General features: G+C 46.7%; 2 protein-coding genes and 1 non-coding gene across 4 annotated transcripts; 1 reads left to right on the forward strand and 2 right to left on the reverse strand.

Annotated features, from left to right (window-relative positions):
• Window positions 1-5424: 5424 nt before the first annotated feature.
• LOC111556849 lies at window positions 5425-5536 on the reverse strand. Its single transcript, XR_002736569.2, has one exon. It is a non-coding gene; the product is annotated as a U6 spliceosomal RNA (small nuclear RNA).
• A 4473-nt stretch (window positions 5537-10009) lies between these two features.
• On the forward strand, window positions 10010-66849 carry CCNJL (cyclin J like). The gene is made up of 5 exons (XM_019839458.3): window positions 10010-10118; window positions 38803-39016; window positions 60979-61281; window positions 63110-63269; window positions 64756-66849. The coding sequence occupies exons 1-5, from the start codon at window positions 10053-10055 to the stop codon at window positions 65177-65179; spliced, it is 1167 nt and encodes a 388-aa protein (XP_019695017.1). The 5' UTR covers window positions 10010-10052; the 3' UTR covers window positions 65180-66849.
• A 7964-nt stretch (window positions 66850-74813) lies between these two features.
• On the reverse strand, window positions 74814-113389 carry FABP6 (fatty acid binding protein 6). Of its 2 annotated transcripts, none has more exons than XM_019839490.3 (5): window positions 113366-113389; window positions 80086-80164; window positions 78707-78882; window positions 77338-77427; window positions 74814-74945 (listed from the first exon to the last, which is right to left on the reverse strand). In XM_019839490.3, exons 1-5 carry the CDS (start codon window positions 113366-113368, stop codon window positions 74892-74894), a joined length of 402 nt encoding a protein of 133 aa, XP_019695049.1. In that variant the 5' UTR covers window positions 113369-113389; the 3' UTR covers window positions 74814-74891. The 2 variants fall into 2 exon arrangements, with proteins under 2 accessions (XP_019695049.1, XP_003981367.1); XM_003981318.5 differs by lacking the exon at window positions 113366-113389 and adding an exon at window positions 104099-104184.
• Window positions 113390-143251: the final 29862 nt, after the last annotated feature.

Here is a 143251-nt window from a genome sequence, read left to right on the forward strand (position 1 = left end):
TATTTAGTTCATACACTAACAGTAGTAATGCCACAGGTAGTTAACTGCTCTTACTTCACTTCTTTTTCTTTTTTTTTTAAGGTTTTTTTTTTAATTATTTATTTTGAGAGAGACAGAGACAGTGCAAGCAGTGGAGGGGCAGAGAGAGAGAGGGAGAATCCCAAGCAAGCTCTGCACTGCCAGCACAGAGCCAGATGTGGGGCTTGAACCCACGAACTGTGAGAACCCACGAACCTGAGCCGAAACCAAGAGTTGGGCGCTCAACCGACTGAGCCACTGAGGCAGCCCTTTATTTCACTTGTTTTTGTTTGTTTCTGTTCTTTGTTTTTTTTGTTGTTGTTTTGTTTTCATTTTTTAATAAAAATTGTATATATTTCAGGTGCACAACATGATGTTTTAATATTTACATACACCGTGATATGAGGACAGCAAACTACTTAACATATTCATCTCCTCACAGAGTTACCTTTTTTGTTTTTTTAGTGGTGAGAGCATCTGAGATCTATACTCTTCCCAAAGTTTTAGTACACACTATAGTACTACTGACTATAATCACAGAGCAGTACTTTAGATCTCTAGAATTTATCCATCCCACCTAACTGCAACTTTGTACCCTTTGACCAACATCTTCCCATTTTCCCCACCTCCCTGACCCTGTTCTACTCTCTGCTTCTCTGAATTGGATTTTTTTAGATTCCACACATAAATGATACCATGTCTTTATTTGTCCTTCTGTAACTGGCTTATTTTACTTTGCATAATGCCCTCCAAGTTTATCCATGTTGTTGCATACAGCAGGATCTTCTTTTTTAAGCCTCAATAATATTCCAGCGTGTGTATGTATTCACACACTATGATTTCTTTCTTTTCAAACATTTTTTAAGGTTTATTTTTATTTATTTTGAGAGAGAGAGATAGAAAGCAAGTGGGGGAGGGACAGAGATCCAGGGAAGACAGAATCTCATTCAGGCTCTGCCCTATCAGGACAGAGCCCGATGCAGGACTTGAACTCACTAACCATGAGATCATGACCTCAGCCAAAATCAATAGTCAGACACTTAACCAACTGAGCCACCCAGGTGCCTCTCTTCTTTTCTTTTCTTTTTTAAGTAGGCTCTGCGCCCAGCATGGAGCGTAATGCAGGACTTGAACTCACAACGCTGAGATCAAAACCTGAGCTGATATCAAGAGTCAGATGCTTAACCAGCTGAGCCACCCAGGCGCCCCCATATTATTACAATTTCTTTATCCATTCATCCATCCACAAACAGTCAGGTTGTTTCCATGTCTTGGCTGTTGTGAATAATGCTGCAATGAACTTCTTGATACGTGCACATCTTATCAATACTCTACCTTTGGCTTGTTGATGAGTAAGGAAGGGCAGAAAGGAAAAGGACAATGGGTTGCCCCATCCCTTCCTTTTCTTTGGTGTCAAGAAATGTGGTTGCCTAATATAAGGAAGCAACACCAGTAAGGATTTGAGAGGGATCCTTAGTCATTCATGTTTCTTAAAATGCCATTGCCTTCTGTTATAGGTTGTATCGTGACCCTCCAACACCCAATATGACAGAATGTGACCTTATTTGGAAATAGGGTCATTCCAGATGTAGTTAAGATGAGACCATACTGGAGTCGGGTGGGCCCTCGATCCTGTATCACTGACCAGTGTCCTTTCAAGAAAACTGTGAAGGTGGAGGCTGAGAGTGTAGTTATGCAGCTACAGGGCAAGGGACACCACGGATCGATGGCCACCTCCAGAAGCTAGGAAGAGGCAAGGAAGAAGAAAGGATTCTACCCAGTGTCTCAGAGGGAGCTTGGCCATGCAGACACCTTGATTTCACACTTCTTGTCTCTAGAACTAGAGAGAATAAATTTCTGTTGTTTTAAGCCACCCAGTTTGTGCACTTTGTTACAGCAGCCCTAGGAAATGGATATACCTTCTTTCTGTGTTCAAACCAAGTTCTAGTTCAAGAGAAAAGCATGGCCCCTCAGGGTTGTCTCCAGGAACTCCCATGCCTCTTAGGTCCACTGGAATTCTGTGCGCCTGGGACATGGATAACATCAGATGCTAAGGGTGGCAAGGAACAGCAGTCTTGTTGGCTCATGCGCATGTTCCGCTGTCCCCTCAGACTTCATTTACAAACACATCTTCAAAGATAAAATTCTTAAGCATTTCAAGTGGTGATGGTAGAGCGTTAAAACAAGCACAAGGCCATTCTGATCACAGGCCTGTGCAACTGCATAGATCACACACCCATGAACGGACCTCCATTGAGAGGGAGATCTATTTTTTACTTTTTGATCTCCTACCTTTCTTTTTTTAATTAAAAACAGTGATATGGGCCAGCTTTACAAATGTCCTAGGTTTTGAGTTCTGTTTGCAAAATGCTGCCTTTTTATTCTTCCTGCCTGCTTCTCAGACCTAATCTGTAGAGTTGTATCTCAAGAATTTCTAGTTAAGGATCATGAAGGATTTGGCCAACGTCCTTCTGACTATGTAGAGCACCCAGCTAGAAACAGTTTGAAGGCGTTGGCTTGGTTTCTGGTTAAAGACCAAAGTGGTAAACAAAGCTTATGTCTCAAGGTTTATGGCCCAGATGGCTTCCTTCTGTTCCCATAAACAGAGCCAGCCTTCATAATTTGGGTCCTAAATGAAGCAATGCAAACCATTAAACCCCAATGGAAACACCACTCAAAGTATATACCTCATGAAAAACAGAGTGCTTGAAAAATTTATATCACTGACTCCTCTGCCACTGCAGGGCAGGGTAGTTATGGCAGCAAAGTTTGGAAACAACCTAAATGTCCAGCAGAAGAAGACCAGCTACATATCTCACGGTGGATCCATTCCCTGGGACATGGGATAACTGTGCAGCTCCACGGCCATGGCCATGAAACCAAAAGGAAATAACAAGGTGCAGAGGGATGTATACCATATGCTACCACCCATGTGAGAGGAAAAAGGCATAAATGTCTATGTTATTAAATGTACAGATCACTTCTGGAAGGAAACATAAGGCACGGGTTATACTTGGGGAGGAGAATGAGGCCTGGGACCAGGGGGAGAACACATACATTTCACCATAGTATATATTTGTAAAATGACACCTTGTATCATATGAAAACAAAAAGAGAGAGAGAAAGGGAGGTTAAACTGAGCATGTGATGATATTAGATTGATTTGTCCTCTGAGGAAGATTGGAAAGGTCAGAGAAGTTTTTTTGCCCTCATTTTATATGTGGGCCAGTTATCAGTAGATAGGATGCTCTTGCCCTAAATCTTTGGTTTCCAGCCTGTGAGCTTCAGAAATTGGGGGTAGGAGGGGGTTCAGTGGTTCATAGTAAGCACTTGATAAAGGTTTGGTTTTGAATGAATGAATGAAGGAGTGAACAAATGAATACTTCTTGGCATGGGTGGGGTATAGGGGGTGGAAAAGGGAAGTCAGTTGCACGGTTCCCCTGCTGGCCCCAGAAGAGGCTAAGGGCACTGACATCATTTCTACCTGTGGACAGCGATGCACTACCAAAACCATCAGTGCAATGTATTTTTATTCTTCAGAGATACTAGGAAAACAAGAGTCTTTGAAATGATACACAAAGGACTGCAGACTATGAATGGTTTTTAGAATCTTTTGAAAATCACTCCTGGAGAAAAGCCAACTTTCTGCCTCCCTCTCTCTCTCACTTGTCAGAACTCCTGATAACTGAGGGGTGCCTGGGTGGTTCAGTCAGTTAAGTGTCTGACTCTTGGTTTTGGCTCAGGTCACGATCTCACAGTTTGAGCCCTTCGTCAGGCTCTGCACTGACAATGTGGAACTTGCTGGAGATCCTCTCTCTCCCTCTCTCTCTGCCCTCCTGCACATGCATGCATGTATGCTCTCTCTCTCTCTCTCAAATAAATAAATTAATTAATTAAAAAAAAAAAGAACTGCTAACAACTGAGAGCTGAAGTTTTTAGCAAAAGAGAGACTCCAAATTAGTGAATAATAAAAACCCTTCGTGTACCCTGCATAGAAATATTATAATACTGCTATGAAAAATAAAGAACAGGGACACCTGGGTGGCTCAGTCGGTTAAGTGTTCAATTCTTGCTTTTGGCTCAGGTCATGATCTCACTTTTCTTGAGATCCAGCCCCACATTGGGGTGTCTAACAGTGCGCAGTTTGCTTGGAATTCTCTCTCCCTCCCTCTCTCTGCTCCTCCCCCCCCTCAAAATAAATAAACAAGTAAACTTAAAAAAATAAAGAACAGCAACAACAACAAAAAGCAAAACAATACTGAGAGTCATTTTTTTTTAAAACCTTATTTATTTTTGAGACAGAGAGACTGACAGAGTGAGAGCGGAGGAGGAACAGAGAGAGATGGAGGCAGAGAATCCGAAGCAGGCTCCAGGCTCTGAGCTGTCAGCACAGAGCCTGACACAGGGCTCAAACTCACGAACTGCAAGCAAGGTCATGATCTGAGCTGAAGTCGGATGCTTAACTGACTGAGTCACCCAGGCACCCCTGTGAGTTGTTATTCAATGGAAGGCCACTCTAGTAATTTTATCATGTGATTTTATTTTAATAACATTTACTTTTTTTCTGATTATAAGAGTAATGCATGTTTCTTGTAGAAAACTTAGAAATACAGATATCTTAGAATAAAAAGTAAAATAGAATTTTCCATAATCCTACCACTGATTGCATAGTTAATACTTTTATATTCTTCAGTTTCTTTTGCATGTGTGTTTAACCAGTCCTGTTCTAATCATGATTTATTTTTTAACCAGTACCTGTTCTAATAGTTCACTACAGTAAAAAAGCATTGTGATAAAACCCCCTGTAAAGAAATCTTTATACTCATCTGCTTTTTTTTTTTTAAATAAATTTCCAGAACAGTGCCTGAGTGGCTCAGTCAGTTGAACATCTGACTCTTGGTCATTATCTCACAGTTCATGAGTTCAAACCCCACTTTGGGCTCTGTGCTGACAGCTCGGAGCCTGCTTGGGGTTCTCTGTCTCCCTCTCTCTCTGCCCCTCCCCGCTCACACTCTGTCTCTCTCTCTCAAAATAAATAAATAAGCTTAAAAATAATTAAAGGGGAGCCTGGGTGGCTCAGCTGGTTAAGCATCGACTTTGGCTCAGGTCTTGATCTCACAGTTCGTGGGTTCAGGCCCCACGTTGGCCTCTGCTGACAGCTCAGAGCCTGGAACCTGCTTCAGATTCTGTGTCTCCCTCTCTCTCTGTCCCTCCCCCACTCGTGCTCTGTCTCTGTCTCTCAAAAATAAATAAATGTTAAAAAATTTAATTAAAAAATAAAATAAAATGAAATTTCAGAAGTGGAATAATTAGATCAAATGATATATTAAAAAATTTTAGTAAGACAATCTTTTAGTAAGATCGGATTATATTCCCAACAACACCAAACATATATTTGTCCCAAACATATATTTGTCAACCTTTCATGTTATATTTTTACGTATCATCTTTACACAGGGCCATGCTAATCTTCTCTGCATTGTTCCTATTTTAGTATATGTGCTGCCAAAGCAAGCACTCGCATGTTATGTACAGATTTTTTTTTTTAATTTTTTTTCAACGTTTATTTATTTTTGGGACAGAGAGAGACAGAGCATGGACGGGGGAGGGGCAGAGAGAGAGGGAGACACAGAATCGGAAACAGGCTCCAGGCTCCGAGCCATCAGCCCAGAGCCCGACGCGGGGCTCGAACTCACGGACCGCGAGATCGTGACCTGGCTGAAGTCGGACGCTTAACCGACTGCGCCACCCAGGCGCCCTGTACAGATTTTTTAAATTTTTATTTATTTTGAGAAAAAGCACGAGTAGGGGAGGAACAGAGAGAGAGAGAGGGAGAGGGAGAGAATCCCAAGCAGGTTCTACACGGTCGGCACAGAGCCTGACTTGGGACTCGATTCCACAAACCATGAGATCATGACCTGAACCCAAATCAAGAGTCAGATGCTTTACCTACTAAGCTACCCAGGCACCCCTCGCCTACTGTATTTTTTTTTTAATTTTTTTCATGTTTATTTATTTTTGAGAGACAGAGACAGAGCACAAGTGGGGGAGGTGCCGAGGGAGGAAGACACAGAATCTGAAGCAGGCTCCAGGCTCTGAGCTGTCAGCACAGAGCCCAACATGGGGCTCGAACCCACAAACTGTGAGATTATGACCTGAGCCGAAGTTGGACGCTCAACCAACTGAGCCACCCAGGTGCCCCTATTTTATTTTATTTTATTTTATTTTATTTTATTTTATTTTATTTTATTTTATTTCATTTTATTTTATTTTTTAATTTTTGCCTGCTGTGGTTTTAAAAATCCTCAACAAAGATGTACCACAAAGTTTCTAAAAAAATTTTTTAATGTGTTTGTAGTGAGTACGAACATTAAAAATTTTTCTTTCACATTTATTTATTTATTTTGAGAGAGAGAGAGATAGAGCACAAGTGGGGGAGGGGCAGAGAGAGGAGACACAGAATCTGAAGCAGGCTCCAGGCTCTGAGCTGTCAGCACAGAGCCCAACACAGGGCTTGAACCTATAAACTGCGAGATCTTGACCTGAGCCGAAGTGGGATGCTTAACCAACTGAGCCACCCAGGCGCCCCAGTATGAACGTTTTAAAAATGATACTAATTCTTTTGAATTCCTTCTTTCATGGCATACATGAAATTCTGAATTTTGATGTGTTTCATGTGGTAATCATTTATGAGAGGTTCAGATAGTAAAATCTACCTTTTGTCACATTTGTTAAAAACATTTTCTCCAATCTGTCATTTGCCTTTTTTGTGACATCTGATATATCTAACTAACTCTTGCATATTTACTCGAATATATATACTCATCCTCGGCTTTCTTCCTGTGCTTTATATTTGGGCTTTCTCTTCTGAAATAATGCACCTATATTTTCTCTTAATTGTCTTGTATTTTGTTGTTGTTTGTAGTTCTTTGGGCTTGATAAAGCTAATTTATAGATAGGGACCCCTAAAACAGAGGCCACCCTAGTAGTCTGTGCCACATCACAAATCTAAACCTAAGTCATTCTGCACTTTTCTGGAAACACCTGGCAAGGAAACCTAATATACACCAATCACACATCTCCAAGTTAGCTTTAGCTAGTTTACCTTACCTTAGGAAATAGGACCTGCTAGCCTTATAAGGAAATCTCTAACCTCTTAATGAGTCATGCCTTGCTTCTGCATTACCTCTTGTAACATTCTATAAAACTTGTTCTTGCCCAAAATCCCTCTGGAAGAGGTCTCCACTGCTGGTGAGACATTGCACTCTCCCAATCCATGGACTGTGTTCCCTTGAATAAAGGACATCAGACTTGTTACTAAATTGTTTTGGTTTGTCATTTGGCAGGTATGTATGTATATAATATACATGTGTATATATAATATATAGTACATGTATATATATTATATGTTTATTCATTTATTATAAATGTTTATTCATTTTTGAGAGAACATGCATGCATGAGTGGGGGAAGGGCAGAGAGGGTGGGGCAGACAGAGGATCTGAAGTGGTCAAGTCCAATGTGGGGGCTCAGACTCAGGAACGGTGAGATCATGACCTGAGCTGAAGTCAGACGCTCAACTGACTGAGTCACCCAGGCATCACTATTTTAGTTTTGTCATTTGACAGGTTCCTATATTTATTTGAATGATGATTGAAATAAATCTCTAGTTTTACTTTTACCCCCAAATTAACTAATTTCCTCAGCCTACTTTATTGAAGAATTTATCCTTTTCCGCACAAAAGTGAAATGCCACATTTATCCTAAGATTGGATTTTAAGTATGTTGTGTACGTTTCTAGACTTCAGTTATTCCACTGATGGTTATCCATCCACTCTTGTATTGACACCACACTATTATAATTATACCTTAGCAATATGTTTTTTTAAATTTATGGTTTTATTGTTTTTTTTTTTAATTAATCTTTACACTCGACGTGGGGCTTGAACTCATGAACCCAAGATCAAGAGTTGCATGCTCTTCCGGCTGAGCCAGCCAGGCACCCCAGGTTAGCAATATGTTTTAAGATTTGTTAATATAGGTCTATCTCCTCCATTTTTAAAATTTAAAATTCTTAGATTTTCTCATGGATATTCTTCCATTTGAATGTTACAGAAAGTGTTACATGTTATCTTTTCCAGCCTCATCTACCCACAATCATTAGAATTTTATTAAAGGACTAAATTTGGGTAAAGTTGGTATTTTCACCTTCTATTTCTTCAAGACTTGCTTATTATGTTTCAACTTTTATAATGTCTTCATTAAAAGCATTTATTTCTCAGTAACTTTATTCCTAGGTATTTCACACTTTTACAAGAGTATATATACTGTATAATACACGTATTATACACTATATATATTTTACATTAAAATTGCTCTTTAAGCTCCAGTTGAAGCTTGTCAAAGCTGACTTTAAAATTTTTTTCCAGGTGGGTATGTGCTTTCAGGAAACCAGTCAGAAACTAAAGGCGCTTTAGTGGTGGCTATTTATTGAGTGTTCTTTTTATACCTGACATGGCAATTATCACTTCACACGAATTATCTTCTTTAATAATACAGTATCTTCAACAGGCTGGTGCAATTTTCATTCCCATTTTACACAAGAGGGTTCCCCGTCTTAGAACATGTGAGGAACTTGGCAAAAATTATCCAGTTTGTAGGTGGGTTTGAAACAAGTCTGCGAATCTCAAAAAGTATCACAAAAAAACCATCAGCCAAGAGGACAGCCCACTGTGGTGCCAATAGATCAGCTGATTAAAGGGAGTGCCTTTCCGAAAACAATCAGCTGAATTAAAAAGACAGTGCTTTCCATCCACGGTACCGTTGGCTTTCCACCACTCCAAGACGCGGATCTATACTCTGCAGGAACACAATAAATACCAGTTGATTCACTGAGCCTCCTTTTGAATTCAGGACTCGTGGGTAACCAAGAGCGGCTTTTCTGGAGCGTTCGTGGGAATTGTCCGTTTAGAAATCTACCTCCCCATCTCGAGACGAGTTTAAAAAAAGAAGAAGAAGAAGAATTAAGAAAGAAAAAACAGGTGGAACCGACGTAAAATTGGCCACAGCAGCGCACGCGGGAGACAGAACTTTCTGGGGGCATCCTGCCCGCGCTCTTCACGCGTGGTGCGCGCAGGTGGCGCTGCGGTCCCTGAGCTCCCCGCGGAAGCCGGCGAGGAGCCCAGGAGGCCACCCAGAGCCTCCGCGAAGGTGAGAGGAAGCTTTCCACCCAAGCGGGGGAGGCGGGCGGGCAGGAAGCGGAGCCAGCGCCGGCGAAAGAAAGACTCCAATTCCCAGCCCCCCGCCCCACGGGGTGCGGGCCGCCGGCGCATGCGCGTGGCCCGGCCCCCAATTCCCCCAGCGAGGGAGGGAGGCCCCCGGCGGCCGGGAGGCTGCGAGCCGCGGCGGGACCTGAGCGCAAGCAGGGGCGCGGCGGCGACGAGGGCGAGCGGGGCTGCGGAGGCGAACGTCGAGAGCGTGGGGCGCCCCGCGCGCGCGCGCCCAGCCGCGTGCAGACACCCGAGGGCACCGCCGGCTTGGCCCTGAGAGGGGCCTGGCACCCTCAGCCCCCCATGCCCGAAGAGGGATGCGTGAGTTTTCGCCCCGGCTCGAGGGCAGGATGTGGGAGCAGGACAAAGGCTGGGCGGCGGGGGAGGAGTTGGGGACGGCGAGCCGGTGGCCGCTGCCGGAGCTCCAGCCTTGGGTGAGCTAGCGGAGTCGGCAACTTTCTGCGCAACTTTTGCAAAAAGGAAGATAAAAATTCTGCAAGTTGTTGCAGAGTTCCAGGTGGCCCCGGCTCCCTCGAGCAGAGGGCAAGGGGGCACCGCACCCTTGGCTGGGACCGGAGGCGACCACCGGCTCCTCTCAGCGGGGTAGGAAGGGGCGCCCATTCGGGCCCTGGCCGGGGACGAGCGAGAATAGGGATGCCGCGGGTCCGAGCCGGGGAGGCGTGCTGCGGCTGCTCAAGTTGCCCGTGTCCACGCAGGGTGCGCCCTGAGAGCCCGGTAGCGTCGGATCTCTGTGCTGCATACCAGATGATGGATGAGCCGTGGTGGGAAGGGCGCGTCGCCTCAGACGTCCACTGCACCCTGCGCGAGAAGGTCAGTTCCTCCCTGCCGCGGTTGTGTGGCTGGGTATTTAAAGTGCCTTTGGGTCTCTATTCGATGTCCTCCGGTCGTCCCTTGTAGGTACTGGATCTCCTGATGGCCTTGCTTTCTTCCTGCCCTTAGCCTTCTCCCGGAAAATTGTGGGGCAGAAACTGGAGATTGGAGAGCTTTAACTGGTTTACTGGTTAGGAACTCAGAGATCGCGACTGTAGTCCTTAAAGCTATATTTCCCATAGTATTGCCACAAGAGATTATTTTAAATGGTACCTTTAAAAGAAACAATTATTGTGTATTCATTTTAATGTGAAATTTAAAAAATGAAAATCTAGCAAGTTCTGCATAGGGTAAATGATGCTGATTTCCCATTGATTGTAATGACCTAACAGTTCCTTTTAAGATAGTAAAAGTTGTGACTCAGTAGAAAGAAATGTTAGGTAAGCGAAAGTGTAAGGTATATAGAAGTTATGTCTCCCTCAAAAACAAAAACAAAAACAAAAAAACCCCCACAAATCTCTAGGATGGAACTGAGTAAACTTTAAGAAAAACCAGTCTAAATGAGAGGCGACAAAACTGGGAGGCTGTGAGGAGAAAACAAACACTCCCCTGCCAGTTTGCCTCTGGGGGCAGCTGAAATGGGATCCCTGCCCTCCCCTCACCTCAAAGGAAGTGCTGATGGCCACGGAGGCAAGGGCCTGTGTGTCTTGCCTTCTGCCTTTGGGCTGAGACTGAGAAGGGTGGTTTGGGAAACAGGTGTGAAATAGAGGAGTATATTGGTTCTCTAGGGTTGCCTTGAGGAGAGGACTTAAAACAATAGGAATTTCTGTTCTGTTCTGGAGGCTACAAGTCCAAAGTCAAAGTGTTGGCACAGTCATTCTGATCCTTGGCCTTTCTTGGCTTGTAGATGCATCGTTCCAAACTCTGAGTTGGTTGTCACACAGCGTTCTATGTTTGTTTTTTCTCCTTATAAGGACACCAGTCATTGGAATAAGGTCTACTTTAATACAGTATTTTAATTTAACTGATTACATCTGAAAAGACCCTATTTCCTAGGTGGACATGAATTTGGTGGGAAGGGGGTGGATACAATTCAACCCAATATAGGGAAGGAGAGGTCTTCCTAGTGGGGTACCTGGGTCCCTACACAGACAGGTAGTGCATTTGCACCCAGTGTCTGTGGAGTTCTCCTTACAAAGTCACCAGATATTCAGGGTTGTTGTTTTTTGCCCCCTCATTAGGGAGTGGCTGTCTTCCAGCCAAATTAATATTTTTTTCTTTTGCCTGTACCTGTTAGTCTATCTTTGTCTTGTGTTGGTTACCCAGGCTGTAGCTTTTTTGGTCTTCTCCCTGGAGCAGAATGGCCAAGGTGCCACACATTCTGAGCATCTGGAGAAGAAATCTAGGTCTTAAAGTGTTAGAAGGCAGAGATAGTGGGTTGGTAGGCCAGGCAGTATAGTCCTGGTCCTTTTCAGGAGGTAGTGGCTAAATGAACTAGGAAGAACTGCCATGGAAATTGGGTTTCCTTGTTGATCATAGGCTTGAGTGGTTATCAGTTCTCCTCATAGCTTGGGAGCAATGACTGGTATAATTTGTCCCTTTCTAGCAGGAAGGATTTCTGAAAGCAGTATAAACTCAACCAGCTCAGTCACCTGAGAATCCCCAGTCTTTTATATGAGTGTTCTGAACACCCCTCCAGCCACTCAGAGGAGCAGGGGCGGGCGGTCCCCCATTAATTGTGCCTCACCCAAGCCATATCGCTCTTAGTTTCCTGTTGGGCTGCCTGCCTCAGAGGGAGAAGAGCTTTGTCGAGGCTTTACAGGATAGAAATGGAAAACTCAGGGGTTGATGCCTAGGGTCCTCTGTGACCTTGAAGCTCGTCTTATCAGGGCAATCCCAGGTTCCTTTGGTTTATAATGTAAATGCCCCCCCCCATATTAACTATTTTCTTCCTTTATTTCCACTCTCTGTTCAAAGAAGCAGATGCTTTTTTTTTTAATGTTTATTTTTTTGAGAGAGCTTGTATGTGAGCAGGGGAGGGACAGAGAGAGAGGGGGACAGAGGGTCCAAAGCGGGCTCTGTACTCACAGTGGATGACAGCCTGAAGTGGTGCTCGAACTTACAAACCTCAAGATCATGACCTGAGCCAAAACCAAGAGTTGGACGCTTAATCGACTGAGCCACCCAGGCGCCCCAGCTGCTTCTTGAGACAATTTGGTTTTATGGAGAGTTTGCAGAGAAAAGCGAGGGCTAAGGGGAACCCAGCAGCCATACCAGCCTCACCTTTCTTAAGGAATGAGGGCTGGCCTTTCATTTTTCCCAGAGTAATTTTTTAGTCAACATCTATTCTAGTACTACATTTCTAACACTGTAGAACAATTTTGTGCGTGTCTGGCATACAGTAGACACTGTTGTTTGTCAAATGTTCCCAGATAAACACAAAGCATGTTTGTGTGTATGCTGTTGAACTGTCATCATCGACCCGAGCGTGGTTATGCTCAGTTGACTGATGCAGGAAGCAAGGCTGGATCACCGAGCTAGTGGAAGCCCCACTTTGTCAGATGTGCCATTCCAGAATAGCATTACACTATAGTGTGTAAAATGTGACACTGTGGAAATGAACGGTGGTGTCAGACGCACACTAGTTATGGCGGTGAAACCCCGAGAGGCTTGTATGACCTCTCTAAACTTCTTTGAACCTGGCTTCCATCGTCCATTCTTCCCACCACCACCAGAACTTAGATCGTGTCAGTTCCCTGCTTAAAGACCTCCACTGTCATCCCATTGCTCTCAGTAAAATTCCCAGTTCTTACCTGTACCTGTAATATCTGACATAGTTGGGCCCCACCTGCTCTCATCTCTTGTCTCCTACATTGGCCTTCCCACATTGGCCTCCTTTCTCTTCCTTTAGTAAGTCAAGCTCATTTTGTGTCTCAGGGCCTTTGCACTGGCTGTTCCCTCTATTTGAAGTCTGCCTTTCTCTAATACTATTCCTCTGTGTCTATCAAAGCATCTTGTTTTGTTTCCTTTATAGTATTTACCAGCATCTGGAATTATTGCCTGTTTATCACCTTTTCCCCTACACTAGAATGTACGCTCTGCAAGAATAGTCCTGTGCCTGTCTTGTTCAGTGCCAGGTGTCCATGTCTAGAATGGAGCCTCCCTGATCTGAGTGGAGTGGTGAAAAGAATGAATCTTCTTTAGTTTCCTTTTCTGTAACCTGGGGGGTGAATTTGATAGGAATGTTAGGAGTGATGAGAGAACCTAAGAACTGTGGTAGGCACATGACAGGAATTGTGCCCTCACACTTACCGATTGCTGAGTGGAAGCTGAATGTGAAACTGATAGTCCCTTTCACATAGAGTGTATGCAGAGTAAGGCTTGGGGTTTGTGACCACCTTGTGAACGCTTCACAAGTGTGACAGGTAGTCCTGATTAAGACAAGGATCATTATCCCTTTGGGCCATTGGATGGTGATGGGGTTGAGGCTGGGAGAAGCCTCAGTTTGCCAAAAGCCACGTACCTGGGACCCAGAAGCTAGGTGCCCTCGGCAAAATCTAAGCAGCCATGGAACCCTCCTTCCATCCAGATCGCTCTAGAGAAGTGTCTCCCTCTCAGGCCACCTTTATCCCATGCTCGGACTTAAATTGCTCCCTTCATCATCTTTCCTGCCCTATTGCTTCTTCTAGAGCAAACCTGGAACCCCTTTCTCCAGCTACTTTCTGTTGGGGCAAAGGACTGCCAGCCAGTACAGGGGAATCAGGTTTCTTACTTGTAACACCTGTGCCCTTGAACTTCTTCATGGAACATGAGGGAAGCGGAACATGATCACAGATGATCACTGTCGCCAGTGGGGACAGTGAGACTGTTGGTGATGTTTTCTGGTGACCAGGTATATGTCCTCGTGAATATTCAGATTAAAGCTGAGAGCCTCCTTCCCCTCTCCTCCCCAAAAGGTGAATCCACCTTAAGTTTAAAATTGGCTTTAAAATAAGTTTAAAATTTAAGATCCCACGCTCTCAAAACCATGTGGACGAGCCCTACTTGTTTTGACCTGGTAGCTTTATCTTCCGGGGCTCCTGGGACCCTGCATGCTAGAGGTTCCCTCCTTCATCCTGTTCACCTCCTCCTAGGATTGGGGTCATGTGGCACCTTGGGGGTCTCCTTGCCCTGCTCCAGATCTGCAGAGCAATCAGCTGCTTCCTGAAGCTTGCTTCCTTCCACACTTAGAGAACTTGAGCTGTGTGAGAGCACATTTCTTGAACCAGTAGACTGATCAAGGACATTTTTACTGATTTGTGATTGAATGTATACAAAGATCTTCCTAAACACCACCAACAAAAGTGACATTTAGCGATGATAATGTTAGCGGCTACTATTTATTGAGCACTTCCTGATGCCCGCAGTGTGCCAAGCATGTCTCCATGTATTATCTCACTTCTCATATCTGCCCTAGTGCTGGGATTGACCCTGTTTTACAGATGGGAAACTACAAGACTCAGAGGGTATGAGTAACTCTGTTGAGAGCGAATAGATCATTGTATCAGAGCTTGACCGTAGATTCATTTGCGAAAACGTCCATTTTAACAAAGATTGGAAATACAAGGCAGGGGAGTCAAGGCTCTTCCATCCGTGGCATTGTAGGCTCTGGCTTTAGTCGGTGTTACAGTGACTCTGTAAGTTGGATTTTCTTTAAGCCACCCTGAGAAGCCAGCAGCCATGGGCTCTGGCCTTGCTTTGGGCATTGGAAGGGCTGATTGCCAGGCCAGGGCCTTCCTTATTTGGCTCTGGCACCTCACTTGTGTATGGTGCTTCTCATCTTGAAGTGATTTGGCCTTTGCTGTTGCCTCTCCCTGGGGTGGACATGATGGTGTTCTGACCTGCCAGGGCAGAGTAGAGACCCCTCCGGGCCGTCTTCTCTTGCCTGAACTCTGACAGCTGGACACGACAGAATCTCACCCCAGCTCGGTCTGCCACCCCTGGATTAAAGCCACATTGTTTTCTAATGGCTTCTAAAGCTTTCACATCCTTTTATTTTGCACTTCCAACATCAATATTTTTCCTTCTCGCTCTTCTCCCTAAATTCCTCAAATTTCTCCACTGCACGGTTGAACATTTGACTCTTCATAAAAAATGTTGACCCAAGCCCGTGCTCCACAATTTGACTAGGTCACCCCATAATTGGCTTTTCTATTCTCTTGCCCTCCTTTTGGGTTTCTGCACACTCAAGGGACAGTTCTTCCCAAATCATGAGATAAAACCAGATCTATCAATAAGAAAATGTTCTAGACACTGGTGACAGAACGTGTCTGCCCAGCTCAATTCCAGAAATGTGTCATTCAAGCCTCTCAAACCCCAAATGGCTGGTTTCGACAAGCCCTTGCCTACTGACAAGGCTGCCTTATGGTTGTGGTCTTCAAGGGAGACCCTAAGCAGCTGGCCCGCAGGGCCCCTTTCTGGAGGGAAGGGTGAGGCTTTTAGTATAAGGAGGGGTTTCCTACAGTCCCACTTGTAAGGGTGATCTGGGCTACCCCTGGGGTTGTATGCAGAAGACAGAAGATGGAGTGAGAAATGAGGTTGGGGGGCTGGATGAGACGTCATTTATGGTGGCATCCCGCTTTAAGACACCCAGACTCCAGTATCCCGACTTGTGTTCTATAGGAAGCTTGGGGACAAAAGTGAATCAGAACTGGATGTTTTCTCATGAGCCCCTCTGGTCTTAGACAACAGAAGTGCTCAGTGTGCCCACAGTGCTCACCTGAGACTTGGTCTCTGTGCACCTTATCTGTGGAAGATGCAAGTTATCTTGCAGGCTTCCTTTCATCTGCACCTCAGGATAGTGTGATCCCCGCCCCACCTGCCTCCCAGGTGTCCCAGGAGAAAATACATGGGTATGGGCCTTTGGGGCCTTGATTTTGAGGTGGAGAAGGGGGTTGGCAGGCACCCTGGTTGGCTGGGGAAGCGTATGCTAAGTAAGGAGAGGACATTTAAGGCCTTGAGCTGGCCCTGTGCCCTTGCCCTTGACTTCTTCTTTGTCTTTCTAAACCACACTGCCCCTTGGGTAAAGGGAGTACAGCCAACGATTGTCTGGAGTATTTGAGCACCTGGCAGAAAGAGGTGACACTGGGTCTGCTGTTTTCTCTCTTTTTGTTTTTTTAAAAGTTATTAAACACACACACAGACTGGGGTGGGTTGTTTTTGATTTTTTGTTTTCGTTTTCGTTTTGCTTGTTTGCTTAGGAAACTGCAAAAATAAATACAAGCAAAGAAAGTTAGTCTCACCATTTGGAAGTCATTTCTGTTGATATTTTGGTTTAGGTTCTTCTGTTCCTTTGTGTGCATGTTATCATGATACAGTTTTATTTTGTTTTTGCTTTTTTTTTTTTTTTTTTTCAGTAAAAATGGAAAATACCTTGCCTCAAAACACTGTTCATTTCATGCATTTCTGTATCATTCTTCACCGAAATCCTGGCTATTGGACACCAGCAAAAAAAAAAAAAAAAAAAAATTAGAAACAGGCAATTGTGCTTATTTAGAATAGGTAATATGAGAACATGGTAAAAAAAAAATCCAACTATATGAAAGGGTAGGTAGTAAATAGGCTTTCTTCCACCTTGTCTCATTCTGTGAGTTTTTCTCTCAAAGGTGCCACCAATTCCAGCTTCTTGTGAATCCTTCCAAAGTTGTTCCATGTGTAAACAAACACAAATATGGTGTGTGTTTGTGTGTTCGAACACAAGTAGTGTACTTTATACTGTGCTGTACCATTTGATTTTTTAATGTGTATATTTTAATAATTTAAATATTTTCTGTGAAACCAATGAACAGAAGCTCTGTGACCAGAAGGGATTTCTTTTTTTTTTTTTTTTTTGGCTTTTCTGTTCATGGTAATTATGAAGGTATATAGTAGATACTCAATACGTTTTTATTGAATGAATGGACGGACTATTTCTTTTTGGTCATTTTCTATCTAAATATATATTATGGTTCTATAACTTAATTTTTTCTTTCACTGTATATACCAAATAGCTTTCTACATCATTAACTACTTTTCTACAGTATCATGCATCACGTTTTCTTGTGTGGATACACCAGGATTTGATTGGCTCATCTTCTTGTTGGATATTTAGGTGGAATGCTTATTCATTTTCTAAAACTGAGTTATAATCTAGAGTACAATGTACAGATCTTTTTTTAAAATTTTTTAATGTTTATTTATTTTTGAGAGAGAGCGTGCAAGCTGGGAAGGGGCAGAGAGAGGAGACACAGAATCGGGAGCAGGCTCCAGGCTCTGAGGTGTCAGCACAGAGCCCCATGCGAGGCTCGAACTCACAGACCGTAAGACCATGACCTGACCCGAAGCTGGACACTCAACTGACTGAACCACCCAGATAGCTATACCTATGGTACAATGTACAGATCTTAAGTGTGCATACAGTTTACAGTGTATAGTGAGTTTTGATAAATGTGTGCATTCATGTAACTACCACCATGTTCAAGATACAGAATATTGCCAGAGCACCTAGCTGGCTCAGTTGGTGGAGCACGTGGCTCTTGATCTCTGGGTCATCAGTTTGAGCCCCCACCCCCAGTGTATAGAGAGAGAATGCTTAAATAAACAAATAAACGTAAAAAAATATTTTTTTTTTACATTTATTTACTTATTTTGAGAGGGAGAGAGAGTGAGCGAGCACATGCACAAGCAGGGGAGGGCCAGAGAGAGAATCCTAAGCAGGCTCCATACCAGCAACACAGAGCCTGATGTGGGGCTTGAACCCACGAGCCATGAGATCATGACCTGAGCCGAAATCAAGAGTCACTTAACCGACCAAGCCACCCAATTGCCCCAATAAACTTAAAAACAGAATCTTAAGAAGAAAAGATGTACAACATTGCCATTGAGCTAGAAAGCTCCTCTGTGCCCCTCCTCAGTCACTCACTCCATCCTGCTCCCAGCCCTAGGCAAGCCATCTACTGTTTGTCTCTCTGGATTGTATTTGTCTTTCCTAGAGTTTGATATACATAGAGTTACACATACGTACTCTTTTCTGTCTGCCTTTTTCTCCGTAGCATAATATGTTTGAGATGCATCCATGTTATAGCTATTAGGAGTTTATTCCTTTTTCTTGCTAAGTAATATTCCATTTGTTTATTTATACAACACAGCTCTTTCATCCATTTCTCCCTTGTCCTTTGAGGCATTTCTCGTGTACCATTTGATTTTTAAAAAATTTTTTCATATTTATTTATTTTTGAGAGACAGAGAGAAAGCGTGAGTGGGGGAGGGGCAGAGAGATAGAGGGAGACACAGCATCTGAAGCAGACTCCAGGCTCTGAGCTGTCAGCACAGAGCTGGACACGGGGCTTGAACTCACAAACTGTGACATCATGACCTGAGGAGAAGTCAGACGCTCAACTGACTGAGCTTCCCAGGAGCCCCTCTCATGTACCATTTGATTTTCAATAGCGCTGTGGGGGGTGCCTGGGTGGCTCAGTTGGTTAAGTATCCGACTTTGGCTCAGGTCATGATCTCATGGTTTGTGAGTTTGAACCCCACGTCGGGCTCTGTGCTGACAGCTCAGAGCCTGGAGCCTGCTTTGGATTCTGTGTCTTCCTCTCTCTCTGCCACTCCCCTGCTCATGCTCTGTGTGTCTGTCTCTCTCTCTCAAAAATAAATAAATGTTTAAAAAAATTTTTAATAAATAAATAAATAAAAGTATGGTCATGGGAATAAATTCCTAAAGTGAAATTGTTGGTCACAGGGTATAATTTTGAGAACTTTGCATATCACCGGTTAATTCCTGAAAGGTTGCACCTGTTTGCACTTCCACCAGTGGTGTGGGAGAGTGCCTGCTTCCCAGCAGCTTTGCTAAACCTAGGTATTACTGTTTTGAAAAAAATCAATGCCATTTGGTTAGGTCAAAATGGTGCCTCCTGGCTGTGTTTGAAAGGAATGGGAACCCAGAGTGGGAAAAGCACTGGAGGGGAATAAGGAGGGAACTCTGATACCTTCCCAGACCTGAGGGGCCCCACCTGCAGCAGGGAACCAGCCTGGGACCCATCTTGGGCTGGGTAAGGGCTGTTGAAGTGCCTTCCGCCCTGGCCAGAAAACTCCTAGTGCTCCCTCTTAGCCCCCTCAGTGTGTGCTGCCTCCTACCTCCAAGTGGCACTTTCTTGGGAACTGACTCCTTCTGAGGCCAAATTTGAATTGTCCAGAGGCATTGGCTCCCTTAGAGGTCACTGGAGCAGGTAGTGCCAGAGCCTGGACATCCTTTATGATAGAGAGATCCACACTGGTACCACGAGCTACTTATTCCAGTGACTTGGGTGGGTGGGTTGAGGGAACAAGAATGGGAAGGGACGGTCATTAGAAGAGAAGCATCAGGAACTAGATTCAATTGCTGTATGGAAAAGTTGGAAAGAACCTAAATGCCCATCAGAAGGGAATTGGTTTCACTGTGGTTGGTCTAACACACTAAAATTTGTGGAGTCATTAGATGTGACATTGTGGAAGACAGCTTTGTGCTTGATGACAGTTGATTTTTCTGACCATTGCAAAAATCCCAGACAGCTCAGAGCATGTCTAATTCTTTGGAGTGTACCTCTGTTTTTTTCTTAACTTTTATGATAGAAATTTTTAAAGATACACAAAAGTAGGGAGAATAGTAAAATGAATCCCCATGTACTTTCCACTTAGCTTAGTACCTGTTTCATCTGTTCCCCAGACAACATGTGATTTTACATATAAATATGTGCTAACAGGCTTTTTTTTTTAAAGTAACAACTTTGGGGATGCCTTGGTGGCTCAGTCGGTTAAGTCTCCAACTTTGGCTGAGGTCATGATCTCACGGGTTGTGGGTTCAAGCCCCGTGCTGACAGTCTCAGTGCTGACATCAGTCTCAGTGCTGACAGCTCAGAGCCTGGAACCTGCTTTGAATTCTGCGTCTCCTTCTCTCTTTGCCCCTCCCTGACTCGAGCGCACGCTCGCTCTCTCTCTCTCTCTCTCTCTCTCTCAAAAATAAACATTGAAAATTAAATGTAACAACTATGCCACTATCACACCTAACAAAATTAACGATTCATTAATATCTACTATTGCCCAGTCCATATTAAGCTTCCCCACTTGTCTCAAAAATGGCTTTTATAGTTGGTTTATTCAAATCATCATCCTGATAAGGTCCATGTATTACATTTCTTAAAAATTACTCTTTAAGGGGTGCCTGGGTGGCTCAGTTGGTTGAGCATCCAGCTCCTGGTTTTGGTTCAGGTCATGATCTCGTGGTTCATGGGTTTGAGTCCTATATCAGGCTCTGTACTGACAGTGCAGAGTCTTCTTGGGATTCTCTCTCTCTCTCTCTCTCTCTCTCTCTCTCTCTCTCTCTGCCCCTCCCTTGCTTGCTCTCTCTGTCTCTCACAATAAATAAATAAACTTAAATTTTTTTTTAAATTACTCTTTAAGGTTTTAATTCTCTGATAGACTCACTTCCCTGCACCCCTCTCCCTTAAAAGCATTTTTCCCCATGACCTTGATTTTTGGAGAAATCAGGTCATTTGTTCTGATAAATGTCCCCTACCTTGATTTGGCCTGTTCCTTCCTAATGGTATCATTTAACTTGAGTTCTCTGTTAACAATTTGGTTTATATACTTCCCTACTCTTGTGGGATTTTAGTGTGCTATAACCTACTTTTTGTCTAGCTAGCTATCAGCTCAAACATTGCTTCCTCAGAGAAGCCTTTCTTTACTCCCTTCCAGACAAGGTCGGGCCTGGGACCCTTGTTACATTCTCAGACCACCGTGCATTATTGCTTCAGCACTCAGCATGATTTGTAATTTGACACTTATTAATGGGATTATCTGATTTAGAACCAGCCTCCCCCCTAGACAGCAGGCCCAAGAGGGCAGGCCAGGGCCGTGTCTCTTCAGCTCTGAGCAGAGTGACTGCTGCACATCACAGACACCTTATCTGGAGTCTGTGTCCTACAGCCCACACACTGCCTTCCTGGATTTCGCTGTTGAAACAGGCTTTTGGGGCAGGTAACATGGCTCCCAGTAACTCCACCCTGCTGGTAGAGAAATGGCCTCTGAGAGCTTAAATGCTCAGCCAGGACTTCCCTATTAAGTGGGAGAGCTGGGGCTTTGAGACCGTGCGATCTGCTGTGCAGAGTGTGACTTAGGACGGGCAAAAGAATTGCAGCCAGCCTTGAAGTCAGCGATGGGGTAACACTAACTTCCCCTTGAGGGACGTGAGAAGGCGGGGGTTAGTGGGACAAGGCTGTTGGTTCTGAGTTGATAGATCTCGTTAGTCTCTCCTTTTGTGTTCATTTTCTGTTTTGAAATAATATCAAACATACATGAGAGTTGCCAACACGGTTCACAATTGTGAACATTTCACACATTTATTTGCCTTATCATTCTCTTCTTCCATCTTGATACTTTTTTTTTTTTTTTCTGGAAGCAAGTTGCAGGCGTTATCCCTTAATACTTCAGGGCTTATTTTGTATGGTTACTTTTGAGATTGGCCATGAAGTGGTTTGTGGGAGAAGTGTTGTCAGACCACTAGGGATATCTTCCCAGTTGTCAGGAACCTCCCTGGAAGCCTGCTTTGGGAGGAAGGGATTTCAGCATTCTGGTGAGAAAGGAGGAAGCCCAGGGCCACAGGCAACCTTTCTAGACCATGAGTGGGGATGGCAGAATACTGGCTTATTTCCTTGGACCATCTCCATGGCCTTACTGGCAGAGAGCCCCTTCAGTCAGCATTTACTGAGCCCCACGTATAACCTGTAGACCTATGGGAGGCTCTGCCAGGAGAGGCTGTGGACTCAACCACACCCTGGGGGCCTCAACAACAGTAACGATAGTCCACGTTAATGTACATTAATGGACGCTTGCTTGATACACATTTCCTTCCATTATCAAAGTCCTCAGGCAGCCCCCCCAGAAGGTACTGTAATTATCCTCATTTTACAGGTGAGACTCAGGAGAATTTAGAGAGTTAAATGACTTACCTAAAGCCATGCAGCTACGAAGATGGCAGAACCAGGATTTGAAGGCAGGCAACCTGGCTCCAAAGCTCACACTGTGAACCACTGTACAGATGGTGACATCCCGTTGCCTAGAGACACGTGAAAAGCTTCAAAGAGGAGGTGCTGTTTGGGCTGTGTTCAAAGGATAAGCAGAAGCTTGCTAGGCAGAGAGAGGTGTGGAGGAAGTTCATCTCTCAGGGCACAGGGCAGTGAGTGATGGTCACACAGTGACTTGCAAAGGGCGGTCTAGTGAGTGGGGGAGGGGCAGGAGAGGGGCTGGGAGCATTGGCTCTGGGGATGTGGGTCTCCCAGATGTGTACACATATCCTGTGAGCACGCACAGTGGTATGAGGAGGGAGTGCTGGATCACTGGGAAATGGCCTTGGCCTTGGAGACCTGTGTCTCCAGTGTTGGTGGTGGTCCAGAGAAATCGCATCTGAACCAGGGCAGGAAGTGGAGAGATTTGAGAGTTTGAGGAAATAGAATCAAAGGACCAGTTAACAAAGGGGAGAAGGGTTTCAAGTTTCTTACGTTTTTCCATTGCTGAGCATGATGGGCCTTTGTCACAGTGAACATCATTCTTAGAAATCTCCTAGCATATGCTAGTTTCTGTGTCCTCTTTAAAGACTCCCACTGCCCACCAAGTTGATGTTTATTGGGTGCCTACAATAAGCCAGATAGTGTTAAATCCTTGATTCATATTATCTCATTGAGTATTCATGTTGCTTAAGAAAGAAAAGACAAGGAGAGGGACCCCTGGGTGGCTCTTGATTTTGGCTCAGGTCATGATTTCACGGTTCAAGTTTGAGTTCCACGTTGGGTTCGGTGCTGAGCATGGGGCCTGCTTAAGATTCTGTTTCTCTCTCCCTCTGTCCCTGTCCCCTGCTTTGCTCTCTCTCTCTCTGTCTCTCTCTCTCTCTCTCAAAAAAAAAAAAAAAAAAAAAAGACGAGTTAATTGTCCTGACCACTGACCACAGCACTAGTAGTTCCTGAACATCAGTGCATGTTCATTCTTGCATTCAACACCTATTTTTAGCAGCTGACCACATGCTAAGCACTGCCAGCTGCTGGGAATATAAGTGGTGAACAAAACAAAATTCTCTACCTTTATGGAGCATATAATGAAGCATCAGGCTCGGATGACGTGCACGTAAAGCACAGATGGATGCCCAGCTGTGTCTCCAGGAAGTCAGATACAGTAAGTCAGGAAATGGGGAATGCAGTAGACAGCTAGGGCTGCCTCAGACTGGGTGGCTGAAAACAGTAGAACTTTACTCTCTCACACTTTTGGAGTGCTCCTTGGCTTATTGCTGCATTCATGCATTCTCTGTCTCCATCTTGACCTCGTCTTCCTCCTGTATCTGCTTTTGCCTAGTCTTTCCCCTATGTGTCTAGATGTCTCTCTTTTCTGTTCTTATAAGGATACCAGTCATTGGTTTAGGGCCCACCCTAATCCATTACAACTTTATTGTAAGTTGGTCTCATCTGTGAAGGCCCTGTTTCCAAAAGTCACATTCTGAGGTTCTGGGTAGGTAGGGGTTTTGGGGAGACATTATTCAACTCAGGACAGGGGGAAGCCTCCATTTTTCAGGGAATTCTCAGAAGATTCCAATGTCTGGGATCAAATGACCATAGTTGTAGAAACCCTGGACTGTATATCAGCAGGGGAATGGAGGTAGTGGTTGTGGTAGTGGTTACCTTACTGACCTGTTTCAGGCTGCATGGTAGGGTGAAGGTTCCCAGGAAAATCCCTCAGAAGGAATCTGGAAATTGGGAACGGGAAGAGTCGAGTGAAGAGCTGTTGGAACCACAGCTTAGGAATGGTGACCCAGGAGGGAAGGGGGAGAGATCCAGGGGTTGGACCTGTTACAGAGAACCACCATGGAAGGGGGTGCATCATGACCCCTGTCCCTACATAACAGAGCATGTGGGAGAATGAGGGGCATCCCCCATTGAGAAGGTAAGGTGTGAGGGATGTGGTCAAATCAGGAAGTTGCCGAAATGAAGAATATGGGGGACGGTTTATAAAAAGACCATGAGTGTTGTCTTTGGGGGTGTTGGGAGGTCTCTGGGGCAGGACCATAGAGAGGCAGACACACATGCCTTTGGCCGCAGTTGGATGCCAGCAGCTACAGCCAGACCTGTCACAGAGTATGCTCTGGACGCCAGTGGCTGTGGCTCCTGGGAACAAAGAGGCGTGTCCGGAGCTGGCCCTTTTCTGAGTTCAGGGGGCCAGTGAGAGATGTGGTGGCTGGAGATGACCTTTCTCTCTGCTGGAAGACAGGCCGGAGGTCAGCAGGAGGGGATGTCACTGGCATTGTTGGCTTTATGTGCTGCAAACCACTCTCTCGAGGGTGTCGAAATAGTGTTCTCGCAGCGATGTTGGTTCTTTACCGAAAATACCTTCTTGGGCTTTATGAAGCAATTGGGGCAGAGAGGGGAAGGAGGGTGATCCTTGAACTGTGCAGGGCCTCTGGGGTCAGAGGTGTGTACTTCTGAGGCCTCTAAAGAGCCAACTTACCCACCTCCCCTTTCTTTTTCCCTTTCAATTTGCAAGTCTCCGCTTCCTGTTGGTCACCTTGGTTACACATGATGTTTCTTCATGTCTTGCTACTCTTTGTTCTCAGGCAGACACCATCCCTCGAGCTGTTTCCCAACCAGCTGGCCCAGTGCCTGGAGGCCCAGCCTCCCTAGGGAGGCAGCAGTTGGCAGCACTGAGGATGAGCATGGCAGGAAGCACAAAGGAGACCAGTGTGGTTTTCCTTCAGCGGCTGGTGTGGGAGAGCAACTTGCCCCTGCTCTGCACCTTGGGCCACTTACAAAGTGGTTGTCACACTCAAAGCAGCACCACACCCCAGGCCCAGCCAGTCCCTCTGATGTCCAAGTCCAGGATTTGCCACTAACCCACAGGGTGGCTTTGGCCATTGCACTTCTGTGCCTCATTTTTCTGGGCATCAGCCAGTCCTGGTGGTGCCACTGACTGTGCCCAGCTCAACAGGCTGAGTGCTGCGATGGAGAGCCCAGGTTGAGTTACAGCTGTCAGTAGGGCCATAGTACAGTGTGAGGGAGAAGTGGGGGCATGTGTGTGCAGAGAAGCTAGACTGGAGGCGCGTCTACCAACACGTGCACATGCTCACACTTGTCTCTTGGTGGTGGCATTGCTGGTGAATTTAATTTTCTTTGTATTCATATATGTGTTTTCTAAAATTCCTACAGTAATAAAATATTTTATAACCTGTTAAATATAACATTATTTTGGAAGGAAAACACAAACCTAAACTATCCCATAGAGTCTGCAAAGCAGTGTTATGAGCATGGAATCAGAAAGCCCAGATTCAGATCCATCACTTACAAACTGGGGGACCTTAAGCAAGTTATGTAGCTTCTCTGAGCTGTCCTTGTCCTGAATACTGGGATGCCGATAATCCCCACCATGTGGGCTTGTTGGAGGTGAGAGGACAGAATGCATGGAACATGGTATCTGGCAAAGGAAATACACAGAGTTTTAGAACTATATATATATATATATATATATATATATATATATATAGGCATGTATATAAAATGGAAGGTTGTATAAAGGTGTTCATCATAATGAGTGATTCCAGATACTCATGAAGACCAGACCAGAGAGGAGGTATAAGAACCTGGGGATGCTGAATTCTGTCTTTGCCTTGGTGTGGCAGTGACAGTAGACAGGTGCCTCAGTCTATATAGCAGTAGGTGGTTTCCAGGGAGGAACCAAGTCTGTGTTTACAGAGGACTGGGAATTGCCAAAATTGTAAATACATATGTAATATATTAAAATGTATATATATATATATATATATATATATATATAAATGTGTATATGTGTATTGTACACATATATACACATATGTAATATATATACATATGAGACAGGGCAGTTGAGGGGATTTAATTTGGAGCCCGTCCATAGACCCCACAAGGCAGGGCACCCGGCTCTTGGCTGCCAGGGTGAGCTGGCATCTCTGTCGTCTTGTGCCTCTCCTAGGCTCTGAACACCATGGCTGTGTGGAAATTCTTACCAGGGCAATTCAACAGGTGAAAACTGTGGCTTTTCATCTCAGAGAGCTTTTCAGTAAACCTTTCGGCTTAGCATCATCAACTTGTTGGGAGTTGAGCCAGGGATTTTCTCTGGAGTCTCACCTTGCAGATGCATTGGAATTTAATGTCCCCAGCACACCAGTGCCCAGCTGCCAGCACCCTAAATCACCATCTCCTGGAACAAGCTTTCTGGGATGTTGTTCCTCTGCCCCTATCCCCCCTAAAAAGGGATGGTGGTGATGGTCATCTGTGGATAAACAGATTTAACCTAGAGTTTCCTAAAACTATGTGCATTTTTTTCCTGAACAAATGTTTCAGGGATTCCAGTGAGCTAATATCTGATTGCTTTTTAGGAAGGAACAAAGTAGTATGCAGTATATAGCATGGCCCACAGATCCCTGTTCTTCAGGGAGTATAAAATTGGGCCAGGGTGTCATGGAACACACACTGGGAAACATTGCCTTTGAAATGACTGACAGTAGAGTATGTAATTTAGAATTCTTGAAGTTCCCAGTCCCTTATAAAACACCACCTTTTTCCTCTGTGTTCAACCCCTGCTGCTATTGGGTAGACTGAGGCACCCCAAGGCAAGGACAGAGTTTTCTCTTTCCCTTAGAATTCAGCATCCCCAGGTTCTTACACCTCCTGGTCTTGGGGAGTATTTTGATTTGCACATTATGATAGTTTTATTCAACCTCTAAGATCCCGAGAAAACCATTTTTACTTCCCTTTTCATTTCAAGTATGTGCCGTTCTCCAAATTTGGACGTTTTGTTAATTATTGAGTATTTCTTCTGTGTCAAGTATTGGAGTCACCGAGCTGAACAAGACAAACCCATCCCTTTTCTCATGATGTTTATCATTGAGGAGTGAAGAAAGACACTCAAAGTGGATGGATGGATGGATGGATGGATGGATGGATGGATGGATGGGATAGGTGGGGAAAGGTTCTAGGTGCTTGGGGAATATCTGAAAGGCATATGACCAGGAAGCACTGTTTTCAGAAGTGACTTTTAAGCTGAGATCTGAAGGAAGAATAGGTGAATGATGCGAAGTAAAACCATAAGGCAGGTAGAAAACAACACAGTACAAGACACCAAGTCTACAAAATGTAGACCTCCCTTCCTCCCTTCATATGAGAAAACAAGGGTGACCAGGTGAACTTTTACAGTGCACATGACCTTCAAACTCCTCTGAGGTTAGCCTCAAAATGCCGGCATAGCCTGTGTGTGAAGAGCACAGGCTGAATTTTCTCCCCCATCTGTCCTTCAGCAGTGACAAGCCAGGGTCCCTGCCCAGCAGTCCTGGCTGTGGGCTTGGGGCCTGTTGAACTGCACTTCAGCCTGGCCTCACCTGTTCTCCCAGGCACATCTGAGACCAGCCCAGGTGTAGAGTGTTTGCTACCTCTGCCAAAGTCAGTGCCTCTGTGAGAAAGGGGAGAGCACTGGAGGAGCAGACACGTGCATGGAATCTTCAGAAGCCTGTCCACACAGCCCTGCTGCTGCTCTGTGTATTCCAGTTTGGGCTTTGTAGGTGTTGTGAGTCACTTGTCTTCAGCCTTTCTCGGAAAGCTGTGCCTCTCAATAATCCTCTTTCTGCCTTGGAACCCCCAGACAGAGCTCTTGGTCAGCAAGGAGAGTGGTTCCTAAAGGACTCAAGCCTTTCTGGACATGTACCACCTTCCTTTCCTCTAGAATGGTGCCTCTGGTCACAGAACTGTCCCGCATCATGGTGGAATTTCCCACTCAGGGGGCAGTGTCCCCCGTATTGGTTACCCCAGGGAAGGATGCAAGGCTGGCTAAGGGAGACTGGGGCGGGGCAGGGATGGCCACAGGCAGGGAGAAGCTTTCCCGCAGCTGGTGTTGGCTGAGGTGGCACCTGTGTGCATCATGAACACTCCATTCATTTATTCAAACATTCATTCGTTCATTCATTCAGCAGATATTTTTTAGCCCTTACTGTGTGCCAGGTACCAGGGGTACAGCCCAGACCTGGAGAGAAAAATGACTCCCTCCCTCACAGAGATCACATTCTGCGGGGTGGAAGGAGAAGGCCAGTTAATAAACCCTTTATTGGACAGTCACTGCTCAGTGTAGGAACACACAGGCTGCTATGGGAGGGCAGTCGGGGAAGGCCTGTCTGGTGAGTGACCAGAACAGAGACCAGAAGGATGAGAAATGGCCCAAATGCCAGAATGGGGATCTGGTGGAATCACGACACAACCTTATGATGACAAAATGCTAGGCAGCCATTGAAAATATGGTTTCCGATGCTGTCTTGAAGGGGGAGTTGGGCATGCTTGTAGATTATGACTCCATTTTGTAGAAGTTTGCACAGAGGAAAATATCTGAAGCATCCGTGTAAAGGCATGGCTCAGTCAGTTAAGTGTCTGACTCTTGATTTCAGCTCAGGTCATGATCTCACGGTTTGTGAGTTCAAGCCCCGTATCAGGCTTTGAGCTAATAGGGCAGTGCCTGCTTGGGATTCTTTGTCTTCCTCTCTCTTTATCCCCTCCCCCGCTTGTGTGCGTGCGCACTCTCTCAAAAATAAATAAATAAACATTAAAAAAAGGAATCCATGTAAAACTTACTAGGACTTTTCTCTTCATGAGAGATCATAAGTGATATTTGTTATTTTTTTCTACTTTAGAAAAGTTGTTAGTGAATATATCATTTATAATTAGTAAAACGGAAAAAGAAAAAAAGGTCACTACTTCTGGGTTGGACCTGGGTGGGGCCTTGCATCTTGTGAGGACGAAGTGGGGTATTTAGCACAGTGCTGACATGGGGCATGTTATTATTAAAGGGCTGACTTTCTCAAAGACATGACGTGAAGTTACCAGGGAATCCTTGGGGATACATTTTGAGCTGGGCCTTAATACAGTGGGTATCTAGTCCCTCCCTCTGTTTCTTTTCAGACTGGAAACACAGTATTGAAGTAATAAAATGTCTATACATTGAATGTTTTTTAAATTTCAGTCTTTTTTTGAATATTACTTTTCAATTTATTTTTATTAAAGTGTAGTTGACATACGATGTTATTAGTTTCAGATGTACAGCATGGTAATTTGACAATTTTATACATTAAGCTGTGCTCACCATGATAAGTATTATTATCATCTGTCACCATACAATGCTATTACAGTATATTGACTGTATTCCCATGCTGTACTTTTCATCCCTGAAGCACTCTTTTTTTATGGACATAACATCATATTAGTTTCAGGTGTACAACATAAGGATTCAATATTTGTACATTTTGGGAAACGATCGCCACAATAAGTATAGTTAGCATTTGTCACTTCACATAGTTACATTTTTTTTCTCATGATGAGAACTTTTAAGATTTATCTCTTAGCAACTTTCAAATGCAGAATACGATATTACTGTCTTCACCATGCTGTACATTATATCCCCAGGACTTATTTACTTTATAGTTATAAGGTTGTACCTTTTCACTCCATTCACCCATTTCGCCCACCTCCCACCCCCTTGCCACTGGCAACCACCAATCTGTTCTCTGTGAGTTTGGTTTTTTTTTTTTACTTTGAATGTTTCTTTTTAAAAAACCCACAGTGTTGAAAGCATGAAAATAAAAATCACACAAGATCTCAGCCCTCCAAGATACTGCTGTTAACATTTTGTTGTATATCTAATAGTTTCTTCTTGTCCATTGTTAATATTTTTTTAAAGCTTATTTATTTTGAGAGAGTGCAAGAGTGTGAGTGGGGGAGGGGCAGAGAAGGAGGAAGAGAGAGAATTCCAAGAGCAGGCTCTGCACTGTCATCACAGAGCCCGACGGGGGGCTTGAACTCTTGAACTGTGAGATCATGACCTGAGCCAAAACCAAGAGTCTGACACTTAACCAACTGAGCCACCCACGTGCCCTTCCATTGTTATTACTTTTAAAAACCAAAATAGGGGCGCCTGGGTGGCTCAGGAAGTTGGGAGTCTGACTTCGGCTCAGGTCAAGATCTCGCGGTCAGTGGGTTCCAACCCTGCGTCAGGCTCTGTGCTGACAGCTCAGAGCCTGAAGCCTGGAGCCTGGAGCTTGGAGCCTTCTTCGGGTTCTGTGTCTTAGTCTCTCACTCTTGCCCCTCCCCTGCTCGTGCTCTGTCTGTCTCTCAAAAATAAACAAACATTAAGGATAATAATAATAATAAATAATAAAAACCAAAATAAACTTTGATAACAGAAGTGTTTTTTGGTAAGGTGGATTGCACTCCCTGCACCTGAACTCCGTCATGGCCGCTTGTCCCTGTGCCCCAGTCTGCTCATCTCTGGTTATGGCTGAGGAACTCGTGCTCTCTTGCCTGGCTCAGGTGATAAAGGGCCAGCAGCTTGTGAGGGAGAGTTTCTGGAAGCCTCTGCCTGTCCTGCTACCCCTCCTTTTCTGTGCCCTCCTCCCAGCCTTTCTGCTGGCCACAGAGATGTTGCCCCTGCCCTGCCGAGAGGAAGGTCACTCTGCCTGGCCCCGTTCCTGCCCTTCCTGCCCCTTTCCGCCCACACTGGCTGCTGAGAGCCTGCCAAGTGCCTGCCTAATCCTAAGCCTCGCAGGCTGCTCTTTTGTTTCTGGAATCCAGGCCCCTCACCAGGAGGGGTGGCTTCATGCACCCGGGCTGCTGTGGCCTTTAAGCTGACTTAGGTCAAAAGTGCCTGGGGAGGAATGCGGATCCTTAGAGCAAAGTCCTTGTAATGAAGGCCTTTTCCCCCTTAATTGGGTTACAGAAGGAATCAGCTGGGCTCTCAAACTAAACAGGGTAGGCATGCTGGCGTCCCACATTGTTGTTCATTTGCCAAGGAATCACCCTTCTCAGCGCCAGAAGCTGAGGCTGACTCCTCATTCCATTTGACTTCAGGGTTCTGTGGAGGACAAGGGGATGGGTAGGTTTCCTTCTCTGCAGAGGCCCCCAGGCCCAGCTATAAACCGTCAGGTAGAAAGCTTCCCTCCACCCACCAAAGCATTCCATCCAACAGTTCCTCTGAGAGTCCAGAGAGCCTCTGACAGAGGCAGATAAGCTCAGTTTATCTGAAGTTTGATTGCCCAGCTTGAGGGAAAGGCCACTAATGCTTACTGATTGCTGTCAAGTGCCAAATATTTTACAGTTAGGGCAGTGTGACCCCCATTTTTCAAATGTGCCCCATTTTTCAAAAGTGCCTGGGGAGGAATATGGATCCTTAGAGCAAAGCCCTTGTAATGAAGGCCTTTTCCCCCTTAATTGGGTTACAGAAGGAATCAGCTGGGCTGATGAGGGCCCAAATGAGGGCACTGGGGTTCTGAATTCACATGCCCAAGGTTAATAACTGGGGTGGACCTGAGATTCCATCCCAGAACTGCCTGACTTAACTATCTGTGCCAGACTGCTCCCCAATATGTGGGGAGAGGAGTGTATTTGATGCACCGTGGTACGTTACAGTATTCATTCTTTTTGTTTTTTAAAGACTATGTTTTTAAAACAGTGTGAGGTTCACAGCAATATTGAACAGAAGGTACGGAGATGTTCCATGTACCAGCTGCCCCCGCATGCATGCACGGCCTCCCCCATATCCACATGCCCCACCAGAGGAGTACATTTGTTACAGTTGATGAACCTCATGACACATAAGTGTCACTTAAAGTCTTTCGTTTTTTTTTTGTTTTTTTTGTTTTTTTTGTTTTTATTTATTTTTTTAATTTTTTTTTTCAACGTTTATTTATTTTTGGGACAGAGAGAGACAGAGCATGAACGGGGGAAGGGCAGAGAGAGAGGGAGACACAGAATCAGAAACAGGCTCCAGGCTCTGAGCCATCAGCCCAGAGCCCGACGCAGGGCTTGAACTCACGGACCGCGAGATCGTGACCTGGCTGAAGTCGGACGCTTAACCGACTGCGCCACCCAGGCGCCCCTAAAGTCTTTCGTTTTTAATGTTTCTTTTTGAGAGAGAGAGGAAGGGGCAGAGAGAATCTCAAGCAGGCTCTGCACTGCCAGTGAAGAGCCTGATGCCAGGCTTGAACCCACAAACTATGAGATCATGACCTGAGCTGAAATCAAGAGGCGCTTAACTGACTGAGCCACCCAGGTGCCTCTGTCACTTAAAGTCTTTGGTTTACATTAGAGTTCAGCCTTGGTGTTGTACATTCTGTGGGTTTGGACAAATGTATAATGATGTGTATCCATCATTATAATATACGGAGTAGTTTCATTGTCCTAGAAAATCCTCTGTGTTTGGCCTGTTCTCTCCCTTCTCCACCCATCCCCTGGCAACCACTGATCTTTTAACCCTCTCCATAGTTTTGCCTTTTCCAGAATGTCATACAGTTGGAATCATATAGTATTTAGCCTTTTCAGATTGGATTCTTTCTCTGAGTAATGTGCATTTAAGTTTCTTTCTTGCCTTTAAAAAAATTTTTTTTTAAGTTTTGTTTATTTTGAGAGAGAGCATTAATAGGGGAGGGCAGAGAGAAGGAGAGAGCGAGAATCCCAGGCAGGCTCCACAGAGTCCAATGTGGGGCTCAAACTCAGGAACCGATGAGATCATGACCTGAGCTGGAGTCAGACACTTAACCGGTTGAGCCACCCAGGTGCCCCTCCTCCTTGCCTTTTCATGATTATCCATTCCTTTTTACTCCTGCAAATAGTTTTTGAGCACCTCCCTCTGGGCACTGGGCAAATGGTATAGGCAAAGTGGACTTGACCTCCACCCTCCGGAGCTAGAGTTTAGCAGGAAGACACATGTAAATAAGTACATACTTGGCCGTGAAGAATAGCATGCTAAGAGAACAAGGGGGGCTTGATTTGGAATGATGAGGAGTCAGAGAAAACTTAGGAAGGGACATTTAAACCAATATCTGAGGAATGAGCAGAAATGGGGGTGAAGAGCATGGCAGATGGCTGTTCTACTTTCAGAATCCTGCCCACTTTTGACACTCAGCCTCTTCTGGGAAGCCCTATTTGCCAAATCCTTCTTGACCCGTACTGTTGTCTGTTCCAAAGGAACATAACTTTTTCTTTTTTTTTTAATCTTTTTTAAACATTTATTCATTTTTGAGAGACAGTGACAAGGCGTGAGTGGGGGAGGGGCAGAGAGAGAGAAGGAGACACAGAATCTGAGCAGGCTCCAGGCTCTGAGCTGTCAGAACAGAGCCCAGTGCAGGGCTTGAACTCACGAGCCGCGAGGTCATGACCTGAGCCAAAGTCGGAAGCTCAACCCATCCAATGAGCCACCCAGGTGCCCCCTTCATAACTTTCTGTTTTATGCATGGATGACTTCCTTTGGGAATCTGCTCACACCAGCGGACCCTTTCCTCAGGAAAGTATACAGAGGGAGCTCTCTTCTCCCAGTTGACACAGGAGAAAGTCCAGAAGGAGTTTGCTTGGCCGAATTGAGCAGGCAGGGAAGTCAGGACTCTGCATATCTGACCTGTTGTGTTTTGGGACTCTGAACTGCCTTGATGGGGGCAGTGCAGTCTGGGCCAAAGGTCACTTGTCTCATTTCCGGCAGCTGCTGCCTACGGAACACCAAGGATCTGTGACTGTGGTTGCGTCTTGTCAAGAGCCTCAGAGCCGGCTGTTTAGAGGAAATACCCAAGTAGCCTGCAGGCTTGTGGGGGCTGCCGGAGGGTGGAGGAGGAGGCTGCTTTTGCAGCTGCAGCCCTGCATTGGCTGCTGCTACCAGGTGTCTGGACACAGCCCTGGAGGAGCCTGGCTGAGAGATCTTCATGCGTAGCCATGCTACCAGTGTTTATGCCCTGCTCTAAGCCCTTCAGGGGCTCTCTGTTGCCCGCGGAGCAGGCTAGATGTCTTAGCAGGGCGCACAAGATGGGACTGCCCGCCGTCCTCACCTGCTTGTCTGGGCACACCCTACCTGTTTGGCTGTTCAAGTGCCCCGATTCCCTGGATGGGACACCTGTGTAGCTTTGCCAATGCAGTTTTTCCTGCTGAGCTTCCTCCCTTCCTGTATCTTCAACAGTCACTTCCTTCCAAATCCTGGCTGGATGGATCTCTCCTCCTTGAAGCCTCCACTGCTGCTCCCTACTGATGGGCTGAGGGCATTCTCCTCTCACCACTGCAGTTCATTCCTCTTTCCTCCCCAGCTCTCCCCCTCCCTGCCTTTATTCCTTCCACAGCTAGTATTAGGTACCTGATGATGTTCGGACACCCCAGGGTGCTGAGAAAACAGGGATGAGCCAGAGCAGACCCAGACCCTGCCCTCAAGGAGTTTGAAATCCCACAGTGGCCCATAAATTCATCAGACAATGAAGATGAATAATACACAAGTCAAATCTTTTCTTTAAAAAAGTTAAACTGACAATAAAAGATTGTCTCTGTGATTTAAATGAAAAAAACCGGGATGCCCCCCTGGCTCAGTTGGTGGAGCTTGCGACTCTTCATCTCGAGGTCATGAATTCGAGCCCCATGTTGGGTGTAGAGATTACTGTAAAAAAAAAAAAAGACAGGTTGAGAAAAAGGTACATTGACAGTCTTGTGGTCTCAGATCCCTTGCAGGTTAAGTAAAGCCTGGGGTTTCAGGACTTTGTCAAACTCCAGTTTATGTGTAAACATGAGGGAGAGAGAGTACTTTGTTCACCTTGGAGCACCTTCCATGAGCAGAGCCCTGGGGTTAGCACGAGAGATGTCCTGGGCTCAGAGCTCTGTGGGGGAACAAGCCAGAAGAGGAGAGATCCCAGCGTGAAATCTCAACGCAGGCTTCACTTTCACAGGGAAGGCCTTTCTCCCTTTGAGAAGATGGGGGCGTTCACTGCTCAGGGTTTTCCTTTGTAGTGTTTCGTCTTTGTTTTTGTTTTTTAAGGAGGTTCCATACTCAGTACCGAGCCCAACGCGGGGCTTGAACTCATGACCCTGAGATCAAGACCTGAGCTGACATCAAGAATCAGATGCTTAAGGGGCGCCTGGGTGGCTCAGTTGGTTAAGCGTCCAACTTCAGCTCAGGTCATGATCTTGCAGTCTGTGAGTTCGAGCCCCGTGTTGGGCTCTGGGCTGATGGCTCAGAGCCTGGAGCCTGCTTCCGATTCTGTGTCTCCCTCTCTCTCTGCCCCTTCCCCATTCATGCTCTCTCTCTGTCTCAAAAATAAATAAACATTAAAAAAAAAGAAGAATCAGATGCTTAACCAACTGAGCCACCCAGGCACCCCTCCTTTGTAGTGTTGATCACCGTTTGGAATTGTGTAATTGCCTTATTATTTGGTTCCCATTTCTTACTGGTCTAGAAACTCTATGAGAATGGTAAAAAGATGGCTTTATTGAAATATAATTCATATATCATAAAACTCACCCTTTGAAAGTATACAATTCAGTTGCCTTTAGCATATTAAGCATTGTGCAACCATCAACACTATCTAATTTCAGAATGTTTTCATGATCCCAAAAAGAAACCATTAGCAGTCACCACCCCCCCTCCGCCCATTAACTTCCACCCATCCCTAGCTCCCAGCAACTACTAACGTACTTTATGTTTGTATGGATTTGCCTATACTGGACATACCATATAAATGGGATCATACAATATGTGGCCTTTTATGACTAGCTTTTTTTCACTTAGCATAATGTTTTCAAGGGTCATTCATATTCTTTCCTTTTTATGGCCAAGTAATATTGCGTGGTGTATGGATACATTTTGTTTTTCTTTTTTTTTTTTTTTTTAATTTTTTTTTTCAACGTTTATTTATTTTTGGGACAGAGAGAGACAGAGCATGAACGGGCGAGGGGCAGAGAGAGAGGGAGACACAGAATCGGAAACAGGCTCCAGGCTCTGAGCCATCAGCCCAGAGCCCGACGCGGGGCTTGAACTCACGGACCGCGAGATCGTGACCTGGCTGAAGTCGGACGCTTAACCAACTGCGCCACCCAGGCGCCCCTACATTTTGTTTTTCCATTCATCAGTTGATGCACATTTGGGTTGTTTCCATTTGGAGACTGTTAGTGATGCAGGTTGGCTGCGTCCGAGGACCCAGAGGAAATCCTGCAGGACCAGCCAAGAGGGTCTTTGGCTTCTCACAGGATAGAAATTAAGCACAAGCCGAGAGGAAGTGAGAGCAGCATTTATTGAGGACATAAAGCAGATACAGACAGAGTGGGCGACTCAGAAAGGAAAGAGGTGTGAGTCTCATGTTTGCTTGGGGTCTGGGGTTTTCATTGAGGATATGGTCAATGCACGTGTCTTCTCAGGCATCCAGCAACAAAGAGAAGTGTTTAGGTGGCCTCCATCAGTCACTTACGCCCTGGAGCCAATGGTCTTGGTGAGTCAGTGGTCTTGGAAAATGGTTCACGAGGACCCACCTCATCACTCCTTAGATGTTATCTGCTGCGCTGAATGACTCCAAAGAAATCATTAACTCCATGCCCTTTAAAAGGAGGACATACATTATCTGTACCATAAAGTGTGTGTAGAGTGGAGGTATAGGTCCTAGCAAGAATAGAGGCAACAACAAAGTAGTCTTTCATGGGGTCCATTCAGTTTCCCTATCTTGTTATGAATAAAGCTGTTAGAAACATTCCTATACAAGTTTTTGTGTGTCCATGTTTTCATTTCTCTTGGGCATACAGCAAGGATTGGAATTGCTGGGTCACGTGCTTCCTCTGTGCTTCACGTTTTGAGGAACTACCAGAGTGTTCTCCACAGTGGCTGCACCATTTTACCTTCCCACCACCAGTGGATGAGAGTTCCAGTTTGTCACATCCTCACCAACACGTGTTTATTTTCTGATTTTGTTTTTCTAGTAGCAATTGTAATGGGTGTGAGGTGGTATCTCACTGTGGTTTTTGATTTGCATTTCTCTAATGATTGAGTGTTGCGCATCTTTTCATGTGCTTATTGGCCATTTCCATGTCTTCTTTGCAGAAATATCTATTCAGTCCTTTGTCCATTTTGAACTGCGTTGTCTTTTTATTGTTGAGTTGTGGGAATTCTTTATTCTGGATACAGCCTCTTATTGATACATGATTTCCAAACATTTTCTACCGTTCTGTGGGTTGTCTTTTCACTTTCTTGATGTTGTCTTTTGAAGAACGAAGGTTTTACATTCTGAAGTCCAACTTAGATGATCTTGCTTCTAGTTCTGTTGCTTCTAGTCACATCAAAGAAACCATTGCCTAAGTGATGAAGATTTGCTCCTTTTATAAGAGTTTGATGGTTTTAATCTTCCATTTAGATGTATGCCTATCTTATTCTAGGTTATATCCCCAGTGCCTAGAATAATGTCTGATGTATAGAAGGCACTCAATACTTACCGAGTTAAATGAATGAATTAATATATTTTGAATGAATGAATGAATGAACAGATATCTCTTGTCCCAGAGCTGTTGCTATCTCAGTAGAGCCACACTGAGAAAGTGGCTGAGAAAGTGGCATGATACAGACAAGGGGCTCCAGTCTGTTTTAATCTCACCCCCAGGGAACCTGCCTTTAGTAAGCTCTCACAGTTCCTTTTCTGCCAGATCCCCCTTTCCCACTGTCCCTCAATTTTGCTTCTCTTTAGTTTCTCTACTTGACAAAATATAGCTACGGCATTTCCTAAATAAATCATATCTGGCCTACTTTGGTTAAATTGCAAATATAGCAGATATATAAGAAAATTTTTCCTGTCATTAAAAATCTTGGTTGGCTTGATATTTCTCTTGTTGGCTTATGTTGGAGAAATAAATTTGGATAACATGGCAGTGTACAAATTACAAAGTAAAAGTTGCCTCCTTGGGTGGAGGGAAATATGTTCGGAATTTACTTTTAGAAAAAAAATGTATGTGCATGCAGAGAGAGAAAATATAAAATGAAAACTGAGGAGCCTGGGTGAAGGGTATTTCAGGAGTTCTTTGTACTATTATTTTAACAGCTTTTTGTGTATTAAATATTTTTTAAATGTTTTTTTTTTTTTTAAAGAAAGAGAGAGAGTGCAGGGGAGGGGCAGAGAGAGAAGGAGAGAATCCCAAGCAGGCTCTGTACTACCATCACAGAGCCCGATGTGGGGCTCGAACTCATGAGCCGTGAGATCATGACCTGATCCGAGATCAAGAGTCAGATGCTTAACCAACTGAGCCACTCAGATGCCCCATATATTAAATATTTTTTAAAATTCATCTCTCACAATCCCACCCAGAGAGGCAATTAGGCTGGGGTCCCTGAGAGGTCACTGTGTGCTGGGTGTTTACATTCATTTTCTATTTAATCCTCCCCTCAGCTGTTGAGGAAGAGGCAAAGGTGAAGGCAGGGGACCGTGCTAGCACGACTTGGTTGAGTAGTGCAACTGGAATTGGGATACGGGTCTCTGACCTCCAGGCCTATATTCTTTTATGGCTTATATATCTCAAATACTAATACTTTCCCCAGGGAATGACTGGTGTCTTTGGTGCCGATTATCTCCTTCATGTGCCTGTGTCATCATATCCTTGACACTTCACGAGCCTGTGCTCACTGAGGGCAGATGGGAGATGGTCCAGGAGTTTCTGGAATAGAGGGGCTGCCATCCTGGGACTTGAAGGGTCTGGAGGGAATCACTGCCCCTCACCAGCCAGCAGGCAGGCCCCTATGTCTCGCTTTCCTGGGGCATCCGAGGCTCTCAGGAGGCAGCCCTGACCCCCCTTCTGTCCCTCCTGTCCTCCAGGAGCTGAAGCTGCCCGCCTTCCGAGCCCACTCCCCACTGTTGAAGAGCCGCCGGTTCTTTGTGGACATCCTGACCCTGCTGAGCAGCCACTGTCAGCTGTGCCCCTCGGCCCGGCACCTGGCTGTCTACCTGCTGGACCACTTCCTGGACCGCTACAACATCACCACCTCCAAGCAGCTGTATGCCGTGGCGGTCTCCTGCCTCCTGCTCGCAAGTATGTGGAAACCGCTGCTTCCCACCCACCCACCCCCTCCTTAGAGCCTGGGTGCTCCTGAGTCATTTTACATTTCTGAGGTCTTTGCACATCTTCTGTGTCCATCCTTTGCTGAATGCAAACTATAGTCATAATAATCAATACTTTCTTTAGCGTCTGTAATGTTCCAGGCTAAGTGATAAGGATTTTAGCATCTTGATTTTAATGCATCCACACCATGACCCAAGGAGACAGAGAGACAGATACTTGTAGTACCCCCATCTTACCGAGACATAGAGAGATTAAGAAGCTTGCGTTGGGTCATCTAGCTAGTATATAGCAGACACAGTTTGGGCCCAGAACTGCGTGGTGCCAGAACCTGTACTCTTAAGGCAGTGTCACCAGAGGCATAGGGCCTCTGAGTGTGCTATTAGGGGAATGTATGTTAGGGGAAACCCTAACAACCACTGTTCTTAGAGGTATGTAGAAATGTGACTGCTTGATTGGGGCCAACCAAGACCCATTGTGTTGTCACCAGACCTGGACACCAGGCCTCAATAGTCCATTGAGGCCCAACAAAAAACACAGCATAGCTGTCTGTCTGTCTGCCTCAGTAGGGACTACCGCCTGACTATGCTGCTCAGGTCATGTGCTTAAAACACAGTTCTGTTATGCCATCCTGCTACTTAAAATTGCCCCCTGGTTTACCAACAATCTGAGGATAGGGATCATCTATCAAGGTCCTGTCTGTCTGACCTCATACATTTCCCCTCTTCAGGCACTGAATCCCAGCTAAGTCCCCTCCTGTCACAGAACTTTGCCCATGCTGTCTCCTCTGCCTAGAAAGCTTCCCCACCCCACCTGTCTGGACCCAATTAAATGTCATGCAGGCCCCACATCCTTGAGAAAGCCTTCCCCCCCACACTCAGCAAATACACATTTCCATGGCATCATGCACTCTTAATTAACACCCACCCCCGCTACTAAACAGTAAGTTTTGGGGAGGGAAAGGAACCTAGTACATCATAAGACCTGAAAAAAATATTTGTGGAATAAAGGAAATGAATGAAGCTAGAGGTTCCTTCCGAGCTGGGCTTTCACACCTCTCCAAGGTGCCCTTAACGGAAAGGAGTGACGTGCCCCAAAGTGGCTAGCTACAATCATGACATTTCCTTGACATCTAGTATTTTCTTCTTACAATTCAGTCAGAGTTTACATTCCCCTCCACAATATGTTATCATCCTGTTTTATTATATCGGCCCCTCTCCAATCCTTGAGTCCCACCGATGCCACAAGAGGATGGTACCCATTTTCTCCTATGGCTCTGTCCTCGGCATGTTGCCCTGAACCCCTGTGGCCACGATCACCCAGTTCCAGAAGCACAGCTATAGAGTTTTAAACATTCTGTATTGTTTTCCACCATGGCACTTTCTACCTGTTATTCTAATCCCTTTGGCTGCTTTGGGTGTACAGTCTTCCAATTTGATTTGCTCTACCTTGGGCCAGCTGATTTCCTGTGTTCTACAGAGAAGTCAGTCTTGCTGGGTGGGAATCCAGTCTGCTTGCTACCTCAAAGTCCCAAAACAACATGTAGCTCTCTTCCGTCTTGGGAAGAGATGCAGGGCTTGCAAGATATCACTGTCGGCCGAGGGCAGAACGGGCATCACATTTCAGGCGGCCTAGGAGAAGTCCGCGCCATGGCCTTTGGCCTGCTGCTGTCTGTGATCTATGGGCTGCATCGAGGCCCCATGGGGGCAGGGGACTTAGATTTCCATGAGGCCATGGAGGCTGTCCTCCAGTGTCTGTCTGGGGAGCTGGGACGTGAGGCGCACACTGGAGACTCCTTTGTGCTGCCGCCGTCATGGCAGAGGGAAGAGGGCCTTTCAGACAGAGAGGCAGACACCCCCACCCACATGTCTGAGGGCAGCAGCCAGCCTGGGGCAGCAGGAACGGATTTTTCAGGACACCTGCCATATGCTCAGAGGCCCAAAGAAAGAAAAGTTTCCATGACAGCCTGAAATCCTATTCATTGCTCCCTCCCCTCTCCCCAGGCTGACTATTAGCCACAAGGGGGTGGGGGGGTGGTCACCTTGCCTCAGGAAGTTTTGAGTTCTGCTAATTCTGTACCAGATAATTCCTAGATAAGAAGAGTAACATTTCTTGCACCCACCTGTCAGTTTTTCAGTTTTTAGAGCTGTTTCCAGATAAGAGCCTTTGCACAGATGGAGCCTTCTCACCTACCTGCAGCCCCTCTGCCCCCATAAATCAAGGGTCAGTCAAGGGTCCATATCTTGGTCAGACCAGTGGAAGTCAAGGGTCAGACCAATGGAAGGAGGTGGAAAAGCAAGAGCTTATAGGTTGTTCATGGTGGACTTGGTCTTCCTATGATTGAGTTAACTGTTCATGTAACCTACACGGGATAGAATCCTACCATAAATATAATCTAGATGTAAGTATACTGTAAATATAGTAGAGCCACTGTCTTCTTTAATCTTTCATCTTTTACAGCTTCCCAGCCCCTCTTTTTGTTGTTGTTATAGCTGTTTAATTAAAAGGATAATTTGGCAGCATGGAGACCCCACAACTTCCAGGTTGAATGGGCTTTGTCAGCGTGCCATAACTGTCATCCTGGTGGCCGCAGCTTTATTACTTACTAGCCCCTTTCTCCACACCCAGCCGTGTGTCAAGCACTTAACACCCATGTCTCGTGGAATCCTCCCAACCAGCCTATGTGGTTGTGCTGTCATCTGCCCATTCCGTAAGCTCAGAGAGGCTGAGTAACTTGCCTATGATCACACAGCTCAGGAGTTTTGTTTGTTTTTTAAATGCGGTAAAATTCATATCACAACATGAAATTTACCATTTTAGCCATTGTGAACCATACAGTTTCATGGCGTTTAGTACATCCATTCACACTGCTGTGCAACTGTTGCCTCTCTCTAGTTCCAGAACATTTTCATCCCCCTGAAAGGAACACTTGTATCCATTAAGTGGCCACTTCCCATTCCTTCCCACTCACAGCCGCTGGCAGCCATTAATCTGTGTTCTATCTGTATGGATTTGCCTGTTCTGGACATTTCGTGTGAAAGGAATCCTACAGTACATGACCTTTTGTCTGCTTTCTTTCACTTAATGTTTTCAGGGTTCATCCAAGTTGTAGCGCACATCAGTCCTTCATTCCTCGTCATGGCTGAATAACACTGTTGTATGGGCATACCACAATTTGTTTATCCATTTATCTGTTGATGGACATTTGGGTTGTTTCCACCTTTTGGCTGTTATTATTAGTGCTGCTATGAACATTCAGTACCAGTTTTGTTTGAACAGCTGTTTTCAGTTCTTTTAGGCATAAATCTAAGAGTGGAATTGCTGATTAGAATTGGCTCTTCAGTGTTGAACTTTTTAAGGAAACCCAGAGTTTTGCTTTTGCCTAGCTACTGCTGCTCCGAGATGACTGGGTGTTGAGTGCTTGGCCAGGACATGAAGCAACCTGAGAAGCAGAGAGGGTGGGGAAGAAAACCAAAAAGGCAGGAGGCATGACCAGGGTGGCCTTTTTGGTAGGGCAGCATGGCCTCAAATGTGAGACGTTGTTATTACAATCAAAAAGGTATGAGATACATTTTTATTATTAAAAAATCCAAAAGATACAGTAGTATAAAAATTCATTTCCGGGATGTCTTGGTGGCTTAATCAGTTGAGTGTCCAACTCTTGATTTCATCTCAGGTCATGATCCCAGAGGTGTGGGATTGAGCCCTGCATCGGGCTCCATGACAGACATGGAGCCTACTTAGGATTCTCTCTCTCCTTCTCTCTGCCCCTGTCCCACTTGTGTGTGTGTGCTCACACTCTCTCTCGCTCTCTCTAAAAGAAAAAAGAAAAAAAAATTGTTTTCCCCAAACCCATAGTCCTTTTGTCACAGTTTGGTGTGTATACTTTCAGACCCAAACATATTTGTGTGTTTTCATAATTGGGAAAATAAATCTATTTTTATTGACAAGGTGGTAAAAGGAATCCTAGATCACACCCATATAAACTGCCCAGTAAACAGAATTGCAAGATTCCCTCCCTCTCCCCCATTCCATCGTACTTTCTCTTCTGGATTGTGAGCCCCATCCTGCCCCTCACTGACTGCTTCTGGTATGGGAAGCGGGAAAAACTAAGGGTGACAAGTTTGTTTCTTGGGGTAAAGTTCTGACTTTCAGGCTTTTGTAGGTGAGGCTGAGTCCTCTGCTAGCCTTAATTTCAGCCCTCCTCCTCCCCAGAAGAGGGAAGCATCAAATGTGGGGGCAGAGTATCCTTTAGCTCACAGTGAATCTGTCATGCTGTGATGCTTGTACCTACAGAAAGGCTCACCTTCCCACTGCAAATTTTGTTTTAATTTTTTTAAATGTTTCTTTATTTTTGAGAGACACACACACACACACACACACACACACACACACACACACACACACAGTGTGAGCAGGGGAGGGGTAGAGAGAGGGAGACACAGAATCCAAAGCAGGTTCCAGACTCCAAGCTGTCAGCACAGAGCCTAACTCAGGGCTCAAAACTCATGAACTGTGAGAACATGACCTGAGCTGAAGTTGGATGCTCAACCAACTGAGCCACCCAGGTGACCCCAAAATTAGAAATAGTATACTCATTTGGACAGTGAGATTCACAGAATAAAGTAAAAAATCTGCTTATCCCACTCACCAAAAATACCTTCTGGAAGTAGTTTCTTATGTCTTTTTCCAAAATTGATCTACTGTAATTCCTCATAATTCAAAGATTCCATACTTGCGAATTGACTAAAATTTGTGGGTTTTTTAATTTATTTTGAGAGAGAGAGAGCAGGGGAGGGGCAGAGGGAGAGGGAGAGGGAGGGAGAGAGAGAGAGAGAGAGAGACAGACAGAGAGACAGAGAGAATCCCAAGCACTCTCAGCACAGAGTGTTGTGGGGCTCAGACTCACAAACTGTGAGATCATGACCTGAGCCGAAGTTGAGAGTCAAGTGCTTAACCGACTGAGCCACCCAGGTGCTCCTCACTAAAATTTATTTGTAATCTCAAAATCCATACTCACAGAACTTTGGCGGTCATTCGTGGACATGTGCAGAGGCACCCAGTGTGCACGTTCCCAGCTGAGGAACAAAGACAACGCTCTGCCTTCTTGATTCAGCTCTCGTGCTTAAAAACAATGGTCCTTTTCTCAGTCTGTTTAGTGCCACATTTTCTCATTTTTCTGCTTGTTGGTGGTTTTACTGCTTAATACGGCCCCCAGAAGCATAGTGCTGAAGTGCTGTCTCGCATTCCTGAGTGCAAGGCCATGATGTGCCGTTCAGACAAAACCTGTGTGCTAGATGAGGCTTGTTCAGGCGCGAGTTACAGTGCTGCGGGCTGTGGGTTCGGTGATAATGAATCAACAGTATATTGAACAGAAATACACAGAACCAGGTTCTGTGTTGATCGATTGATGAAAACATGACCAGTGGCTCACAGGAACCTAACCCTGTACTTCCCTAGGAGCCCGGTTCTGGGTTCACTAGTTCCGCCTTTCCCAGTGAATTTATGGAACACAGCTTCTGCACATAACCAGAATCAATTGTGTATTTACACAAGTGGGTTAATACCAAGAGTGCTTTCTTCGTAGCACGTCAAGAACATCTTTCCTGTCAGTCTGTCTGGGTTTACCTTACTCTTCCTTGACTGCAGAGTTCTCTATATCATAAACACTGACGTCTGTTTGATTACTCCACTGTCGGTGGCCATTTAGATTGCCATCTGGTTTTTTCATACTGTCAACAGTACGATGACAACTATCCTTTTCCCTGTATCTTTGTACAAGGAAGTGTGAGAAAAATGCCCAGAGATGGAAATGCTTGGGACAAAGGTGTGTGCGTTGTGTGCATGTAAGATTTTGATAGGAAGCACTAAATTGCCTCGTGAATGACAAGATCCCTTTTCTTAAATTGAACTTAATTTGTGGGAGCGTTTGGAACCACACTTCTCTACCTCAAGAAACCATCAGTAGAGGAGCAGTGTCCCTCCCCCATGCCGGCCCCCCACCTGTGTCTACTTATGGCTTTCCTTCTGTGCTCCCAGCAGGGAGTACCTTTGCATCCCTCCTGCTGCCTTGCCCTGTCCAGGATGCCCAGATGAGAAATGAGTTCCCCAGACCAATTGCTTTTAAGACTCCTCAAGCCAGAAATGAATAGTCTCATCTCTTAGTGAAGGTACCAGTGAAAACCACTGCCTACCAAGGGCTTGTACTCTCTGGGCCTCAGGAAATTCTAGGAGTGGCCCATCTCCGTCCCAGTAAAGCACCTTCACTCCCCCCTCAGTCACCCCTGCATCCTTCCCCTTTCCTCCCCCTGCTTTGATTAGCAACTGCTGCTTCTGAGAAGCAGTTTCTTTGAGAGCAGGGCAGGGGGGCGGTGAGATGGGGTCTCCCTGTTGCAGACTTGAAAGCAGTCTTAATCTCTCCTGGTGAAGGGGATGAAGGAAGGCAGTACCTTCCTGCTGGGGGAGAAGTTAAACACACCAGCTCTCCCCAAGCTGGGAATAGTCGAAATGCCCCTAGGGTACTAATCGTGGGCAGTGGATGCAAAGGGGGCCGTTTTTCCAGGTGGCCTTTTTCACCGGTGTACTTTAGACAAAGCAAAGCAGGAGATTCATTTACAGGATTAAACCCAAATCTGCAAGGAAATATGGCTACCCCCATGCAGGAGATGATTCACGGGGGAGTGGCTAGGAGGAATCCTACATTCCCTTCCTGCCATGGTTTCCCATTTCAGAAAATGAAGACGGGTCTTACATTTGATGTGTGCACTTAATATTGACAGTCGTTTATTATTTCTTCCAAAGGCTGTGCAACATCAATGGTGCCTCTTCTAATCAGTAGCATCTTGGTGGTGGCCCCACAGCATGGGCTGGACTGGAAAAAGTGGTCTGTCACCTGAGGGCCACACCAAATACATCCGGACTTGGGGCCCTGATGTTGCAGTGCTGTGAGTGAGGACATGGTGATTTTCCATTTCCTGTTCCCATCTCTGCAGACTGGCAGGCTTAGAGCTATTTTCAGGGGAAGGATTTTGTGTGACATGTTGGTCAGGAAACTGGCTGGGCCGGAAACTCAGAAATTGTACAGTTTGCCTTAGCAAGTTTAGTGCTCAGGCCTGTTTTTCCAGGGCCTGGGGTTCTGGGATCCAAGTAGGGTTTTTCTGTGGCTGGGGAGAGTAAGAGGGAAGTCTTAAGATGCATGGGTTAATTGAAGATGCAATGTTCAGGAGCCTATGACCCCACACAGGTAAGTCATTTAAAAAAAACAAAAACAAAAACAAAACATTTATTGGACCTCTGCTGTATACCAGAAGCTATATACCCATGGAGGCAGTGGCAAACAGAAGGAATATCTATAGTCCCTGCCACTGAAGATAAGTCATTCCACACACCTTTACCTCCTATGCACTGAGCCTGGGAGATAGTTGGGAGCACAAAACAAATCTAATCCCCATCCTCATGTTGCTTATGATCTGGAGGCATCTCCTAAAGAAGCAGCCTTCAAGCCAGAGACCCAGCAGGTCTCTGGAGACATGCCAAGAATGAGCCAGTGACCCTTCTAAGAAAATCTAAATGTCTTACTTTCAGGAGAATAGCCTGGCCCACATCTTAGCGGGAAGATGACCAAGACATTGACGTCAAGCACCCTGTCTGCTCTTCACACTTATCTGCAGCCTGGCTGCTGAGAGCTAGGCATTTATCTTTCTTTTCTTTTTATTTACTTTAACCTTGAACCCTCTCTGTAGTGAATACTGTGTCTTACCAGTACCTTCTCCCTTGTTACAGTCAGGATTGTGTTATATGCATTCTTCTGTTAATGCTGAAGAGGAAGAACTTTAGAGTCCTAATTCATTAGTCCTCTTGCCCCCTGGGAGAGCCACTGGAGACTTTTCCAGATTATATCTCTTCCTTGTCTCACCTCAGAGACTCAGGCTGTCCGTGGTGGAGACATTTCACTCCTCGGGTCACAGCAGCCTGCCCTTCACTGAGCACCCACCACCTAGTCAGCATGAGTGGTGACACTACAGGCAGGGCAACTTTGGTTGGCTTTAAAACCACTTTCAGACCCAAAGAAACAGGCCAGCTGTTATACCCCTGGGTGGTGAGATTAGAGAGTATTTTTATGTTAGGTGTGTTTGCCTGGATCTTTTCTTTTTTCTTTTCTTTTCCCTCCTCTCCTCTCCTCTCCTCTCCTCTCCTCTCCTCTCCTCTCCTCTCCTCTCCTCTCCTCTCCTCTCCTCTCCTCTCCTCTCCTCTCCTCTCCCCTCCCCTCCCCTCCCCTCCCCTCCCCTCCCCTCCCCTCCCCTCCCCTTCTCTTAAGTTTATTTATTTATTTTAGGGGCGCCTGGGTGGCTCAGTTGGTTAAGCGTCCAGCTTTGGCTCAGGTCATGATCTCATGGTTCGTGGGTTCGTGCCCCACGTCCAGCTCTGTGCCGACGGCTCAGAGCCTGGAGCCTGCTTCAGATTCTGTCTTTTTCTCTCTTTTTGCCCCCCAACCCCCGCTTGCGCTCTCTCTCTCTCAAAAATAAATAAACTTTTAATATTTATTTATTTTAAAAGAGAGGAGAGAGAGCATGAGTGGGGGAGGAGAGAGAGAGAGAAAGAGAGACAGAGAGACAGAGACAGAGACAGAGACAGAGACAGAGACAGAGAGAGAATCCCAAGCAGGCTCCACTGTCAGTGCAGAGCCTGATGCAGGACTTGATCTCACAAACCATGAGATCATGACCTGAGCCGAAACCAAGAGCTGGACACCCAACAGACTAAACCACCCAGGTGCCCCTGCCCGGATTTTTGAGATTGTCTTAAAGGAATATCTGTTGCCTCTTCCCTGCCTCCTGAGTCTTTGATTTAATTATAAGCATTTCAGTGTCTAGACAGGAAAAGTGTCTTCTTTGTCACTTGACATGTTGTGGTTCCTGGAACTCTTCTAGGAAAGTGTGATTTGTGGGCACTTGTAAAGCACAGTCATACTGAGATAGTCTTGGATTAGGACAGACCCATGTTCTGGAACCTTCTCTGGCAGTTACTCTGCCAGTTCTGACTTCTAGGGTCCCATCAATGGTGTCTTCTGAGAATTTTAAAGTGTTTTTTTTTTTCCCAAGCGGGAGAATGATATTTGTTCCTTGTAGAAAATTAGAAAATAGAGAAAAATACAAAGAATAAAACAAAAATTACTTGCAAAATCACTACATTTTTTTTTCTGTAATCAAAACTTGGGGGTAGAGGGCAGATCCTGGCCCCAGTGATCAGGGAATGGTTAGTATGTTGTTTATATGCCAGACCACTGATTCTTTGTATGGATTTCCTCATTTGGTCCTCACAACAGTCTTATAAAATAGGCAGTATTATTTTCTCCACTTGACAGAGGAGGGCTGAGGCTCACTAAGGTGACTTGCCCAAGGGTACGTGGATGGGGACCCAGGTAGCCGTCTCCCTGAGTCCTTGCTCTCAGCCACCACACAACAGCGGCCTTTGTCCTACAGCTGGATTTCTTCCTTCTGCCGCTGCAGCTGGGAGACCTGCTAGCAGGCAGCGAGGTTGCTAGGAAACTCCTGGCTCTCTTTCCTGAGCCTGCAGAGCCACATGTTAGCCAGCCTGGGTGAACACCTCGGTCCTCAGGGACATGTCTCGGGTCTGGAAGCAGCTCACCTTCTAACCTTGAGGGAAGTGGCCAGAGTTGCCTCTCCTCCTCCTCCTCCTCCTCCTCTGTGCTGCAGCAAAGGTCCAGCCAGGACCCCTGATCGCCATGCCAGTGATACTGCAGCCCAGAAGGACGCGCTATCTGCTCTTCGTGCAGCCACAGCCCCGTCGGGCCTGGCCCACAGCAACCCCCGGTGAGATGGGAGTGAGCATTCTGCAGAGCAGTGACCTCCATTCGTGGAGAGAACTCTGTTCCTCCACATGAAGCACGTGCTCAGTCCTGGCCCCAGCTGCCAGCCATGTACCTGACAAAGGGCCCCCACCCCACAGCCCCTGCTTTTAGACAGTGAAATTGTTTCGTTTCTTTTTTTTTTTTAATACTTTTTTTTTTTAATGTTTATTTATTTTTGAGAGAGAGGGAGACACAGAATCTAAAGCAGGCTCCGGGCTCTGAGCTGTCAGCACAGAACCCGACACGAACCACGAGATGATTACCTGAGCTAAAGTCGGACACTCAACAGACTGAGCCACCCAGGTGCCCCTAGATAGTGAAATTGTTTGTAGAGAGGAGCACAAAGGAACCCGGGATCTGCTGCCACCGTGTGAAGTCATTGTACCAGTTGCTCTGTCCTGAGACAAGGAAGTTCTCGCAGCCAGAAGGGAAGCCAGTGTGTGACCCAGCTGGCCAGACGCCACCCTGACCTGAGAGGCATTTTTACAGTTTCCTCCTGAAGACAGCAACCACCCGCAGCCTCACCTCTAGTCTCTGTTTCCAAAGTTGGACTGAGGAGTTGACTCAGCCAGTCAGACGTGTGCTTTCATTCATTCATTGTTTCCTTCAACATTTTATTGAGCCCTACTCTGTGCCAGAGACTGGAGATACAGCCATAGATGGAACAGCCTGCTTTTAGGGGAGAAAGGAGACAGGCCTGGGGAGGAGGGAGGCACCGTAAGGCATCGTGTGGACGGTGATCTGATGTGTGCTCCACTGTGCTCAGCACAGAGGAGGTACGAGTTTGTGGAGTCTTCTTCAGCGACCGGGACTGTAGACGTTGCTTCCACTCACACCGTCTCCCTGGGGCTGTAAGCCATGGTAAGGACCTTTCTTTGTGTCCTAAGGAAGGATGAAACTCACCCAGGGCAGATCCCAGGTCCACCTTCACGCCAGGTCTACCCGGCTGGCCCCTTTGCCCGGTGTGGCTAAGATCAGAGGCTTTTTCTCCAGGACATTTCCTAATCTCCAGATCCCTGCAGCAGGGTAAGGGCAGAGTGGGAGGGGCGCTCCCAGAGGTCTGCACAGCTTCCCACTCCCCCAAAGAGCACCCAAGCACTGCCTTTAGCTGCAGGGTTTTTGTACTCTGTCCCTGACTTTTTTTTCTCCACCGTATCAGATTCTATCCAGAAACTAACCTGTCATGGTCCCTATGACTGCAGTTGCACAGTTGGCCCTGAGTCAACAGAAGTTCACAAGAGCAAGATCCAGTGTTTGGGGGGAGCACTGGGCACCATTCCAACACTCTGAGCCTTCAAGCCACCTTTGCCCCATCGGCTTGCCCAGCCCTCACAGCCAGTGCATGGCCGGGCCTCTCTAGAACCACAGGTGGTTCATCAGAGTGCCCCCTGCCCTCCGTAAAAAAAAAAAAAAAAAAAGTAAAACAGCCTTTCAGAGGGTGCTGTCCTCAGAGTGGCTTCCTGGCTTCTCTGTCACATCACTCAAAATCTGTCTCCCATGGTTCCTCAGGAAGACACTTGCCTGCTGGACATATGAGCAGTGTGCTCTAGGGAGACAAGAAGAAGCCCCCTTCTGGCCTCCAGTAAAATACAAAAAGCCAAAGAATTTTTTTAAGTTTATTTATTTATTTATTTTCAGAGAGAGAAGGAGAGGGGCAGGGGGAGAGAGACAGAGAGACAGAGAGAGAGACAGAGAATGCCAAGCAGGCTCCATGCTGTCAGCACGGAGCCCAGTGCAGGGCTTGAACTCACGAACTGTGAGATCATGACCTAAGCCAAGGTCAAGAGTCAGGCACTTAAATGCCTGAGACACCCAGGCTCCCCAAGCCAAAGAATTTTTTAATGAAAAAGCTGGTTTAGGTGGATGGGAAGAGGGTGGTCCTTTATTACAGAAAGTGTCCCGTTAGAGATACACTCTTCAACTTCAGTCCTCTCATTGGGAGGAAAAAGGTCCTGTTGGTTGTACTGATCTGTAGCAGAAAGGCTCTGAGATTAAACTGCTAAACTAGCTTAAGCATAGAGGAGGTTGAAGACAAGAGTGTGTGTGGAGAACGGGACTGTGAGGTGGGGAGGGGGCACAACTGGCCTCACCCACATCTGTGGGGATCCCTGCACCCAGACAGATGTACTCATTATGGAGACTCTGTGGGATTGTAGGGATCCTCATGACTCTGAGATGCTCTGGACTGTGGCGCCGTTTATTCATCATTTAAAATAAAAAGCAGTTCTTTATTCACCTTATGCCAGATGCTGTGCCACGTAAGGGGGATCTGTGATGTTCTGCAAGACACATGTGACCCCTGACCTCATGGAACACATTGCTGGATTTCCAATTCTGATTTGTCCCCTACCAGCTGGGTGATTGGAGCAGCTCACTCAATCCTTCTGAGCTTGATTCCAAGTGGGAAACGCTCCCAGCCTCCCGGCATGTTACCAGAATGTGCTGAGTCCATGACACGGAGGCCTCCCCTCCCTGGGTGCTGCCTGTGTTTCTTGGTGCCTGCTGGACTGTGGTGGCACCTGGCAGCAGAATCCCTGTGCACCCAGAATGCATGTCCTGGTTCACGCATGTTCTGTCTCTTGCTGACTAGCTCGGTGGACCTGGGAAAGTCCCACGCCTGTGGAGAGGACCCATCTGGGAAAGGCTGTGGACCCCGTTGTCCCCTTTGCTTCCCTCTATGTGAACCTTGGAACCTGCAGCAGCACCAGGGTGGAGTTCAAGGTCACAGTCCAGGGGAAGGAGGCTGGAGCCACTCTAGAGTCCATAGCCTGGCCAGGGGCATGGAGTTGGGGTTGGGGAGCCTTTTCTTGAGCTTATTTCTACCCCTTTTTCGGGGCCTGTAAGAAAATGTCTTGCAGCACTAGCTACCAACTTTGGTTCATCCGTACTTACCTAACAGGACTTGAGAAGAAGATCCTGGGTCTGGGGTGCAAAGAATAAGTACCATGTTCCATAAATCATAGAACAGCAGGTGCTGTCGTTTATGGAGTGCTTTCCTTGTCCTAGGATCTGTGCCAGTCATGTTACTTGTGCTATCTCCTGAGCCTCCCTACCACTCTTTGAGGTATGGGTTTCTAAGTGATGGCCCGAAATCACACATGATATTGGAGAGGGCATTCTCAACCTGTTTCCAGTCAGGACCTCCCCCAGAATCTGGGCTCCCCTGGGTCACAACATTCTCAGCCCGCATTAAATAGTCTCAGCTCACGTTAAATATATGTCTCTCCTGATAGCCACTTCTCTCCCCCAAGGAAGGAAGAATCTGAGGAAGAAAGAATTAGCATCAGAAAAGTCTCCATTCAGCCTGGTCCTGCCTGGGAACAAATGGGCCCATACTTCCTCCCCTGGGTACTGGGAGAAAGCTCTCCACCACAGCTTCCTGTTTCCTCTTTGGCTCCAGCCATCTCTATCTACTGCCTGGTCCTTCCCACAGTCACCTCCGAAAATACCAGGCCTACCCGGAGGGCCAGGCAAGGCTGGGAAGCCAGTGGAGTGGCCCTTTATCCCCTGACCTGCCTCCCTCACCTCCCTTTACCATCAGCACCTGACAGTAGGACAGAGGGCTCCTGAGGGGTGTGGGGCAGCCATGGGGCCTCAGTTCCTATTCACATTTTTTCTCTTTCTCAGGTAAAAGAGAGGGCAAAACTTTAAAATAGGGGAATGGCCCTTCTTGGGGAACAGTAGCTTTGCCTGTTTTTAAAAGCGTTGCATTTCTTTAGGGAAGAAGAGGAACCAGCTGTTGCTTTAAAACCTGGTTTTCTTTAGCCAGGAAACTGTGGCCTCATCCCTGAGCCTCAGTGTAGCTCCTGAATGGGCAGCAGGTAACCCCGGGTGAGTGTGTAAAGAGGTGTCTTGCTGGGCATGAAGGGCTGTCTATGGGGGAGTTCACAGCAAGCAGTACGTGAAGCAGACTGTAGTAGTGTGTGAGCAGCCCTGGGCCTGGACATCACAGATAGGGCGGCACTGACTTTTTATAGAATCCTACTCTGCACCGTTTTGTTTAGGAATTTTTCTGAAGGCAGTATAAAGGTTGATGATTGTTGGAGATGGGTGATGTATTCTTAGGGGTTCGTTAGAACATCTCTTTTTTTTTGGTATTTTAATTTTTCCAAAATAAAACCTTTTTAAAGTTTATTTATTTATTTTTGAGAGGGAGGAAGAGTGTGACTTGGGGGAGGGACAGAGGATCCCAAGCAGGTCCTGTGTGGTCAGCACGGAGCCCAATGCAGGACTCAAACTCCCAAACCGTGAGATCATGACCTGAGCCGAAATCAAGAGTCAGATGTTTAACCAACTGAGCCACCCAGGTGGCCCTAAAATAAAACATTTTTTTAAGCAGTTAAAGGTACTGTTTCTCTCAGCCCTAATTCAGCAAAGTCAGGAATCCTGTTTGGTCTGGTGAAGGCTTGAATGATAGGACCATAGGTATAAGAAGAAAAGCCAGTCTTTAGAGTAGTCTGTTCATAGAGACATAAAATGGAATGGTGGTTACCAGAGGAGGGGGCACAGGGACAGTGAGTTACTGGGTTTCATGGGTGTACAGTTTCCGTGTTGCAAGATGAGAAGAGTTCTCGTGATTGGTTTGCACAACAATGTGAATGTACTGAATGCCACTGAACTGTATGGTTAAAATAGTGAATTTTATGTTATGTGCATTTTACCACAACAAACAAAAATGCTATTAAAAAAAGAAAAGGAAAAAAAGCCAGTCTGTGAGAGTCCCTCCTGAGGCTTGCTGGACTGACAGTGTCTTGCCACTTTGGTTGAGTCAGGCCACTTGGCTGGACTTGTAGTGGTCAGTCCAGTAATTGTGTGACATGCCAGGAATGGCTGGGGCTCTCCCGGTTGTCTGTGCATCAGAGTAGCAAGAGGACCCGGTCAGCTGGGTGTGCAAAGGGTCTTGTAGGGCATTATTTGCAGGTGTCACCACTGCCACCTACACTAAGGGTTCATGTGCCTGTGCCTGGCTGCAGACCCAGGCTGAGCGCTTCAGTAGTTTTAGGATTTTTTTTTTAATCTTATAAGTATGATGATAGGGCTCCCACTGGTCAAATTGGGAACAATGTAAACATCCAAAAAGAAAAATGTAGATAGAATGATAGAATTGTTAAAAATTCTTTCTCAACCCCAGTGTAATTACTTACTTATTCAGGAAAGAATTCTTCCTGGACGCCAAATCATTGAGTTAAAGTTTGGTGGGGGGATGCCTGGGTGGCTCGTGGGTTAAGCGTCCGACTCTCGGTTTGGGCTGAGGTCATGATCTCACAGTTTCGTGGGTTCGAGCCCCCACTGGGCTCTGTGCTGACAGTGTGGAGTCTGCGTGGGATTCTCTCTCTTCTCCCTCTCTCTCTGCCCCTCCCCTGCTTATACTGTCTCTGTCTCTCTCTAAATAAATAAACTTAAAAAATAAAGGTTGTTGGGAAACAGGATATTCAGAGAGTCTGAAGGCGTCACCTCACAGATTACTTATTAATTTCACAGGAAAATGGTACCTTTAAAATGGAGAGATCTGGTGTCACCACCTTAACCAAGCGATCAAACGTAGCATCGCTATTGCCGGGACAAACTGACGTTATATAACTCCTGATGTGATCCGGTAAGAAGGACAAAACATCACCTCTGTAGTTTCCTTGCCCAAACTGTTTTATCATGAGGAAACAGTCCAGAATATGGGACATTTTTTTTTAAGTAGTCTCTAGGCCCAGTGTGGGGCTTGAACTTATGACCCTGAGATCAAGAATTGCATGCCCTACCAACTGAGCCAGCCAGGTGCTCCCAAAATATAGGACATTTTAGAAGAAAACTGGCCTAGGTTTATCTAGAGTCAGTGTCATAAAAAACAAAGAATGGGACTCATATAAGGGGACGCCATGTGTGAGCTTTGTTGAACCTGGATCCAAAAAAAACAAAGGTTATAATAAAAGACATTTGGGGCACCTTAGGGGAAGTCAAATGTAGATTGAATATTAGAAAATGTTATTGCCGGGTACCTGGCTGGCTCAGTCAGTGGAGCATGCAACCCTTGATTGCTCAGGGTCATGAGTTCAAGCTCCATGCCGGGTGTGGAGCTTACTTAAAAAAAAAAAAAAAAAAAAAAAAAAAAAAAAAGGAGGGCGCCTGGGTGGCTCAGTCAGTTGAGCGTCCGACTTTGACTCAGGTCATGATCTCACACTCATGGGTTTGAGACCCGCGTCAGGCTCTGTGCTGACAGCTCAGAGCCTGGAGCCTGCTTTGGATTCTGTGTCTCCCTCTCTCTCTGCCCCTCCCCCACTCGCACTCTGTCTCTCTCTCTCTCTCTCTCTCTCTCTCTCTCTCTCTCTCAAAATAAACATAATAATAAAAAAATTTTTTTAAAGAAAAGAATGTTATTGCATTAATCCTGATGTTCTTAGAATTGGTAATAGCATCATGATTATGTAGGAAAATGACTTCAGGGCTGTACACTGTCCAGGGCTGGCTTGTCACGTCTGCAACTTCATTAAAAATGGTCCAGCAAGGGGCGCCTGGGTGGCTCAGTCGGTTGAGCTTCCGACTTCGGTTCAGGTCATGATCTCACGGTCCGTGAGTTCGAGTCCCGCATCGGGCTCTGTGCTGACAGCTCAGAGCCTGAAGCCTGCTTCAGATTCTGTGTCTCCCTCTCTCTCTGCCCCTCCCCCATTCATGCTCTGTCTTTCTCTGTCTCAAAAATAAACAAACATTAAAAGAAAACTTTTTAAAAAAAGAAATAGTCCAGCAAACTCAGTATTTATACACACACACACACACACACACACACACACACGGAATAAATGTGGCTCTAAGTCAGCAGTTGGTGAATCTGGCTGAAGGGTCCTGTGTGTTCATTATTTAATCTTTTCTGTGTATTTGAAAAATCTCCAAACAAAAAGTACATTAAAGAAGTTGAAGAGAGTCTGTGGCTCTGGTGTGACTTGGAAAGATTCGGACTTCTGTCCCCCACACCTCCCAGGGGACCTGCCTGAAGACTTCCAGGCATCTGTCGTCAGTGCAGCTTGTCGATAAGGAGCAGGCAGCTGAGTGGCGGTGCTTGGTTGCAGCAATGGGGACAAAAGGCTGGCCTGCTCACAGTCATGGGAGGAGGGGAGGAAATGTCTGCCAGGCACGTGCAACACCAGGAAACTCATAAAATCTTTTCTGGCTGTGAAATGTATTGTGCTTGGGAATAGTTGCTAAGCTGGGGTCTGCTGGCCAGCAATTAAGAGCAGGGACTGTAAGGTCGCTCCTAGATGTGTGAAACTAAGTTCTCTGAGCTTCTGGGGATCCGAACGCAACCTGCCTGGGAGGATCCAGTGCCCAACCCAGCATGAAGACTGCCCATGTGTGTGTGTTGGGTACTACTGAAGCACTTCCCATTCTGCGTGGCCATTTCATCTCCATGGGGGGCATATTCCTAAACAGGAAACAAACGGCCTGTGGAGTTTGGTGCTCTTAGGTCCAGCGCCAACCCTGAGGATTCAGACCCCACTCTGCCTGGCCCTGGCCCACAGTGTGGTGGGTCCGCAAGAAGCTTCTCCAGCCTGGGGAGCAGGTGAATTCAGATTCTTCAGTAATCCATAGCCCCTTCCATTTGAGGCTAATCCTCTTGGGCCTGGTGGCTGGGAAAAAGGCAGAGCTCTGAAAGGTTTGAAAAGCTCTGAGGGCAGGGAGGAAACTAATCTCACTGAGCACATCTGCCAGTTAGAATAGATTGCTGGCTGCCAGAAATGGTGTGGAAGAGTCTTAATGCCACCCTGAGTATGATGCATGTTTTTGCCGGGCTGTGACCTTCACCTTGCCACCTTCTGCCCTGGGGAAGAAAAGAGCACTTGTATCTACTGAGTGCCTGCTAACAGTGTTGGCTTAGTTCGGCACAAGGTTCAGGTAAAATTGGACAACTGTGCAAGAAAATTTTTTCTTTTTAAGTTGTACAAAGAATATATGATCATGGGAGAAAAAATTAGGGAATATAGATAATCTGATATCATCGGAGAACAATTTAAATGGCCCTAAATTCAACTATCAACAGAGTACCTGGGCGCCTAGGTGGGTCAGTCGGTTAAGAGTCTGACTCCTGATTTCAGCCCAGGTCATGATCTCACTGTCATGAGATCTAGTCCTATCTCGGGCTCTGTGCTGAATGTGGAGCCTTCCCTCCCTCCCTCTCTCCCCCCTCACAGGGCACCTGGGTGGCTCAGTCAGTTAAGCATCCTACTCTTGGTTTTGGCTTGGGTCATGATCTCAGATTCGTGAGGTTCAAGCCCCACCATGGGCTCTGCACTGACAGCACCGAGCCTGCCTGCAATTCTGTCTCTCCCCCTCTCTCTCTGCCCCTCTCTCACTCTCTCAAAATAAGCAAACTTAAAGAAAAAGATTCTCTCTCTCTCTCTCTCTCTCTCTCCCACTTTGCCCCCTCCCCTGCTCACGCTCTCTCAAAACAAAACAAAACAAAGCAAAACAAAACAAAACAAAACAAGAAAGAGAATACCATTCATTCTTTGAACGAATATTCATTGGGCAGCTACTCTGTATCAGGCACCGTGCTGGGACCTGGGGGCACAGCTGCAAATGGGTCAGACACGGTTCCTGTCCTCATGGGCTTAGGCCCATTAATGACCTATTGGTCAGGTGCTAGCCATTGATATCAATACTTGATACTAAGCAATCTGAGCATGAGAAGTGCCTTAATGACAGCCAGTGGCCTCTGAACCGACCGCTGGAGGACACACAGGAAGGTGAGTGAAGGGATGAGCAATCCCAGCCAGAGGAGAGGTCCTGCATTTAGGGAGGGTGTGGGGGCTGGAGAGGCCCGGTCAGCCCTCCCCACCCCAGGATTTCCAGCCATACAGGAGGCTCTCCCACCTTGGACAGCATTGATCTTGCCTGTCCTGCCTGAGTTGTCCACGTGTGCAAGACCAGGGAAGGTGTGAGCTGTGGAGGCGGTGCTGTGCCAGGCTTAGGCCCTGCTGGATAAGGGCTCCGGCAGCCGAGGCTCTGGGGTGGCTGTAAGCTGCATAGGAGCCGGTCAGCCATCAGTCTCCACTCTTTGCTGTTTTGTATATTTCCACTTGCTCAGTTCTTGCCCATCAAAGATCAGAGCCTCACATCACACCATCTTTGCCCATTTAGTGGACTCTTTTAAAGCTTGCAGAGAAAATAGAGACACTGGCTTCCCAGAGTCCAATGTTTCATTTCTTGGTGACACTTTTTTGACATTTTTTTTGTTTTTTGAGAGAGACAGAGCATGAGTGGGGGAGGGGCAGAGAGAGGGAGAAACAGACTATGAAGCCGTCTCCAGTCTCTGAGCTGTCAGTACAGAGCCTGACACGGGGCTCCAGCTTCCAAACTGTGAGATCGTGACCTGAGCCAAAGTCAGACACTTAACCAACTGAGCTACCCAGGTGCCCCTCTTGGGGACATTTTTTGAGGCCTTCCTGAGAAATGTGTTGTATCTGCTGTAAGGCAGCCTGAAGCGGCTACTTCCTCATCTCTCCTAAGAAGCATGAAAGTCTGGTGAGAACTGGGTCACAGGGTACTCACAGTTGTGCACAGGTGTGCGGACCCTTTGTCACATGCTCTCTGAGCTCAGCTGGGCCACCCCACCGCCTCTTCCAACACTCACTCAGCAGTGTTCTGCTCCTGCTTAGGCTGGGCTCGGAGGCTACGGGCACCACACCAAAGCCAGGCCTCAGGGATCACCATGTGATGTGGGGCTTGGCCAGAACAAGGACAGTGGTCGGGGAAGGCTTTCAAGGGTGAAGGGTGGGGAGAGGTTGGCAGAGTGAACAGGGGAAGGGGAAGGGTGATCCAGGCTGTGTAGATGAAGGCTCATGGGGAAGGGGGGCACGGGGCTTTCGGAGAGTGCAGTGACAGAGGCCTCAGCCAGGTGTGCGTGGTTTCCTCAGGGTGAGGTGGGTTTAGGCTGGGGGGCCTGCAGCCGCCCCACCTGCAGAGCTTTCCCCAGTGGGAGCTGCCACTGGAGCTCTCCACCACTGGTGACCGCTGGGGATTGTTCTGTAAATACCTCAGTTCCCTTGACCCTTGAGGATAACTCAAGACTCGTGTTTAATTTTTGTTTGTATCTAACTCTATGTGGCTTTATTTCATGGCATTTATTTCCAGGATCTTCCGGTATTTACTCATTGTTCCTTCAGAGGAACCTTCTGAGCCGTGTGACGTGCCTGTTTGTGGGGTTTCACATTTTTTTGCCACTGCCCATGGATATGAGTATATCCCAGTTATCTATTCCTGCCAAACAAATCATCCCTAAACTTGGTGATTTAAACAACAGTGATATGTGGGAAGCCTGAGTGGCCCAGTCGGATAAGCAACCAGCCTTCAGCTTAGGGCATGCTCTCCTGGTTTGTGAGTTCGAGCCCCCCGTCGGAGGGGCTCCAGCTCAGAGCCTGGAGCCTGCTTGGGATTCTCTCTCACCCTCTGTCTCTCTGTTCCTCCCTCCTCTTTCTCTCTTAAAAATAAATAAATAAACACTAAAAAACAAAACAAAAAAACAGCAATGTGGGTTGCATGGGGTTTCCTCTGCTGGTTTCACCTATGCTCATTCAAACAGTGCTGGAGGGGCTGGGCTAGAAGGTCCTGGATGGTCTCGCTCTCATGTCTGAGAGTTGGCGCTGGCTGTCACCTGGGTTCCTCTGTTCTTGTGGCCTCTCCACCTCCAGCAGGCTAGGCTTGCTTCCTTACATGATGGTCTCAGCATGGCACTCCAAGGGAGGAAGAAGGTGGGAGTTGCATGGCCTCTTTAAAGCCTCACCTCAGAAGTCCATAGTGTTACCCCCATCCCAGTTGCATTAAGATATAATTGACACATAATGTCATGTTAGTTTTCAAGTGTATAAAAATGATTTGATGTATGTACCTATTGTACGCATGTAAGTTTAGTTGACATCCATCATCTCACACAGTTACAAATGTTTTTCTAATGATAAGAACTTTTAAGATCTCTCTTAGCAGCTGTCAAATACACAGTACAGCATTGTTAACTAGTCACCATACTGTACCTTACATCCCCGGGGCCAATTTATAGCTGGAAGTTTGTACCTTTTGACCCCCTTCACAAGTTTCCGCCATCCCTGCCTCTGGTAGTCACCAGTCAGTTCTTTGTACCTTTGAGTTTGGCTTTTTCAGATTCTGCATGTAAGTGAGATAGATCATGCAGTATTTGTCTTTCTCTGCCTGATTTATTTCACTTAGCATAATGCCCTCAAGGTTTATCCATGTTGTCGCAAATGGCAGGATTTCCTTCTTTGTATGGCTGAATATTATTCTATTGTATATAAATACCGCGTTTTCTCTGTCCATTCATCAGTGGATACTCAGGTTGTTTCTCAGTCTTGGCTATTGTAATTAATGCTGCAGTGAACACAGGGGTACGGATAACTTCAAGATCATGTTCCCTTTCTGGCTTTCCTCCCTTTCCTGTCTTCTCCCACTTACCAGTCTTTCCTAGGCTCACCTCCTAAGCAAACTGTTTCTGAGGGAATCCAAGCTGAAAAGCTATTGACAGGGTTTGAACCCAGTACTGAGGACAGTAGAGAGCCATTGAGGGGCTTTTCTATATGTGGGGGGACAGGATCAAATTTGCAAGGTCATTCTGACTATGGCTGTCTGACCCCGTGACCAGTCCTGACATTGTGTTAGTGAGGACCAGGCGGGAGTGGAGAGGGGGCTCCCTCATCCTCCAGGCCCTCACTGCTGTTTCTAACTGCCATGGAGTGCCTTCTTTGTTCCACGTGCTGGTCTGAACATGTGGTGTGCATTTTCTTGTTGTATCTGACAAAACTCTTAGGTTCCATTTTATAGATGAGGGAACTGAGGCATGGAAAGGCCTCTGTGCACAATCACCTGTGCACAATCACACAGCTGGACATGATGACTTGGGGATTTAAGCGCAGGGTTGGCAGATCCAAAATGTGTGTTTTTAGTCGCTTGGCAGTGGGGCCTTTTGGCTCTCTGTGCTCCGTGCCAGCACTGTCCAGGCACCGTGAGGTGGGCCTTTGCTTCCTGGGTGCAGGCAAGTGCTGTCTTCCAGTAACGTCTGCTTCTCCTGCAGGTAAGTTCGAGGACAGGGAAGACCACGTGCCCAAGCTGGAGCAGATAAACAGTACAAGGGTCCTGAACGGCCAGAACTTCACCCTCACCAAGAAGGAGCTGCTCAGCACAGAGCTGCTGCTCCTGGAAGCCTTCAGCTGGAACCTCTGCCTGCCCACACCCGCCCACTTTCTGGACTACTACCTCTCAGCCTCCGTCAGCCAGAAGGATCGGCACTGCCACAGCTGGCCCGCCACCTGCCCCCGCAAGACCAAAGAGTGCCTCAAGGAGTATGCCCACTACTTCCTAGAGGTTACCCTGCAAGGTGCGGCCCTACGTCGGGACCCGGTAGCCCCTTCCCCACACACACAGAGGCTGGGATCTGAGAGACATGTCCACCCAGGGAGTCCTTGCTGACGGGGGCCCATCCACCCAGATCACTCCCACTTCTCAGGGGATACACAGAGAAGGAGCTAGGATTCTCCCAAAGTACTGCCAACACCATGTAAAGGAGAAATAAAGCAGGTGATATACATACAGGCAGCCGGCACCCTACAAACTTACTGATCACCTGGTAGTTTTTCTTACAGTAACCTGGAATATTCCAAGTGATCCAAATGGGAGAGATTTGCAAGTAGGTCATTTTGGAAGAGCAGTCGTCGTACAGATAGGGTGGGGGAGGGGGTATGTTTTAGTAATAAAGTTCAGCAATAAAGTTATCCTGTTTGGGGACCTCATGTGAATCCCACTCTTCCCATTGTCTTAGTATCTAGGTACTAGGTAAAATACCAGGTCAGAAATACTGTTGATACAATACCCAGTAACCCACCACAAACCAAAATGGTCCCAAGTAACAATGTAAACAGTTACAGGGGCACCCGGGTGGCTCAGTCGGTTGGGCGTCTGACTTTGGCTCAGGGCATGGTCTTGCAGTCTGTGAGTTCAAGCCCCATGTCGGGTTCTGCACTGACAGCTCAGAGTCTGGAGCCTGCTTCAGGTTCGTCTCCATCTCTGCCCCTCCCCTGCTCTCACTGTGTGTCTCTTTCTCTCAAAAATAAAATAAAAACATTTAAAAAATTTTAAAAACCAATATAAACAATTACAATATCAGGCATTAATTGAGCATGTACCATGTGCCAGGCACCTTATTGTAGTGCTTTGTGTATATTATGTCATTGAATTTCACAATGACTCCCCATGAAAATCACTTCTGTTATTCCTGTTTTACCAATCCGTTTCCTCAACTGATGCTCAAGAGGTGAAGTAACTTACCCAAGGTCATTGCTAAGATTTGAATCTGAGGCGTCTGACTCTGTAACTGTGCCTGTAACTGTAATGCCACCTGCCTTGACTCAGACTTTCACAGGCAAATGTGGAAGTTACCAAAAATCATAAACAATGTAAGACAGGATGATAATGCACAAATAACCAGTGTCATTCACACAAAGAGTGGAAATTTGAACACTTTGCCTTTGCACATAAGTAGTGCCAGACTTTGCCATGTTGCCAGATATCTTAGTAGGACATTAAGATTCATTTCACAACATATACATATACCAAAAGATCATGTTGTACACCTTAAATGTGCATAGTTTTTTTATTTGCCAATCATATGTCAGAAAAGCTGAGGGTGGGGGAAGATTCCTCCATAAATTAAGTCAGGTGCTGGTTTTAGTTATGTATATCAAATGTTTGTGACCATTTATTCATTCAACAAATTTTTATTGGGTGCTCACTGTAAGCCAGGCTTTGTTACCATCAATAAGTAGCCTGTAGTCATGCCCCAAAACAGAAGCTTTTGAAATGCTGTGTCATTCGCCACTAACAGCCAAAGAAGAGACACATGTTTTGTGGTTCTCTTTGTAGCCCATCAGCAAGCCCCTCGCAGCCCCCCAGAAGTTAGGGCGAAATTTTGAAAAATCATTACTCTAGGCTGACACCAGAAATCCCAGACCGAGAGCCAAGGTGTTTAAGATTCAGGAATGGAACTTCATACCGTTTCTAATTTTTCATCTTGTGTGTGTATGCAGCAGTGAACAGCCTTGAACCTAATCACTTGTCTGCCAGTTCTCAGGAAGCACAAGGCAGGAAGGAGGGCCACTGGGACTCCAGAGTGAGGCTCTATGAAGCCGACTTCTGTGATTCTCTTTCAGATCATATTTTCTACAAATTCCAGCCTTCTGTGGTGGCCGCAGCCTGCGTTGGGGCCTCCAGGATTTGCCTTCAGCTTTCCCCCTACTGGACCAGAGACCTACAGAGGATCTCAAATTACTCTCTGGAACATCTCAGCACATGCATTGAAATCCTGCTGGTGTAAGTTCCATCCCTGATCTTTCTTTGTTTCCAAAATAATCGAGGCACTTGCTCTGGAGACCCACCTCAGGAGATCTCTCAAAGTCAGAGGGTTAGGGTAGTTCCCTGAGCTAGTGTCTCACAGGAAGTGGGCCATTGTGACTCCTGATAGAATGAGGTTTGCAGAGTTGGTCCTTCCTATTTTGGGTAGCTTTGAATTTGTGATTTTAAGGTCAAGGAGGTGGGGAGAAGAGAAGGTGATAGACACATCCTTCTGAGTGTCTGGGCTGTTTGCTTTGAATCCCCGTGTGCCAGTCAGTCTTATGGGTGATTACACTGAGAGACTTATAATCAGCTACTTTGATCAGATGTGGCCACAAAGCTGACCTCTTAGCCAGCTACATAAGAGGCCATGGCCTCCTCGCAAGGGTCCCTGGGAAGCTTGGTGAGGACATGTTCAGTGTATCAGAGAGGGTACAAAGAGGCAGCACAGACCCAACACCATGAAACTGATATTGAAGGTGCAGGTGTTCACTGGTGACCACAAGGAGGAGACAGGACAGAGAACCCCAGCCTGGCTGCTGCCCATCCCTCTTCCCCCCCAGCATATGGCAGCATCTTCTGGATGCTGGCCCTACTGACCATGGGGCCAGGCCCCTGGAGAGCTGCCTCTCAGCCTCCTGATATGGGAAGCTGTGCCAGTAGCTGCCTTTGTCTCATCCCTGTGTGAACTGTCTGCCCTGCTCTCTGGGCCTTGTTTTAAAATCTTTGCTTGTAGAAGGTGCCCAGAAACAGAGCATATGGTCTGGTCTGAGTGCAGATAGGTGCCCCCACATTCTTGGCCACCAGCCCTGCCTCTTCACCATGGTTGTGGCTCTGGGATGATCCTCTTCTCAGATCTGCAGCCTTCCTTTGCTCCTGTCTTACCTGAGCCTCTAGTAGATTTGTTATTTCAAAAAGCTTTATGGGAAGCTTTTTTTTTTTTTTTTTATGGAAATAAACCTGTTGGTTCCCTTTCCAGAAGGTGAAACTTAGACCCCAGGGGCAGCTTGCTTGGGATGTGTTTGCAGGTGCCTTGAAGGCAGAGGTGCTCATCTAAGTGCCGGGCCCTGTGCCAGATGCTGGGGATGCAGTGATGAGCAAGAGCAGAGGGTCCCCTCCCCCTGGAGCTCGTGCTCGGCACAAGGGACTAGGTGGTAACACAGAAGTTATCATCTGGGGGGGTTGATCGCCGAGATAGGGCAGTACAGAGGCTTGGGGGGACAGCTAGAGTCTGGGATCAGAAGGGGTTTTCTGTAGGAGGCAGATCCAGGTGTAGGTGTGAGGCCTGAGTTTAGTCAGAGGACAGGGGAGGCAGTGCTACAGGCAGTGGGTGTGGGCTGGGTACCACCCTGAGCTCACAGCACACAGATCTCGAATCCCATTTAGCAAGGGAGGGAGGGGCACACTCAGGTGTCTGCTGCTGTGGCCTTGAACCTCAAGTCTCACCTAGGTCCTTTCCTTTCAGAGCTTATGACAATGTCTTCAAGGATGCTGTTGCGGTCAAGAGCCAGGCCTTGGCAATGGTGCCTGGCACGCCCCCTGCCACCACCCAGGTGCTGTTCCAGCCGCCCACCTACCCCACCCTGAGCCAGCCGACGACACCAGCCCTAGCGCCATTTCAGACCCCCGTGCAGGACCTATGCTTGGCCTATCGGGACTCGCTGCAGGCTCATCGCTCTGGGAGCCTGCTCTCAGGGGGCTCTGGCTCCTCCCTCCATGCCCTGTACCCCACCCTCCAGCCCCTGGACGTGTGTCCCGTGTCCCTCCCCACGCCCCTCAGCATGCAGATGGCCATCGCGGCTGAGCCCAGGCACTGCCTCACCGCCACCTATGGAAGCAGCTACTTCAGCGGAAGCCACGCATTCCCCACGGGCTGTTTCGACAGATAGGGCACCTTTGGGCCACACAGGGAGCCCTTGGAGACCCACCTGGGCAGAGGACGAGGACACAGGTGAGGGGAGCTCAGCGGAGTGAGGCAGTGGGGAGGCCATCCCCACAGAGCCTCATTGTTACCCTTGAACGGAGAGGATTCATGTTCTTTTTAAATAAAGCTGACTCCCAGCAAAACAGTCCATGACAACCTCCCCCGAGAGCATTCCTCTGGAAAGCGTCTTCCACATATGTAGCTGGGGTGCAGGGGGATGGCTCGGCCACCACCCTCTGGAGGAGGGACCCCCTGAATTGAGAAAGACTTGGTGAGAGGCCAGGAGACTGGAAACTGGATGCAGACTGCCAGTCCACGAGCATGTTTGGTTTTTAGCATCAAAGACTTCTTTACTTCTCGCCAGTGGCAGCTACACTGAAAAAGAAGGGGACTGCATGATGTATCCTCAGGACCCCAGCAGGTGCCGCATTGGGTGCTCTTTCCCTGCCTCCATACAGAAGAGCTGTGTGTGTGTGTATGCCTAAGCGTCGGCCTTCTGAGGCACGGCGGGCGGCTGTCTTGCCTTTGTTGTCGGACCTAAAACCTTATTAGGCCTTTTAGATATCTCACATGCTGCTGCTTCCTGAAGTGACCTAGCTTTCTGTTCAGTAAGATATCTTGTTTACATAGTGTATCAGGGATTTTACGATACTTGAAAATTCCTTAGGAGAGAACAAATGTTGATCGCCACACTGCCTGTCCCATGCAAGGGCTGTAGGTTTGGACCCAGCTTGTAACAACAAGCAGGTGGTTGGGGAGAGCAACTCCCCAGGCTCTCAGTTCAAGAAGATTCCACATCTTGGATGCTGTGTTCACCTGTAGAACTTTGACAGCCACCCAGAGGAGAAGGTGGTTGAAAGGTAGACAGAGGTTTACAACCAACAACCCTAACCCCGCTCCACCAGGTGCTTACAGCGTGTGAGTTTGGCTAATAGGGAAGGCTAATAATGTGGAATGTTTGCTCCGTGCCAGCTGGAGTCGGGGAGCGGGGCATGGACAGGGGTGTATGTCACAAATACAGGCAAGCAATTGGTTGGATCGAAAGCCAGTGTTTGGGCACCTACAGCAAGAGGGCCCTCAGGAAGACTCTCATAACCATGTGCAATATGTTTTTATTCTGACTTATGGCTTGTGCTAGTTGTGTTTTTTTGGTTTGTTCCAAGTCGGGGGGACACACTGTTCACCCATCAGAACTGGGAGGTGTAAAGAACAACGGAGACATTTTTTTTGTTTGTTTTAAGAAGAACCCATCTTGGTTTTCTTGGCTTATTTGCCCGTCAGTGCAGGAGACTGGCTCGGGGACTATCAGGAAGGCGGCCATGTGCTGCTGAATTGGATCCGAAGGTGATTTTCAGAGCAGATGAAGGCTTCGGTGTAGAAGCAGGATAAGAAGAGGTAACGCGAATAAGGCACCGGTGCCGCTGTGTCACATGAGTGTGGGAAGACTGCACGTTTGTTTGTTGCTTTTCTCTTTTTCCTTTGCCAACCTCCTTCTATTTATGTGAGACTGGTTTGGATTCCAAGTTGTTGTGTCTGTCTGGCCTGGGACTGGGGCTTGTGAAGGGCCCCCCAGTAGAGCCTCACAGCCAGCCCAGCACGCAGAAGAAGGCGTCTTGCAATAAACAGATCACCTGCTCCTGGTCTCCGTTCTTTTCCTGGCCTTCGACTCTCAGCCAGCCCCGTCGGTGTCTCCGCTCCCGCCGAGAGGCTGTGGGGGGGTGGGCTCTACAAGACTGGCTCCTGTGGAGCTGGGCCTCTCTGGGGACACCCGGAGTAGAGCTTAACACCCCTGCCCTACCGCTAGTAGTCAGGGTTCCCCAGAGAAACAGCCCATCGTATCTGAGAGATTTATTTATTTGCTATGTTTTAATGTTTATTTATTTTTGAGAGAGAATGAGCACGTGCGTGCATGAGCCGGGAAAGGGCAGAGAGAGAGCAAACGAGAAAGAATCCCAAGCAGGCTCCATACTGTCAGCACAGAGCTCAACACAGGGTTCAAACCCTCAAACTGCGAGATCATGACCTGAGCCGAAATCAAGATTTGGATGTATATCTGACTAGCTTCCCAGGCACCCCAGAGAGATTTATTTTAAGGAATTGGCTCACACAGTGGGGGCTGACAAGTTAGGAATTTGTAGGGCAGGCCAGCAGGCTGGAAATTCGGGTAAGAGTGGATGTTTCAGTTGAGCCCAAAATCTGTAGGGCAAGCCAGAAACTCAGGATTTCTGTTACAGTCTCTGAAGCAGAATTCCTTCTCCAGGAAACCTGTTTTTTGCTCTTAACAGCCTTCACCTGGCTGGATGAGGCCCACCCACGTGGAGAGGAGTCTCCTTTACTTAAGGCCTACTGATTGTTAAATGTTAGTCACATCTACAAAATGCCTTCACAGCAACATCTAGATTAGTGTCTGAACTGCCACACACCATAGCCTAGCCAAGCTACCACGTAAAATTCACCACAACCACTTACTAGCTGTCCGGAGGGAGTTGACTCAACTGTTCTGAGCCTTAGTCTTCTCACCTGTTAAAATGGGGGTGAGAACACTTGCTTCACAGGGTTCTCATGAGGATTAAGCAACATAAAGCACGTCAAAGCCAAACACAAGGTCTACTTTAAGATGTACCATTATTTTATGCATCAGTGAGAGAATTCAAGAAAAAGTCACCAACTAAGCCATGACATAGTGTTTAAGATACGGCTGATTAAATAGTGTACTCTTATTTCAGGAACGTTAACACGTAAAAATATGTGTATCATAGAATGGATGGACTATATATCTGCAATTATGGAGAGTGTCAGACTCTTTTCTGACAGGAAGAGAGCCCTGCCCTCTACCCACCCAGGTTCCTGCAGGAGAGCCATCCTGGAGATCTGGTGTCCGTGTGGAGCTGAGTGGTTCTCACTAAGCACAGATGCCTTTAGTTAGGAAGGGGAGGTGTGGGGAGAGCTGCCCAGGCCATGAAGCTGACGTCCAGCCCCAGGAGGTGTTTGGGAACCGTGTGTGTGTGCAGGCAGGGCTGGGCTGGAGGCAGTACTCTCCATCTGCCATGATCAAGTCAGGCAAGGCAGGAAGCTAGTCTAGGTGTTGGGGACTTGACAATAAGGCAAATTCTGGGTTTACCAAGAATACCCACTTTACTGTGCCTCTGTCTTTAGGCTTCAGGTTCTCCACCTGTTACCATAGAGATGGTTGAGTTGATGGGTAGTTTTCGAGCACTAGAGGGAAACTGAGCCATAGAGGCCCTGGGCCCCTGCCTTTCTTCAACCAGAGGGATCCACTTGTACCTCTCCCACACATGGGTGTTCTGTGTTAGATTTCCTAAGTTCCCATGCTGGGCAGTAGTTCGGAAAGCTTGAAAAACAGAGATGATTGAGGTGCCTGGGTGGCTCAGTCGGTTGAGCATCTGACTCTTGATTTCGACTCAGATCATGATCTCACGGTTCGTGAGTTCAAGCCCCACACTGGGCTTTGCACTGACAGTGAGGAGCCTGCCTAAGATTCTCTTTTCTCTCTTTCTCCTCTCTCTCTCTCTCTCTCTCTCTCTCTCTCTCTGCCCCTCCCCCACTTGTACTATCTCTCTCTCAAAATAAAAACAAACAAAAAGAAAAGCATAGAGGTGGCTTTAAAGGCCCTGCCAGGGCTGACATCTAGTTCAGTCCAGAGATTTTCAAACCTAAGCAAGCTGCGGAATGACCTGAAATCTCCAAGAGGAGTGGGGCCTGAGAATCTGCGTTTTTAGCTGGCTTCCCAGGGATTCAGATGCAGGTTTTCTTTGAAGTTCCAATAAAGGACTGAATGTGCAGGCCCTGGATTGTGGGCCCAAAAGAGAGAGTAAGGAAACCGCATCCCCGGCTGAAGTTCTGCACCATCTGAGTTCCAGACCTACACTTTGTTCCATATTTAGTTGTCTGTGTTTTATGCAGTATTTCTGTGTGAAAGGTTTGGACATACAGATCCATTTTCCTAGGAAAACCGGCTTCCCTTCAGGTTTAACATCACCAGTGCCTGGATTAGGGTTGGGGTCAAGGTTCCACAGCCCTCTGGGTTTAGAGTCCATCTCTCCAAAGCCATCTGTTCTGTCATGTGAATACTCTTTTCCCTTAATCCTTTAGATCAGTGATTCTCAGCAGAGCTCACTTTTGCCCCCTAGAGGACATTTGGCAATGCCTGGAGACATATTTGGTTGTCCCCACTGTGGTGGCTGGGGGCCAGTGGATAGAGGCCAGGGATGCTGCTCAACATCCCACAGCCCAGGAAAGCCTCCACAATAAGAACTGTCGAGCCCCAAACAACAACAGTAGAAGGTTAAGAAACCTCAACTCCCGTGTCATCTCCCAAAGAGGTCTCTGTAACAACCCTACTCACTCATTACTCTTCCTTTTCTCCATAGCTGTTCAAGCCATTTGAAATGATCTTTTTAGTTTGTGAACTTGGTTTGATGGCTGTGCCCTAAGCTACTTTCCCCCCAGTAGAATATAAAGAATATTATCACCTGGTGGTGGTGGCAGTAATCATAGCAGCTGACATTTATTCAGCATTTACTATGTATGTATAAAGTGCTATGCTAAGGCATTTGCTCATATTTTTGGTAACCATCTTAGTAACCCTACAAGGTAGGAACTGTTATTGGCTATATTTTACAGATCAGAGAATGGGGACACAGGTTATTTGCCTGAGGACAGCAGTGGAGAAGGAAGGAGACACAATTCAAAAACAGGCAGTCTGAATCTGCCCTGCCGCCTTGTAGTACCTCAGTCAAGGGTTTTGAATGAGTGAAAGGTGGCGTGACTGTCCCAGCGGGCCATCTCACTCACCTGGTGGGGAAGACCTAGCAGAATAATGGATATAGATTCATAAGAGTTGCCAGGCGTCCATGCTCCTGATGTACTGGGTGGCAGGCCTTCTCAGAGTGTGCTCACCAGCAGACAGAGATATAGAAACAGCTTCTTGCACATCTGCCACGAGCTAATGTGATTTATGGCTCCATCTGTCTGTCCCCAGCAGGCTCTGATTTGGGAGGAGTTCCCTGAACCCCATCTGTGAAGGTGGGAGCAGGCTTGGGGCTTTCCCAGAGCATCCCTGGGGAGGAACCTAACCTGTCTCTGGGCTGGCTCTGGCAATCCCTGGCCCTAAGTGCCTAGGAAAGAATCTTAACAGCCCTCATTCACCTCATTTTTTGTTCCTCAGGGAAGACTTTTGTGACTTGAATCTCAGCAGAAAGGCCATAGCATTTTGCAGGAGTCTCAAGTCCAGATGCCCGCCAGGACCAGGCAGGTAACATAGTGAATCCAGCTGGGTGATTGAGAGGGTGTGATGTGGTCAGTACTGTGTTGAAACCAGTGTCTCCCTAGAGGATATGGCTCCTACTCCGTTCTGGTCAATTATTGCCTTTCAAGGGTGTAAGCTCCACGTTGCAGAACCTTCAGGAACCTCTAGGAAACCTATTAACTTTTCATTTAATTTAAAAATTAAAAAAAATATTAACACAACAGAAGACCAAAAAAACACATCGTAAGTTAGAGTAGTTCTTGGGCTGGAAGCATGCTATTTCTGGTATATAGACCAGAACATTAGGCCAGGAGGTCTGAGTTTGTCTGCTCTTAGCTAGATGACCTTGGGAAAAGCCACCTCTCCACTCTGACTTCTGTCTACTCATTTATAAGGTGGGAAGGGTATCAGCTTGGGCTACACTTCAGATTTATGATAACAAAACATGGAATATATGGTATCGTTATTCAACAGTGAGTTCTGTGAGAAAGAATGTGAATAAGTGGGCCTCTCCCTTCTTTGGGGATGCAGGTGAGTCTCTGAGCTTCACTTCTTCCGACCAAGCTCTAGCTTCTAAGGAAGAACTGGGCCAGTTCTGACCAGTGTTTCAGGCTGCTGCCCTTGCCCGGGATACAAGGGACAGGATACACAGGAGGTCATGCCTTCTGCAAAATGGGAGGATTGGGACTGGAGTAGTCAGTCTCCAAAGTTATGCCTGGCTGGGGAGCACTTCACAGTGACAGTTCTCCAGGTCTGGGGTGCAGCCTGTGCTATCCTCTCACCAGGACCCTCAGGAGATGCTCATGCACAGCCAGGTTTGGACGCTTCTCCCCGCTGTAAGTGCTCTGACCCTGTGTGTGCCCATTCTCCCAGTAGAACCACCAAGAGAGTCCCTTAATAGCTGTTTGGTGAGCACTTACTATGTTCCAAGGCCTGTACTTGACACTTTCCTCATGCTCTCTTACTCCCCCTATTCTTTTTTTGTCCTCACAGCATCACCCAGAGCTAATATTATTATCACCATTTTCCAGATGACGATACTGGGGCTGAGGAAGGCTCAAGGTCTCAATATGGGTGAGTGGTAGGAATGGGTTTCACATTTAGAAATGCTTGAGGAGCCCATGTGACCTCCAACGCCATGTCACCCCTAGATGACACATACACACGGCCACAAAAGCCCAGTCACTCAGGATCTCACTGCCCACCCCTTGCCCCAACCAGCAACATACACTCACACTTTGGTGATCTCAGGGCAGCAACTGGGTGGTGGAGCGCCACCTAGTGGTGGTCTTAAAAACCGCTCTCCAGGGGCACCTAGGTGGCTGAATCAGTTAAGCGTCCGACTTCAGCTCAAGTCATGATCTCACGGTTTGAGAGTTCGAGGCCCGCATCAGGCTGTGTGTTGACAGTTCAGAGCCTGGAGCCTGCTTCGGATTCTGTCTCTCTCTCTGTGTGTGTTCCTTCCCCGCTCACTCACTGGCTCTCTCTCTCAGAAATAAATACAAATTTAAAGATGCTTTTGAAAGTTCCTGCTCCACCAGATGAGTTTGGTGGAGGGAGACAATTGCCCTGGCAGAGTGAAAGAGATGACTCCCAAGGGTCAGGATGAAAGTCATGCCTGGGGTAAAGGGCAGCAGAACTGAGGCCTGTGGAGGGGCCTCAAACAGCATCTCAAACTATAGCATCTCAAACAGTGCAGGAAAATGATAGAGGCTTCTCTTTCTGGAAGCCAATGAACATGGGTTTTTACACTTTATCCTTGCAACTCCCCTGTGAAGGAAGGGGAGGTCTTAGGGGCCTATTTTACACATGGACAAGATAAGACACATAAATCCAGCAGCTTGCCCACGTGCCTTGAGTTAGTGAAGGAGGCAGCTAGCCCTTTCATCACACTGGTTGAGAATGACAGTGGTGATGATGGAGGTGACGATGGTCACGGTGGCAGCAGCTAATATTTGCTTGTAGTAAATGCTTGTAGCATGTCAGCTGTATGAGGTAAGTACATTATTATCCCCATTTTCAGGTGAGGAAACAGATTCAGAGGAATGGATGAACTTAGCCCAAGGTGACACAGCTTCTAAGTGGTAGAGGAGGGATTCAAACCCTGGCAACGTGTCTCCAGCGCTAAAGCTCTTAACCAATGTCCCTTCTACCGGCTGAGGAAGCCTCCTTGCTGAGATGCCAGCAAAATGGATGCTTTGCTCCAGCACACCTCACTCCGTCTGCCCTCCCAAGCTGGCCTGAGAAGCCATAGCCTCCATCAGCTGGCGACGCCCAACCCCACATTCTCCTCAGAGTCTCACTCTCTGCTGTGTGACCTTGGGCAAATGGCTTCCCCTCTCTGAGTCTCTGTTTCCCTATCTGTGAAATACAGAGCTTAAACTAGTTGGGCTCTGAGGTCCTGCTATTCCAAGTCTGTGAATCTATAATGACACTGGCTTAAGAATTTCTCTCCTGCTAACAATTTGAATTTGTCCTTGAATCAGTTACCAATCTAAAGACAAACTCTCTCTCTCTCCTCTCCCTCCTCCTTCTTCTCCCTCTCCCTGCCTCCCTCTCCTCCTGCCCCCTCTCTCCTCTTCTTTTCTCTTCTATCCTCTCTCGTCTCCCTTCCTCCTCCTCTCGCTTTCTCTCAGTCTCTCAATTTTCAGCCTAATTATGGCTAACTGTCTGTTATTTAGAGACTTATTATCCAAGCTCATTATGAGTAATTATTCAGTCTGGAGGGGAAACAGCAACACTGCTAGTTTAATTTAATGCTTACCTAGTTCACTTAATTAGCAATAAGTCTTGGCAAAACGATGGAATGCAAGGGGTCCTGGCTTGGTGGGGGGTGGGGGAGGCTGAATGCTGTTCTTGGGAAGATAAACAAGTTTCAGGGCAGAATGTGGGAGGAGGCAGGAGGGAGCTGCCAGTAAGCTGGGCCATGCCATCTGTCTAGACTGAGGATGGCCCATGACAGTGAAAGGTTGTACATTACATGGACTGGAAGGGCCACGTGTCAGGTGACACTTATGAAGCACCTGCTGTGTGCCGGACCCTGTGTAAGGCTTTGAGCAAACCTTATTTCTAATGCCCCATATCTGGGACTTGCACATTCTAGATAATTTAGATAATCGGCTCTCATAGTGAGTATGTTCTCTTTTTAGTAGCCTTGCAGTAATTCTGATTAGTCAAGGAAAACATTGCCCACTTGATGCTGTTGTGTCTGCTACATATCTCTCTTCACAGAGGGAGGCCATAGGTTCAGGGCTTTGGGCTGGCAACAGGATCTCACTGTTGTTCAGCTTTGGCTTTTTTGATAGTTTTCATCTGTTCACGACAAATGATGTTGGCTTTCCATATATAGAAGTGATGTAAAGTTTCCATTGTAGCAAAAATAAGTGAATTGTCATGCAGAAAAATATGGGGTAAGAAGTCAAGGTGAGGAACACTGCCAAGGGGAGAGGAGAATGGAAAAGGGTCCGTTCTGTGCTCTGGGTTAGGGATTATCTAGCCAGGAGGCAAGCCGACCCCAGTCCTCCACTCCCATGCCCTAGACAGACGCATAATCAGGCAGAGATGACCCAGATGCTGCCTCAGAATCCTGGGCTGGGCTCCAGGCACCCACCAGGAGGTCAGAATGACCCTTCTGACCACATTTCCCAGCCAGCCAAAGCCCCTCGCAGTTTTTCCAGGGCACCACTGTGCAAACCAGGACATCCCAGCCCCTTCTAGTCCCTCTTGCCCCTCCCATGGCCCCTTGGCCATCTCATACTCTCTGATTTCTCCTCAGCCCTCATTGGTCCTTCTGGTCCCCCTTTGTGCCACTAGGTAAACAGGCCCAGAAGGATGCCTCCACGGCCAATTAACAGCAGAGCCATGGCAATGCCAAAACACCTTCCTGGCTAAGCCCTGGTGTGTCCCTCCTTTGTCTGCCAGCCTTGGAGCCTAAGTCCACGGCCCTTTCCTGGAAGTGCCACACCTACTCCTACCCACCGTCTGACACATTTGCCCTGTGGCCCCTGTGAGAGTCCGTGTGTTACCTTTCCCAGGTGACATCTGTCTCTCTAAAGGAGCCCTGTCTCCCTACCCACAGAAAGGTGGGTGGCAAGGTAGGGTGAGGGCACATGGAAGTGTGCCCACCGTGCTTCTTGAACACTACCTTTGGCTACTTCCAGGGGGGTCAGGAGTATTGCAGTCCACATTCAAGCCTCCCTCTGCCATGTTGCAGACTGTATAGGGTCTCAGGGCCAAGGTTTGGCCTATGCAGCTGTCCTGAGTCCTCTCCCACCCCCAGCGAGCTAGAAACTGTCCCCAGACAGCAGAAAACAAAAAACAAAGACAAAGGTTTGGAGCAAACAATGTCTGTTCTTATCCCAGCTTTCACTGCTGGCCTCGTAGCCCCCTGGGAACCCCGCCTGCTTGCTCAGGCCAGCCTCTTGCTCACACGCTCGTAGGTTACGCCTCCGATGGTGGAGATCTGAAAGAAGCAGCGGGAACAGAGGGAGTCAGTGCAGGGGTCGCTAAGTGACATGGGGCACAGCTGGAGGAGGACTGGCCTCAGTCCCAGCCCTGGGTAGAAGTGAGCGGTTGCACCACTCCTCTGAACTTCAGTTTCCCAATTTGTTACACAAGTCACTGTGCAGACTCAATGTGGCGAAAGTGCTAAACAGATGTCAGGGCTGATGTGGCTCTTTGTAGTATAACCTTCCACCTGTCTGTTCATTGAAGTTCACCCACTTCAGGCACTTGCCTTGCATTATCCTATTTAATCCTCCCAACAATGGTGTAGGGTTGTGCCCATTGTACAGATGGGAAAACTGAAGTCTAGAGGAGTCAAGTAAGCCCTCTAAGATCAAGAGGCCACAGCCTCTGCACACACAGCATTTACGGGGCACCTGTGTTCAGTGATGGGAAGATAGGGTCCCTGCCCCCAAGAAAGTGTAAGATTCCTTGAGAGAGGCAGGTGAGCGGATGCTGTTCCGTGACGGCCCACTGTGTGCTGTGTCCTGGGCTTGAGGCCATCAGGGACCCAACATCGTGGGGCACGTACATATCACCAATTGGTCCTGAGACCCAACAGAGGAGGCTGCCTTCTCACGGGAAGTGGGCAGGTGGCAAATGGAGTTTGTCAAGGGCAGCAGTGTGAAGTGATGTGTGATTTGTACATGGAGCAGGATGGAGCAGAGGGGGAGCTGCAAGCAGGAAGGAGGCTGGGACTTGGTCTAGAGCCATGGTGAGAACATGGCAAGCGTTGCTGATGGTGGCCTGGAGGGGGAGGACGGATGCCCACCTAATGCACTCCCTGCTGGTGGAGGACAGAGAAGTCCAGGATGATCCTAGCCTCTGGAAATGGGAGATGTGCCCCCCAAGACAGCTTCTCTGTGGTGCTTGGTCTGTGTGCATGTGCATTTGTGTGTGTGCATGCCAGTGCCCTGGTGCATACATGCATATGCACGTGTGTGTGTGTGTGTGTGTGTGTGTGTGTGTACACATGTGACACCCTGATCTCTGAGCACTGCTCACACCACACAGGCTCCATGGTCAGGAGACCTTAGGAATCAGGAGACAGGTTTGTTCAGTTTGGGAAGATCGATCCTCTTGTTGGGCACAAACCTGCTTCTGGGTCTCCTGCCCTGGGTTCTCCCCACACACCTCACAGTTTGGGGAGCTTTGCTTCTGGGAGTCAGAACCCGCTGGCTGACACTTAATGTAAAAATGTGTCCAAAGCTTTTACCAGATTCTCTAAGAGATCAATTTCCATCCAGGAAAAAATGGATAATCACTTTTGATCTTTTATATATTTTTTAAAACACTGGGCATATTTTTCATTTTTAGATTAAAAAAAAAAATTAGAGACCCACCAGCCTGGGAAGAGCTGGCAGAGACCTAGTCTAGAAGTCAGCCAGTGGAATCTGCCTCCAGCACAAACTAGCTGTGTGGCTTTGGACAAGTTACCTGTTGTCTCTGAACCTCTATGGCCAGTCTGTAAAATGGGAATAATGAGAGGTCATTGAGTCTCTTGGGCCTCTAGACTGGGTTTGAGATGAAGAAAACAAGGGAGAGAGAGAGAAAGAAAGAGAAAGAGGAGAAGGGGGCAACACGGAGGTGGCAAACCCTACCTCCCTCATCACCTCCCTTCTGGAGAGCCTTGGGGAGGGTAGACTGGACCCCAGGGAGCTCTGGCCCAAGACATAGGATCACAAGGTGGGGAATGAAGTGTGGAAATGCCTGCCTTTTGCTTTTAATTTCACATCTATTTCTTTCACCTGGGGAAAATTCTGGAACCCCGGAAGAAGTAATGGGCCTCCAATCTGTGTTTACAGAGCACCAAGTGTGGGAAGGGGCCATCCACAGATGTGTGTGTTAGCCCTGCCTGCATTTTTTAAAAGGATTAATTCAATGCCAATGTTTAATAGTCTGGAAGTGCAAATTTCCAGCTTCTCTTGAAAAATCAGAAGGTCTAGCAGAAGGGCCTACAGGACGTGGAGCAGTATAGTGGCTGCCCTTGCAGGGCCCACCCAGACTCCCCCCTTCACCTAAACTCTGGGCTTCCACACTTGTGCCCCGGCAGTGGCAGAACCAGACTGCCAAGCGTCAATTCCCAGGACTGTCGTAGAAGCTAGGTGCCCTCCAGCTCACCGCTTAGCTCCCGGTGCTTCAGTCCCCTCACCTGGAAGATGGAGATAGAAACCCCCCCAACAGGTTGCTCTGAAGATCAAACCAGATGACCTACACCAGGTGCTCAGCACAGAGCCTAGCACACAAGACATGCTCACAGAGCCAGGACCCAGAGGCCCGGCTCTCAGGGGCCATGGCTGGAGGCAGAAGAGTGTTCTCATCATTATCCCAGGAACGAGCAGGACACTCACCTCCACCAGCTTGTCACCCACGATCTCCGAGGTCTGGTGATAGTTAGGGAAGTCTGCCACTATCTTCCCACCCTCCATCTGCACGGTGGCCTGGGAGGGAAGCATAACACTGAGCCTGAGTTGGCAGACACCCCCAAATGCAGGCCAGCCCCCCAGGGAGGAAGGGCTACCTACAGCCATCACAGCCCCCTCTGGCATTGTTTGCCTTGTAGATAGACATACGATGACCTATGTCCGAAGATACGGGTAACAAGCAGGAGTCGCTCAACCTTGCTGTGCCTCAGTTTTCTCCCTTCTAAAGTGGGGGTAGTAACTGGACCTACTTCAGAGTTATTACTAAACAATTTCATATGACATGTGTAAAGTGCTTGGCACGGTGCCTGGCACATGCTGAGCACACCTTGTTAGCCACGGAGTTAGTTACGATCCTCACTGATAGGACAACGATGATGTCAGCCAAGGATGTGGGTGCAGCTTCGTCTGTAATTGTAAACAACCTAAATATCTAGTCTGGACTGTCCACTGGTAAGTAACCTAAATATCTTATCAACGAGGGAGTGTTAGATGAATGGTAGGCTTTCCATACTACAAGATACTATGCAAGCATTAAAAAGAATAAGGCAAATCAGTATGTGCTGACTCAGAAAGACATCATGAGAAATGGTTGAATTTTTTTAAATACACAAGTGACAGAACATGAACGTTATGACTACTTCTCCACTGGGGCAGCCTAAGGGGCAAAGTACACACGGTCATGACGGGGGCTATAGAGAGAGGGGACCCAGAATGCACGGAAGACCTGAGGGACCAGGCTGGGTCGGATGAGGACAGTCACCTTTTACTTCTTTCTTATGTAAGATTGTGGTTTCAAACCCACATGAGTCTGATTCTAGGGTTGTCAATCTCTAGGCTACGTTGGAAGGCAGCATGAAAAAATGGTTATGCTCTCTGAAGCCAGACTGCCTGGGTGTGAAGGTGCACCCATGCTGTGCAACCGGGGCAAGAGGGCAAGCTGTTTAACCCCATGGCTCAGCCTAACTCCCTCATCTGTAAAATGGGATAGTAATTGTAGCAACTTTGTAGGCCTAACTGCATTAACATATGTGAAGTATTCAGCAGGTGTCTGGGATATATTAAGTGCTTGGCACATGTTAACAATTTTTAACAATTTCGTTACAGTGTCTGTTATGGGGGTAGCATTAAAAACCAGGAGTGGTTAAGTTGCCAAGTAACACAAGTGCTTAGGGGTTGGAGGCTAGACTTGAGAACAGAGCCTCAGCTTGGGATATAGCCCCAGGGGACACGCTTGAGACCAAGAAGTTAGCCAGAGGCTTGAGGAAGGAGGGAATGGCGGCCAGTGGCCTCTCACCTTGAACTTCTTGCCCCCCACAGTCTCCATGTCACATTCTTTGCCGATGGTGAACTTGTTGGTCATGGAGTGGCCGCTCGGGTAGTGCTGGGACCAGATGAAATTCTGCCCGTCCTGCTGCACCTCCGTGACAATCTTGAAGTTTCGGCCCTTTTCGATAACATCGCTGGGGAGCCCTGGCCCAGGGACAAGTAGAGCAGCTGTGTAAGAGCTTTTACAGCTTGTGGCTTTGAGAGAGGGCTTTCCTCCCTAGTGGCAGGCTAGCGCAATGGTTAAGAACACAGATCCTAGTTCTACCATGAACCATGAGCTTGGATGAGTCAGTCACTACCTCTCTGAGCCTCAGTGTTTCCATCGACAAAGTGGGGATAATAAGGCCCATTTCACAGGGCTGTTGCAAGGTTGAAATCAAAGTGATAGTGTCTTTTAAAACTTCTGGCATATAATTGACAATAAATAACAGCTGCTCTTCTGATAGTACCGTAGCATACACAGACTGCCAAGCTCACAAAGTCCTTGAACGAATGGGACCACCAACACCGTCTCCTAAGGCTCTTACTTCACAGATTAGACGATGAAGACCTGGACCAGGAAAGGGGCTTCTCAGCATCTCAGTGGAGGCTAGCAGCAGAATCAGGTCTAGCATTCAGACTGGCTCCCTTCCATTCCACATGAGACTGTTGTAGGGGAAGCCAGGCACCGATCCTTCAGGGCCACTCGCAATAATTGACCCAGAAGGACTCTTGTCTCCCTTGTGCCCTGCTCTCAGGGCCTCTCTGGCCACTGGGAGGTAGGGCAGAGATCCCCCGGGGCTGTCTCTTGACTCGTGACAATGGCGCTGCCTCAGACTTAGATAGTGCACCAAGACCTCTGCAGGATTGTCAGGACCGCTGTCCTATGGGTTCCTCACACCCAGTGCCACAAATGGAGTGGTGAGAGGAGTGGCATCTTTGATCTCTTCCCATAGTTCCTAGCCCAGGAAGAGAGGCCCGTGTTTGTTGAATGGCCAAGTGAATGCATGGCTTTTCAAGCCTGGTCTCTATACTGACCTTTTGGATACCTCTCCCCAGGCAGGATGTGGTGGTCCCCCTCATCATCTCATCATAGGGCCCTGGGTTCTAATGATCTCTGTCCCTAATTTACAGTGTGACCTTGAGGCACCCCATCAGTAGCATCAGGCTGGCCCTTGCATATAGCAGGTGTTCAGTATACATTTGAATGAATGAATAAACCAATCAGGTCTCCACCTCACTAACTACTGGCTATGTGACCTTCGACTAGTCACTCCACTCCTCTGGGCCTCAAAGAGTTTGGGTTCCTGGCCCCAAGCTGGCTGTGACAGACCAGCCCTGGGAAGGGGTACTCATGCACTCACTCACCAAGACGCTTCATGAACTCGTCATAATTCTTCTCACTCTCGATCTCGTACTTGCCGCTGAAGGCCATTCTGCTGGAGAGCTGGAGGGCAGACGGCAGGGGGATGAGGGAGAATGGTTGTGGTGCTGAGGGGCCTGGTACCCCAGCTTATAAACTCTTCCACATGCTGGGGCTCGGCCCCTAAGTCACCCCACCTCTCCCTCCAGCCCCTGAAGAGGAAGCACTTGCCACTTTACAACGTGGGCAGGACCTAAGAGGAGCAGAGCCCTGAGGTTAGTCACCCTGGGGAAGAGCTGGCTGTAAGCCCACTGCCGCTCCCAGCAAGGACGAGGGCAATGCCGTGGCCTTTGAGGCCTCATCCGCCACTGCCATCCCACCCTCAAAACTTCCTCCTTGCTCTGCCCTCCAGCCACACTCTCGTCACCCCTTATTTACTCGTTCACCCTCTCATGCATCGACCAAAGTGCACCAAGCACCTCCTGCATGCGGGGCTGGCGCTGAGGAAACACAGATCCATGAGACATATACCCTTTCCCAAAGAGCTCCGTGTCTAGTCCTGAGACGAAACACCTGCCTGCAGAGAACCCTCAGCAGGCAGCATGTTATTCCTGAGACAGATGCAGATGTGTGGCCTGGGGCTCCAGGAAGGAGTGAGCTCTGCAGCTGGGGTCTGGTGCATGTTTGTGTAGATGGCAATGCTGGTCCAGAAGGAACAATAGGATTTGGATGTTTATTTTCTTTTTCTCTTTTATTTATTTTTTTTAATGTTTATTTTTGAGAGAGAGAGAAACAGACAGAGTGCGAGCGGGGGAGGGGCAGAGAGAGATTGGGAGACACAGAATCCGAGGCCGGCTCCAGGGAGCGCTCAGCACAGAACCCAATGCGGGGCTCAAACTCACGAACTGTGAAATCAAGACCTGAGCTGAAGTCCAACTAATGCTTAACTGCTTAACTGACTGAGCCACCCAGGCACCCCATGGATTTGGATATTTAAAGAAACAGGAGGGCTGGAGAACACAGGGCGATGCTATTCTAGGATGAGCAGAAGCCTTCAGCTCTTCTCTGTTTCCTCTCTCATCCTTGCTTTCTTTCTTACTGACCCTAAGTATAGCACATAAATAATAGCCATGATCACCATGTAAATACAAGATTCCATTCTGTTTTTCTTTGCTCAGCATTAGTTTGTAAACACAGTCCCATGTTTCTATAAAGCTGCCTTTTTTTTTTTTTTAAGTTTATTTACTCTGAGAGAGAGAGAATGAGCAGAGGAGGAGCAGAGAGAGAGGGAGAGAGGATCTGAAGCAGGCTCTGTGCTAACAGCAGAGAGCCTGACATGGGATGTAACCCACGAACAGTGAGATCATGACCTGAGCCAAAGTCAGACACTTAACCAACTGAGCCACCCAGGCACACCCCCCCCCCTTCATATGATTTTTTTAAAAAGCATCTCCTTAATCAGAAGCCCCAGGATGGGATTCCAAAATTATGGGATCTGGAATATTCTTATAACTCTTAACATGTTTAGCCAAGTTGGGACTGTATTGGTTTGACATCCAGCTTGTCTGGGTGCTGAATTTCTTGGGACGCAGAGTTTAGACCATCTTTGGCACTTTCCCCAAACATACCGTCCCCCAACATCTCAAACTATGTCATCTTGATAATCTATTTCTTTTCTTTTTAATAAACTTTATGGTGTAAAGGGCTTTTAATTTTCTGATTATAAAAGTAGTCGATGTTCACAGTAGAAAAACTGGGAGGAACAAAGGACAAATAAACTAAAAACTACCTAAATCCCACCAAAGGGCCTTATTTTTCAATTGTAAAATTAATACATACTCGTTGTTTAGAAAGACAAACACTCAGGGGCACCTGTGTGGCTCAGTTGGTTAAATGTCTGACTCTTGATTTCAGCTCAGGTCATGACCTCACCGTTGGTGAGATTGAGCCCTGTGTCAGGCTATACGCTTAAGATTCTCTCTCTCTCCTTCTCTCTCTGCCCCTCCCCCACTTGTGGTCTCTCTCTCTCTCTCTCTCTCTCTCTCTCTCTCTCTCCCTCTCTCTCTCCCTCTCCTTTAAGAATAAATAAACATTTAAAAAAGACACTCAGAAACTTTGTAAAGTAAAAGTGAAAGTCCCACATCCCACTATATCTCATTTTCAAGAATCAGTTGCTGTTAAGTTCAGAATATATAGCCTTCTAGACATTTCCCACATGCATACAAATATATTTTCTTTTTAACAAAAATGAAATCCCATGATACTGTTGTATCTTGATTTTTTTCCATGGGCATTAATGGATCTTATTTCTTCATGGAAACTGAAAAATATCCTATTCATTTTTTTAAAAGTGTTTTATGTTTATTTATTTTTTGAGAGACAGAAAGAGACCAAGCTGGGGAGGGGCAAGGAGAGAGGGAGAGAGAAATCCCAAGTAGGCTATGTGCTGTCAGCACACATCCTGATGCAGGGCTCAAACTCACGAACTGTGAGATCATGACCTGAGCCAAAACCAAGAGTCGGATGCTTAACCGACTGAGCCACCCAGGTGCGCCCCCATTCATTATTAAGTGACATTCCAAATGGATAAATCAACTAAGAGTATATTATGTCACCTGGTCTAGGCATGGGAAAACATGGAGCAATTGCCATCTCTCATAAACCTTGGAGGAAAATAATTTCACCGCAGTAACTGGCATGTAAGTTAGGTAGAAGGTGACAGCTGACAGGCAAGCTAGGAAGGCTTAGGGGATGGCGTATAGTCTCCTGGATTCCTCTGAGGTCTCTAGTCTTGGAGGAGGTGTGTACTTTGCAGAGTTCCACCTTCGTGCCTTGGCCTGCCTGGACTGACTGCTCACCTTTCATCTGTCTTTCCAAATTCTAACTGTCCTTCCAACTCTGCTTCCTCTAGGGATCCTTCCCTGATTCCTCCAACCTATAGAATGTCTCTTGCAGGAATCCCCATAGTGTGTACCATCTGCTTGTAATGGCTCACGGGGAGACCTGGACTTTACAGTCATATGCATTAGTCTTCATGTATTAGCTCAGAGACTTCAGACACACTGCTTTCATTCACTCAGCAGACATTAGCTGAGCACCTAGTGTGTACTAGACTCTGGAACTGCCAAGTATCTGCCCTCAAGTCTCATGGGGGACTCAGGCTAGAAAACAGGGAGTTACAACCCAGCGTGATAAATGAGATAAAGACCATAACATGGGGATATCGTAGAAAATAGAGATGTGAGCCTGACCACCTCCTAAGGATCAGGAAAAGCTGATCTGAGAAGAATTGACCAATAAGCCAAAACTTCAACTTACTCATTATTAAATGGGGATTTTAAAAAAGCCATCTTCCAGAGTTTTAATGAAATTAAATGAGTACATAAATAAGATGCTTAGCACAGGATCTAGTATTTCATAAGGTTGAATGATACTGTTATGCCCACTCATTGGCAATTTGTCCAGCCTTTTGAATTTGCTTGTTGTTTTGAATTAATATTTATTTATTGTAGCATTAACTTAATTCTTCACAAAGCATGTCTTTTATGGCCCAATTAGATTGTAATCCCTTCAAGTATAGAAGCTGCACTTCATACTTCCTTGTGAATGTGTACGTGAGAGACACTGGAATACCACTGATTTCATTTTATTTGTTCAGACCAGTCTGCAATAGGCTGTGAGGTTGTGTTCTGTACAGTGTGGTCCTCATCATACACTGCTAAGGGTGTGGGAGAAGAAGACTTGTGAAAAATAGAAATTCCTGGGCTCTCCGGTGCCTGGGTGGCTCAGTCAGTTAAAATGTACGACTCTTGACTTTGGCTCAGGTCATGATCTTAGGGTTCATGAGATCAGTACCACATTGGGCTCTGTACTGACAGTGCAGAACCTGCTTGGGATTCTCTCTCTCCCTCTCTCTCTGCCCCGCCCCTGCTTGTTTCTCTCTCGTGCGCGCACACTCTCTCGCTCTCTCTCTCAAAATAAATAAATAAACTTTTTTTTTTAAAGAAATTCCTGGGCTCTGACCCCCAGAAGTTCTGACTTCGTAGGTCTGGGTGGGGCCCTGGAATCTGCATTTGACACACCCCCAGTGGTTGTGCTGCGCAGTTACCCTGAGGAGCTCTAGGCCAGGGGATGTGGGCAGGATGGACCAGACAGCCTCTCCAGGGCCCTCCAGCTTCCTTTCCCATTGACTTCCTTCTGCATGGTCAAAACTGTTTTCTCCTAAATAGCATCAAGGTCAGGACGGGTGAGGCAGGGGTGTGTGGGAAAGAACAACACTGTCACCCGGATGCCTGACTCAGCTATGCTCCTCCTCTCCCCTTCACTGGAGTTTATGTGTGCATCTGACCCTCACCCCTTCTCCACCTGCGCCCTGCCTCTTTTCCTCTTCAGCTGGGGTTCACGTATTTGTTCAGACACTCACTGAGAACTTTCCAAGAGGGGTAAATGAACTCAAACTGCCTCCATATCTCAGTAAGTTTTTATGGGGCAATTGAACTAACAGAGAGAGACTCTACCCCAATGGAGATCAAGTAGGACTCCAAGGCCAATCCCCTGGGCCACTCCAACTTCCCACCTGCACTCTGGCTCCTACCTCAAATCAGCCACCATTATTCTGAGAGTAGCTAGCCTAGAGAGTGGGAAATGCAGATGCTTTAGTCCATGGTTGGAGCAGTAGCCTTCCTCCTAACCCCCCCCCCACCTCAGAACCTTCCAGTGCCTTGCATGGAATAAGTTACACATTCAGGGTTACACATTCCTTAATCAAACCTCCTTCCTCTTCTTTCCTCAACCAAAAATCTGAAGTGCTTCTTGGGGTTCATCCTAGAGTGTCAAGGCTAAATAGGATCTCTGAGGGCAATTTATTCCATGATGATTCTCCCAGCTCTCCTCTCAGGACTCAGCATTCCCTTGGAGCTCCCAGTCAGTACTTTGTTTACCCACAGTTGGAAGCAGAAGAGATGGAGACTCTGAGGCCAGAAGGCCTGGGTCTGAATCCCAGATCTGCCATTCACCGGCTGTGTGACCTTGGGCAAGTCATGTATCTTCCTGTATTTTTGTTTTCCCATGAGTTAATTAAATAAGTTAATCTCTGGAAAGCATTTTCTGCAGAGCCTGGCACAGACTACAGACATACTTCGTTTTGTTGCACTTTGCTTTATTGTGTTTTGCAGATACTGCATTTTTTACAAATTGAAGGTCAGGGCAACCCCAAGTCAAGCAAGTCTACCGGCCCCATTTTTCCAACAGCACTTGCTTACTTTGGGTCTCTGTCACATTTTGGTAATTCTAGCAATGTTTCAAACTTTTTCATTACCATTGTATTTCTGATGGTGAGCTGTGATCAGTAATTATGACTGGAAGCCCAGACGATGGTTAGAATTTTTAGCAATAAAACGTTTTATCATTAGGGTATGTACATTGTTGTTTTTTTTTTTTTTTCAGACATAGTGCTATTGCACACTTAATAGACTAGAGCACGGTGTAAATATAACTTCTATATGTGCTAGGAAACCAAAAACTTAATTTGACTCACTTTGTTTTGATATTCGCTTTATTGCAGTGGTCTGGGACTGAACCCACAACATCTCTAAGAGTTGCCTGTAGGTAAGAGTGTTATGTAAATGTTGCTGTGGCAGGCTAGCTGTGTAGCTTCAGTGCTGCTGTGCCTGGCCACCAGCTTCGCAGTTACAATCAACTCCCTCTTTGCTAAGTGTCAGAAGCCCCAGGGTCCCGTCCTCATTCTTGTCTATTCTCTGAGCACTCACTTCCCTGATGAGCTTGCCCAGTCCAAGTCTTTAAGTGTCATCTATATGCTGATGACTCCAGCTGTTCTCTCCGTCTCAGACCTCCTCTATGGACTTATGTCCAACTGACTACCACCTCACGTCTTATGCCATCTCAAATTTAACATGGTTAAAACCCCCTGTTCTTCAACCCTCAACAAAGTCTCCTCCTCCCCTGAACTTCTCCATCTCAGTTGATAAGAAACCCACCAGGAGCCAACATCTATCCCAAACCTGTGATGTCCTAAATGTTTTACATGAATTATCTGCTCAATTCTCTCAACCAATCGGTTAGGTAGTATCCTCATAATATCCTCACCATGTAGATGAGGAAACTGAGCCTCAGAAATGTCACACTCAAGTGGTAATTAGAGACCATAGCCTGGCTTCAGGTCCTGCCCTCATGTCGTCGTCTTCTTCGTCGTCTTCGTCTTTGTCTTTGTCTTCGTCTTCTTTTCTCTTGCCCTCATGTCCTCTAAATACAGCAATTGGTTTGGATGCAGCCTCCAGAACCAACTAATTCTTGTGTCGAGTGTTTGACACATGGCATCTGGAACTTCCAAGGGAGCTGTTATTATCCCTATTTACAGAAAAGAAAGTCTAAGCCCTGAAAGGTTAGATGACTTGTTCAAGGTCACACAGCTTGTTGCTGATGACACTTGGATTTGAACTCAGTTCTCTCTGACCTGAAGTGGTACTTAACACCACTATGGATCCTGCCAGATCCCTGATGAAAAGCAGAATATCGGTCTTTGGTTCTAATGTCAGAATTATGACCCACGCATTCATCAATTAATTCATTCAATATACATTTACTGAGCACCAGTCTATGTGTTAAGGAGCAGAGATGCACAGCAAGAGAAAACAGTCCCCACCCCAATAAATGAAGCTCGGCCTCATAGCTCATTCCCCTTTCCCCCATGCACCCCCCCTAATTTTAGCCTCACTTCCTTTCCTATCCAGCCCATTGATGCATCACTTTCTCTGCCAGGACCCTCAGTGTTCATTGGTTGGCTTCCCAGGCCCCATCCTTGGACCAAAAAACCCCTGTATTTTCACCTCCCATCTCCAGGATTGCTGATTACAATCAGAAGAAAAGGTACAGTGCAGGGAAGGGAGAGTGACACCACTACAAGTTTATGGTCCTCCCTCAGCCGGGTATTGAACACTCACTAGTCTTTCCCCTCATCACTGGATGGTTATCAACTCTTATCAAGTCTCCTACATCATCCCCACCACCCAAGTCTACCTCAGTCCCAGCCATCACTTTAATGACCATATACTAATCCACATTATGGATATATCACAACTTAGTCAACCAGTCCTTATTGTTGGACCATTAGGTTAGATAAGAAAAAGTACATACATGAATAAGAAACACCACAATGTGGAGAACACAAAAACAAAAGCATTATTCAAGACCATGAATTAACATGAAGAGTATTATTTGAGGCAAGTGGGGTGGGGCTAAAGTTCTGGTAGATGTTCATGGGTCATAAACCAGTACAGGACAGTGACCTCAGAGATGGTCCCTGGAGATTAGATGGGAAGTCCTAGACAACCTTTGGTCTTCAGGACAGCCTCTTCACTGGAGACAGTATTCACCAAACAGGGCAAACCCTTGTTTTCTGTCTCTGCTCTGTGTCTCTGACTGTTCCACTCAATTTTGAGCTGATGGAATATCTGACTGTTGTAGACACAGTCCTTGATGTTGCAAATAAAGAAACCTACTTGAACTAGACTAGGCCAAAAGAAGGGACCTATTAGGTTAAACCATACCCAATTGCTAATATTTGATCTTCTTGACCCTTAAAAACAACAGTTTTTTGTGTGTGGTTCAACCTAATATAAGGATGTGGGGCCAACTTGGAGAGCCCACAGGGTAGAAATAGAGTTGGACAGCATGAGGAACTGGAAAGCGTCAGAACCAGTCTCTCCATTATCATATGCAGCTTCTTTCCCTGTGTCTACTTGATTCTCCCCTCTTGTCCTTTCTCTGCCCTGCCAGTGCTCACAGAGAAAAGGGCTTTCAGAGCAACCAACAGAAGCTAACTCAGGAGAGACATTGTGATTGGTCTATCATGAGTCAGGTGTCTGCCCATGGTCTGATCATCTGTGGTCACAGAGGCCACGGTCTTTACTGCAAGCAATGGAAACAGGTATGAGCAGAAATGAAATTTATTGAAGGGATATGGATTAGGTCACAGAATTTTCAGGCTTGGTAAACAAGCGGGGACAGAAGAGGATAAACAGCTAGAAGAACCACAGCCTCAAATACATCACAGAAGTGGTTTTGTTGGGATCTTGCTCCCTGTACCACCAAAAGATGGACTGGACAGTTTGCACCCCTATCAACTGTGATACAGCTCACTGGCATTGCAGCCACCATTCCCTTGGGCAGTGGGTATGCCCCCCGCCAAGCCTTCCCCTACCCCCACCAGAATGGATTCTCTTGTCCCTGCTTCTTTACATCACAAGCTGCAGAGGAAATGTACCTGTGGGAATGTCTGATTGGTTGAGCTCAAGTCAGGAACAGGTACCTCATTGCCACTGGTGATAAGACCATGGGGTATCTGGCCTTTGCAGCTTTGTACTGGGAAGTGGCCTTGACCCCATCTTCCACCAGAACCCATGCAGTGGGGAGTTCTCTAAACATAGAGGAGGGTGCAGACACTCCATCCCACCAAAGGGACAACTTCTCAGGTGGAGAGTGACAGTTTTTGAAAAAGGGACTGTGGAATGGGTAGTTGCCTAGATAGTGTCCACAACAGTGACCTCTCCCCCAAGGTCCTGCCTGGCTCATGTGCTGTGCCCTCCATGAAGCTTTTCTCTCCTCCCAGTCCAGTTCACCTAGGTCTCGCTCTCTTCCACTTAAAACCTGCAGAGGAGGGCACGGGATTAAATTATTACCCTTGCTTTTCCGTCTGAGATTGAAACAGCTGGAGGGCAAGAAGTCTGCCTTATGCTTTTCTGTGACCTGTACAGCAGCTGACTCAGGGCAGACATGTAGTAGGGACTTTACAAGTACTTGTTAATTGACTCAGGCGTTGATCAGGACTCTTCCTGACGTAGGTAACAGACACTGATTCTTGGGGCACCTGGCTGGCTCAGTTGGTAGAGGACACAATTCTTGATCTCAGGGTTGTGAGTTCTAGCCCCATGTTGGGTGTAGAGATTGCTTAAAAATAAAATCTGTAAAAAAAAAAAAATGCTGATTCTTAGTGGTAAACAAACAAAAAAGTAACTTCTTGGGAGAGTATGGGGTAGCTCATAGAAAGGATGGAAAAGCTAAACCACCAGCCCTCAAGATCACACTTAACACCAGGGAGCAAGAAGGAAAGACCAGTGAACCACCTTCAACCATCATCCATCCTTACAGCACACCACTCAAGACTCAAATTCCGAGCTTAGCCAACTATTGGCTTCGTCACCTGGGCAGGTCACTTAATTTCTGCACTTGGGTTTCCACAGTGGCAGAATGGGGCCAGCAATTAAACCCACTTCATAGGGCCACGGGAGGATTGGATAACTCCATACATACAGGCACTCAGAAAGCAGACCAGCACCTGCTCTTACAGAGAAAGGAGAATGCATGTTCTTACAAGAACTACAAGTCCTCTCCATGATTCCTTAGGACTGGAGAAGAAGATTGTTCACTCCCACATCTACCAGTTTAATCCTGACTGGGGCTGTAGCCAGGAAGGAGGAGGAAAAAGCGTAGGAGGTAGATCCAACAACATTCAAACAACCTCACCTCCACACTTACCGCCAAGCACCCCATGACCCTCCAAAAGTATTGCCTCGGGCCAAAGTCAGGTGCCAAAAGGTCTTCATCCAGTTCCCTATGCAATTATTCATCTTCCCCTCTCCTGCCTCTGGCTAACTGTGATTAATTCTTGTGGTGGTCACAGGAATCACTCCTAATGAATTTCTAATGAACTCATTTGGTGTTAATGCGGTGTGTAATTCCACAGGACACTCATTATAATTTAGCCTTATTAAATCTCTAGTTATTGGGAACTACTATTCCTCTAAGCTCATAAGTAGGAGAAAAGTAATTATCCGGAGCAGACAGTTAAATTCGGGGATGGATTGGACATTCAGAGAAGGGCGAGAAGTGGCTACTCATTTTTTTTTTTTTTTCTCCTTGGGGTGTACTTCTCTGCAGAGAGGAACCAGCTGTGCAGGTCTTTGAGCTGAGGCAAGAGTGCCCTCCCTGATTTTATATCCCATAATTTTCAGAGCTGTGCAGGCTGCAGTCTGCTTAGTGGGATTTTTAAGGCCCACCCAAAGGTGGCCCTGCAGCCAAATTGTCCACTCGCCTATTGCTTAGGTCCGAATTTGCACCACAGGGATGGATTCCTTTGTCTTGGAGGCACTGTTGCACCTTGGAAGGTGACCTGTGCCACACCTCAGAGTTCACAATGTGGTTACTGATAAGCTATCTTATCTGATCATCATAGCATCCCAGTTACTATCATTAAACTTCTTTGACAGATAAGGAGATTGAAGTTCATAGAGGTGAAGAGACTTGCCCAAGGTCACTGGGCGCCAGAATGGAAATGGAACTCACATCTCCAGACCCCCAAGTGAGTTCTCCCTCCAGCTCACCTCCCATTTACTGCCTGGTATGCTTCTCATGTGCACATGGCTCGTATTTCACTCCTAGGTCAGCCATCCCTTGAGGATGAAGCTATTTCTATGACCCTCTTTACCTCTTTGACTGCCTTTGGTTCAGAGGGTGGGCTCCAAGGCTTTCTTGGTAAGGGCAGGGCAGGCCTCCTGAAGGCACCGAGAACATTCTCTCATGAACAAGTTGCTTCTCCCTGAAATTTTCTCTTAATTCCCAGTTTCTTACAACCACCTTTATACTTCTAGCTAAAACGTAAATTAAACTTTTCTTAAAGTCTGAAATCATTTTCTCAGGATGATAAAAGTAACCAATGCTTTTTGCATAAAATTCAGAAAAATGCAGAAAAGTCTAAAGAACATTAAGGGTCAGGGCGCCTGGGTGGCTCAGTCGGTTAAGTGTCCAACTTCAGCTTGGGTCACGATCTCGTGGTTCATGACTTCAAGCCCCATGTCAGGCTCAGTGCTGACAGCTTGGAGCCTGGAACCTGCTTTGGATTCTGTGTCTCCCTCTCTGCTCCTTCCCCACTCAAGCTCTGTCTGTCTGTCTCTCTCTCTCAAAAATAAATAAACAAAAATTAAAAAAATTTTTTTTTTAATGGCATGCCTGGGTGACTCAGTCAGTTAAGCGTCAGACATCAGCTCAAGTCATGATCTCGCGGTTCATGGGTTCAAGCCCCACATGGGGCTCTCTGCTGACAGCTCAGAGCCTGGAGCCTGCTTTAGATTCTGTGTCTCCTTTTCTCTCTGCCCCTCCCCCATTTGCACTCTGTCACTCTCTCTTTCTTTCTCTCTCTCTCTCTCTCTCTCAAAAATAAATATTTTAAACATAAAAAAAGCTTATACAATGCTAAAAAAAATTAAAAAGAACAAAGTTTGTTTTAAAACAAATAAAATACAATAATAAAGAACATAAGGGTCATCTGTAACCCTATCACTCAGATATAGCTATTGTTTAATAGTTGGTATATATATCCTTTGAGAACTTATGATATGCACATATAAATATACATACAAACATTTTATTCACAGTGTGATTCTACTATATGTGCTACTTTGGAAATTGCTTTTTTTTTTTTAAGATTTTATTTTTAAGTAATCTCTACACACCCACCATGGGGCCTGAACTCACAGCCCTGAGATCAAGAGTCACATGCTACACTGACTGAGCCAGCCAGACTCCCCTGGAAATTGCTTTTTATTAAACTTAGCAACATGAAATTTCTGAAAGATGAATTTACATTGTCAAATAATAAAATCTAACCTAACAAGAATACTCTCGGTAACTACTCTGGGTTATGAGAAGATACAAAAGAAGGAGAATTTAGAGAATAAATCCCAAATAACCTCATCCACAAGCCAGAAAGCAAAGGTACTTATTGCTACCTATCTTCCACAACATCTCCATTATCAATGTGCCTTATCAAGCTCTAAGTGCAAAGTCACATGGTACCAGGCACCCTGGGAGTTTAAAGGTAAACCCAGGGGCCTGATATGGCCCTTGCCCAGCTCCCCAAGCTCATTTTCTGTTATGCCCTCACTCTCTGCTGTAAACTCATCATCACTGGACACACACCACCCACCAACACACAGACACACACTCACTATGTGCTCTTTTACACCTCCTTGCGTTTACACATACTATTCTCTCTACCTGGAATACCCAGTGGTGTAATTAGTGACAGCTCACTTTTGTGCAATAACCAATTCAATTGTTTGCCTAGGAGGTAAACAAAGAGAGCTCCTTGGAGGGCGAAGCAGGTTTTGTGCAAATGTGGAAGGAAGTGCTGGGCGGGTGGGGGGAAGGTTTTCTTCCCCTCTGAAGTGGAAACAAACTCATCCCGGCCTTCCCTGGTGCTGTATTTAGTTCAGCTCCCATGACCATGGGGCTGCTGTGCACAGTCAAGCCACCTGAAACAGACTTCCTGATTCCTGGGCCGTGTTCTGGTCTGCAAGTCCCTGTTTCCTAACTCTCTCCAGAACTTTCTGTCAGTCCTGGGTGAGGTGCTGTTGGCCTCTGCCATTGGTTTCTCAGCTTGCTCCCAGCCAAGTAGACCCTTGGAGCTGTGGGTATGTTCACTATGGCTATTCAGATGTGGGAAGGAATGGGTAAATTCATGTTGACATCGATGTGACCCATATGTGTGTCTGTGTGCCTATGTGTGCAAAAATGCATACTGCCCAGGTGCATTCACATCTGTGATACTGCAGTGGAAATCGCATGCATGTGTGAGAAAGTATATGTATGTACATATATACATATATCCCTATGTCTGTGTGTAGGAGGATGCATGCTTTCCCTGTGTATAGGTATGTATGCATACAAAGCACAGAGCACATGTGCTCAGCTGTGGTTCTCTGTGAATGGCTTGGACCTGTTTGTATACTGGCATGTGGGAGTGTTTATTTACCGAAGGGAAGGGAGATGTTGGTTGGATGCGGTAGACTACAAGTGGAAAACAAACAAAGCAAGTAAAAACCCTCAAACAATAAATAAAGTTATTATCTTACATAACAGGAGTTCCAGACGTGGGGAGGAAGGGCTCTCAAGATGACTGATTGCATCGATCAAAATATCTTTAAGAACCTGTTCTTTCCACCTCTCCACTATGCTTGATTCTATATCCTTCTGGTCACAGAGTGACTGCAATATTTCCAAATCACACACTCAGACATGAAGAATCCGGTAACAGATAAATGCATCTTTGCTTTTGGGGTGACTTTCCTAAGAAGGAGGAAGTTGTCCCCAGAAGCCCCAATCCTACTCCCCCCACCATGCCTCATTGGCTCGAACTTGGTTACATGGTCAAAGCTAAACCAATCTCTGTTAAGAGAACTGAGACCAGCGGGGTGCCTGGGTGGCACAGTCCAGCCTGGCACACCTGTGTGATCATTTGGAAAGCAAGCCTTGAACCTCCTTTGTCTTTAAAACAAGCTATCTCGGGGCGCCTGGGTGGCGCAGTCGGTTAAGCGTCCGACTTCAGCCAGGTCACGATCTCGCGGTCCGGGAGTTCGAGCCCCGCGTCGGGCTCTGGGCTGATGGCTCGGAGCCTGGAGCCTGTTTCTGATTCTGTGTCTCCCTCTCTCTCTGCCCCTCCCCCGTTCATGCTCTGTTTCTCTCTGTCCCAAAAATAAATAAACGTTGAAAAAAAAAATTTTAAAAAAAGAGAACTGAGACCACCAATTCCACTTAAACTAATTAGGCCCCCTCCTGGAACTAAGGATGGAATTAGCTTTTCAAAGCCCAAGGCTGCTCAGAGGAATGGCAGTCATTTGACAGAGTTTTGTCAGGAAGACAAATGTGTGGGCACCTGGCTGGATGAGTGGGTAAAGCATAGGACACTTCATCTTGAGGTCATTACTTAAAAAAATAAAAACAGGGGCTCCTGGGTGGCTCAGTTGGGTTAAGCATCTGACTCTTGATTTCGGCTCAGGTCATGATCTCATGTTTCATGAGTTCGAGCCCCACATCAGGCTTTGTGCTGACAGTGAGGAACCTGCTTGAGACTCTCTCTCTCTCTTTCTCTCTCTGCCCCTCCCCCACTCTTTCTCTCTCTCAAAAAAAAAAAAATAAACATGAAAAAAAACAGTGTTAAAAAGGAAGACAAATGGGAATGGATGTCGGGTAGACAGTCAATAGTGTCTAGTACAAAGATGTGTGTATGTATAGGAGCATGTCTGTAAGTGTACATGAGTCTGTGTGTATATAAACATAAGTAAGTATACAATATGTATGGGTGTTTCAATTGCCTATTGTTGCATAACAAACCATTCCAAAACATAGTGGCTTAAAACAACAAAGTTTTATCAGTTCCCATGATTCTGTGGGTCAGGAATTTGGGCAAGGTGTGCCAGGGTGGTCATCTCCACATGGCATCTTAGGTGGTCACTCACAAAGCTATATTCCATGAGTAGCTGGGCTGAGCTGGAAGGTCTAAGGCTTCCCTTACACGTCTGACACAGTGTTCCTCTGCACGGTTCCTCTCTCTCCTTACATGACTAGTTTGGGCTTCCTCACAGCATAGTGGCCTCAGGAAGGGTGAATTTCTTAAATGGCAGCTGACTTCCAACAAGGTAGAAGCAAAAACTGCCAGTCATTTTGTTTTATTTTGTTTTGGGCTTTTTTTTTTTTTTTTTTTTTGCCAGTCCTCTTAAAACCTGGATTTAGAACTCTCAGAATGTTACTTCTACCACAAGTATTCAAGAGGAGGGAAATAGAATTTGCCTTTTGATAGGTGGGAAAGGATGCACAGGCAGAAGAGAAAAGAATCAATGGCAGCCATCTTTGGAAATGATCTACAACAGTAGGAATATGTATTGAACATGAAGATAGGCGTGTGTGAGTGTGTGCATTTTTGTTTGTATGTGTGTATTAAGTCATGTGGGTAGATGTATGTAAGTGTACGTGTGCCAGTTAACACATGCATGCCTGTTTATGTGCATATATGTACATGCAGATGGGTATTTGTGGAGGGATGTGCGTGTACACATAAGGAGAGATGCACATGTGTATAGGGGCGACTGTCCACCTGAGCTAGGGGCTTGCGCCAGTAAGGAAAGCTGGTGGAGTTGACCTGTCCTAGCTGTGGCCTTCCTGGGTAGATATGCTGAGACTGCCAGTCTTGGCCAAGGTAACAATCTAATCATTACTAGGATTTTGTCCTTGACTAGTAGGCTGTGGGTCCCAAGCCAGGCATAAGACTCAGCCTTTATCATAACCTCACTAAAACCACACTGATAGCAGTGGAGAAGGACCCTCTACAATTTTTTTTTTTAATTATTCCCTGAGGTTCTGGGGTTTTCTACCTAGGGAACTACTGGCTCCATGATCCCCACCCCATCCCAGCCCTGCCCTTGGAGCTGTAAACCTCATGACAGGATTTCAGAGACAGTAGTAAGCCCAAGTTTCAAGGCTGCTCACAGGGTGGCGCTGAACCCTTGGCTTCTCTTTCACAGCACGTTTCCCAGTAAAGAAACTATGATGGGATGGCAGGACAGGAAGCAAGAGGACTTGGAGGCTTGGGACTCTCTCTCACCCTCTCTGCCCCTCCCCAGCTCACATACTCTCTCTCTCTACCTCTCTCTTTCGAAAATAAATAAACTTAAAAAAAAAAAAAAAAAGAGGCTGGCACTTTTGCAGCCTGAGTTCAGAGAGGTTAGGGAACACACCCACAGTGATTCAGCTCTCAAATCATAGAGTCAGGATTTGATCCTAGACTTAACACTGTGTTTCACGGCCTCGACTTCCACCTCAGAAAGTCACATGGCCTGTGACTGTGCAGTGAGGGGCTTGAAAAGGAACTGGTTGGGGTAGGGCATGTGGGGACGCGGGCCCCTCTCCACGGACCATGTTCGGTTCCACTTCTTGCAGGAAAGCCTGAATCCCCAGCAATCTTCCCTATTTTGGGGGCTGGTTTTGTGTTTCAGGCTAGGCACCCTGGCGTCTGGCTGTAGGGCTTACCACAGAACAGGGTGTGCAGCGGGTTTGCTGACAGAGACGAGGCAGAGGAGCTTAGGTGAAGGGTGGGGGAAGCTGGGTAAAGACAGAGAGAGAGGCCCCAGCAGGCAGGACAGAGCCAAGGCGGGCTAACAGCCCCACACACTGCTCCCTTCTCCCCGCCCCAAGCCTCTGGCTGCCACAGATGCCGTGACCTGGAGCGCCCTCTGGTGGTGCACTCTGCAGCCTGGCCTGTGAAGGCCCATGGGGGTCTGGGTCCAGGGAAGAGGGGCTGCCCCTTTTGTCCACACTCATCTCTGGGGGGCTGGCTGGCCTGCCACTATACCGGGGAGTGTCCTTCCTCGGAGGAAAGCCAGCTCAATAATAGTAACAACGAGGCACTCACAGAAAGAGTCACAAAGGGACTGCTGGAAGGAGGAAAGGGACTCTTGAAGCCATGACTGGCCCATCAGAGTTACAGGAAAGGTGTAACAAACCCCGCACGTGGCCTCCCCACTGTGACCTGGGACAGCATAGCATTTGCACCAACAACGTCTTGGCACCTTCACAGGGCTGCGGGGGTCAGCATCTGTTGCCCTATCACCAGCGGCTGGGCCAGCCTCAGCCTGTGAGCCTCCCTGAGGCAGAGGACAAAGCCTGCAATGAGACGGAGCCATAGGGTAGAAAGGGGTTCTTGCGGGGCACCTGGGTGGCTCAGTCAGTTAAGCATCTGACTTTGGCTCAGGTCATGATCTCATGGTTGGTGAGTTCGAGCCCCATGTTGGGCTCTGTGCTAACAAAACAGCTCAGAGCCTGGAGCCTGCTTCAGATTCTGTATCTCTCTGTCTCTCTTCCCATCCCCTGCTCATGCTCTGCCTCTCTCTGTCTCTCAAAAATTAATAAATGTTAAAAAAATTAATAAAAAAAAATTTTTTAAAAAGGGGCTCTTTAGATCATCTTATCATTCATTCCCTTGTCTATTCTAAATCTTCTTGATCCCCTACTATGTGCAGACACACAGGTCCTGAGGATACGGAAATTAACAATAGGCAAGGTCCCTGACTTCCGGGAATAGAGATCGCAGGCCAGGAGAATCAAACAACAAAGGAACAAGGTCAAAAGTGCTGGGAACACCACACAAGGGCGTGATGTGCCAGTGTCTAAGGAGGTCCTTTTCAGACTAGTGGACAGGGAAGGCCTGGTAAGAATTTTTGGTGTAGAGACTTTAATGCTTAGGACACAGGACTGTGAATAGCAAGCAGAGAAACTTCTGGCAAAAGTTCAGCTTGTACCAAAGCTGGGGTGGGGGGTGATCTCAGTATATTGCAGGAATAGAAGGAAAGACAGGGTGGGGTGAAAGAAAGAGCAAGAAGGGCTGAGGTCAGAGAGAGGGCAGGGACCACACAGGCTCCAAGGCTGTGCCAGAGACTTGATTTGATCCTGAGGGCTGAGGCTGTCATTGGAGGGCTTTGACCCTGAGGACGGTGTGATCCGATTTGCATTTTTAATAGGTCGTGCCTTTTGTCTTGTGGAGAATAAAGGATAGAGAGAATGAGGGTGAAAGCAAGGAGGCCAGCTAGGAAGTGACTCCAGGTCTCCAGATATAGAGATGGTTGCTGAAATGGGGCAGGGAAGAGTCATGTTCTGATGAATCTTAGGGGGCACAATGGATAGTAGATGGTGGGAAGGACCTGCTGGTGGATTGTCTGGGAGAGGCTGGGAGAGCCGAGACTAGGCTGGGTGCCTTCCCTCCCACTCCACATCTTCTAGCCTGGGTATGGGCCCTACTGAGTCATCTCCCTCAGCTCACTTCCAGGAGGGGTGAAGGACCTTAGACTCCACTGCCAGAGACCCCCAGGCCTGGATCTTGTGTGGGTGTGTTCAGACACTAGGGACCTGGGGACCCGAGGTGCTTTCAGCATTCTATAGCTCTCTCTCCCTCCTCTGCAGTCTCTCATTCTCCTCCCTGGGTCCCTCCCTTTGCCCCCCCCTCCTCTCTCTCTGTCCCTCCCTCTCTCTCTCTCTCCCACACACACACACACACACACACACACACACACACACACACACTCACACACATACACGCAGTTTACTGCAGCCTTATCAGAAGGAAGCCTCCAGCAGAAACAAGGAGTCTCCAGGGACACAGCAAGAGGCGCTGACTGTGGAGTTTTCCAAGGAGGGGGAGGCAGGCTGTGCTGCCTTCCACATTCCTTCCTCCGGTCCCTGCTGCTTCCACAGTACCCTCCTGGCTCTTGCAGCAAGAGAAGCTGTGGTTCCCAGCTAGAGGCGATTTTGTCTTGGGGCATTTGGCAGTCCCTGGAAGCATTTTTCGTTGTCACAAGTGGGGAGGGAGGGAGACAGGCATCTAGCGGGTAGAGGCCGCTGAACCTCCTACAAGGCACGTGACAGCCCCCACCATAAAGAATGGTCTGGCCCCAGATGTCAACAGTGCTGAGGGTGAAAGAAACTGCCCTAGGCTCACTGCCATCAAAAATGGAAGAGACTGTCCTCTTCCCTGGTCCTGCTGTCATCACGCTGCCATGGATCAGGTGGTGGCCATGTGGCCGTGCTGTGGCTTCCTTTTCTCCCTTAGTCCTCTCAGCCACACAGTGAGGTAGGTAGTAGTATTTGCCCAAGGTCACTCAGTCAGTGAGAGGCCTGGTATTCAGATGCTAAAGCCTGAGGTTTCACTGCCCCCTCCCTCAAGAACACATTTCACAGGGAGAGTCACTGTGGTTAGCAATGGGACACTCTGTTTCAAGTGAAGTCTTACTGGGAAGTCTAAAGTGTAAGAGGTAAAGTAAGACTGCCTAGGTTGAGGCAGCCTGGGAGATTATCAAAGCCCCCACACCCTCACCCCTGCACTTCCACCCTTCAAGGCCCATACCCTTGAACCTCTAAGGCCATCTCTCTACTCTGGGCCACCGCAGAGGGCTGCACGGGTTGTGCTCTGCAAAATGGGGGACACCGTTCCTGTGAGCTACCTTGTGAGGCTGGTAGGGTTAAGGCAAAGCTACGTTTAGGGCAGGGGTGGCAAATAGGTTTCATTTCGAGTGTGAACATGCATTGCTTGTTAGACAAGGTGCCATGAATAAGTAATGAGGTCAGGAGCTTCGGGAAGGAGGTGTGAGGTAGCTGTGAATGCTGAGTATCTGCCTTCCCTGTTCTAAGACATAGGAAATAGGAAATTGAACTTTACTAGGAAATATCTTGCCCCTCTCCTTGCAACTCAGTGGTGAATCCAAAATGGAGCTGTCAACCCTATATTGAAAACACACATGTACACACACACACACACACACACACACACACACAGACTGGAGGCCCCTACATGGCAGTCCCCAAGAAGAGCCTCCAGCAGGCCCTGGATCGGGGAACCAGCTCTGCCTCTTTCCCAGAACCCTGTCAGGTTTGATTTTTGGGTGCTTCTGACATTTGTCTTAACCTAATATTGATGTAGAATCCTATGTTTGGGCAGAGAGAGGCTGCCATTGAGATTTTTTTTTTTTCCACTTACTCACAACCCTTTGGTGGGGAAGGTTTGGAGCTAGAACTGGCAGAATGAGCCAGATTAAGGATGCCCCTTCACCAGGTCCCACACTGGAGTAAGATCCTCCCTCCTGAGGGCCTCAGCGTCTTCCCACCCTTTGTCACGCTGCCAAGTGGCATCTCTGGGGATCTGGCCAGGAGGACCAGAAGAGACCTTGTAATGCAGGACAGCAGGCACTGTCTGTTCTCTCTGCAGGGGGTTTCCCAGCTGCCCTGGAGCCTGGGAATCTTCCAGCCTGGGATGAATCATCCTGGCCCTCTGCCTTCACCCCCTCCATTGCTCTGCCTGGACCCAGCTACAGAGTGAGGCCACTAAGGCCAAAACTGATGTTCTCCCTTCTCTGTGGCTAGAGAGGCCAGGAGATGCAAGCTGCAGCCTCTCTAGGACACCATACCACAAAGAGAAGAGTGGTACAGGAAAGTGCTAACAGAAGCCGACCTCCAGGAGGAGAGGGAGGGAGACCCGTCATGCTTTGCGATGTGTACTACAGCGGACCTATTTCAAGAAACAATTAACAAGAGAAAGCATCAAGGGGTGGGTGGCTGGCTCAGTCATAGGCATGCTACTCTTGTTCTTGGGGTCATGAGTTCGAGCCCCATGTTGGGCATAAAGTTTACTTAAAATTTTGTTGTAAAAAAATGGTAAATCAGTGAGTGAGGTGCCTGGGTGGCTCAGTAGGTTAAGTGTCCGACTTTAGCTCAGGTCATGATCTTGTGGTTCGTGAGTTCCAGCCCCACGTTGGGCTCTGTAACAGCTCAGAGCCCTGGAGCCTGCTTCAGATACTGTGCCTCCCTTTCATTCTGTCCCTCCCCTGCTCTCTCTCTCTCTCTCTCTCTCTCAAAAATAAAATGAAAACATTAAAAAAAAAAAAACAATTTTTTTAACAGTAAATCAAAACAAGCAAACCATATTTATGGGGCACCTGGCTGGCTCAGTCAGTAAAGCATGACACTCTTGATCTCAGGGTCATGAGTTTGAGCCCCATGTGGGAGTAAAGTTTACTTTTAAAAAAAGGAGAAGGAGAAGAAAAAGGAGGAGAAGAGAAAGCATCAGTTTGGGGCTGGATGCTAGAGCCCCTAGAGGGGAAGGTGGGCCAGGCTAACCGCAAAGAGTTAGCAGAGTCAGCCATGGCTAGATGGAGGGGCTCTGGGTCTCATCCCCTTGTCTTGGCCTCGGAAAGATGAAATTGTGCCTTCCCAAGAAATTCCTTATGTGAGTATTTGTTCAGGAAAGAGATACTTTTGAGCGCCTACTTTGTGCTTTGTACTACACCATGTGCTGGCCAAGGTCCCTCCTTCCCTGGAACAAATAGCCCTATAGAGTGTGTGTGAGGTATAGACAGGGAAACAGGCGGACAGTGCCAAGTGGGACTGGGGCTGACTGATGCACTACCATCAAGGTGGGGTCTGATAAGCAAGGGAAGCCCTCCCAGCGGAAGTGATGTGGAAACTGGGGTCCAAAGAATGAATCAAAGCCAAGGAAGGCTGGGGGCACAGGGAGAAAGCTGTTCCAGGCAGAGGGAGTCTGAGGGAGAGATCCAGCTCTGGGACAGAGAGAGGATGTGGATTTCTTATAGGATTTGGGAGCTGTGTGGTCTTATCTCTAGCTACCTTTGAGCCCAGACAGCTTTCAAGCAGATCCTGGGCATACGTACAGTGTCTGGTCTTCCTGTGTGTGCACATATCTCTGCCCAGGGGGCCAGTGAATCACCAACTCCAGAATGGGTATGTTTTTGTGGTTGCCTCCTGACCGTGTGCCTGACTAACACAGGGCCAGGCACATGATCAGGATCAATTTCTCTTGAAAGGTTCTGTTGCAAGTTCATGATCTCCCACTGAGAGAATAGAGATCCAGGGACAATGAGTCATTAGCTCATCAGATATTTGTTGAGCACCTACTCCATGTCAGACGTGGGCTAAGCATTGGGGACTGAGGAGAGAACAAGCAAACAAGTTTCCTGCTGGAATGGAGTTTACATTCCACTGGGGGAGGGACAAGGTGTGCAGAATATCAGATAGCACGACTGCCAGAAAGAGGACAACACAGGTCTTGTGTTAAGAGGGTGGGTGGGTGGGTGGCCAGAGAAGCTTGGCTGGGGAGGTATCACTGGGCCATCTCCCATTTGAAAACCTGCAAGAGCTCAGGGGAGGGCCGAGGACTTGACACCCTGGAGAGTCAGGGGAACAAAAGGAAAGGCACTGAGGCTGGAGCAAAGGGAATGAAGGCATGAGGGGGGTCAGGGCAGAGACAGGCAGTGACTAGATGGTAGAGCACCCTGTGGCTGATGTAAGGATTTGGATTCTATTTCAAGTCAACTAGGAAGTCTTCCAAGGTTCTAAGCAGAGATGTGGTGAGGCTTGATCTGCCCTTTTAAAAGATCACAACAGCCCCCGGGGTGCCTGGGTGGCTCAGTCGGTTAGGTGTCTGACTTTGACTCAGGTCATGATCTCATGGTTTGTGAGTTCAAGCCCGGCATCGGGCTCACTGCTGTAAGCACAGAGCCCACTTCGGATCCTTGCCCCCCTCTCTCTCTGCTCCTCCCCAACTTGCACTCTGTTTCTCTCAAAATAAATAAACTTAAAAAAAAAAGATGACAGCAGCCCCAGAGATTTGGGGTATATTTTCAAGGATAAATGAAAATAAGTTGCCAATATGTTGGACGTGGGTTGAGGGAAGGGAAGAGTCCTAGAAGACTCCTGGATTTGGGGCCTATGCAACCAGTTACTCTAGCTGTTGTCGTCAGAAAGAGCTCATTTCGGGGGTCAGATAGGCCCAAATTTCAGTCCTCATTTAACTTTTTCAAGCCTTGGTTTTCTCTTCTGAAAAATGACAATGAATGACAGTTGCCCACAGAGGGTGTTAATTCTTGTCCCTTGACCAAAGAGATTACAGATATCCAGAAAGATAAAGTGTCCTGTCTAAGGTCACATAGCCAGACAAAATACCTCTAAGTTTGCTCACAGGAAAGCCAGGAAGATGTATAGAGGCCCCAGAGGCCAACCTAATACCCAGTTCAAACCTCAGCTCTGAGCATGCGACTCTTGATCTCAGGGTCTTGAGTTTGAGCCTCGCATTGGGTGTAGAGATTATTAAAATAAACTTTAAAAAAAAATCTCAGCTCTGAGTCTCAGTTTCCTTATCTGTGAAATGGGAATATATTTTTATCTCCTAGGCCTGAGGTGATTAAATGAGATATTGCAAGGTGAGCCCTAGCACAGTATTATCACATAGTAAGCACTCAGGAAATGGGGGGAGTGTGGGACCTGTCCTCCAAGTCCCTATGTTCTGTTGGGGACACATGTCAGCTACCACATGAAGAATAACATCATTCATGCAGTAGCTTCATCTGTGGTCTGACTTCATCCCCACAGTCATGCTGCAATTTGTCAGTATTTGGCAGATGAGAAAACAGCTCCAGCAACGCCAAAGAACCAGCCCCAAAGCTCACAAGACAAAGCCTGAGCTGTAAACAGGGGGAGTTACAAATTGATGCCAGTGGCCAAGTTGCCTGTTTTAGCGCAGTCTGCAAGCTAGGAATGGTTTCTAAGGTGTTTTTTGTTTTTTTAATGTTTACTCAGTTTTGAGAGAGAGGGAGAAGAGAGAGAGAGAGGGAGAGAGAGAGAGAGAGAGAGAGAGAGAGAGAGAGAGAGAGAGAGAGAGAGAGAGAGAGAAACTGAAGCAGACTCCAGGCTCTGACCTGTCAGCACAGAGCCCAATGCGGGGCAACTCAGGAACAGTGAGATCATGACCTGAGCTAAAGTTGGAGTCTTAGCCTACTGAGCCACCCAGGCGCCCCGGCTTTTACGCTTTTAAAAAATATATAAAAAAGAATAAAATTTCTTGTAACAATTATAAGAAATTCAAATTTCAGCTGCCATTAACAAGGTCTAATGGGAACAGCCTGGCTCATTTGTTTAAAGGCTGCTTTCGCTACAAGGGCAGAATTGAGTACAACAGAGACAGTAGGGCCTAGAGAGACTAAAATTTTCACTCTCTGCCTCTTTATAGAAAGCGGGGGACGGGGTTGCAGCGGGGGAGAAAGTGTGCAGACCCCTACTGGAGGGTACCCCTTCACTGCAACAGTTCTCTCCCCAAGGAGGTAGGATGGATAAATGCCATCCAAAACAACCCAGGGTCCACTTGAAGGCCTTGAGGGAAGGTATTTTCAAATCCGAAGAAGGCGCGTCATTACACAGACCGCTCTAACCTGGAGGGACCTTGGAGAAATGGAGCCCAGCCGCCTCTTTTTAGATGAGAAAAACTGAGGCCCAGAGACGGAAGGCAACCTGCCCGAGGCCACCTAGGACCCGGCAGGCATCCAGGTCGGGGGTGGGCGTGGGGGTGGGGTGGAGCTTCTCCCCGGCGGCCAGATGCGAGCCAGCTCCCGGGTGTGAGGCGCCTGGGGCCCCTGGGGCCTCTTCCGTTCAGTTGGGCCCCGAGGGGCTGCAGGTCCCAGGGCCGGGAAAGCGGGCGGCCTAGGAGGCCTCTCTCGGGCGGGAAAGGGGAGGGGCCTCGGCTCGCCCACCTTTACTCCCGCCTCGGCGCTGCCCCGGGGCTTGCCCTCCCGGAGCCCCGCTGGCTGTAAGGAGGGAGCGCGCTCCGCCGGGGGCTACCTGGGTCAGGGGTTCGGCCCGGCAGTCTTTTGTCTTTCTATTTTGCAAAGCACGAAGACACGCCCCGTTCCCCGGGCTCCGAGAGCAGCAGGGACGCGCGCGGCGGGGGAGCGGCCGGGGGGAGGGGGGGGGACAGCCCCGGGTGGGGCCCTGGAATCCGAGCCCCGCCCCAGCCGGTTCCCCTGGGGGGAGCCGGGAGGGCCGGCCCCGGGGAGTTCAGCAGGCTCCTTTCAGTTGCAGCCTGCAGAAATAAGAAACCGAATAGCAAACATTTATTAAGGGCGGGGCTCAGGATAGGTGCGCGCAGAGTTCGTCGGTGAAACTGTTAGATCCTACGCCTCCACAAGCCCGAGCTTCCCGTGGCGTCCATCGTCCCTCACCTGGCCCTGGCTGCCACAAGGCTCTGCACGACTGATTTGACCCAGATTTCCCCCCTTCCGCGACCACCCTTCCCTCGTGCCCTCCGGAGCTGCAGTCTTCAGCAAACTGACGGATACTCAGCTTCTCCGCACGTTGCTTTCACCTTCCTGCCCTGAAACCTGCCCACCCCACCCAGGACCCCAACCTTACAACCCCTTCGTGGGAAGCTGTTAACTTTCCCACACACTGCAGTAGATCGGGGCGTGGAGGTGGGGGGTAAGGGCACTCTCTTGCTTGCTCCTCGTGGAGCTTTGCAACCCATTTCTCCTCCCTTTGCCTCCCATTTCTCCTCCCTTTGCCTTCTCTACTCATTAAGTCCCGTGGACTTACTACTACCAGTCTAGACGACCCACAACCCCGCTTGTTACTGAAGGGAAAAAAACATTCTCCTCTATCCTTCAAGCTTTAACTGCTGAACTAAGAGCTAAATTTACATGGGATAGATTAGCAGGAGACAAAACACCACAGTTTTATAACGTGTGCTCAGAGGCCCAATAGTGAAATTGAGACCCAAAGAAATGACTAAGGCATACTTTTTAGACAAAGGGAATAAGACTGAGGAATCCACCAGACAAAGACAATTTAACTTTGGGAGCTTTAGTAAGGAATGCTAAACAGAATTTGGGCTGGGGTGGGAAATTAGTGAGAAGTAACAGGCTTGTTCATACAGCTTTCTGGGCCCTAAATTTCCCATCTCTGGATAAGGCTGTCTCTTTATCTCCTGGTATAGGGAGGGTGCCTTTCACGTGGTAGCTTTATTTCCTGCTTTAAGGGGGACAGAGAAGGGTCTGGGTGTCTCACTTGCACAGGCTGTCTCTTTGGTAACTTTTATTTAAAATCACCACTATGCCAGGGACACCTGGGTGGCTCTGACTCTTGATTTCGCCTCAGGTCATGATCTCACAGTTGGGATCTAGCCTCAAGTTAGGCTTTGCGGGGACAGCACGGACCCTGCTTAGGATTCTCTCTCTCCCTCTCTCTCTACCCTTCCCCTGCTCCTGCTCTCTCTCTCTCTCTCTCTCAAAATAAATATAAAACATGAAAAAAAAATAAATATTTATAATCACCAGTCTGCCAAAGTGGCCCATCTTGGGACAGTCTGCTCTTGGTCCCTACCTTACTTTCTCCTGCAAACTTCATTAAAGCGACTCTCACTGGTCAGACATCTCCCTTCCTCCTGTCACCTTCAACCCATCTCAGCCACTTCCTCCCATGGTGGTATCTTTAACCCCTATCACCAGCATTACTATTTTTTTTTAAATGTTTATTTATTTTTGAAAGAGAGACAGAACCTGAGCAGGGGAGGGGCAGAGAGAGAGGGAGACACAGAATCTGAAGTGGGCTCCAGGCTCTGAGCTGTCAGCACAGAACCCGACACAGGGCTTGAACCTATAAACTGCGAGATCTTGACTTGAGCCAAAGTGGGATGCTTAATCAACTGAGCCACCCAGGCGCCCCTAAGAGGTCCTCATTCTCTTTGACCAGCACCTCCTGTCCCTCCTTTTCCCTTCTCTTCCCTCCAGCATCTCGTAACTTCATCTGGACCTCCAACCTATTGTTTCTCTTAGTCACCTCCCTTCCTTCCAGCACTATATCCTTCCCAGACTCGCCCTAGTATTAGTTTTGTATTACTTCCCCTTGAGTGGAATGCTTTCTTGAAAAGCTTTTGTTCTCCCACAGAAATGTCTTGGTTTTCCTTGTACTTCACTGGCTGACCCTTCTCATTCTCTGAAACAGGTTCCTCTACTAGGCATCAAAATGGCACATCCCACTCCCTCTCCTCACACGTGGTCCTTGAACTCCTTCTTAAATCAAGGCACTTCTAGGTGATCCTGTGCTATGCTGTGACTTTAAGTAGCACTCACAGGCCATCACACCATCATTGATGTCTTCAGTTCTGACTTCTCTGGGGTCCGACCACTAACTTGACCCCTCCACATGGATGTCTAATAGTCATCTCAAAGCCAACATTTAGGGGTGCCTGAGTAGCTCAGTGGGTTAAGTGTCTGATTCTTGGTTTTGGCTCAGGTCATGATGTGACGGTTTGTGAGTTCGCGCCCTGCGTCTGGCTCTGGCTCTGCACTCACAACATGGAGCCTGCTTGGAGCCTCTCTCCCTCTCTCTCTGCCCCTCCCCCTCTCAAAATAAATAAACTCAAAAGAAAACAAAAAAAAGCTACCATTTATTCACTGAAGTGGTCCTCTGCTATTTTCATGCTGATAGGACTCTCTCCCCATGTCCCCAGTCCTATGTCTTCCCCACTGCCATCAATGGCATCCAAACACAATTAAGCCCAAACATGGTGTCATCTTTGATCCCTCTCCTCCCTTCTATGGCCACAAGCAGCCTCTCAGGAGTCCTTGTCAACTCCAAATGAGTCCTTGTCTCCAATAGGTCTGAACACTTGACCCCTAGATTATCACAACAGCCTCATCGCTGATTTCTGTTTCTTCCTCCAGCCCCTTCAGTCTATTCACACAGCAGCCAGAGTGACCTGTCAGGTCAAGCCACGCCTATGCTCAAACCCTGCTGTGTCTCCTATTTGTCTCCAAGTGAAAGTCCCTTCAGTGGCCCGCAAGGCCTAATGACCTGGGGCTCAAGACCTCTTATCATGGTCTGTTTAGGGCTGCTGTAACAAAATACTACAAACTGGGCAGCTTATCAACAACAGAAATTTATTTCTCACAGTTCTTGAGGCTGGAAGTCTAAAGACCAGGGAGCCAGAACAGTCAGGTAGGGGTCATAGACCTCTCTCTGCATCCTCACATGGCAGCAGGGGGCCAGGAATCTCTCTGGGGTCCCCTTTCTCAGGGCACTAGTGCCATTCATGAAAGCTCTGCCCTATGACCTAAGCACGTTCCAAAGCCCCCACCTCCTAATATCAGCACTCAGCACTTGGGGATTAGGATTCAACATATGAATTTTGAGGGGCCAGAACATTCAGACCATAGCCCCTCTTGGACTCCTCTCCTGTTAGTCCACTCAGCCACATGTGCCTTCCTTCCCCTTCTTCCTTCTCTATGCTCATTCCCCCACAGGGCCATTGACTAGTGGTCTCTTCTGCCTGGGAAGCTCAGTCCCTCACCTCCCACATTTGGTTCAATGTCACCTTAGTAGGGCCAAAAGGAGGCACTTTTCCTCGTAATCATAAGGTCTTCTTAGGGGCCAGAGGTGACACTGTTGTTGACAAGGGCAGGAAATTGTGTCTGTATTGCCCTCTGATGAGTACTCTGCACCTTCCAGAGTGCCTGGCACACAGGAGGCACTTTGAAAGTATTTTCAGAGTAAGTGAAACCAAATCCCCTGCAGCCTTAGGGCCTTTGCTCAGTGGTTCCTTTCCCCCGGCTCTGTGCCACTGAAACGTCAAGGTCCTCTCCCAGTGCAAAAGCCTCAGCTTCTCTTACATTTCCCTGATGACACTTATCACCTAAAATGCTTGGTGTCCGGCTCCCTGACCTGACGTGAAGTTATAGTCTCCTTTCCCAGTGGTATCTGACCACAGGGAGATAGGTTCTCGATAAAGACTAACTCGATCACATGAACATTTGCATTACTATACTTCTCCCTGACCCTCCCAACCCAGTGCTAAATAGTGAAGAGGGAGGAAAAGTCCTTTGTGTTTTTAAATCAACTCTGTTCCTAAATAACTTCTAGCAGCCACAGCCCAAAGAACCATCCATTCATACATTTATTTGACCAACCTTTATTAGGCATCCCCATGTGCCTGGGGCAATGTAAAGTGCTGTATACATTAGTTATATATACTTGATATCCATTTAATCTTTATAGCTCTATGACATAGTGTTATTACCCATTTTACAGATGAGGACATTGAGGAACATGGCAGGAAGGTCTAGAGTCTGCTAAACCTTAAGACCAGGAAGGCCTGAAATTCAGGCCAGAAATTCTAACCAGACTCTAGACAGAGCTGACTGGATACCCTTCAGACATCTCATACTCAACAGGTCCTTAGAATTTGACTTCTCCATACTTCTCTTCCATGGTTCATCACCCCTACTCCCACGCTTCCATCTGCCTGTCATCCCAGCAGGAAACTGGCCTCACAGATCTAATCCAGCACCAAAGCCCTCCTTATCTTTGGCAACTCCACCAACCCAGCTTCTAGGCATCTGTCCCCACCCCGTACCCTTCCTCTGGATCCTGAGCTTTCTAAATGCATCATATCCTGCAGCAGTTCCAAAGTGTCCCTCTGTCCCTCCGATGTCTTATCTTGAGCATAAAGTCCACACTCCAGTCACTTGTTGAATCTCCACTTCTACCTTGCTCCTTCTACTCTCCCTAAAGCTCTGGCCCCAGCTGTGGCTCAGATTGGAGCTCTCTTATACCTCTGGGCCTCTGCTGGCCTGGGTTCCTCTCTTTGTCTGGACAAATGCTTAATTGGCCCATAAGACTCAGCTTGGTCTTCTCTATCCCCTAAGACTAGATGACGCTGTGACATCCAATGCTCATCCCTACCCTACTGGAATTGCTTGTCTGTCTGTCCTGTTCCCCAGGTAGAACGTAAGCTGCAGAAGTGCTAGGATCCCATTGGTCTTGGAAACAAGGGCCTGGCAGACAGAGCAGGCACTCAATAGCACATTCGTTGAATGAGTTTTCACAGTTGTCCTAGTGCGGGGCTGTCACACTCATGTAGTGGAGTGGCCCACTTTGGAGTGAGATAAATGGGTTCACGTCCTGCTTCTGACAGTATTTGTAGGGGTGACTTTAGGTGGGGTGCTTGGCTTCACTGGGCCTGGCATCTTCCACCTGGAAGATGGGATGATAGAATCATCTCCAAGTGGTTAAATTAAAATGCATGACTGGTGGGAAGAGCTTTGCAGACAATATTTATTAACTAGTGGTTCTGCCTACTTCTGCTGCTCAGCGGGATATGGTAAATGACAAAGATGAGGATTTGATGATCAGACTGCCTGGGTCCAAACATTGATTCCTCCATGATTTAGCTGTGTGACTTTGGGCAGGTTACTTAACCAACTTGAGCCTCAGTTTTGCCATATAAATTGGGGTAATAGTGCCCCCAGGATCTCCGCAGGGTTGCCAGGAGAATAAAATGCGATGATGTATATAAAGCAGTTAGCATGATGTCCCCATAATGGGTGGCTGTATTTTTAGCCATAGCTAAAAATGTAGCACATTTGGAGATCATGACCAGAGCCAAAGTCAGACGCTTAACCAACTGAGCCACTCAGGTGCCCCTAAATCTTGTTTTTCATACTGAATGGAGGATTTAAGGGAATCGCAACATCTTGACTTTAAGAATAAACTGGCAATCAGTGAGACTGGGGGGAGGGGGAGAATAAACTTCCGATTTCCCCCTGACCAAAAAAAAAAAAAAAAAAAAAAAAGTAGCACATTTGAGTCCTGTAATGTAGTGTGATGGGCAGGAACCCTGGGTTCTCCATAAGTGACTTAGAGACAAATTCCTTCTCTCTGCTATTCAGTTTTCACTGAACAAAGGGTCAGCTCAACTGGCTCCCTCGAGCTCTGAAGTACCTCAATTCTGAATCCTGCCTGCTCTTTGTCACCCCTAACACTATCTGGCACCCTCTCTAAGGAAAACCTTTTCCAAGGAAAGAGGACAGGCCCTTTTTCCGTCCCTCCAACTCTGCTCCTCAGCCTCATCAAAGCTGGCTTACTCTGTGACTCAACCTTCTGGGGTCCCTGTGTTTCTGGCTTCCACTGGGTGCTAATGGGTTAATCTGAGGCACTAATGGAACCCACAGGAACTCAGTGTTAGCTCACTAATGGGTCGCCCCATCTGCCCTCCCTGTAACATAATGCCTTCACCCTGGTAAAAGGCACTCAGGGATTTCCTGTTGGCTCCAATCTGCTGGTTTCTGACATATTGAAAGGCAGAGGCTGGAGAGGGAAGGAGGCAGGTTGATAGAAGAGGGGACAGGATGCAGGAGGCTCTGAATCAGCAATCAGGACACCTGGGCTCCCATCACAGCACTGCCACTGACTCGCTATGTGAGCTTGCGTGAATCCATTCCCCTCTGTGAGCCTCAGTTTCCTCATTTGTGGCATGTACAAGTTAAGCTGTAAATGCCTTGCTGGTGCTAACATTCTGGAATTATCCAATCCTGTCACTTTCTCGGCTGAGGGGTGAATGTCCTTCCAGCATCATTCAACCTCCACAACTATTGGGCACCTACCGTGTGCCAGTCTATGCCAGGCACTGTGGACAGGGGGTGGCAGTGTGCAAATGAGGCGCTGTCCTACCCTACGAGTTCCCAGGCCCTGTGCTGTTCTGCTACAGCTTGTCTATTCACAGCATGGAAGAGAGCAGAGAGCCCTCCATGCTTACTGAGAACCTCCTGTCTGCCAGACTGAGGGCACAGAGCAAATACAGATGGCTGCAGTTCTTCCATTCCTTTACGTTTTCTGATGACACCGTTTTCTCACCTCCTAGCCTTTGCACAAGCCATTCCCTATGCTTGGAATAGTCTTACCTCCCCTGTTCTTTGCCCATTTAACTCAATTTCTTTTTCAAGCCTTGCCTGCCTGCCTTCCTCTTTTCTTTCCCCCCTCCCTCCCCTGCTTCCTTCCTTCCTTCTTCTTTTCCTTCCTCCCTCGCTTCCTTCCTCTCTCCCTTCCCTCCTTCCTTCCTCCCTCTTTTCCTTCCTCTCTCTCTTCCCTCCTTCCTTCCTTCTCTACTTACAGAGCACTTACCATATGCTAGGCTGTGCCCAGGGTTTGGGATCCAGGAGTGAACAAGACACACTCTGTCTCTGTCCCCTGGGAACTTATGGATTCTTTGGGGAGGAAACAGCCAATTAAACAATTTCACACACACACACACACACACACACACACACACACACACACACAACAATACAATAATTTAAGTTGCAATGAACATGAGAGGGACAGAAACAGGGCTGAGCTAGAAGGGTGTGGGGCAGCACTCTTGCAGGTGCATGTGCATAGCTCAGAGGCAGGAAAGCAAATGGCTTGTTACGAGAATGGAAAGGCCTGTGTACTGGAGCATTGGAGGGAGGAAGGCAAGCAGGGAGGCTGGAGACAGGGCCTGGCTGGAGCAGATCAGCCTAGGACTCCTCCCTCATGTTTGGATACGTGCTCACCCTTTATTTCCCCATCACAGCAGGCATCACAATGGATCATCACTGCCTGCTCATTTCCCTGATCCCCCCAATAGACCACAAGTTCTTAAGACAGAGACCACTTCCTGACTTCCTGTAAGTGTTGTGCCCTTTATTCGTTTTGTTTTTTTTTAATGTTTAGTTTATTTATTTTTAAGAGAGAGAGCAAGCACACACTCGAGCAGGAGAGGGACAGAGAGAGGGAGAGAGAGAGAGAGAGAGAGAAACCCAAGCAGGCTCTACTCTGTTAGTGTCAGCATGGAGCGCGATGCGGCCTCGAACCCACAAACTTTGACATCATGGCCTGAGCCAAAACCAAGAGTAAGACACTGAACTGCCCCCCCAGGAACCTCTCTTTTTTTTTGTAAAGATTTTATTTTTTTAAAGTAATCTCTACACCCAACATGGGGCTTGAACTTACAACCCTGAGATCAAGACTTGAACACTTTACCAACTAAGCCAGCCAGGCACCCCTACCCTTTATTCTTGACTCACTGAATAAAGCAAAATACTAATCATCCATAGACCTGCCAGACACTGTCTCTCCAGTCAGCTTCATGTCAGTTCATGGCACCACTGTTCATCCAGCAGCTTAAACAAAATGCCCAGGAATCATTGTGGACACTTTGATTTCCATTTCTCTCCTCTGGCTATCCAGGAAAAGACCTGTCCCCTCTATTTCTCACCCCATCCCAGATCTGCCATGACCTCTGCCCTGGCGCCAGCCTCCATGAGAACTCTGCGGCCCTCTCTTCCATTTGCCCCATCAGCCCACTCCCCTGCTTTAAATATTGGCAAGTAATTTTTTTTTTTAACTGTGCAGATTGAAAAGCAAAACAAAAACAAAAGCACAGTCACTTCCCACTGTGCTTGAAATAAAATCTTTATCCCAGCCTACAAGTCCTTGCTGGGCCCCAAGCTCCTGTCCTACGCTGTCCCCTTTCCTTTTTTTTTTTTTTTTTTTTTAATGTTTATTTATTTTTGAGAGAGAGAGAGTGGGGTAGGGGCAGAGAAGGAGGCGGAAGAAGATCCAAAGCGGACTCTGTGCTGACAGCCGAGAGTCCATACAGGGCTTGAACCCATGAGCTGTGAGATCAAGACCTGAGCTGAAGTTTGATGCTTAACCGACAGACCCACCTAGGTGGCACTCTTCTTTGTTTTGCTAGCCACACTGCTCAGTCTCTCTCTCCTGAATTCCAAGGTTCGTTGCTGCCTCAGGATCCTTACATGTGCTGTTCCCTCCTTGTGCTCAGTTATTTGTTTATTGTCAGTCTTCTTTCTCTCAAAGGTAAATAGCATGAGAGCACTCGTCTGCCTCAATCCTAGCTATAGCCCCACAAGCCTTCAGTTACTTGGTGTTGAATGAATGAAAAGATTTACCTTTTTTATATGCCAGGCTCTGTTCCAAGCACTTTGCATGTAAGACCTGACTGAATCTCACTGTAGCAGAACCTGAGAGAGGAATGGCAGCTTGGGGAGGTGACGTGACCTGCCCAAGGTCATACAGCCAGGAAGTCATGGAGCCTGGATTCAAACAGCCTGGTGCCCCGCCCCCCCCCCCCCCCCCCCCCCCCCCCAGACCACACTAGCAACTGCAATGCTACGCTGATCCCCACAGCAAACCTTCATGTTTGAATGAACAAATGAATGATTGGGCAAATGATAAACACCGGACAGAGTGGCATGACTGAATGACAGACAATACCAGCTTTCAGAAGCTCACCATCTTCAATTTCTTGGGTCTCTGTTTTGAAGTGGGGAAAGAAGGGAGCACTCTCAGTGACTGAGGATCCTTGTGTGCGACGCACGGTATCCAATGGCCCTTGTGGTTATCTGCTCTGCCCAGAGTGACTGCCGTGACAGCTTGGGCAATGGTAGCGTTGGTAGCTGTGGGCTCCCCGCCCCCCCTTACCGGGCAGCTCTGCTATCTTTTGAGAGCCGTGGCTCTGCCTGGCTGCCCACCCGCCTGCCAGCCAGAGCTTCTTAGCTCATCAATCATGCCGCCCTGCTCTGCCAGGCTGTATCTGAGGAAGACAAGTCAGCTGAAGACAGAATGGGCCTCAGGCTCTGGAGGGAATGGAAGACACTGCAGGTAGCTGGGGGAGGGGGGGGGGGCGGTGCCCAGAGAGACCGCCAAGTCTGGCCCAATCCGGGCTCTGCTAAGGATGGTCGACTGGGGTAGTAGGCAGGGGCAGGGTTCCCATTAGAAAAGCCGTGGGTGAACAGAAGAGGTGGAGAAACGGTTGGTGAGGGGCCAGGGCGGTTTCCCATTGCAACTGAAATTGAGTCTCCCTGAGCGCCCAGGGAGTTGACTGACAGCTCTGGGAAGGCGGGCGGTTCAGGAGGCGGATTCAGGGCGGCTTGGCTGCCCTCCTGCACGGCCAGCTGCCCCGGGCTCCCCGTGGCTCAGCTTCCCAGCACCCCCTGCTCCCCAGCACCCCCTGCTCCCTCTCCACTAAAGGGAGGGGAGGGGAGGGGAGTGGCGGGAGAGGTTGAGGCATCTACACCTTGGCTCCACCCTCTCCTTTCTCAGATAGGAGCCGCTTGGGATTGGGATTTGCAGTCTCTCCCCAGAGAGGTTCTGCTCAAAGTCAAGATGTCTGAGTTGAAAATTCCCTGGAGACCTCCTAGTCCAGAAAGACAAATCGGCAGGCTTTTGTTTTTGTTTTGCTTTTCAGTCTGCACAGTTAAAAAAAATAGAAAGAAAGAAAGAAAGAAAGAAAGAAAGAAAGAAAGAAAGAAAGAAAGAAAGAAAGAAAGAAAGAGAAAAAAGAGTTGCCAACAATGAAATAGGAATAGATTGCACATAAAAATCTGATTTCTAGTTGCCTTTAAAAAATTAAAAGATCTGGCAACTTTGGGCTGGCTTTCCCAGAGCCAAGTAGAGGCGGCTCCCAACAGACCCCACCACCATGTCTGCTCACCCTCACCCCTTTGTGTCACTGCACCGGCTTGGGGCTTGGAGTGGGCTGGGCCTTTCGAACCCTCACCTATTCCACACCCCCTCCCTGAGGAAAGTGAGGCACACAGCACAGTGAGCCAGGAATGGGAGCAGGGTCCCAGGAGCGAACACCCCGGGGCTGGCAGGTCTCCCAGTTTCATATCCCAGGGCTGCCTCTTTTGAGCTGTGTTCTTGGACAACTAGCCCAAGAATTTCTCAGAGCTCCAGTTTTCTCATCTGGCAATGGAGACAATGGCGGTACCTTGTGAGGAGTAAACATGTAGCACTGCCCTTTGTATGTTTACAAGGAAAATAGTCTTAATTTTGAATAGTGGTATGTATGCTAATATATATGTTTCTGTTAATATCAACGCCCACCACACAGACTTCTCCCACCCTTAGCAGCTTAAAACAGCATTGTATTCCTGTCTTTTGCAGTTCTGTGTGTGACCTGGTTCAGATGGGTGGTTTTTACCTGGGATCTCTGGTATGGTGGCATTGTGGTCACACAGGGGCTGGAGGTGCAGTCATTTGAACGCTCTACGGGAGCTGAACATCTCAGATGGCTTTCTCACACACCTGGCATATGATATTAGCTATCAGCTGGAGCTCAGATGGGACTGTGGACCACAGTGTCTACATGGCACCTCTCCACGTGGCTTGGGCTTCTCCCAACATGAGTAGAGCTGGAGGCAGAGATTGTCTCAGAGGAAGCAAACAAAGAGAACCAGATGTAGCCACATGACCTTTTATGACCTAGGCTTAGAAGTCACATAGCATCACCTCTACAGTTCTTTATTGATCTAGGCAGGTGTAAACCCACTGAGATTGAGTGGGAGGGGACAGAGACCCCACCTCTCAAAGAATGTTGGGGCTACGTTTTAAAACCATCACAACACATATGTAAACTGAAAAATAAGTCTCCCTTCCACCCCATTCCCTTGGGGCTGAATTCCCCTCCCTAGTAGCAACCACTAATCCACTGCCTGTGTATCTTCCCAGAGAGAGTCCACATGTACATGGACATGAGAATTTTATACATATAGAGATATCCATACTATTTACTCAGGTTATCCAAGCACTTCTCCAACTCAGGAACCAAACGGACTCAGATAGCCTCTCAGATTAGCTATTTGCTCTCAAACGCTTGCTATTTGCTATCTGAAACGAAATGCAGGAGTCAAAGATTCCAATAATGCAGCATCCCCTGCTATCGGAACCCTCACTATCTGAATTCAGAAACCAAATGGGTTTGGGTAGCAATAGATGCTTGCATAAATATACATAAAAACACTCTCCCCCACGCAAAGCGTGAGTATACGAGACATACTGTTCCGTTGTTCCGTTCCTTGCTTTTTTCACTTAACAATTTATCTTGGAGATCAGCCTGTTTCAGCAGGGTCTCATTCCCTGTAAGAGCACAGAGCATTCCATTGTTCCAATGCACCCTAATTTGTTTAATCAAATTGGCCACTTGCTTTTCCCTCCCAGTCTTCTGCTAATCACAACCCACACTACAGTAAGTAACCTTGTCCAGAAGTCTCTGTGCCCTTGGGTAAAGTTACCTGTGTGATAAATTCCTAGAGGCAGAATTCCAGGTCAAAGGGCAGAGTTCCTGTGACCATCTCTACTACATCCCAGCAGGACAGGCTCAGCCTCCACATCTCTTGCACTCTGACCTGCATCTTTTGCCCTTGCTCATGCTGTGTCACCTGTGGGATCCTGCCGGCTTCAAGGGCAGCAGGTGGTAGCTGCCTGCCAGCTGCCCAGTGAGGTCCTGCAGGGGCCCGCAGTGAGGAGGGGAACGAGAAGGCCCTGCAGGGACAGGGATGATGGCCTTTGTAAAAGGAGGACGTGGGGAGCTGGGAGGCACCTCACCCACTTATTTGCCTCTTGATTTCCAGCAGCAATTGCGTCTGTTTCTCTCAGACCCCAAAGTGGTTGCTGAGGTGATTCGGGTTGCTCCCCCTTTAAAGAGAATGAGAGCTTGCTTCCTGGGGCAGGTCCTGCACCCAGCTGTGCAGAGCTGTCTGTAGAAGCTTCTAGATGTGCAAAGGCCAAGAGGAGGAGGTATTACCAGGAGTCCCACTTGCTCTTCCTCTTGCTTTTCAGTGTCACAGGATGCTCACAGTTGCTGGGTTCCACTCCTGGGCTTGCCACGGCATTGAACCAGGAGTCAGGGACCTAAATTCTTGCCCCCATAGTGTGTATCTTCCATTCCCATTTATGGCACAATTATCCTTATGTGCCCTGCATTTTTGTTATTGTTGCTGTTCTCTGTCTTTGAAGCCTCTTGATTCTTTTTTTTTAATTCTTTTTTTTTTTTTTAATGTTTATTTATTTTGGGGAGAGAGAGACAGAGCCCAAGCAGGTAGAGCAGAGAGAGAGGGAGACATAGAATCTGAAGCAGGCTCTAGGCTCCCACCTACCAGCACAGAGCCTGACGCGGGGCTCTCACCACGAACCCTGAGATTATGACCTGAGCCAAAGTCGGATGCTCAACTATTTGAGCCACCCACGCGCCCCATGTGCCCTGTATTTTGATGAGGAGGCTGTACAGCATGTATGCATGTCATTTACTGTTTGGCCTCAGATCCATTCTCTGCCCTTCCCCCCGCTGGGCTCAGCATCTAGGATTGAACTACATTTCCCAGGATGCCCTACCCACTCGTTTTTCTGCGAGGTTCGGCCAATGGGAGGTCCTGGCAGATTAGAGAGCTGGGGGGGGCGGGGGGTGGGCGGATGTCAGGATGTATCCCCAACACGAGCACTTCCGCAGTCTCTGGTAGTGACTCCAGAGGATGGCCCTTCCTTCAGCGTCCTAGCTCCGGGCAGCATGTCTCTTGGGCTGAAGTGACATCTACTCAGCCCTGGGCAAATAGTGATCTCCTACAGGTGTTAGTACCTAGGTTGCCCCACCTGTCCTTGGTTTCCATCCCTGCTAGCCTCATTAAATAGTTGCCCATATATATATTTTTTACTTATTTTGAGAGAGAGAGAGAAAGAGAGAGAGGAGAGCTCATGTGCACATGCGGGGGAGGGGCAGAGAGAGAAGATCCCAAGCAGGCTCTGAGCCAGCCGTCAGTCATCGGAGTCTGACTCGGGGCTCCATCTCATGGGAGATCATGACCTGGGCCAAGATCAAATGTCCGATGCTTAAGCGACTCAGCTACCCAGGCTCCCCTGCCTGTATTAACTCCTCTTGAGCTCTCTGCTGTGAGTTTTGATTTCCTGCCTTGGACCACTACTGTTGGGTGGGTGAGCATGTGGTCAGTCAGCAGGTCTGGATTCAAATCCCAGCTCTATGAAATACTAGTTGTGAAACTGACCTCTCCGTGCCTTAGTTCCTTCATCTGTAAAGTGAGAACAATAATAGTACCTACCTCCTCAGTTTATTGTCAAGGTTAATTCAACTAATAGTTTATAAAGTGCTTAGAACACTGCTTGGATATAGTAACAACATTAATAATGTTTTGTTTTGTTTTTGTTTTTTTTTTGTCTCATCTAGCCCTCACAACTTCTCTGAAAGGGGCTATTATTGTCCTGATATTACGGAAACAGAAACCAGAAAGGTAAAATGACTGAGGCCACATAAATGTAGCAACGTGACTCAGACTAGGCCAGTCAGACTCCAGTTTATGCCCACTCTATCCTGAAGCCAATCCAGACCACCTTCGGGGGCCAGGCTGGGGACCTTGCGCGAGGCTTCTGCAGCTCCCATCCTGACTGCCCGATACTGTGTGGTTTGGCTTTTCTGTCACCATGTCCCTCATCCCCAGCCCATTGTTGCAAACAGAAGGCCAACAGTCAGCAGCCTTTTCCCCAGGCCAGAAGGAAAGGTGTGAGTCTGTGTTCGGGGAGGGAAAGAGGTAGGTGGTGGCAAAGGAAGCACAGGGTCATTTTCACCCTCTTCGTGTGACCAATCACTGAGCTCTTCTTCCATGGCCAATACTGAGCTCTGGCCTTTTCATGACAAATGACTTAAGATTTTTGTATCTGTATATAAAGGAAACCCAATTCAGTTGGCTTAAGGAAAATGCTAATGACTTGGCTCCTGGAACTGGGAAGTCCTGGAGTGGATTTGGAGTGCATACTGATGTGTACTACATCATCGTCACTGTCCTCATCATCATTAGCATCATCATCTTGGCTCTATTCCCTTATAAGAAGTAATCTCATCCACAGACAGACGGGCTTTCTCTAAATCCTTATTCTCTAGCCCAGGAACGTCAGGGAGAAGAGATCTTTCCCCAAGGCAAACTCTGGTTGGCCTGTGGGAGTCTTGAGTCCACCCTAGGGACCAATCACTCCTGGCCAAGAAGGGGATATCATGATTGGCTGTCATGGTCATTGCCCCACCCCTATGGCCAAGATGAGACCAAAGCTCTGTGATGGTAAGTATCAGCAGAGCACCTAGAACAATCTGGATCCCAAGGAACGGGAAATATAAAAAAAGAGTAAATGAATGAATTCGTGTTTGTGTCACCTGTTATACATTGCTTTCTTTAATCTGTACTATTATTAGCTTTATTTTTCAGAGGAACAGTTAGGCACAGAGAGGTTGAGTAAGAAGGTCACACTTAATGGCTCAGCCAGGATTAGGACCCAGGATCGCCTGCCTCCAAAAGACCTACTTTTACCCAGGATAGTTCCTTTCCCACAGGCCCTCCAGGGCTCAAGGACATAGGTTGGAAGGGAAGAATCTAGAAGGAGAGGGGGTGGAGAGAAGATGGCAGACTTTGCTCTGGGTCCTGCCTTCAGTGGTGTACTGTTATTATCAACAGAAAGGTCCAAGCCTTCTCTGCGGGCAAGGAGCTCAGAGATACTTGTACTCAAGGACACTGTTGCACCCCCTTGACCGAGGACCCTGGCTGGGGATCTCTTAGCTTGTTTTCTTTTCCATGGGCGTGAGTCAGGCTTTTTGCTCTGTGCTCAGGTTTGGGGCTGAGCTACAATGCTTGCTATCTTGCGTCTGTACATGCAGGAAGCTGTCCTCAGCAAAGCCAGCATGTCAAACAGCAGCCTAGCATGTCCCTAATGGGAACCCCCTGTACCTGTCCCCACTCCAACTCTATGCCAGACAGTTCCTCTGATAGACCACAGCCTCTTCTGTCTCCTTGAGTTTGTATTTCATGCTGTTCCTTTTGCCTGCCTGGAAAGCACTTCCTTCCTTACCCTCTATCCAGCTGACTCCTCAACATATGGAATTCAGTTCAGGGGTCACCGCCTTCAGGAAGCTTCTTTGACATGCCTGCTGCTCTCTTCCTGGTGTAGAGGCCTCTTCACTGTGCTTATTTTTGGCATAGCACTAATCACATTCTGATTAAATTCTTTTTACTGGTCTGTTTTCTTCATCAAATCCTAAGATCTCTGATGAAAGAACTTCATTTCTGAACACAGCTGGTGCTCCATAAGTGAGTGGTGAATTAACAAATGAATCAATAATTGATTTTTTTAAATGTTTATTTATTTTTGAGAGACAGAGCACAAGCAGGGTAGGGGCAGAGAGAGAGAAAGACACAGAATCTGAAGCAGGCTCCAGGCTCTGAGTTGTCAGCACAGAGCCCAATGCAGGAGCTCAAACTCATGGGCCATGAGATCATGACCTGAGCCGAAGTCAGACACTTAACCACCTGAGCCACCCAGGCACCCCACAAATGAATCAACAAAGGGCAACACTGGGACCTGTGCCATTTGCTTTGCAGGTCTGGGCACTGACCATGACTGCTTAGGGTATACGTTGGGAGTACAGGCAGGGCAGGGATGTAGCCAGGACATCTGAGTCTTCATGGGCGAATCACTCTGATTTCAGGCAACCAGCGCAGGTCTTCAGAGTCCCAGGTCACTTCTGGCTTCTCTCTGTCCTAAAAAATAGATGAGAAAATTTAGTTCTTAGGTAAATTATAGAGTAGCTCATAGACTTGTGTGGAATGTTGCAGTCATGGAAGCTGTTGTCAGAGGGAGATTTTTTGCTTATAAAAAACTTTTCCTATACCCTCTTAGGCTCATTGTTGGGGCCTGCAAATTAAACTGAAAAAAGATCTGACCACAGAAAAAATGACTCCAGGAGGTGGTTAGAATTTGGGTTTTCATAGCGATAGGAGGGAGAAGGGTTTATAGGAAAACAAATGACCATGAGGGAAGATAAGTTGGCCCTTAGGAGAACAGATGAGATGATAGTTTTGTGATAATCTCTGTTTAGGTGTGGTGATTCTAGTCTTGAGTTAGTCTTTGCTGGTTGCTTCCCAGAGGCGATTTATAACAATGAGTTCTTTTGAGAAGCTATGCATTTAGGGAGATAAGACATATCAGGAATTCAAATGCCTTCTACCCCAAATAATTTTGGTGCTACAGTAGCATATCATTGAAAAATTCAGGGATTATGAGGTGCCTGGCTGGCTCAGTCAGTAGAGTATGTGCTCCTTGATCTCAGGGTTGTGAGTTCAAGGTCCATGTTGGGTGTAGAGCTTGCAGAAAGAAAGAGAAAGAAAAGAAAAGAAAAGAAAAGAAAAGAAAAGAAAAGAAAAGAAAAGAAAAGAAAAGAAAGTCCAGGGATGGGATACTGCATCAGTTGAAGCTGAATCCAGGGGCTCACCCCATTTTGTCTTGAAGCTGAATCCAGGGGCTCAACCCATTTTGTCATCTCAGGTCTTGATCTCTCTCTTATATACATCAGTTAATTAATTAATCCATTCCACTCTCCCCAGCTCTAATTCTCTCCCTCTCATTCCATGCTGTCTTCTGTGATGGCTTCATTCTCAAGAAAGCTCCTCCCATGTCATGACCAGATGGTCTCCAGCAGTTCCAGATGTGCACCAAACCAACTGTTGGCAGTTCCTTTTTTCCCAAGAGTTCAAGCAAAATTCCTTGGATCAAGTCTCATTGGCCCAGCAAGCAGAAGAAATTGGCTGATGAGACACACCAGGCCTGGCACGCATGCCTACCCTGGAGCCAGGCGGGTAGAAAGGCCAGGTCAGCCTCACCCAAACTGTATGGACTAAGAGTGGAGGAGGGGTGGTTTCTGGAAAGATGACGAGGATGCTACTAATAGGAGTGGAGTGGATTCCAGGCAAGGGAAAACCACAGATGTCCTCTATAGACAGCAAAGTCTACAGCAAGGAAAGCTGAATCATACAGTCATAGAATCACAGAGTTTCAGAAGGCTGGAGCTAAAAGACACCTTAAAAGTGGACTCATGCAGCCCTTTTTGTGACAGCTGCTTGCCTAGTGCCCCAGGGAGTCCCCTACTGTCCCAGGCTGATGCCTGAATCCTGGGCAGCCTGGGGTATTGAGGAAAGGGTCCCCCTGGGATTCTGCCTCCTTCCTCACTGTTTTTCTGCTGGAAGATTCTGGGTCACAGCTGCCCACCAGGGGCCTTGTTTATGCTCCTTCCCGGTGAGCTCTGGTCTCTGGCCATCTGCCAGGCTGGCAGTCAGCCACACCAACCATGGGCTATGCACTCCCTCCTTGACACAGAGGCCCAGTCGGAAAGACACCCAGGGAGCTAGAAGCAAGCCAGGAAGCAGGGAGCAGTCCAGCCTGAGGCAGAGGCCTGGAGCCCTGCTCAGGCCTAGTGTGCTGAGTCTCCCCTCCCCCCACCAGCCCTGGGAGCCAGGACCCACCACTTCAACCACGACTGGAGCATCCTGTTCAGACCTGTTCAGACACTCCTGAGGCCCTGGGCCATTGTGTTTCTCCCAAGTGAGAACTGAAAGCAAGAGGAAAGCATGGTTAACCTAAACAAAGCTTTACAGAATGGAAAGACTGGGCCTTCTCTCTCTCCCTCAACCCTCTGCTCAACAAGCAGAGGTCTGGAGGCTCAGTAGAGGCTGAGCCAAGTCTCAGAGAGATTCCTCTGTGACTCTTGCCATCCTTCCCTCCTTCATGTCCTCCTTCCCTCTTCGCTTCCCCCTTCACTTCTCACACAGAATGTTCCAGCAAAAAGGGTGCTTTAAAAACACCAACTCCAGAGATTGCAGATTGGCGGCTCATAGTTCAGAACATGTTGTATTTGGCCCTCCCACTGTTTAAGAAATATTTGAGCCAACATTTTAAAAATTGGGAGATTTCACATAAAAATTCACATGTCTAGCTTCTTTAGAAAACTAAGGTCTGTTAACCCTGGGCCTGTGTGTCCACATGGCACCAATTGTTGATGGTGAGTGTCAGCAGCTCCTGTGTACAGGGAGTGGACTACAGTTCCCTCTTGTCCCCTCCACTGAGACCAAGTGCCAGTTTCCATTTTCCTTCATCCTTGGCATTTTCGTTTTTATTATTTTAGATAGTTTGCCTATCTGGCACCATCAGAAATAGGAAATGAAAGACAGAGAGTGGCGTGATTTAAGGAAATCAGAAGAGAAATGTTTCTATCATTAGCTTGGCCCAGTGAGCATTTGGGTTTGCAACCCCAATCTAAACAATACCCTAATTTTGCAGAAAGACTACTCTGGGCCCACAGGGTCCAGTCCCTCTCTTGACCAAGGATGCATACCCAGCCAGTAGAAAGGTATCTACACCTGTACTTCTTGGATGGGGAGGCGGCTGTAGGTGGCTTTATGTTTCCTCCACACATACCCGCCCTCTCAGGAGGAATGAGGACAGTTTCTGAGGAAGCATCACTCTTGTCTCTGTGTTTCTGTCTTAAAGGGGGAGACTTTGCAGAGGAAACTAGCAGCCACATGACAGGTCTGGGACCCCCTACTGTTAGAAGCCTTCCAGGAAGGAGGGGTGGGGTGGGATAGACCCAGCGCTGTCAGGAAGAGGCTGTCTGGGAGCTGAGAGCTGCCTTGTCCTCTGAGGCGCTAGGCTCTATGCAGTGGTCTCTGGGAGACAGACATCATCTCACCAGAAGGAAGAAGTTTTTATTGAATCTTGCTGTTTGGAGAATGAGCTGCCTGGGGAGGTAGAAAGTTCCCACTCCTGGAGGTGGTCAAGCAAGACTGAAGGCCATTGATGGGGATGTTGTAGGGAGATAAGAGGTAGAGGGTTTGGGTTGAGCTGAGGTTACTTTTTGGAGGTTCTCTGATAAGTATTGGAGGTTTGGGGAACCCCCTAAAATCACAAAGAGTTAGGTGTCTCAGGAAAGTATTTATGGCTTTTTTTTTTTTTTTTTTTTTTTTTTCCAGATTCCCAAAGGCTCACTTGAGCCTACAAATAGGCTATTGACCTATTGGTAGTCAGGTAGTTGGCCAAGAAGCAGGTAGTTGGCCAAGAGGAAAGACAGTGTGAAGTGAGGATCACAAGACTGCCAGTGGCCTGGGGCCAGCTCTCCACGCCATTCATTAGCCATCAGCTACATCATTCCAGTGGCCACTCACCTAACTTCTCTCTGCCTCTGTTTCTGTATCTGTAAGACAAAAATAATAATGGGACCTACTTTGTCATCTTATTTTAAAGGATAAGTGAACTTACAACAATAGTTGACACAGGAATTAGCTATTATTATTGCTAATATTCCTTTCAACTCAGATTCTACTGGAAACAGATTCATGAATTTTGAATGTATGTAACTGGCAAGCCTTATTATAGTCTTGCATTTTTGCAGGAGGTGAAGCTATGATCCTTAGGCAGGATCACTTTAATAGTGAAACTTCAATTCGTGGTGGGCAAGGAGGGAAAGCTGCATAGCTCTGCTTTGAACTTTCTTTTCCTTTTTTTTTTCTTTATTTTTTTAACTGGTTCCACGCCCAGTGTGGGGTTTGAACTCACGACCCTGAGATCAAGAGTCACATGCTCTACTGACTGAGCCAGCCTGCTTAGAACTTTCTTAACGTGACCTTCAACTAGTTAAACTTCTTATGGCCTTAGTTTCTACATCTACAAAATGGGAGTCATGACAGCTCCTATTTCCTAGCGTTGCTTTAAAGATTAAATAACATAATTCACTTAAAGCATTCAACCAGTGTCTTGCGCATGAGAAAGCACTTGACTAACTGGGTAGGATGTTCTTTATGAGGAGCCTGTGATCACAAGGTACTGTACAAACAAAGTCTCAATTGTCATCCTGTCGGTTCTGGAGATTTATTTTTTACATATACAGGCTACCCTTTTAGAGCTAAGGCCCTTGGGGACAAGAAATGGCAGCCACCACAGATAGTGGAAAGAACATGAACCAAGAGTGGTGAGTTCCAGCCTAGGCTCCGACACTAATTGGCAGTCTCTATGCTTCATCTCAACATTTCATTTGTATGAAAATGTAGCTAAGAATTATTCAGCTGCTCCCCTCTGCTGATCACTGCTTAAGATGATTAAAGGAGACAATTTAGGGGATACAAACAAATGTATTTAACACTTCATGAAGCAGGTACTCTCTGTTCCCGAGGGTCCAGAGAACAGCAAAATGAGGCAGGATGCAGGAAGCTTTTATAGGATAAAGAATAAGGAACAAGGAAGAGAAAAATAGAAAATGAATAAGGAACAAGGAAATGAGTGTAGAGCCCAGAGTTAGCTTGGCCTTTGGGGATTGGCTGCCTGGGTATACTGCCTTTCTGGTCTGCCAGACCATTTACAGGGACACAAAACTAACCTAAATTTCGGTTTGCTGACTTAGCCCCCCAGGCAGGAGTGGCTTCATGTTGGACCTAGAAATTTATGTCAACAGCACACCATGCTGACCTTTATGTGACTGATGTCATTTAATCATGGGACAACTTTGTAAAGTACCTTGTATTATTTTCATCCTATTTTACACGTGGAGAAATGGAGGTTCAGAAGTTGACTCCAGATCACACAGGAGGTAAGGGATGGAGCTGGTTTTGGGCCCAGGGCCTATGTAGTTCACTACTAAGCTGCCTTGGTTCAACACAGTGATTTCTAAGACCTCAACACAACGTCATATGTGGCCAAGAGTGAAAATCCTAGAAAAGCCAATCTAACCCTGGGCAGTTTTATTCTCCCCACTCTATCTTATCCTCCCCATGTCTATCTTCTTCTTACTTCTTCTTCTTCTTCTTTTTTTTAATGTTTATTTATTTTTGAGAGAGAGAGAGAGAGAGAGAGAGAGAGGCAGGGGCAGAGAGCGAGGGAGACACAGAATCCCAAGCAGGCTCCAAGGCTCTGAGCTGTCAACGCAGAGCCTGACATGGGGCTGGAACTCACAAACCATGAGGTCATGACCTAAGCCAGAGTCAGATGCTTAATCAGCTGAGCCACCCAGACGTCCCTCTTCTCCCTACTTCTACCCTCAGTACTTGGGGGTTGCCTGGACACTAGTTTCCAGCAAAGGAGGTGCTGCTACAAAACACCCTCATTTTATTTACTCTTCCTTTTGAGGCCCTGGAGATACGAACTACTCCAGGTCCACATAGCTAAATACATCTCCCTGAGGCTGATGGTTTCTCAAAAGTTACTGAAATAATTTACCTAAAGTGCCCATTTGTCGTGTGGTGACTTGAATAAACAGGGCTTGGTCTAATCCCAGAGTGACTGTAGAGTGCCATTTATTTCACAATCGTTTATTAAATGCTGATAATGTGCCAGATACAGCCCTAGCTGCGGGGCTGTAGCAGAGGAAGGGGGAAGAATGAAACCAACAGGGACCCACATAATCAATTTCAGGGGAGGATAAACACCAGGAGGGCGAGAACAACAGGCCAGTGACTGAGAGTGTGAAGACGTGTGGCCGGCGTGGAGAGGGCTCTCTGAGGCAATGTGGCTGCCAGCAGGTTTGAACTCTGCTATGGCCCTCATTCCTCAGAAGATCTCCAGGAGGAAGGTGATGATCCTTATTGTACTGAGGACGAATGAGACTTCAGAAGTTAAAAAACTTGCCTGAGTTGCAAAGCTTAGAAGTAGCTGGCTGGGATTCCAACAACGTTCCATGCACTCCAAGTCCGTTAACTTCACCGGCGTTGTGTTGGCTTCACTATAAAATGAGTGGGGTCAGAACAAAAACAAAAACAAAAACAGAATAAAAAAAAAATAAAATGAGTCAGTTAGACTAAGATGACTCCTTAAGGACTTTCTCTAAAGTCATATATATAGGAAAATAAAATAAAATACAATCATATATGCAGGGGAGCCTGGGTGGCTCAGTCAGTTAAGCGATTGACTCTTGATTTCGGCTCAGGTCGCAATCTCATGGTAGGTGAGATCAAGCCCCACATCCGGCCCTTCACTGACAGTGCAGAGCCTGCTTGGGATTCTCTCTCTCTCCTCTCTCTGCCCCTCCCCCCTGCTCTCATGCATGCACGTGCTCTCTCTCAAATAAATAAACTTAAAAAAATAATAAAATCATATATGTAAAGAATGGACAAAGGAGATCTGGTGGCAGCCAATACCCCTAAGAGCAGGTGCTCTATTTTCCCTCGATGCAAGGAATAAAACACTAATTATGACAAGAGAACTGGGGAGGCCAGGCTTACTTATGTTCTGCCTGTGCACTGGGGTTTCAGGATATCAGTGGTTTAGCAGCTGCTGGAACAGGTCATCAGTCAAGAGACCAAATGCAAATGCCTCCCACCCCGAAATTCCTGCCTTGTGAAGACAAAGGACTTCAGACAGTCTCGGGGAAGGGCTCACCCAGGGGGACCACCAGCAGCTCATGCTAAGGGTGTGGAGCCTTTTTCTAGAGATTTACAAGCTGGTGGTTTCAGGCTCACAGGAGCTGCAGTTTTGGCCTCCCCAAGCTTCCCCCTCCAACTCTATAGCAAAATCAATCCCAGTGTCACCTCAGCTGTGAAAGGGTCTCTGACCAGACCATAGGCAGGGTTGGTCTGCTTGCCTGCTCCTGCTTCCCTAGCTCGGCTTCCTCCCTTTATTAGAATACCGCTAGGAAAAAAGTGATAATAATGAAAATTTATTAGACCCTGTCCTAAGAGGCTTTATAAAATGATCTCATTTAATTCTTTTTGCTGTGGTGGTGGTAGTAAAATATAACATAAAATTTACCATTTTATCTATTTTGTTTTTACTACTGAAACAATTTTATTTTATTTTATTTTTTTACTTTTTAAATTCAAGTATAATTAACATACAGTGTTATATTAGTTTCAGGTGCACAATATAATTCAACAATTTTAAACATTACTCAGTGCTCATCAGGATAAGTGTACTTTTAATCCCCTTCACCTATTTCACCGATCCCTCCATGCACTCTAAAAACTACCAGTTTGTTCTCTATATTTAGGAGTCTGTTTTCTTTTTTTTTCTTTTTTCTTTTCTGGTTCGTATCCTTTTTTTGTTCATTTGTTTTGTTTCCTAATTCCACGTATGAGTGAAATCATATGGTATTTATCTTTCTTTGTCTCATTTCACTTAGCATTACACCCTCTAGATCAATCCATGTTGTTACGAATTGCAAGATCCCATTTTTTGTGACTAATATTCCATTGGGTGTGTGTATATATATATTTATTTATATCTATAAATTGTATCTATATGAATTATTATTATATATATAAATTATATATCTATGGATGGATACTTGCATTGCTCCCATATCTTGACTATTGTAATAATGCTGCAATAAACATAGGGGTGCATATTTCTTTTCAAATTAGTGTTTTCATTTTCTTTGGGTAAATACCCAGCAGTGGAAATATTGGATCATATGGTAATTCTATTTTTAATTTTTTGAGGAACCTCTATGTTTTCTACAGGAAAACCTGTTTTACACAGTGGCTGTGCCAATGTACATTCCCACCAACACAACACAAAGGTTCCTTTTTCTCCACATCCTTGCCAACCCTTGTTATTTCTTGTGTTTTTGGTTGTAACCATCTGACAGGTGTGAGGTGATATCTCATTGTTGTTTTGATTTGCAATTCCCTGATGATGGGTGATGTTGAGCATCTTTTCGTGTATCTTTGGCCATCTATTTCTATGTCTTCTTTGGAAAAATATCTATTCGTGTCCTCTACCCATTTTTAATTGGATTATTTGTTTTTGTTTGTTTGTTTGTTTGTTTTTGGTGTTGATATGTGTAAGTTATTTATTTGGATATTAACCCTTTATCAGATACATCATTTGCAAATATCTTCTTTCATTTAGTAGGTTGTCCTCCATTTTAACTATTTTTAAGTGTACAATTCAGTAGCATTAGGTACATCCACATTTTGTGCAACCAGCCCTTGGCAAATATCATTCTACTGTCTGTCTCTGAATTTGCCTATTCGAGGTATCTCGTGTAAGTAGAATCACAAAGTATTTGTCCTTTTGTGTCTGACTTATTTCACTTAACATGATGTTTTCAAGGTTCATTCATGTTGCAGCATGTATGAAAATTTCATCCCTTTGTAAGGTTGAACAATATTCTACTGTATGTATATGCCACATTTTGTTTACCCAGTCACCCATTAATGGACATTTGGAATGCATCCACTTTTTTGCTACTGTGAATAATGCTACTATGAGCATGGCTCTGCAAGTATCTGTTCAGTTCCATGCTTTCAATTCTTTTGGGTATATACCCGGATGGAATTACTGGAAGATACCAGTATCATCTGCATTTTTCAGATGGGCAAACCAAGACTCAAAAGAATAAATATGCACAAGGCCAGGAAGTGGATGAAAAGCTATGACATCCTTTCTTTCTTGGAGCTTACAGTCTAGTGGGGAGAAGAAAGACATTAAATAGCTAATTACACAAAATATTTTTCAGTCACAGTTGTGGCAAGTGCTGGGTCTTCTCTTGTTCTACCACAGCTGGTCACCAACCCCCTCACCTCTCCACAGCTCTCCAGTACCCCTTCTCTGATGCTCTCTGTGGCTGCCACCATCAACAGCCTCCCCAGTGCTCTCCCAGCTTCCAAGCACCTCAAGCCCATTTCCTACCTGGCAGAAGGAAGGAAGGAAGGAAGGAAGGGAGGAAGGAAGGAAGGAAGGAAGGAAGGAAGGAAGGAAGGAAGGCCTTTCTAAAGTGCCAATCTAAACCTGCCATTGAATCCATTAAGATTCTTCAGTGTCTTCCTGAGGTCCTCCAACTTGGCTTATCAATTCCTGAGTGTTCCTGCTCACCTTCCCCTCTCCTTCCTGACAGTAAGAATGAAGATCAGATCAAGATCAGATCTCCAGTGTAGCCCCAACCCAGGATTTCTCCACCTTGACACTACTGACATTTGGGGTAGGATCATTCTTTGTTGTAGGGACCTGTCCTGTACATTGTAGGATGTTGAGCAGCATCCCTGGTCTCTCTCCACTAGACTCCAGTAGCACCTCCTTCCTCCAGTTATGACAATCAAAAATGTCTCCAGACATTGCCAGAGGTCCCCTGGGACACAAAGTTCACCCCACACCTGTCCATTGTGGTTGTGGAAGCTTTTACCCACCTAGCAAACTCATATAGATACCTCTTCAGGTATCTCTCCTGAATGCTCCCATCAAGCTATATCTTGTATGCCCCCCACCACCCCACCCCAGACTATGAACATCCTGAGGGTAAGGACCGTGTCTAATCCATCTTGGTATCCCCAGCACCCAGCTCAGTACCTGGCTTTATCTATAATGAACCCAATAAAAATGTGTTGGATGAAAGAGTGAGTAAATGAAATATGAGCTGCCCATCTCTCCTGACAAACAATGATTTCCTTTTGAGGAAAACAATCCATCTCTGGGTCTCCAGTAGCCCCAGGAGAGCTTGCACTTGGGTAGATATTTTTGTTAACATCCACGTTTAGATATGCCTTATCATAACTTGCCATCACTAACTATTGACAGATGTGTTGCTAAGGGAAACAAAGGTGTTTGGGGGATGCTCTAACTTTTGAAGTTGAGAACAAAGGGACAGCATGGGTAGGGCATGGGTAGGGCCCAGGGCAGTGCCACCCAACAGAATTTTCCATGATAATGGAACTGTTGTATTAACCTATACTCTTCAAGTACGGTAGCCACCAGCCACTTGTGGCTATTGAGCACTTGAAATGTGGCAAGTGCAAATTAAGAACTAAATTCTTTGTTTTATTTAACTCTGATTAAATCTAAATCTGGACAGGTCTAGAGCATTAGTTTCAGAGTCAAGGTGCTTGGATTCCAGTCCTGCCTCTGACTTTAACTCATCTGTGTGGCCTTGGACGACTGCCTTTCCTTCTCTGTAAAATGAAGAATTAAGATTAGGATAGAGATGACAAAGATGTTTCCTCTGGCATGCCAGCCCTTGTGGATTGCTGATGGCTGGCTGGAGCACAGTCTGGAGGAGAATTCTGAAGGCCTGTATTGCCCAGAAGGAAGAGTACACTATCTCATGAGCTCATGTGATGCATCCTGAGGGGGTGCTGCAAGCCTATGGTTCCAGGACTGAACTGTTCTTTCGCTCAGCTCCTGGGAGTGCTGGAGTGTTGTTGGGGCCAACTCAGCTGAGCCCCTTTCCAGGACTGGCCCTTGGCTGAACAAGTGCCACCCCATTGGCTAATGTGGGGGTCCACAATAAGAGACAGCTCTGCATAGGTCATTCTGGCTCCTGAGCTCCATCCTAATTCAACTTCTCCCCTGCCCCATCCTGCTTTGCTCCCTCCCCACAGCTGCTGTTCCTGACAGCATCTTCAGTAAATCTCCTGCATGCAAATGTCTGTCTCAGAGTCTACTTCCCTGAGAACCCAGGTTGAAGACAGCATGGTGGTGGTGAGGGTGGAAGCTAGGGTTTGGTGGTTCTTGGGCCATGAATTTGCCATCTAGGGTCTAGGGAGGTTACAAACCAAGTTTCTCACAGTGGCCTCTTGTACCTATACCAAATGACAAAAAACAGCCCAGCTACAGCCCTGCTTCTAAGAAACTATATTCCCACCTGAATCCAATATCTGATGCCTGTTGTCATTAAGCAGAGGCCAAGAATGAAAACCAAGAGGAAAGCCCACGGTTCACTCACTCTGATGGTTCTCTGATGGTTCTACCTCACCCAGAAGACTGGGAGGCTTCTCTGAGTTCCCTGACATGTCAGCAGGCCCCAGGGAGCTTTGGGAGGGCAGAGAACAATCTGACAATGGCAGAAAAGACAGGCCTGGGAGGAGGGCATGCTAGGTGACACAAGTCAGAAGCCACTTGTCATGCAGCTGTCTGGGATGGGGAGAGTAGCACTAGCAGGCTAGAAGTCAAGTGTCTGGGTGTGCACATACGCTGAGTGTGTCTGTTAATGTTTATGTTAGTGTTATGTTTATGTTAAGGTACAGTACAAGCATTATCTAATTTAATTTGTACGACCCCTTATTTATTAGAGACTCTGATCCCATTTTATAGAGAAAAGTAAACTCAAGTTCAAAGAGAACTAATTCACCTAAGATTGCATCACTAGTAAGTGGCATGGCTGGGATTCAAACCCAGGACTTTCTGATTCTAATGTCCATGTCCCTCCCTTTCCTACACTCCCATGCCTCACTTCTGATGTGATCACAAACCTAAGCATTCAAACTCATCAGAATATCAGAGCTGGATAGGCCCTTAGAAGTGACCCAGTTCAGGCCATGGCTAGTAGGTGCCAAACTATGTGCCACCCCTGATCCATTGGTGGTAGTTATTGGTGGTGGTGAATACTGTGTTGAAAAGGATTCTGAGACTGATTCCCAAGAGGGCCATGATGGATGAGTGACGTCCACCATGGCAGGGGTATGTATGGCAGAATGTAGATCTGGTCTTAGTTATCCCAGAACACTGGCCCAATCCCCTCACTTCACAAATGGAGAAACTAGGACCTCCCAAAGTGGTAGGACTTAAGTAAGATACAGGGTTAGTCAATGGCAGAACCAGGGCCAGAATTTGGGCAACCAATTCTCCCCATTGTCTTCTGAGGTCAGTCTGCTTTTTGTGCCCCCGGCCTCAGATCCCGGCAAAGGAGCTGCTTGCTGTACCTAAGCTCAGAAAAACGCACTTCTGGTGGCATTCAATTCGGTGGTGAGCCTTCAGAGGTCAGGGATCTCAGGGTACCCAGTTCTACATGCACTATTGGACTAGGATTAGACTCCTGATAGGGAAAGCCATGAACTCACACAGAGCTGTTCAAAAGGGCCCACTGGGACTGAACAGACGTCACAGCCTGACCAACTCTCCCCCTAAGCTTTACCCCTCGGGGCTATTTCTCATTTGTCAACCAGCTTGTTGGAGAATGAGGGGAATTCCCAGGCATTTGAACAAAACCAATGTGTTTAGTCCATGGCACAGACTTTGAGAAAATGTTTGGCTTTATATTCTGGTTTTCTCTGCAACTGCTGATTTTTACTTCATTGTTGTCCCAGGGGGAAGTAATTTCACTACCTCCCTCCCTCCCTCCCACCCGACAGAGAAAGGGAAAGATGCCATAAAGACATTTCACAACTCAGTGCCCACTGACTAGAGCAAGAAAACAGATCATTCAATCAGAAAAAGCATTGGTTGAAGCTGAGTTAGCAATGGAAGAAATTCCTATCATAGTGCCTGTGGGAGCTCGGAGGAGTCTGCTGAATGCATGCATAAATCAATCAATCAAAGGCCACCTCCTCAAAGAAGCCTTGCTTGGCAATCCTATTTAAAGTACCTCACCGGGGCACCTGGGTGGCTCAGTCAGTTAGGTATCTGACTCTCGGTTTCAGCTCAGGTCATGGTCTCCCATGAGTTTGAGCCCCGCATCAGCTACTGATAGTGCAGAGCCTGCTTGAGATTCTCTGTCTCCCTCTCTCTCTCTCTGTCCCTCCCCCACTCACACGCACTCTCTCTCCCTCTCAAAGATAAATAAATAAGCATTTAAAAATAAAGAAATAAAATAGCTCACTTCCTCTTTATCCCAGTCACTTTCTATCTTAAAACTCCCATTAATTTCTTTATAGCATGTATCAATATCTCTAAAATTTATTTGTTTATATTCTGCCTTTCTTCATTAGAATATAAGCCTTCCAAGGTCAGGGCCCTTGTCTACCTTATAAAGCACTGTATCCTCAGTGGCCAGAACAGTGCCTGGCACATGGTAGGTTTTTAATAAATATTTGTTGAAGGTCTGACTGAATAAGGAACTAAGTCCCTGAGAAGCCATGTGGTAACACATACCTCCTTATTATTTTTTATAACAGCTCTATTGAGATATAATTCAAGTACCACTTATCCATTTAAAGTATACAGGTTAGTGCTTTTTAGTATATTCATAGAGCTATGTGACTATCACCAAAATCAATTTTAGAATATTTTCATCTTAGAAAGAAACCTCAACTCATTAGCAGTTACTAGCCTTTTTCCCCCAACCCCCCCCCCCCCCCCCCCAGACCTAGGTAACCATTGATCTGCTTTGTCTCTATGCATTTGCCTATTCTGGACATTTCATATAAATGAAGCCTTTCTATATGTGGTCCTTTGTGACTAACTTCTTTCAGTCAGCATAATGTGTTCAAGGTCCATCCAGGTTATAGCATGTATGAGTACTTTATGTATGAATGTGTGAATGTATATATGTTAAATTCCAAGATAGTTAACATACAGTGTTATATTAATTTCAGGTGTATAATACGGTGATTCAACAATTCCATACATCACTCACTGCTCATCAAAGAGCAGTGCCCTCTTTAATCCCCATCACCTATTTCATCTATCCCCCAACCCACCTCCCCACTGGTAACCATCAGTGTGTTCTCTATCTATGGTTAAGTGCTAGCATCTTGATTTGTCTCTTTTTATTTCCTTTGCTCATTTTTTTGTTTGTTTCTTAAGTTCCACATATGAGTGAAATCACATGGTATTTATCTTTCTTTGATGAGAGAGAGCACAAACAGGAGAAGGGCAGAGAGAGAGGGAGACACAGAATCCGAAGCAGGCTCGAGGCTCTGAGCTGTCAGCACAGACCCTGATGCAGGGCTTAAACTCAAGAACCGTGAGATCATAACCTGAGCTGAAGTCAGACGCTTAACCGGCTGAGCTACCTAGGCGCCCCAGTCTGTTTTTTCTTTTTTTAAGTTTATTTATTTATTTTGAGAGAGACAGAGACAGAGCAAGTTGGGGAGTGGCAGAGAGAGAGAGACAGAGACAGAGACAGAGACAGAGAATCCCAAGGAGGCTCCGAACTTGCAATGCGGGGCTCGAACCCACAAAACCGTGAGATCATGTCCTGAGCCAAAACCAAGAGTTGGATGCTTAGCCGACTGAGACTCCCAGGCGCCCTGACCCAGTGGTGGTTTTGATAGGCATTAGAGCTTCGGTCATGAAGGAAATTTCAGTGGCCGAGGTGGCTTTGGTAGCAGTCACGGCGGTGGTGGTGGATATGGTGGCAGTGTGGATAGCTACAACATATTTGGTAATACTGGAAGGAATTTGGGAAGTGGCAGAAGCTGAAATGATTTTGACCATTACAATTAATCATCACATTTTGGTCCCATGAAAGAAGGAAACTTTGGAAGTAAAAGCTTGGTAGAGGCCAATAGTTTGCCAAACCACAAAACCAAGGTGACTATGGTAGCTCCAGTAGCAGCAATAGCTGTGACAGTGGCAGAAGGTTTTAATTTCAGCCAAGAAGTAAACTTCAGCAGCGAAGCCAGAGAAGTGACAGGGAAGCTACAGGTTACAACAGATTTGTGAACGCAGCCAACCATCGTGGTGACAGGGCTGCTACAAAGAAGAAGATGTGTTTTAGACAATACTCATGTGCATGGGCAAAAAAAAATCAAGCGCTATTTGTGACTAAGTATAAAACAGGTTATTTTAGTCTCTGCTCTGTGGAGCATTGCAATGAAGGGTTTTAATGTAGATTTTTTTTTTTTTTGGCATCCATTGATCCAACCAATCTATTGATTGCTAAATGTAAATAGTCTGATCATGACTCTGAATAACTGTGTCTTATGAAAAGTCAAGCAGAGATTCATAGGTTAAAAAATGAACTTCATTGTAAACCTCATAGCTTATACCAAAGTTAAATCAAAATGGGTCATAGACTTAACTGTAAAATGTAAAACCATAAAACTTTTAGAACAAAAATAGGTGAGAATTCAGTATCTAGGGTGAGACAAGGAGTTCTTAGACTTGACATAAAAAAAAGTGTGATTCATGGGGTGCCTGCTGGCTCAGTCAGTAGAGAATGTGACTCTTGATCTCAGGGTTGTGAGTTCTAGTTCCATGTTGGATGTAGAGATTATTTACAAATAAAACTTTAGGAAAAAGAAAAGCATGATTCATAATAAGAAAAACTGGCACATTAGATCTCATTAGAATATAAAACTTCTGCTATATAAAAGCCCATGTGAAGACAATGAAAAGACAAAATACCCAGTAGAAGAAAATATTTGCAACCATGTATCTGACAAAGGACTAATACCTAAAATATAGAAGGAACTCTCAAACTCAGTAGTGAAAAAATAAGCAATCCGCCAATGAGAATAGAGGTAAAAGCCATAAAGAAAAATCTCATCAAAAGTATATACAAGGGGACAAGTACATTTCATATTTAACATCATTAACTATTAAGAAATGCAAATTGAAATTGCTATGAGATGTCACTACACACCTATCAGAATGGCTACAATAAAAACTAGTGATGACATCAGATACTGGTGAGGATACAGGGCATCCCGGTGACTCTTGCATTAGTGGTGGGAATGTAAATGGTATACTGACTGTGGAAAACAGTTTAGCAGATTCATAAAAATATAATAAAAACATTCAACTACCATATAACCCAGTGATAGCACTCCCAAACATTTATCCCTAAGAAATAAAACCTTTTGTTTACACAAAAAGCCAATATACAAGTGCTCATGGCAACATTATCCGTAATAGACAAAAACTGGAATCAACCTAGATGTCCTTCAATGGGGTGAACAGTCAAACAAACTGAAGTACAAACCCATCATGGAATACTATGTAATAACACAAAGGAATAAATTATTGATCCATGCAACAGCCTGGACGTATTCCAGGGAATTTAGGAGAAAAAAAAATCAATTCCAAAAGATTGCATGCTGCATGATTCTATTTATGTAACATTTTGAAATGATAAAATTTTAGAAATGGAGGACAAATGAATGGAGGGATGAAGAGGGGAGATGAAAAGGAGATGGGTGTGGTTACAACAGGGCAACACAAGGGAACCTTGTGGTGATGGAATGCTTTGCATCTTGACTGTGGTGTGGACACAGGAGTTTATACAAGTGATACACTGTATAGAGTTAATACACATACACAAAATAAGAGTACAAGTAAAACTGGGGAAATCTAAACAAAATGAGCAGATTGTGTCACCGTCAGTATCCTGATAGTGATATTATACTATAGTTTTTTTTTTTAATTGTGGTAAAACACATATAAAATTTACCAACTGGGGGTGCCTGGGTGGTTCAGTCAGTTAAGCATCTCACTCTTGATTTCGGCACAGGTCATGATCTCATGGTTCCTGAGTTCGAGCCCCTCATAGGACTCTGCACTGACAGTATGGAGTCAGCTTGGGATTCTCTCTTCCTCTCTCCCTCAGCCTCCCCTGCTCTCTCTCTCTCTCTCAAAATAAATAGGGGCACCTGGGTGGCTCAGTTAGTTGAGCGTCCAACTCTTGATTTCGGCTCAAGTCACTGTCTTGTGGTTCGTGGGTTTGAGCCCTGCATCAGGCTCTGCGCTGACAGCGTGGACCCTGCTTGGGATTCTCTCTCTCTCCCTGTCTCTCTCTGCCCCTCCCCTGCTCTCTCTTTCTCTCTCTCTCTCAAAATAAATAAATTTCAAAAACTTAAAAAAATAAATTTCTCAAAAATAAACTTAAAAAATAAATAGCTTTAAAAAATTTACTGTCTTAACCATGTTTAAGCTTACAGTTCAGTAGTGTTAAGTACATTCATTCACACTGTTACACAACCAACCCCCAGAGCGCTTTGCATCTTGCTGAACCAAAATTCTGTACCTATTAAAGAATAACACCCTATGCCTCCTCTCCCCCAGCCCCTAGCAACCACCATTCTACTTTCTGTCTCTCTGAATTTGACTACTCTAGGAACCTCATATAAGTGGAATCGTATAGTATGTGTCTTTTTTGTGACTCTCTTATTTCTTAGTATAATGCCCCCTTATTTTTAAGGCTGAATAATATTCCACTGTGTGTGGATGCCACATTTTGTTTATCCATCCATCCATCAGTGGACATTTGGATTGCTTCTACTTCTGGGCTATTGTGATTAATGTTGTTATGAACATGGGTGGTACTAATATCTCTTTAAGACCCTTTCAATAGACATCAACAGAAAGCATCAATAGATAAGTAATTGCACATGCATGATTATTCAACAACAATTGTGAAAAGTGCCATAAAGGAAAATTACAGGCATGTAACATGGCTGGCCACAGAAATAGCATTGAAGCTGGTGTCTGAAGAATAAGTAGGAGTCAAAGCAACAGGAGAAAAAAAATGACAGAAAAGGAAAAAACAAACAAGAGGGAAAATTCTTTTTGTGAGCTTTTCAATTTTGGGGGGTATATACCTATACTATAGTTTTGTAACATGCTACCATTGAAGTGTACAAAGGATTTTTCTGTATTATTTCTTAACTGTATGTTAACCTACAGTTATCTCAATAGAAATTTGAATTTAAAAAAAACCAAGCAAATTGTTCTCATCGTGTCAGCCCCTATTCCACAACCTCATGATATCTTTGCTTGATTCCAAAACCACATTCCCTCCACTTCCAGCTTCATGAAACCTTCCAGCCCAGCTCCTAGCCCACCTGAGGACTGTTCTGCCCACCTGGCTCCAATTCCAAGGGCTGTTAGCCTTCGTTTCATTTGTCTATATTTTATTTTTTCAGATAATTTCTGGAAGGTGTTTGATTTCTCCAAAGTGCTTGGCACAGGGACTTGTTATGATGACAACTCAGGAAAGCTTTGGGCTGGTTGCCAGAGCTTTTAGATCTTTGGCTGAGCCAGCCCTGCCTGCCCTTTAACCTCACCTCACAAACACTCTCACTCTGTGAGGCCACACCTGCCTTCTCCCAGTCCCTCCTGCCAAACACCTTCCCTCTGCAGGGCCTTTGCATATGTTGTTTCCACTAGCAGGAACACTTTTCCCCTCTTGTTTTAACTCCTACACATCCTTCTGAAACCAGCTTAAATGCCATTTCCTTGGCCAGTCATATTATATGCTTGTGATTTTCCTTTATGATGCTTCTCACAATTATAGTTCAATAATTATGCATATGCAATTACCTGTCTATTGATGCACTAGCCTGTAGGCCCCTTGAGGCCAGGGACTGTACTTATCATGGTATCCTCAGTGTCTAGTCCAGTGTCTGCCACATGGAAGAAGCTCCATACATATTTGGTGATTGGCATTATTCATGAGAAGTGAAATGCTTGGACTAGGGGATCTGAAGGCATGTAATACACTGGGGGAAAGAAGACAATTATTGTGGGGCACCTGGCTGGCTCAGTTGGTGGAGCATGCGACTGTTGATCTCAGGGTCATGAGTTCAATCCCTGCGTTGGGTGTAGTAATTACTTTAAAAAAGATGAAGAAGAAGAAACCAATAGTTGTACCCGAGAACTTGAGAACTGGGATGGAAAGAAGGCATACCTTTCCCTCTATTCTTCTGAGTGGTCTGAATTACTCATTACGTACATGCGTCCATTAGAAAAATGTTTTAATCAGAAAAGAAAAAGAAGAGGAAATCAGGAGGCCCGCCTATAAGGAGAGGATATTTGAATCTAGGTCCTTGTCTGAACTCTCTCTATACCCATCCTTCCGTTCTCACTGGCACTTGAGAGGGACTCCAGAAATAAGTGGTCCATTGCCCTAGTAGGCCAGGTTCTGCTAGTTGTCTTCATTGCCAAGCAGGAAGTTTACTCAAACAAAGACACATGGGGAGTTACTTTGTTTTTTAAGTTTATTTATTTTGAGAGAGATCATGAGTGGGGAAGGGGCAGAGAGAGAGAGGGAAAGAAAATCCCAAGCAGGCTCCATGGAGCCTGATGTAGGTCTTGATCCCACAAACCTCGAGATCATGAACTGAGCTGAAATCTAGAGTCAGGCGCTTAACCTACGGAGCCACTCAGGCACCCCGGGGAGTTACTTTTGATTCTGATGTTTCCTTATGCTCACACATGCCATAATAACCTGCTCCTCCCGAGACACTGTTCTTCCTAGTTTGTCATGGGTCCTCGTCAATATCAGGTCATCTGGAGTCCCAAACCTTCAGTCCTTTTAAAAACACTGACCTTTATCTAGAAAGAAAGGAAGGGAGGAAGGGAAGGAGGAAGAAGAAAAGGAAGGATGGAAGGAAGGACAGAATGAAGAAAGGAAGGAAGCAAGGAATGGAGAAAGGGAGGAAGGAATGGAAAAAGGGAGGGAGGGAGGAAGGAAGGAGGAAGGGAAGAAGAAAGAGAGAAAGAAGACCTTTTTCTCCCCGTTCTGATTCTGAGATGCTGTCAAAGCAAAGGGCATGGTGGGCCTTGCACTTATTGTCAGGACAAATTTGTTTCTATTGATTCTGTCCTTTTCAGCTTCCCCATGTGGCCACCTGCCCAAAGGCCCTGCACCAGCCTCCGCAGGGAATTCAGGGCCAGGCCTAACAAGTCTGTATCCTAGCTACCTTGGAAAACGGGAAAGGACCTTGATGAGAAAGGAGCTAGAAATAGCAGGGGAGTGTTCTGTGAGGGAGCAGGCAGACAGGAGCAGAGGACACAGCTGCCTCTGAATCTCAGCTGGAGAATGTGTGTTGGAAAAAGCTAGAGCCTTATTAGAATAGGTTTTAGACTGAGATGACAGAAAGAGAGATTGATTCAGGAAAGGAAACAAATGTGTGGTGGACCCTCTGCTGGGTATGATGCATCATGGTAGGCTGTTTCATGTATATTAGGTCATCTCATCTTCATGAGATTCTTGAGGGCAGCAATTATTAACCTATGCAGCAGATGGGAGAACTGGGGCCCAGAGAGGCAAGTAATGCAACTAGGATGCAATCTCAAGGCTGCTCCCAAAGCCTGTTCTCTCCCAGCGTACCTTGCACCTCTGAGGGCTGGTACTCTGGCCACGTTGCTGTTGCTGGGATACTCAGATCAGCCCTGTGGGGTCAGGCATTAGGTCTGGTCTCCAGCAGATGAACTGTGGGTGTGGTGGCTCCAGAGGCCGTTAACGAACCATCAATCAGTCAACCACCAGAACATGAATTAATCAAGAGTTTCAGCTTGGGAGTTTTACTGCTTAGGTTTGAATCTGGGCTTTGCCACAGACGAATTTGGTGTATTTCAGCCATTTAGACGTTTAAGTGACCACTTAGTCTTTCCATACCTTTGTTTGTTCATCTATGAAGTGGGCATCAGGGTGTTGTAAGGATTCACATATACGAAGTTCTCACTACAGAGCTTGGTACATGGTAGGAGACCTGTAAAGGTCAGCTCTTATTTACTGAGTGCCTACTGCATGCTAGGCTAGGGATAGTGTTTGAAGGTGAGCAAAACAAGGCCTGGTCCCTGCTTTCTTTGGTCTCATGCAAGGGGAAACAAGTAAATAATCACACAAATAAACAGAAAGATCTGTGTGTGAGGTACATAGTTCATATGATCAGGCAGGAAATTGCCATCCGAAAGATGAATGGATGGAAACAAAGAGGCAAGGAGGAGGGCACAGGGCTCCGGGGTAAGTGAAAGGCATGTACCTGGGCTGAGAAGATACTAGATTGCCTGACTTTTTGAAACCCTTTTGTTAGAATCCTCTGAGCCTGTGTGCTTTTGTCTAGTACTCTGCGGACAAAGTCTCATCCTGAAAGCTGATCATTGGACCAAAGCCTTCACAAAGACCATCAGTGGTTCTCCCAAGTAAAGATTCTTCTGGGACAGACTCATTAGTACTGGATCCAAGGCAAGTGAGAAGTTAAAAGGTGGGTTTTGGGCTAAGACTGAACTAGGTCTAGGTCTTTAACTTTTGGTAGGTTTCAGGTCATCTGTGGAAACTTTTCAATACATCCCAGGGCCACACTCCAGGAAGTCCCAAGTTGGTGACTTTAGGGGAGGTCTAGAAATCTCCATTTTCTCATGCTTAGCCAGGAATGAAAACTCTAGTACTGGCTGAATCCTGGCTCCATCACCGACCCTCTGGGTGGCTCTGGGCAATTTATTTAACCTCTCTGAGACCCAGTTTCTTCAATGAAAATAATACTATCTATCTATAAGGCTATTATGAAGACGAAATGATATTAATACAAGAGTCCTTGGCATATAAACATTCCAAATATGGTAATTATTTTTATTAGCATTTTTGGCTAACAGTGGAATATTCTTTTGCTAAGATTGGCAGTGAGAATGATCTATTATGGGTGTACTGACCCTTTGTTGGCTGGCAATGATTCTTATACTGGCTGCCAGGCGGATCAAACATAATCTCAAATTAAGTTCTTGTCCTCCCCTTCTCCATTTCTCTTCTTTGAATTTACTGATTTTAAGTGAACCTAACAGCACTTTGGCCTTAGGGGAATGTCAGGGTAAGAGTGAATTTATTCCTTCTACAAATCTTTATTGAGGACTACCGACTGTCAGAGACTGTTCTAAGTGCAGGGGTGGGGGCAATATATAAAAAAGAAAAATTAAGGTCCTTGTATAATTATCAAATTGCTTTTCAAAAGGGAAATATCAAATTGCAGAGGTTTGAGTGCTTGAAAGAATGCTCATCTCACCTCACCTTGACTCATTTTTGGTATTATCTTTTTTTAAATCTCTACAAGATTGCTGGGAAGGGCATGTTCTCTCATTTTTATCTTCACTGGAATTTTGGCTCTATCACTTACAGCTATGATGTGAACTTGAGCAAACTAACCACATGTTTTTTTGTTTTTTTTCTTTTTTAAAGTGTATTTATTTTGAGAGAGAGTGGGAGGGGAAGGGCAGAGAGAGAATCCCAAGCAGGCTCTGCATTATCAGTGCAAAGCCCCACGCGGGGCTCACAAACCGTGAGATCATGACCTGAGCTGCAGTCGGATGCTTAACCGACTGAGTCACCCAGGTGCCCCAAACTAGTCCACAGTTCTAAGCTACAGAGTCTGACAGACCAGGTTTGGGGTCTTAGGGCTCAGCCGTTAGCAACTGTGTGACCTTGAGCAAGTCACTTCACTTCTTTTAGCCTCCGTTTTCCCCTTTGTAGGGTGATTAAGATGGACCTCGTAGGTTGCTATGAGGACTGAGTGATACCATGTCTGCAAAGCTCCTAGCAAGTAATAGTCAGTATAGTCACAAAGCCCAACATGACTGAAAGACGTGATTATTATGGCCTCCCCTTATCCTGTTGCTTCAAAATGCCAGCTTCCCTAATCCCCCACTCTGCAAATCTACAACTTAGGGGTTTGAATTTCGACTTGGAGAAGGTTAATGCTGAGAAGGTTTCCCCTCAGTTTTAGAAGTCAGGCGTGATCTCCAGGAGGGCTGTGCTACTGAAAGCTGAAAGCTGGGAGGTGACCAAGTCAGAAAGGAATTGTAACTCACCCATGGGAAACTCGGTTCTAAATCCCCTATCAGGTGGAAAATTGGTGGAGTAGAGCGATGACCCCCCTCGCAGCATCTGGGCTCCCACTGTGTGGAAGGTGTAGATCAAGCTGTGGATGAGAAGGAGTCAAGCAGCCCAACTACAGCCTGGTCCTCACTGGACGTGGGGCACCAGGGCCTTCCCAGCAGGCTCAATTTGGTCTCTGGAGCTTGCTGACATTTTCCATTGAAAGAGAACACGAGAAGGGCTGGCTAGATAGAAATCCTCTTCCATATTCATGCAGGATGAAGGCAGATGTGTTGATTTCCTTTTAAATACCCGTGTCACTTCAACTGTAATTATCTTTTCCC

Source organism: Felis catus, chromosome A1, assembly GCF_018350175.1.
Source record: "Felis catus isolate Fca126 chromosome A1, F.catus_Fca126_mat1.0, whole genome shotgun sequence".
NCBI lineage: Eukaryota > Metazoa > Chordata > Mammalia > Carnivora > Felidae > Felis > Felis catus.

What these genes read in the sequence shown, in the direction of transcription:
- CCNJL (XM_019839458.3), top strand. Translation starts at nt 10,053, where the DNA reads ATGATGGATGAGCCGTGGTGGGAAGGGCGCGTCGCCTCAGACGTCCAC. An exon ending in CTCCTGCCTCCTGCTCGCAA is followed by an intron (nt 39,017 to 60,978) that starts GTATGTGGAAAC and finishes CTTCTCCTGCAG; the next exon opens with GTAAGTTCGAGGACAGGGAA. An exon ending in TGCATTGAAATCCTGCTGGT is followed by an intron (nt 63,270 to 64,755) that starts GTAAGTTCCATC and finishes CTTTCCTTTCAG; the next exon opens with AGCTTATGACAATGTCTTCA.
- FABP6 (XM_019839490.3), bottom strand. An exon ending in CGAGTTCATGAAGCGTCTTG is followed by an intron (nt 78,883 to 80,085) that starts GTGAGTGAGTGC and finishes TCCCTGGGCCAG; the next exon opens with GGCTCCCCAGCGATGTTATC. An exon ending in TGGGGGGCAAGAAGTTCAAG is followed by an intron (nt 77,428 to 78,706) that starts GTGAGAGGCCAC and finishes CTTCCCTCCCAG; the next exon opens with GCCACCGTGCAGATGGAGGG.